Source organism: Crassostrea angulata, chromosome 10, assembly GCF_025612915.1.
Source record: "Crassostrea angulata isolate pt1a10 chromosome 10, ASM2561291v2, whole genome shotgun sequence".
Classification (NCBI taxonomy): Eukaryota; Metazoa; Mollusca; class Bivalvia; order Ostreida; family Ostreidae; genus Magallana; species Magallana angulata.
In genome coordinates, this window is record NC_069120.1 from 18,299,325 (window position 1) to 18,443,503 (window position 144,179).

General features: G+C 32.0%; 6 protein-coding genes and 3 pseudogenes across 8 annotated transcripts in view; 6 read left to right on the forward strand and 3 right to left on the reverse strand.

Moving 5' to 3' along the window:
• The first annotated feature begins 235 nt into the window (after window positions 1–235).
• LOC128164975 (uncharacterized) lies at window positions 236–15,631 on the forward strand. The gene is made up of 16 exons (XM_052829106.1): window positions 236–242; window positions 354–611; window positions 3,657–3,908; window positions 4,036–4,293; window positions 4,575–4,826; window positions 5,630–5,722; window positions 5,905–6,143; window positions 6,421–6,502; window positions 6,582–6,680; window positions 7,052–7,228; window positions 7,418–7,516; window positions 10,321–10,574; window positions 10,684–10,768; window positions 10,920–12,932; window positions 13,122–13,246; window positions 15,494–15,631. Exons 1-16 carry the CDS (start codon window positions 236–238, stop codon window positions 15,566–15,568), a joined length of 4,368 nt encoding a protein of 1,455 aa, XP_052685066.1. The 3' UTR covers window positions 15,569–15,631.
• A 3,536-nt stretch (window positions 15,632–19,167) lies between these two features.
• On the reverse strand, window positions 19,168–20,797 carry LOC128167497 (uncharacterized; annotated as a pseudogene).
• Window positions 20,798–22,553: 1,756 nt separating this feature from the next.
• Window positions 22,554–23,785, reverse strand: LOC128167498 (uncharacterized; annotated as a pseudogene).
• Window positions 23,786–36,190: 12,405 nt separating this feature from the next.
• On the forward strand, window positions 36,191–45,739 carry LOC128164976 (relaxin receptor 2-like; the record flags this gene model as incomplete). The annotated part of the gene is made up of 10 exons (XM_052829107.1): window positions 36,191–36,284; window positions 40,117–40,361; window positions 40,606–40,687; window positions 40,768–40,866; window positions 40,951–41,118; window positions 41,298–41,396; window positions 42,633–42,895; window positions 42,997–43,081; window positions 43,238–45,256; window positions 45,576–45,739. Coding segments are annotated over 10 exons (3,318 nt in total), but the record flags the coding sequence as incomplete, so codon positions are not given.
• Window positions 45,740–56,691: 10,952 nt separating this feature from the next.
• LOC128164611 (delta-like protein C) lies at window positions 56,692–58,417 on the forward strand (annotated as a pseudogene).
• Window positions 58,418–68,987: 10,570 nt separating this feature from the next.
• On the forward strand, window positions 68,988–88,035 carry LOC128164977 (uncharacterized). The gene is made up of 17 exons (XM_052829110.1): window positions 68,988–69,048; window positions 76,235–76,486; window positions 77,438–77,695; window positions 79,649–79,900; window positions 80,031–80,288; window positions 80,579–80,830; window positions 81,086–81,178; window positions 81,691–81,929; window positions 82,175–82,256; window positions 82,363–82,461; window positions 82,557–82,724; window positions 82,893–82,991; window positions 83,150–83,415; window positions 83,524–83,608; window positions 83,781–85,793; window positions 87,081–87,205; window positions 87,889–88,035. Exons 1-17 carry the CDS (start codon window positions 68,988–68,990, stop codon window positions 87,961–87,963), a joined length of 4,677 nt encoding a protein of 1,558 aa, XP_052685070.1. The 3' UTR covers window positions 87,964–88,035.
• A 5,515-nt stretch (window positions 88,036–93,550) lies between these two features.
• Window positions 93,551–117,932, forward strand: LOC128167381 (uncharacterized). 3 transcript variants are annotated; one of them, XM_052833077.1, is made up of 17 exons: window positions 93,551–93,837; window positions 100,488–100,739; window positions 101,782–102,039; window positions 103,578–103,829; window positions 103,963–104,220; window positions 104,585–104,836; window positions 105,057–105,149; window positions 105,338–105,576; window positions 105,847–105,928; window positions 106,456–106,554; window positions 106,633–106,803; window positions 107,074–107,172; window positions 112,885–113,141; window positions 113,495–113,579; window positions 114,191–116,197; window positions 116,367–116,491; window positions 117,426–117,932. In XM_052833077.1, exons 1-17 carry the CDS (start codon window positions 93,777–93,779, stop codon window positions 117,498–117,500), a joined length of 4,665 nt encoding a protein of 1,554 aa, XP_052689037.1. In that variant the 5' UTR covers window positions 93,551–93,776; the 3' UTR covers window positions 117,501–117,932. The 3 variants fall into 3 exon arrangements, with proteins under 3 accessions (XP_052689037.1, XP_052689038.1, XP_052689039.1); XM_052833078.1 differs by lacking the exon at window positions 106,456–106,554; XM_052833079.1 differs by lacking the exon at window positions 100,488–100,739 and having other exon boundaries at window positions 93,552–93,837.
• Window positions 117,933–120,751: 2,819 nt separating this feature from the next.
• Window positions 120,752–126,900, reverse strand: LOC128167386 (uncharacterized). Its single transcript, XM_052833084.1, has 3 exons — window positions 126,570–126,900; window positions 123,781–123,978; window positions 120,752–121,577 (listed from the first exon to the last, which is right to left on the reverse strand). Exons 1-3 carry the CDS (start codon window positions 126,898–126,900, stop codon window positions 120,931–120,933), a joined length of 1,176 nt encoding a protein of 391 aa, XP_052689044.1. The 3' UTR covers window positions 120,752–120,930.
• Window positions 126,901–138,247: 11,347 nt separating this feature from the next.
• Window positions 138,248–144,179, forward strand: part of LOC128167382 (relaxin receptor 1-like) — a 19,500-nt gene continuing 13,568 nt past the window's right edge. The window contains exons 1-2 of the mRNA XM_052833080.1: window positions 138,248–138,373; window positions 141,834–142,175. Coding sequence (XP_052689040.1) covers window positions 138,313–138,373; window positions 141,834–142,175 — 403 coding nt within the window. The 5' untranslated portion in view covers window positions 138,248–138,312. The remainder of the gene's footprint in view (window positions 138,374–141,833; window positions 142,176–144,179) is intronic.

The following is a 144,179-nucleotide window of genomic DNA, read 5'->3' on the forward strand; positions in this document are numbered from 1 at the left end:
AAAATGACAGTTATTTAATATTTATTTGAACTATTACTATGAATTATATAAATATAAATAATAAGGAAATTTATGTGAATATCAAGAGGTGATCAAATGCGATCGGACTTGATCAAATATATATAAAACCCTTCGTAATACTGTCTTATGACAGCATCTAATATTTACGTGAAAAGAATCAGCATTTTATTGAGAATTTCAAGAAAAAAAAGCCTCGTCAGGCTATTTTCCAACTATGCAAAGTGAGAAATAACAAGAAAAAATGATGAAAAACAATGAGAAAAAAATTATTATACTGGATCTCATCTAGTATATCTTATCATTAATCAAAGTCATATACATTTTATTTGTAGATATTGACCTTTCCAAATGTAAACTGACCAGTGAGGGCTTAGACTATAGAGGCAATATTTCAACAACAGTTTCGGGTAGAACGTGTCAGCGCTGGGACAGTCAATACCCTTGGACCCACACCTACACTGATTTGTATGGAGGCAACAGTGTGCACGAAAACTACTGTAGAAATCCGAAGGCTGGACAGGATCCGACCCCTTGGTGTTACACATCAGACAAAGATGTCCAATGGGAGCTCTGTGATATTCCAGTTTGTGGTATTTCTCTATTTATTCATTTTTAGTCGCAAAAAAAACTTTTGAATAACTAGATAGAAAAATACCTGTGGTTGTGAATAAGTATTTTGATTTGTATCTACTTAAAAAAAGAAATTTATACTCAATGAAAAATCATAAGACCATCCATACTCAGTATGATTTCTGTCTATTTCAATTTTAATCAGTGCTATAGACCCCCTCCACACAAGCACCCACGTCCACCCACACTCACGCCCGCCCGCAAGCACGTATGCATATTTGTTAGCCTAGACTAATATCTTTCTTGTACATTGAACAAATTACAATTGAACATGCGAAGGGATGAAAGACAGTCAATTTGCAATATTTGTCAATAATACTAGATTCACGGACAGTTCCTAATTATATACAACAGCCAACGTGACTAAAGATAAGTTTGTTGTATATATCCTTTTTTCATGTGCGATTATAAATAAGGTTAGTTGAAGTAATCATTAAATTCATTGACAACAATTACGATAATCGACCACCAAACAAACTCCAATGGTCACCTCAAAGCATAGTAGCACTGTAATTGGGGTTAAGCTATAAAAACACAACCCAATTGATGATCACAACTTTGTTTCAATTTTGTGCTGCATACTGTTAGCAATATCAAATAAATTGCGTTAAAGAGCTATAATGAAATTGACAACCGTGTATGTTTATGGCGTAATGTTTTATGCATACCATTAAGGAGCTCGCCTATGATAAAATAAGTTACAAGATAAACATTGTAAAAAACTGATTATAGGTGCAAAATATGACTGGGCTATGGAGTATTTGTAACCTAAAAGGGGCAAGTGATCTATGAATCTTGTAATGGGTGTTTCTGGTTAACATCCAAAGTTTTGGATGTGACAAAACGTCTCAAATGCCTTGTTGCCTGATGCATAGGCTTGCATTATGTTGGCAGCTATGTCTGGTGTCTGCGACCTGACTTGTGGATTGTGATGGGTGCTCCAAAGGAGTGGTTTGATTGGTTCGGTGTTAGATACATGTTGATACATAACAAATTAGATGGGAACCGTTGTATTTAAGGCACTGATGTGCATACACAAATTAGGACTTGTATCGAGAAGGGTTGTGTGCCATTCTCAACCGAAGTTGTTCGTAAATATGAGTTGAATACCCATTAGATGATTGAGCATCTACACAAATATCATGTATGTATTTGATGAGCTGTTGTGTCTTTAACTAGTGTCCACCTTTCGATTGATATAATCTTGTTGTACTGTTTGGGCTGTGCAATGATGTTATCCTGTAAATCACCAACGAAGATGTTGTTTGTGAAGTAACGAGGTCCCTCGTCAGAAATAAGTCTAGATTGAGAAATTCTCCCATAATGATTTTTGGGAGTTGATTTTAATCAACTCTCCTATGCAGTTACTCAGACAAACCGAAAGTGAAACAGTTTTTGGACCTCAGCACAAATCATTGCTGCTGACAAGACTTAGTTCTTGAAAATAATTGATAAATTCGATGTATTGTATGCTAAAGCATTGTTTTTCAAGGAAACTTATTTAAAAATACCTTGAAAATAGTCAGATTTTAAATGGTACGAACAATTTAAATATTTTTTGTAGTCGTATGTATTCCTACGCCAGAGTTCAATATAGTCTCGTTCAACTCGACGCTCGGCTGTCTCCTTAAATCCTTGTTGGAGATTTACGGTGTCAGCCGAGCGTTCGGCTGAACGAAACTAGAGTTCAATATTGCTTGGATCCATACGAGAAATATTTCTATTACTGATACATAGTTTGATTGAATTAATTTTATCTTTAAATATTATGTAACATGATTCATATTGGGGTTTCTCCACATTCTTGTCGAAAAAGTCCAAAAATTCATATTATAAAAATGTTCGTAATTCAAATTAGAAACTATATGTACTTGTCATGCAAAATAACATTTCATTGATTTTAAAATAAACATCGACGAAATCAACTCCCGTCAGTTCTTCATTACTTTGATTTGTTTAATTGCTTGCTTAACATAATAACCAATAAATATTGTAATGGAATTCACTGGTGCAGGTTTAGGGTAATAGTCCGCTGATATGGTGGAGGTTATGCTTGTTACTGTTGATCTGGTGGCTGTCAAACTAGTAGTATTAGTGGAAATAGACTTTTAGACGAACGGTACAGTCATTTAAGTGATGCGACAATTGCACAACAGGGGATTAATAATGGCATTACCCAAATCAGCTTGGACCAGGAGTTGTGGGAGAGTTCTCATCAATATTATCTTGTTCTGCCTATGGGGGATAAGACTTCTGTTGTAGGTTGGTTTTGCGTCGACTGGGCCTACTTGTTTGTACTGGTTGGCGCTTGTCCCGGGAAGTTGCCCTTCTTGTTTGTTGCTTAGGCTTTCGGCATCGAGTTATACAATACACAAACAAGAAAATAATATGTTAGTTTTTAAAATGTCGTGCTCTAATTACATTGAATCAACTTATTGCCATGGCTATGAGCCTAGTCTAGCAGTGGAATATTTTGCACAAAAATGTAAATCCGTTCAAAATAACTTCTCGGTCATTGAACAAAACCAGTAATGTAATTCTTCAATGCAAATCAATACAATCAAATTGTTGTTCATCAACAATAAACAATAAATCATAAGTTTATAAAAATTAAAAAATAGCCTAGTAAAAGTATTCTTGAACTAATTTAAATATTTGTAAGAGTATATTTCAGAGAAAATTTAAACGTATCTTCCCAGTGTTCAGAAAAATCCAGAGAGGATGCGTTAAACGCATACTAATTTTGAAGATCGACCGGGAAAAACATACATGTAGACACTGTAAATAGTGTCATTGGAAAAATAAGCATTTGTCGGACAACTTAGGATATGCAGAAATATTATACAAGATGGTACTCTTCTAAAGAAATATACTAAACATAATTTCAAGTCAGTGCTTAACTTGTTTTAAGTTTTAAAATTAACTAATACTAACGGGTATATTCAAAGAACTTGTTGTTTTACTGTACACTTATGTGATAAGAAATGACTTAATGCTGCTTTCAGAATGTAGAGATACCCCAAAGGGAGAGGCATACATTGGGAAAACATCTCAAACAGTCGATGGACGCCAGTGTGTGAGATGGGACAGCGTAGACGAATTTGATCCAGATTATTATATTGTCCACTTTCTGACAGGAAGCAAAAGTGCTCATGCAAATTATTGTAGGAATCCAGACAATAAAATAGCTCCGTGGTGCTTTACGGAATTGGTTGGTGGAGGCTGGGATTATTGTAACATTCCATTTTGTAAAAAGAGTGAGCTAATCTGAATTATCATATTAATTTATCGTGAATCTAAATTTATAAAAATTTAATATATTAAAAAAAGACCATCATGAAATTCAGCTTGCTGATTTAATGTTTTCACACATTTGTCTTATAGGTAATGCCGAATGTCTTAGTAGTCCAAAGGGCTTAGATTATTTTGGAACGGAGAAAAAAACTGTTGACAACATAGAATGCCAACGCTGGGATAAAGTGGAACAACTTCAACATGGTTTCTCAATAGGATTCATGGGACTCTCTGCTTCTGAACACGAAAACTATTGCAGGAATCCTGATGGCAAAGAAATGCCCTGGTGTTATCCTGTGAATAGCACCGTCGAATTTCAGTACTGCAACATTCCGAACTGCCCGGAAAGTAAGTGACTTTCCATTTTATTAAGCACCAACACTTTTTTTGTACGTCTATTTCTCGTGTTTTCTATGTATGCCTATTGTATCCAAGAAATCTGATCAAAATATCAAATATTTGACATTTGTTTTTTCTTATAATTTAGAAATGATTTTTTTTCCAATAATATATACTGAAAAATATGGAATTATTAAAAGATAGATACATTATCATAAATAAAGAATGAAAAAAATTATCTTTTATAATATGAAGAAAACCCCGAAATTAAATAAATTATATTGATATAGACGACTGTAAGATCACAGAGAGAGGATTGGGATATAGAGGAAAACGACAAACGACAAGAGACGGGATTCAATGCCAACGTTGGGACAGCGTTACTCCCCACAAGCCCAACCCGAAAATTAGTTTCCCCGCATCCTCTCTCTCCGTGCAGGAAAACTACTGTAGAAACCCGGATTACGAACCAGGGCCTTGGTGCTACACAATGGATCCTCATGTGCGGTGGCAACTTTGTGAAGTGCCGTTTTGTTATAATGGTATGTACCAGTATCTCTAATCAAATGCACCTGCTCCTTTCAACTGCTGCTTCAAAAATCAAAAGATATTATATATAAATAATGTAAATCCTTCTTTGTTGTCAAAATATTAAACATAACACACTAAGATTTAAATATATACAACAGTTAACCATTAAAATACATAAATAATCGATAGTATAGTCTGTCCCAAGTTATTGCTTCCATCGCTTTTTGATGATTTTTAATAAAATTACACATACCTGTGAAAGAAATACAGTTGAAATCGTTAAAAGGGAATATATCCAAGATATTTTCATTGAACAATTATCCCTTTCCTCTCAGAAAAATTCACAGGAGCGAAAACAGATTCCTTACGGAGATTTATAATGGGGAATGTTTACATCTTTTCTCCATTCGGAATACACTCGGAATACATCCCGCAATTTTTTAACGTTATCATCCGGGCTTATTAATGGCTGTTGCAATGCAAAATCTCCGTAGACTTTCAATTTCGGGATGTGTATTGAAACCTGAAGCGGTAGAGGGGGCGTTTCAAAACAGATAATCTGGACATTTTTTATATTAGTGGATGAACGTAGTTTGAGCACAACGGTATTTACTATTATTGAAATATCAAGCAAAAAGTGGTGGAAGCAAAAACTCGGGACAGAGTATAGTAAATTATATCAGTTTCTGGATTATGTATTCAATTACTTAAGACGTATACATTTTGTTTTAATTTTTCATTAAAAAAAATAAATATATGGATATAAATACACCTTTTAAAAAATATGAATATAAATACTACTATGTTTTTGTAGACTCTTATTCTTGTGAATTTTCCAAAGAAAACTGTACAATGGAACAATTAAATAGCAAAACAATGACATGGATAATTAAGGAAGCAGAGGGCAGTAAGTACGGAGACAAACTGATCTATCATGTGTGCCATTATTTTAATGTTGAAATTTGTCTAAATGTATGTATTCGTACTATAAAAGTTATCATTATTATCAAAATTATCATTATATGAATTATTATTATTATTCCTGTAATCATTACTATTATTGTGAGAGATAGTGTGTTTTTCTTGTAGAGACAACACTAGCGTTAACACTCGCCGAGAATTTGCCATCTTTACAGTCAGTACTACCCTCATTGAGATTACCCAAGTTACGATTCCAAAAACCTGGAAGTTGTTTACAAATGAATTACCGTAGCCAAGGAATACGTCTGAGTATAAGTACGGATAAACAAAACTTGACTAGTCTTTATGGCACCGATGGGTGGAAGCTCATAAAAATTAACATTGACTATTCAACGGATCTGTACCAGGTTTGATAATTACAAATAATTTCGTCTAAATGGAATATATATTCTTCAGCATGTTTCCCATCTCATGCTGTTCTTAAAACAATAATTAGAGATTATTTGAGTCTAAAATTTAAATAATTATTTAAATGAATAAATATTAAACAATAACACGCCAATAAGATTTAAAAAAAAACTCTTTCACCAAGGTTTTGGAAATGTACATCAAATCATTGACCGTTTTTTGAAACCAATTTAAATGTTTAATATTTCTGTTATTTATTTAATCTATTTATTTCAGATAACCATGACACCGATTCCCATTACATCTTCAGTTTATTTTTCATTAAAGGATATACATATACGAAATACACCTTGCGAAGGTACTTTCTTATAATTTAGAGACAAATTTACAAATTTTCAGATAACGTTCTAAAACGATACTTTTTTTCATATTTACAGATTGCTTTGCTTGCTTGGATGATGGGTCTTGCATTGAGAATGAAAAGTTTTGTGATATGAGTATGGATTGTCTCGATAACAGTGACGAGAAAAACTGTGGTAAGTTGATTCTATCGACTAAATTAAGAATAAGGAATCATTTTTTGAGTATTATGAGGTGATAATTTCGGTCGGGGCGTGATCAAACCCAATAAAGCCTGAAGAGTTTAATGATAGATTAGATCACGTCCCGACCGAAATTATCACCTCATAATATTCAAGGAATGATTCCTTATTACCCATATTTATATAAATTTCAGCAGTTGTGTGATAAACATTAGAATATTAAGTATAAAAACCACGCTTGCTCTTCAATAATACGTCATTTTAATTTATTGAACTGCATAGTGCAAACTCGATTTGTAGTGTTTTCACATCAAATTATAAAAGTATAATTGGTTAAGACCTTGATATCAATATATTTTTTTTAGCTCAGGAGTGTTATATTGAAAACAATTATGTCGGATTTAGAGAAAAAACTAAATCCCTTCACCAGTGCATTGAAGGTAGATGTAAATTTGACCGCCAGAGCAAAGGAAAACCGGGTTGTTTCCCCAATTCTAAAACGAAAAAAGAAGAATGGGAAGAATGTAGCGTTCCAAAATGTAGTAAGAATTCATTTTTAATTTTAAAAAAAGCAATAGTCTGTCCGAATTTGTAAAACATACCCACATATATTATACAAGCATTAGATATTTCCAAACCCTTTGTGTTGATATACACTTATTTTTATATGATAACTTTTATTATCATTGAAAAGTAAAACTGCACTTGAACTAACCCTTTTTTAATTACAGAAATAGAGAGTTTAAATTGCGATTTTGAAAATAGTATGTGCAATTGGAAGTTTCCTAAACATGGGGTGAGATGGAATCGACAACAATCAGAAAATGGTGGTAAATAAATACAATCTATACTTGACATTATGTTATACAGGCAAGCAACAATGATTTGTTTTACGTAAAGGAGTGGAAACAGACCAAACGGAATATCTTGAAAAAAGAAGAATAAAAACTAGATTTACTATTCTAAATGATATGTTTAAATTATTTTTATTTTTATCAATGTCAAATTACATATAATCGTAGGTAACCGGAACATTATTTGCATTTTCCGCTGATTTTTTATAAGCACAATATAATAAAGAAAATTATATAACAAAGGCATGTTCTTCGTATGAACAGTTTCTAAGGCGAGGCAAGCTACTGACAAACAAGTTAAAACAGGACTATCAACAGTCTCGTTTGAAGTCATCTCTTCGTACGTTCTATGGTCGCTACAACGACCTAGTCAGCAAATACAATCTTCCACTGGGTCGCATGCTGACTGACTATTTTCATACTAATTGTTAGACCATAATTAATCACCCAATTGTCTACGGACTTTTTTTCCCGATTACGACAAAGAGCACATGGCGGGTGTAATCCGTCAATAAAGGATGCTCACTCCTCCTAGGCACCTAATCATACCTCTATCTTTTTAGAGGTCCGTGTTGCTCTGTCTTGAATTTGTATTTCGTCTTATGGATTTTTGAGATTGTTGACAGTTTGTATTTTTCATACACAAAATATGCCTACCTAAGATTGTACACATAAATATCCATGTATATATATTCGCACAATGTAAACAAAAACATGTTTAAAATCATTATATTTACTTGCAATGAGTCTGAGGTTAATGAGGAGGATGGAAAGGGTGGAATGAGTAAACGTGAGGGGGGATTGGGTATGTGATTCTATGTTTAAGCTATGCGTACAATATATTTTATGTAATGTGTATATGAGGATCATCTTTTAACTATAGACATTTACAATTGATTACAGATATCTTGCAAGTATGTCTTTTATAATGATTAAATTTACAGTTTTTCAATTGCAAATATTTTTCTTTATCACATGTTTAGCTCAATATGCGGTGGTTATCATTCATGTAATATTTTTTGTTGTTATACTTTCATGTTAAATACTGAAATCTGATTGGTTAAGACGCAGTTAATAATATTTACTATTACCCTCAGCGGTAGCAACGCACTTGGCAACGGGTAACATTAAAAAATGTTACATGCGCGAAAATTATGCGCGTACGGTTCGCTGTAGAATTCACGTTATTCCTATATAAAAGCAGTAAAATTTTCTTAAAAATTTTAAAAAAGACATTCAGTATAACAAAATAAATAGTGCCTGTTTGGGAGGATAACAGTTGAAATTGACACCCCTCGAAAACCATTGTCAACCTCCGCTTCGCGTCGGTTGACAATGGTTTTCTCGGGGTGTCAATTTCAACTGTTACCCTCCCAAACAGGCACTATTTATATAATATATCACTGTGGGTTCTTAGGCCACTTGACGCTATAGTGAAACATTAAGTAGCTTAAGACGGATGGTTGACGTAGAATGAAAAAGAAAAAAATAACTCAGTTGAAAAGTGTTGACTTGCTGATTCATTTCTTTCATAAAATCTCAAAAAATATGTTAGAAATCAAATGGTTTGTTAATCTTCAAGGAACTTTTTTCCAGGCGTAAAGTTGTTGACCTCTTGTAGTGAAAGTATTGTGCAGCTCACAACTATAATGTTTACAGAAAAGATTGGGGTTTAACAAAATAAAAAAAAAAAACAAAAAAAAAAAAACAACGTGGTAAAACATGTGATAAAAAGAATCCCTCATGATTTGCAATGATATAGGATTTCTATACAATTCGTTGTGTGTTTTCTATTCCCTAGCCGGAAATAGAAACACACAACTTGTTGGATATAAATCATATACCATCGCAAATTATGAGGGGTTCTTTATTCATTATACCTCTGTGAATATTTTCTATAAAAATTGCAACAAATAAACATGCTATGCAGAGGCGTGTTCAACAGAGCGAGCGCTCGCGATCGCTCGCCAAAATTTGTGTTGCGGGTATAGGGAATTTTGGCGAGCGCTCGCGAGCGCTTGCTCTGTTGAACTCGCCTCAGGTGTTAAAACAGGACTGAGGCAAAATAATTATCGAATTTCCCATGGAATTTGGGGCGTTTCCGCAAGCGACAGTAGCTAATTTTTTATGAGATGGAAAACAATGTGTAAGATGTCCAACTAATCCAGTTTTGTACTAACGTGAAGTCATTTGAAATTTTGATGCGAGCAAGAATAACTGAATTCCGAAGTCTGTAAAAGTTTCTATCACATATTTTCAAAACAGAACAGATATTCTATCAGATCAAACACAAATATTAATTTCATTTAGCATCTATTCTTATATCTTTAACCAAAGCTCTTTTACATGCACAAAACCATACAAAGGTGTTCAAATGTTTCTGTAAAATTGTTGCAAAACGTGCATAGTGAAGAATTCAGAATATTCAACTTAGAGAGATAAGCATGAGTTGAAAATATCTCTTTGATTATTAACAATATACAAAAAAAAGCGGGAAGGGGTTTCCTTAACATTCATTTTGCATTAAAACAATAATCTCGGTTTTCAAACACAAATCTTGGTCTCCAAACAAGCCCCCCCCCCTCCCCTTTTACCAATGCAACTTGCCTTTAAATCATTTTTCTCATCTGCAATAATTTCTCAATAAATTTATATCATTTAATAAGTATCGATTTTAAATACGTAATGTAAGTACACAAATATATCATTTATTTCATCAAGATGTGTTCCTCAAATAATAGAATCTATCAAAATAATAGCTTCCTTGGTTTTAATTGCAGACGAAATAGTTATCTCGGCAAGATTGGATACGTTTCAAACCAAGAATGCTGTGTTATACGGTACACCACAGCCTGCATCATCAGACTTTGGTTGTTTAACAATATCTTACTTAGGGCATGGTGTCCACTTACAACTCTATATAACTAAAGGCACAGTATACACACGCGATGAAATGGTCTTTGAACGACGGGATATCGACTCCAAACTGTTTGCTAGAAAAAGCATTCAGACACCGACGAATACTCCGTACATGGTACCATTTCTATTTTGTTTTGCCTTAATTTTGAAAGAAGTGTGCTAGTACATTTTATAATTAATTTTGATTGTTATTTATTTACTATATCCAATAACATTTGTTGCAGATTATCTTAGTTGGAGCGCTCAAGGAAAACCGATCAGGCATAATTCAGATAAGAAAAATAAGTTATAAAGAGGGTATTTGTGCAGGTTATAACTCACTTTTTCGTTTTCTTCATGACATCTTTGAAAAAAAGTCAATGCTAGCCGAAATTTATATCATACAATCAATATTGGTTAGAGAAATTGTAAACTCAATGTGTCATATTTATCAATGAAAATATCTTTTTTTAACAAACAGATAAAAAACCATGTAGCTTTACACAGTTTCAATGTGAAGATGGCAGTTGCATTCCTGTTGATGACTTTTGTAATGGATTGACTAACTGTCCCAATCAAGAAGATGAATCACCATGTAAACACAACAACAACACATCGTGTGTAGATTACAACAGTGGTTGTCCAAAACGTTGTCCTGCTCACTGTCAGTGCAATGGATTCATTTTTAAATGCAGTTCCCCTGAAAATGTAACAAAGGAAGTCAGGGTTCTTGATTTAAGCTCTAATGTTTTTAATTTAGAAAGCCTTGAAAACTTTGAATTGCTCGTTCACCTAAATCTTTCAAGATGTTTCATATCCGATTCCACACTAACTGGTCTTGGAATACGATTAAATTCACTTAGTCTTCAAACTTTGGACCTCTCATACAATAATATTCAAAATGTAGAATTAAAAACATTTGATCGATTGTCAAAGTTGTTATACTTAAATATCTCAAATAATCAAATTTTGCGTCTTCATTTGGATTTTCTTACGTTAATTCCAAATTTAAGACATTTGATTGTAATGAATAATAGCATAGAGAAAATAAAAGGCATGGAAAGCTACAACCGTCAAAATTCAGATCTTGAGTTGTTAGATTTACAGAACAACAAATTGATTACTGTTCAACCTAATTCACTTCATTGGTTGAGTTCTGTCTCTAAAATATTTTTGCGCAACAACAATATTACAAATACTGATTTCTATTTTTCAGAGTTAATGGAATTGTTGATTGAATTAGATCTTAGTTATAATTTGATTCAGAATATTACTAACGTTATGTTCAAAGGCTTAAATAGGCTAAGATATCTTAATTTACAAAACAACCTTATAGCAATGTTAGATGAATTTTCGTTTTCAAGACTCGAGTCTTTGCGCACACTAAATCTTGCCTTTAATCAGATACATACCATAAATAAAATGGCATTTGAAAATCTACTTTCACTTGCAAAATTAAATCTAACCGGTAACAAATTAAAATCTCTAGCCCCAGCTAGGTTTATTGCTTTAAATAAACTTGAGATTCTTGACTTGTCGGGAAACGGTTTGCAAGTATTAGAGTATGATGCCTTCAAAAGTTCAGATTCAGTTAAGTATCTATACATACATAGCAACAAATTAACCGTTTCCAGGGCCATGTTCCAAGGCCTCTGTAATCTTGAATGGTTGCAAACAGATTCTTATATCATTTGTTGTGCCAAACCCTTAACCGTTCATTCATCGAAGTGCATATCGCCAAAGGATAGTATTTCGTCTTGTGAACAATTGATAAATGTTGGATTTCTTGCGCAGATGATTTGGTACATGGCTCTATTCTCTGTAATTGGAAATGCATATGTTATATACTATCGCATTCAGGGAGGAATTAAAGGTAACGCATCTCAAGGTGTCTTTGTCTTGCATCTAAGCGTTTCAGATTTTTTAATGGGTGTGTATCTGTTCATCATAGCCATTGCCGATCTGGAATATCGAAACATCTATGGATTTAACGATGGTGAGTGGAGATACAGCATGGCTTGTACCATAGCAGGATTGCTGGCTACAACATCAAGTGAAGCGTCAATGATTTTCATATTTCTTATTACCATTGAAAGATACATTGTTTTGAAACATCCATTTTCTGCCGGATTTGCGAAAAATAGACGACTGATTCTCTTTGTTACAATTGTGGCTTGGTTGATTGCTATTTTGTTTTCAGTAATACCCGTATTAGTGTACCCTGACTTCTACAGCAGATCTACAGTATGCATATCCTTGCCTTTAACGCCAGAAAGGAGAACTGGTTGGGAATATTCAACCTTTTTGTTCATTGGATTCAACATGTTTATTTTTATGGCCATTGTGGTTGGACAACTGCTGATTTATATACAGGTCAAACGAATGGGAAAGAAAATAAATAACGACAATTCAAAACGGGAAATGGCAGTTTTGAAATCTCTGTCGTATGTTGTTTTGTCGGACACATTTTGTTGGATTCCCATTATAATTATCGGTAAGAACATTACGTCTGTATAATTATTTTTAATGTGTTATTCTTTGTTATGACTTCTTTCCTTTGATTTCCGTTTCATTATTTTGCAGTTTAATACATTTTTGACAATTACCCCTTCAGAATTTTACTTAATACGATCGATGCTGATGAAAATGAAGAAATATCAAATTATTTACCTCATAATTTTAGGTCTTCTAGCCAGTGGAGGAGTGAATATTTCGTCGGACGTGTACGCCTGGGTTATTGTTCTCGTACTACCAATCAACTCAGCACTAAATCCCTTCATATATACGTTCAGCATGATCTACAGACAGGTATACAAGCTTGAGATTGCCCCTAACTTAATAATTTCGACAATATAGTGATTGATTATCATAAATAAAAGTTCAATTGAGATTTTCTGATCCGCCGTCTTCCAACGGTATAAAAATATTTTCCTTTTCTACACTTGAACAATTTTGGCTTTAGTTAATCGATAATCAAACAAAAATCAGGTTCTTTATGAGAATGAAATGAATATATATGTTAACGAGACCGAGTACAGATTGAGTACACACGCTTTCGTGCAGCGTTTTATTTGTATTGTGACGTCATCCTTTTGCTTGGTTGACCCATGGCGTGATAGTTTCAACTGCAGATATTCAGCTAAATTTGTTCAAAATAGCTCGTTTGATGCGTAAAATTGATATTGTTGAATAAACATAAATGTCTCGAAGTATAAGCTGTATTTGGGCTCGGGTCGAAAACGTGAAGAGGGTTAAGCAAGCCTAGCCCTTTGTCACACTCTCTCAACCCGCCTAAATATAGATGAATTCATATAATTCGAGACAATAACCATGTATTTTATATTATTGACCCTTAATATGTGATGTTATATATTTATTTATTACTTAATATGTCTGGATGTTTTAATAATACTAAAGATCACCATTTTCGCCCCTGTCAAATAAAAAATAGCAATTATCTGACAAATCTGGGAAATTGGGCATAAAAAACAACTTTGATTAGACCCCTGGAACAAACCAGGAGGTAAAAAGTTTTTTTTATTTGACCATTTAATACCTTTTAGCAATAAATTTAATATGTAGAACAGAAAAAGAAATCTCTAGGGCAGAAATTTTTAAAAAAATGTAAAAAAAACTGTGCAAAAATGATACCTTTCAAGCAAAATCCCATAGGGTCCTATGTTGAGAATTAACAAACTTTGAGATGACCCCTTTAACAAACGGTGGTAAATGTCTTAAGGGGGCTGTGGGGTGGCTGCCATTTTAGACAATATTGATCTCCTTTAAAAGAAGAGCTCCATATAAAGATAATGGGAGATGATAAAATTTTATATTAAAATATATGAAATTTTTCAAGTAGTAGTTGATAGCTTCAGAAATCGCCTATAAAATTTTCAAATAAATCTGATGGTTTTATATTTTGACCTTCCAGCCTCCTTAATTTTTTATCTTCAAATAATAATTATATCAGTAGAAGTTCATGTAAAAAATTTCATTCAAAAATCTGGGGCAGAACAAATTAGACCCGGCCTCGTTAAAAAAAAAAAAAAAAAAAAAAAAAATATATATATATATATATATATATATATATATATATATATATATATATATATATATATATATATATATATATATAAGCATCACTGTTGATAAAGCATAGGCTTATCACTGGTATGAAACACCACACGTACGAGATAGATTTTTTTTCGAATGACTTTTAGTGCGTAATATGGGAAATCAAATCGTTTATTGGCATTTCATTTAAAAATCACACACAAATGTACATTTGGTTACATTACAAAGGGAAAACCAACAACAGAATAAATACCGTCCATTTAAGAACATATAGATTTTCTTAAATATTTTGTAATTTGTCGGACATGGAAAACCACTTAAAATATATGGTTTATTTTTCACAAATCGTTAAAACGATAGTTCATTATGATTACCTCTGTAGTAAGATCAGATTTACCATTTCAAATCAAGCTACTATTTTAAAACATTATGAAAAGAACTCAGTTTTAAAATTTTCTTTCACCGAGTTGCTTTATTACTAGATTTTGATCTTATGAACCAAGAAAGACAATCGGAAAATGATATTAAGGTGGTATGGGACACTTCCATGTTGTGACGTGTTGTTTATCGAAATAAACAATAAAATGAAGTATAATTATATAAGTTGTTTCTTTCCCGATATTGTCACCTAACAGTGTAGAGCAGTGGGTTAGAAGGGTTACTACAAATCTGTAAGTCATGAGTTCGAATCCCGCTCGGGGTTTTACAATTTTTACCTCTCCAAATATTTTTAAAAGCTATTTTTTGGTTAAATATTGTAAAATTTGAAAATTCAACACCGGTAAAAGTATTTCAATTATAATGTACTTTAATCTTCATTAATATCGACAGATGTTCCATACCACCTTAATTTTCAATAAGATATTGAAAAAAAAAGATATTCAACGAGTTGATTCACATCTCAAAAACTGTTAGAGTTAAGTCTGAGTTAGCCACTGATGTGAAAGTGAGCGATATAGGCCGTGTCTGGTTTTATTTCAGAAAATGAGGCATCGGAGAAGCACAAGTATCACTTTAACCGGAGGAGCAAATGAAAATCAACATAGCAACGGATAACAGAAAATTACAAACATTTTAAAATCATTTGTTAACATTATTTTTGTAAGGATTGAGGCCAATCTGTGCACTTCTGTGTGTATGTGTTTTTTTTTTTCACGTAGATGTCAATGTCATAGTCGAGTATCACGGTGTTGATCGAAAGTCAAATATTGAGATTTATCGACAATAATTACATATTCGAACGTAATGTATTGTGAATGATTCTTGAAAGTTGTTTTACTATCAGATATAAAGCTGTTTTGATATAGAATAAAATATTACCAAATCAGGACAAACAAACATTGTAAAGTTTTAAAAGTGATAACTCAGCTCGGCTTCTTAGTGAATTAACGAACTTGAACTTGTTGATGGTGATAATACAATATGGCCTTGTGTAACATCATTAAAAAAATTGGTCGTTGATTTGTCAGGGATGTTTTTAGCTTTCATGTTGGTTTTTTTTTTAATTTTTGTTTTTTATTTCTTTTAAAACTGATATAAAATATTCGAAGCATAAAAGAATATTCATTAAGGAAGACGTACTTATTTCATTTCTACCAAAGTAATTTTCATGAAAGGAGGTGTTGCAGTTTCTAGAAATAATTCTAGAAATAATTAAAATTAAAGTTACATAATTCTATGTTAAACCTTTTTTTTACATGCAATGTTTTACATAAAGCAGTTTCAAACAAAAGAATTTGATGTTAAGAGTCAGAAAACTTCTTAAAAACTGTCGTTTCTGATTTTTGTTTCAACGAGGCATATTTTACTTAAATTCAAACTGTTGAAAAAATAAAAACCTTCGAAATCTAAGAACGTTGTCTTTGTTGTGTTCAACTTCCCCCACTGATATCATATCTTAAAACAAAACAGAGACATATAATATATTAGTTTTATATTTGAAAAACAATGTAAGATACAATATTGATGTACTTGTAAAGATATCAAAAATACAAATGTTTAGAATATTGTGAAATTTGCGGATATGCTGTAATTGTTATAATTGTAATGTGAAATAAATGAGAAAAAGATTTTTTTAATCGTTTGTCATTGTAATATTTTGCCTGTGTGGTTAATTTTGTCAACGTTCTTACTGTCTGAAGTCCACGTTAAAATCTTGAAATATTTTTTATGTTTTCTCATGCTGCACAACCTCACCGCAGCTCTGTTTTTGCTGTCTGATAAATGAACTCAACACTTGTGCATGATGAAATATGTCATTTTTTAAAAATGACGAAAGTAAAGAAAAATATAAACAACATAGTAGGGGATCAGACCCAAAACTGTTCACACAAAATGTTAAATAACTTATCAATATGCTGATCCCCTTAAAATACAGAAAAACAATATATACAAAACCAGCAAAAAGATGGCACCTCAAAAATAAAATATGCCATATGCAAAATAATAATATTTTGTACATGTATGCAACTTTCGAATATTGGAGTGGAGAAACGGGGATGGTGGTGGGTGTATCAAAACATTACTCGTGCTAACACTCTCATAGATGAAGACAGAATGACCCTACTCTCACTGGTCAGATACTGACCGCATCAAACCACGTGACCGTATCGCTTAATTTGATTGGCTATTAAATTAAATTTGGGGAGAATTACACCATGGAATATTTAGCAATTACATAATAGGTCACTGGGAGGTTTTTAGACTAGGAATTTGGGCTAAAAATAGACATGGACAGTGACCACTGCAGAGAAATTACATAATATGGCCAACGACCTCTACAAGGCCTGGGAAAGAAATGCAACTTATCTAATCAAACATAAACATGAAAAATACAATAAATCAGCAAATAAAATTATAGCATTCAACACATAAATACAATTATTAACATAATTGTTGTTTTATGTTTTCTCATGCTGCACAACCTCACCGCAGCTCTGTTATTGCTGTCTGATAAATGAACTCAACACTTGTGCATGATGAAATATGTCATTTTTTAAAAATGACGAAAGTACGGTAAAGAAAAATATAAACAACATAGTAGGGGATCAGACCCAAAACTGTTCACACAAAATGTTAAATAACTTATCAATATGTTGATCCCCTTAAAATACAGAAAAACAATATTTTGTTCAAAATTATATACAATATATACAAAACCAGCAAAAAGATGGCACCTCAAAAATAAAATATGCCACCAAATGTGAATTGCATAATGACAATTGGCAATTCCATTGTGCCATCCAAGGTGAGTTGTGCACTTGTTGATGCTGATGTGAACACATACACAAATCACAGTTTATAGTCAAATGTACCAACAGTTAAACACTGACTTGGCATACTGTTACCAGCAGTTACACACTGACCTGGCAATAAGTGCATATAATTCATTATACTATAACCCGTACAAATGTAACATGAATGGCAATTCCAAGGTGATAACCCGCAGGCACTCTAATAGACTAACTATAAAGTTGTACTAACAATTTCTAAAACACAATGTGCAACTAAAAAAAAGCAGTTAAACACTGACCTATCATTACACATTACTACACCTGTAAACATACTATAACTAACAAAATTAATTGAGACACCCTCCTTATTTTACGCACAAGATTCTCTTATGGAAAAAGTAACAAACATAAGGACATTTTTTGGTACAGATCAATAGCAGCAGTTAATCACTGGCCTGCTGTAAATAAACTGCAGGGGGAAGAAAGAATGTAGATACAAATAATTACAGTTGAAACGATTGTATTCTAATATATATGTGTAATGCATTGGAGTTCCAGCGGCCTAAATGCTGAATAAAACTCTCAGAATAGCCTCGCCTACTAAACTGATATACAAGAGTCCTACATTTTTCTAATTTGTCTGGTGGCAGCCGACTTATCATATCAATAGAATCAACCTAAAATACCATAAATGGTGATGCATGTTACTGGCCAGAAAGTTTTCTTATCATTAATTGGAATATTAATCCTTCCACATAAATCAAACAAATTCATCAAATGATTTTTACATTTTTCAGACGGAGGAGGTTTAATAAAAAAGAAATCATCCAACATATGAGACATATCCCCTGCTTCTAGCTTGTTTAACATAACCCATTGAAGAGCTGTACCTAACTTCTCAAATATTTGACAAGAGCTACTTGTCCCCAGTGGCAAACAGCGTTCGTAGTAGAACTGACCTTTCCAAGTAAAAACCCCAAAAATGATAATCCTTTGGGTTCACAGGGATTATTCTGAAGGCATCCTTTATATCTGTTTTAGCCATAAGTGAACCCATCCCATATTGATGCACCAAACTGAGTATCGTATCAATTGAAACATAATGAACCTGAGAGTATTCCCTAGATATATTAGAATTAACTGAGTCCTGAGCAGGAAAGGATAAATCATGAATGATTCGAAACTTGTTTTGCTCGGATTTTGGTACAACCCCCAGAGGAGAAGTTTTAAAAAGAGGTAAAGGGGGTCTTGTGAATGGGCCAGCTATCCTCTGCTTACTTAAACCCGTATGAATGTAATCTTCAATAACTTCTGGGTGCTCATATGTAGACTTATGATTATGAGGAGGATGAATGGAAGGGGACTTAACACAGCCTAATCTACACCCAAATGTAAAGCCATTGACTAACAATTTTAATTCATCTGCCTCATAACCTAATAGTTCATTGTGAAGTCTTAACGGGTTTACTGGAGTTGGAAGAACCAGCGCCATTCCTGTTTGATGTGATAGATTTGGATGACATGTTTCTACACTGAAATCGGGGGTGGGGTTTACTACAGGCTTGGCAAGTATGGACGAATCGACAGGGTAGGGAGTTACATTTTTGGCCATTGTTATAATTGTAGCACTGTTTTGCCCGAAAGGGCTGCTGTTTACCATTATAAGCTTGGAATTGGGTAGGAGACTTTAAACCCATAGAGGCTACCTTAAGTCGCAACTCTGTTACTACTCTCTCCCACGGCAGGAGGGATGTCTCTCTTATTTTCCTAAATGACTCATCATACATTCTCCAGGGTTGGTCCCCATGAAGCTTGTGAATCTCCCTAATTGTAAACATGTATTTTAACAGATTGCATGCCTCATTGGGAAATTTCTGTAAGTAAATTGTACTGAATACCAGAAAAGCATCTGTCCATTGATGGATTGTAATATGTGTTTTATGTGAAACCGCATGTTGTAGCTCAATTTTCCCCGCTTGTACCACAATTGAAAGGGGTTCATCCCCTGAGGTCGGCAATAAATTTTTTAAGTCAACAAATTCATTGTTCCAAATTTTAAGTTTCAGTTTGGAGGAAACTGATGCTCCTAGAGGCACACAATCTGATAAGTGAATTTGAGGGCTACTAAAGCATGCAAAACTACTACCCGTACTCTGAGATAAATTGCCTGCGGGCTCACCTGTGAACACATTATCCAGTAATGTTCCCAGTGCAGAGGCAGGAATTGTGGCAGCCGCAGAGGCAGGAATTGTGGCAGCGGCCGGTATAGCTTCCCCAAGTACTGGTGCAGTATCCTCAACAGAATTCACCATTGGAGGTTGCCCAACAGTTTCACCGTTTTTTGTTTCTCACTAGCAGCTTTTTGTTGGTTTACAATTTCTTTTGCCAGAAGTTCATAATCAAGATTTGATAGCACATTGACAGTGTCAGTCTCCGCCTGTTTTCGGGTTCTTTTTTGCCCTTTTTTCCCATTATGTACTTCAGTTGGTGGTGTTGGTGGTGGTACTCCTCCCGTTGCCACATCATCTCTCATGGCTCTCTTTTTGGGTGGCATAATGACTAAATATATAATAAGAATAATAAGTATGAATCCTATCCTTTCACATATATGATTAGCCTAACCCATAAGCATTTTTTCATAATAACTTTTGCATTAACAGATGATTTCAACCATGTTCTAGGTATTTTGACCTGATAGTTAAGCGAATACCAACACAGATTTTGATATACATGTACATGTTAACATAAAATTCATAATAATAGGAACATGTCACACTGACCATATGGGTAACACAGACCCAATGTTCCTTCATCATTATTAGTACATGTAGATTCAAACATTATGTAACTAAATAGTCCATCATGACTTTAATTACATAACATTATTAACATTAAATTCATAATTGTAAGGAACATGTCCCACTGACCATATGGGTAACACAGACCCAATGTTCCTTCATCATTATTAGTACATGTAGATTCAAACATTATGTAACTAAATAGTCCATCATGACTTTAATTACATTACATTATTAACATTAAATTCATAATTGTAAGGAACATGTCCCACTGACCATATGGGTAACACAGACCCAATGTTCCTTCATCATTATTAGTACATGTAGATTCAAACATTATGTAACTAAATACTCCATCATGACTTTAATTGCATAACATTATTAACATTAAATTCATAATTGTAAGGAACATGTCCCACTGACCATATGGGTAACACAGACCCAATGTTCCTTCATCATTATTAGTACATGAAGATTCAAACATTATGTAACTAAATAGTCCCAACATGACTTTAATTACATAACATTATTAACATTAAATTCATAATTGTAAGGAACATGTCCCACTGACCATATGGGTAACACAGACCCAATGTTCCTTCATTATTATTAGTACATGTAGATTCAAACATTATGTAACTAAATAGTCCCAACATGACTTTAATTACATTACATTATTAACATTAAATTCATAATTGTAAGGAACATGTCCCACTGACCATATGGGTAACACAGACCCAATGTTCCTTCATCATTATTAGTACATGTAGATTCAAACATTATGTAACTAAATAGTCCCAACATGACTTTAATTACAAAACATTATTAACATTAAATTCATAATTGTAAGGAACATGTCCCACTGACCATATGGGTAACACAGACCCAATGTTCCTTCATCATTATTAGTACATGTAGATTCAAACATTATGTAACTAAATAGTCCCATCATGACTTAAATTACATAACATTATTAACATTAAATTCATAATTGTAAGGAACATGTCCCACTGACCATATGGGTAACACAGACCCAATGTTCCTTCATCATTATTAGTACATGTAGATTCAAACATTATGTAACTAAATAGTCCATCATGACTTTAATTACATTACATTATTAACATTAAATTCATAATTGTAAGGAACATGTCCCACTGACCATATGGGTAACACAGACCCAATGTTCCTTCATCATTATTAGTACATGTAGATTCAAACATTATGTAACTAAATAGTCCCAACATGACTTTAATTACATAACATTATTAACATTAAATTCATAATTGTAAGGAACATGTCCCACTGACCATATGGGTAACACAGACCCAATGTTCCTTCATCATTATTAGTACATGTAGATTCAAACATTATGTAACTAAATAGTCCATCATGACTTTAATTACATTACATTATTAACATTAAATTCATAATTGTAAGGAACATGTCCCACTGACCATATGGGTAACACAGACCCAATGTTCCTTCATCATTATTAGTACATGTAGATTCAAACATTATGTAACTAAATAGTCCATCATGACTTTAATTACGTAGCATTATTAACATTAAATTCATAATTGTAAGGAACATGTCCCACTGACCATATGGGTAACACAGACCCAATGTTCCTTCATCATTATTAGTACATGTAGTTCCAAACATTCATGTAACTAAATAGTCTCAACATGATTTTTAATTACATGTTAACATTAAATTCATAATTGGAAGGAAACATGTCCCACTGGCCATATGGGTAACACAGACCCAATGTTCCTTCATCATTATTAGTACATGTAGATTCAAACATTATGTAACTAAATAGTCCATCATGACTTTAATTACATTACATTATTAACATTAAATTCATAATTGTAAGGAACATGTCCCACTGACCATATGGGTATTCCTTCATCATTCTTTAGTATGCAAACTCACCAAACATAAAATTTATCAGTTCCAGCCAAAACGCTTAGTTCAAAATGAAAGCTGATACTCATCAACATGAAAAAATCACGCATTTAAATTTCAGGGAGTTAAGACATAAACTGCCCCTACACTGTCTTAATTAAAACAAATAAAATGTAAATATATATAAATATGGATATGTATATTCACATATCATTGAATATCATTATTCTAGAGTGGTAGCACATAAGATCGAAAATCATACTGGCCTCAAAACTTTTGAGTGCAGGATCACCGCATTCCAAATGCTGCGGCGAAACTTCCTCATGGGCTGGTCCTCGGCAGGGGTACACAGCAGATGGACACCATCCGGGCCTAAATAATGAAAGTCCTTCCAAAACCCCCGATGTCCCCGGAAATAAATTCCACCAAGGGGCTCAGCAAAACGTTTCAAATGTTCATTAGTCTGAACCACAAAGACGTTAAAATTTTGGCATGATGCAAACTGCATTCGGCGAATTAACTGGCCTATTATCACTAATTTTACTCCAACACCATCTCTTAAATACTGTCCAACAGATATAATATCCCTAGCTAATTTCTCACTGTTTGTACTTTCACAGATCTATATCATTTTCACCAATCTGTAAAAACACCACATCAGAAATTGAGTCAAAAAGCAGAATCTCCGCCCTAAAGACATGCTTGCTTAATCTCAAACCGCATTTTCCTCTAAATGATACTTTAAACACTTCAGGGTCCAAATTCAGATTGTCTGTTTCTGTCTGCATACAATAATCTCTTAATCTTCTGATGTAAGAATGTCAAATCACGCACACATTTAAAATACTCATTGTTTACATATTGTACCCCAACCGTAACCAGCAGAAATAATCATGCGATATCGCATACAACAAAAAACTAGAAACTGCGTTTCAAAAACCTACTGTATCAAAACATTACTCGTGCTAACACTCTCATAGATGAAGACAGAATGACCCTACTCTCACTGGTCAGATACTGACCGCATCAAACCACGTGACCGTATCGCTTAATTTGATTGGCTATTAAATTAAATTTGGGGAGAATTACACCATGAAATATTTAGCAATTACATAATAGGTCACTGGGAGGTTTTTAGACTAGGAATTTGGGCTAAAAATAGACATGGACAGTGACCACTGCAGGGAAATTACATAATATGGCCAACGACCTCTACAAGGCCTGGGAAAGAAATGCAACTTATCTAATCAAACATAAACATGAAAAATACAATAAATCAGCAAATAAAATTATAGCATTCAACACATAAATACAATTATTAACATAATTGTTGTTTTAGAACAAGGATATCTAATCAACTAACGCATCAATGGAAAAAGTCCCCCTTTTCAAAGAAAATTATTGAGTATGTCGTTTTCATAGATATATGTACATGTCGTTAACAGCAAAAATTACCAAAAAAAAGCATGAATTGGCGATGAAGCAATAGGTAAATGAAAATGTATACGGATAAATTTATTCCACGTGTTTATCTAGACTAGGCATACATGTATATCTGGAAATTATTATAAATTGCAATGGTTTTAATCACAAAAGAATCAAATTTATTCATGTAACCCCAAAGAATAATATTTTAATATGCTGGGCAGTAGAAATCAAACAGTTTTGCGTGAACATAAAAATACAGAAAATTTGGTCATCATCTCACTTGTATTTATAAAGATGAAACGGTGATTGTCGTGTTCTATAAAAACACGTGCTAAAAGTTTGTATTTTGCCTATATTCAATAACCTTTTTCTTTCATATCTTTGCATCTGTGACAAGTTCCCTTGGATTTTTATTCTTTAAAATTTATTTGTAACCATCTACATATATTCTTTAGTAGAGTTTGAGCCAGAGAACAAATCATTTACATTCCCATCCGATTCAATACTTGTACTGAAAATAGAGTAAAACAGTCCTTGTGCCTAAGTTGTGATGTATTTTTCCTAGGAAAATGTGCGGTCTGACCCCACATTTTAATAAGCTGTTGTAACTGTGGTAACTTTCATTTAGTATATGAAGAAATAGATGTTCCATCTGTGTAAAGTTTTGTTCGTCAATGTTGATAATTTACGTACTTTAAACTACTTGTACTTTTTGTGAACATTATTTAATGGCTTAGAAATAAATGTACATATTTAAAATTAAAATGTTTTTGTGTTCCATATGAGCTACGATTAACTAGCAGTGGAGAAAAAATTTACATAATCCACTAACACAGCTTATGTATTTTTCTGCAATGCTAGCTGCCTTCATACCATCATGAAACATAAAAAAGCATTTTATAATTAAAAATTTTTAAATTTAATTTTTCATTTCAACTTTTTTGCCTTGAGATTATTCTACTGCTTTCTGCAAGAATTATTCTCACTAGTTAAGAAAACAAAAATTTCATCTAGGTAGTACGAAATACCTTTGAAATTAATATTATAAAATATTTCTCAGATGCAAAAATTATGGCTTGATATCATCCATTTCCATTATCTCAAGTATCAAGTATAAATCATACCCATTAATTATTCAAGGAAAAAAATTGAGATACAACACACAAGTATTCTGATGACTTCGGAACCTACCACTGAATGAATTATTTGGTTTATGTGCAATTTTGTCTTATATGATTTAAAAATGTGTAACATGTTTTTTTTTATAGTAAAGACTACGAATTTGGACACAACCATGACCAGTATAGGTCATGTCATTCAAATTTCAAGGTCATATCAAAAAGTTAAAGATGATGACGTTTTCGATCAATTTTTACCGTCAATAATGTACTTAATTAAACCGCAATTTTTTTCAAACCAAAGGTCAAATTTTTATTATTTTGATTTATTTTGATAACGGGGTCATGACAATAATACTGTTAAATTTAATCAAATTTGAATTATACAATTCCTTTTTAGAGACTGTTCATTGCTGCAAATTTTCGTCTTAAAGGATAATTTACAAGCGTCATTTTACATTATATTATAAAAGAAACTACCTTAAGTTACCAGTTTAAAGAGCTAGGCCCACGAAGGGTCAAAATCGGCCCTGTCATGAAAATTAATGAAATTAGTGGAATATGTTGTTGAACTATTATAATTTACACCTCAGAAGTTATTATGACAAAATTAATTAAAACTGAGTTTTAACAGTCGGTCAGATATCAGTAGGTCTGATTGAAATTTCTACAAAAAGTAGCACATCCATTTATTTGCAACATGTACATGTATATGGAACAAATACCTTTTATCATAAATTGGATTCTTATAAATTATATTTGAACATATAATCAGCCATAATTAAATAACTTCAACCTTAAAAAAAATTACATATACTTAAATAGCAAGCTATTTTTAGTATAAAACACGAAATTTCAAACAAAAAATGATTGTTAATGCATAAACATGAATAGATACATACACCAATATTGGTCGTTTAAAAAAGCATTTTTAAATAATGTTCAAATAATTTCAGATTTTAAGTAACATACATGCATTATGTTTGAAAAGCAGCACACACATTTATTATATCTGAAGAAGTATCTTATTCGTATTGCAAATTCAAACAATGACTATCTAATTTTACACTCCCTTGAAATCAATTTTATGAAATATTTTCTGAAATACACAGAATAATGGCTTGATAATATGTAAAAGTTATTTCAAATCCATTATCTTACATGTAAATATTAAATATAAATCATACGCATTAATTACTCAAGAGAGAAAACAATTGATATGCAACATATTAGACGTTTGATGATTTCGAAACCTGCTGCTTGAATGGGTTATTTGCTTTTTGTTATTCATAGTTTTCATTCCAAAGAAAAAAAATATTAAATTTTCAGAAAATTTTACAATGGGAAATTTTAGCATATCCGTTTTGTACTATCTTAATTTTGCCTCAATTGCATAAGGGGTGCGCAACACCCGTGCCACCTTGTCGTTATGAATTTCAAATGCTCTGGGGTATGGTATATTACATAGTCTAAGGTATTAAAGGTATGAATGCAGAGAAGCCTACTGTATTTTCCTCTGACAGCGGAGCCCCAAGTTCGTTACAAATTGCGTCAAGTGATTCAAGAGGATCTTGACATATACGAGTCTGGGCCTACGAACTAAAAATCACTTAATGTTCTAATGTTTGGATTGGTTTTTCACTATCCAGTGCAAAGCTGTGAACATTGTTCGAAAGTAACACATGCAATAGAGCAACCGAAAGGTAGACATTTATCAATACGATAATGATTGTTGAAATAAAAACCGATCAATAAAAATTCCTCCGGTCGAATATGTTTTTTCAGGCCTGATGAAGCCCTAGGACCTATTGTTTTTAATCATACTAACAGTAGAATCAAATGATGTTAACTACATGTATGATAAACAAAACAGAGACTGGAGTCTATAGAACCGTAAACACTTTGCCTTGTGGTGCTTATATTTAATATTAGACATAGGTCTATTGTAAAATAAACCCGCTATTCTTCCCAGTAAAATTTCTAGAAAGATTTTCAAATGAAGCTGATCAGCATGCATTTCTGCAGATTTCATGTGGGTTTTTTCTAAAGTGATATTCTCGTGAATTACCATGTATTAATTCGTGAAGGGTAATTTTGATCTGGACAATTAGTAAGATTGAATTTAAAACAATAAGTTTGACCGGGGTTAGAGCCATGCCCCATGGGCCTTGTGTAACCCGTTGACTGCCCACGGCGGCCTTGACCTCTATATGGGAATTGTCACACAAGGTCGAATGCGGGGAGGGGGGAGTCCCTTTCTCTTGGCAAAGGACATGTTTGTTAACTCAGCAGTAAATAGAACGGTGGTTGTTGCATTTTAGGCACCTATGATGTGATTACATTATTGTCGGTCATACAAACCTTAGTAATAAAACTTGAAGCATTTGGCAAATTTATTTGAGAGGTTTGACATTTCTTGGCTTGTTAGTAAAGAATCCTTGCCATACGTAAAAAGCCAAAGATCAGCATCGATAGAACCCCAGCCCAATCTATGATTTCGAGAGCGTATTAATCGGAAGTATGTCAAAATTCAGTCAGTTCAAATCAGGTGAATGTTTGGCAGCGGTGCCAATATTTTTCATGAATTTGACATTTGCATGGATGTGTTCAGGGAAATTTGTTAGGTACATCGTATGATTTTTGTCGGACACATTTACCCATTGTAACTATCGGTAGGAACATAATGCCCATGTGATTTTTATGAATGTGCATTTTTTTTTTTAAAAATTATCTATTTATCATTTTTTTAACCTTTGATTTCCGGTCCTAAAAAGCACGTTTGGTTCATTTGTGACAATTAAACTACACTACTGTAGTAAATACGATACTGATTAATTGAATGAGTATATAAATATTTACCTCATTGCTTAAGAACATCTTTCCAGTGAGTGGATACTTCGTCGGACCTCTGTGCTTGGGATAATGTGCCCGTACTACTACCAATCAAATTAGCACTAAATTAATCATTTCATATATTTACTGTATATCCAGTTTTTCTTTTGTCACAAAGTTTGCAAAAAAGGGACGATTTAAGAAAATTATTTTTATTAATTTTCTGATCACTCAAAAATTGATGGTGTTAAATATGATCACGAAAAAAGCGAACAATAGATTATCGTGAAAACTAATAGAAATATGGTATGTTCTCTGTAATTCACAGCAAGGTATTAAGGTTCAAGATAATTTTTGTAATGAGAAAACCTCAAAGAGAGAGAATCTTAAAGCAATGTGAAAAAGTTTGAGTTAGTTTCAGTTCATATTTATTTAAGATTATCAATTTCTGCCAAATATCGTCCATGCCCAATATAGTATGTTTACAGTATATGTCTTTGCACTGTAAGGGCCCAGGGATAATCATCATATCTGATGGGGCATACAAGCATTAGGTGAAGTTCCATTTAATACTCCTTTGAAAATCTTCATTTTGTACCTGTTTTGGAATTTAATCTGTGAATTTCAGGCAGCCTTTGCCAAAACTGAAGATTCAGTGAGTAAATTATGAAATATTTGTCCGAGGGATATTTTTGACCTTTTTTAATTTTCAATCAATATTTTCCCAAATTAAAACAAGATGGCAACGTATTCAAAACTGGGCTAAGGTGAGACTGTCGATCAGCAACTGATTTAAGGTGGTAGGGAACATATATCAATATTAATGTGGATTAAAGTACATTATAAATAAAATACTTTCACCGGTTTAGAATTTTCAAATTTTATGGAATTGCATAGAAAAATATGTATCAAAATATTTTTGGACGTCTTGTTCTAGAAAATATTATGATATGATGGAAGTTCTAAAGATCAAATGATTCGGAAATATCTAAAATAAACTTAAACTTCTGCTAAAATATAAATGCAAAACTGTAATTTGATATCCTGATCTCATCCCATTTGTTCCTAAATTTTCTAACAATCAAAGTTATCAAAAAACTAGAAAAAAATGCATGTCGTCAGATTTACCTATTTTATCGTAAGGAACATCTACTGTATGAATTATTTTTGTTTTAAAAACATATCAGCTTGGTCAAAATTGAAATATTTACATGTACATCTACCAAGAATGATTCCATCTTTTTTTTAATGTTAATTCATAGCTCTATAGAAGCTGACCAGACTGAAATCTACAAGCCCCGTTTATCCATTGGCTTGAACTTACAGCGACTTTAGAAAAATCACGGACTGCACGATATAACTATGATGATGTCAGACTCAAATTCCCATTGGATACGACTTGGTCGTTTCTTGAAGCTAACGGGCTGATGTACCTTAACAATAATCAAGGTAGATTTCCTTAGTTTTTACAATCAATTTATTATTTGTTAAAAGAGATATGTATATGAACAATGGAATGTTTCTTTGATGATTTATGCGGGATATGAAGGTAACGATCAGAAATTTTTCAGAAAAAATACCAAACCTGCTAACGTGGGTTATGTAACTTTTCTGCTATGACGCTAACTCCTATGACGCCAACGCAAGTTATATTATTCTTGTGCTATGTTGCTTACTTCATATTCCACTTGACTCACAAAAGAAAGCATTTTATTGTTTAAATACTGCGCAGAAATTCGCGGAGAGGAAGTCTTTTATGATATATGGTGGTTTACTAATTTTTTAATTATTTTAATCAGGATTAATATGTTACTTCATATGTGTCCTTTTTGCTTTGTGTGTGATTTTGTTAGCATGCTTAGAGTAAAGTAAGAGATGGCTGTTGTTGTTCACTTAACCGATGTTGTTAAATGTTGTCTTTTTTTAATTTCAGAAAATGAGATATTTGAATAGCCGTAATATAACTATGACTGGAAGAATGAATAAACAACACCAGAGCAGCAAATATCAAACATTTATTGGATAGCGTTTTTTTATGTAAAAGTTGTGGAAAATGATTATTTGTTTAATATAAATCATTGTATAAAATAAAGCTTTATCTAGGATAAAATTTGCATTTAGAATACCACTACATCACAACTCCGACTTCCGATGCACTATATAATGTTTGAAATAACTTCTATCAAGATGCACTCAAACCAATATATAAAAACTCCATGATTGATAATATCTCAAAACAGAATTGGATGATGAATAAATAATTCGTTGACAAATGATTGATCAACTCATTTAGGGTGACAACGAAGTGTAAATAAGTAGGACGATATTACAAATTGTGATGATTTAGTGGAGTAAACTAAAAGACAAACCGATGATATAATATTACTTAACCCACTCTACATTTTTCCATATCCTCCCTTACCTCGTCTGAATCCTCAAACAAATGATTCAAATTATATATCTTTTTATTAAACATTTCTGAGTTTTTTGTCATTAAAGAAAATAAACTTAGTAAAATGATAATAAATTGTGTCAATTGTATATGTATGCTTCTTTGTCTTTAAAGAAATACCGCCCTGCAGATGAAATAGGGTTATTTGAAAAGAATCTGAATTAATCAGATATACTTTGTTTTAAAGGCAAATGAGACATTAAAAGGGCATGGTAACGATTTTGGTCAGATTTTATTTTTCATCTTTATTGTTTAAACTACTTTAGAAATGCATTTCTAATGATCGATCACGTTTTGAGAGTTAGTGGTAGAGTTACGTGTAAAAAGCAGAATACAGAGCTTACATTTCTTTGTTATGTAAACAATGTTTGTGCCATGTTATTGTTTACATTGGTTCAATATACTAGTAAAACTCGTTTTTTAACTGAATTTTACTTTCAATATGCTACATCATATGCTAAATTTGTTTTAACGTAAATAAACAGTTCCTAGCGTTTGTCACGTGCATTTTAGGTCTAAACCTGGAGTTTTCTTATCAACATTCAAAATGTTAATTTAAAAAATTGTTTACAAAACAAGGAATTGTGAGCTTTCTATCTCGCTTATAACTCGACCACTGACATTAAAGTTTTGGTTGAATATTATAAATACCTTACCTAAATACTGTAAACACTTTAATTGAAAAAAGCAATTTTAGAAAAAATTATTGCCATGCTCCTTTAACAAAAATAGAACATTAATGTTTATAATTTGAACAATGTTTGGGAAGACACTCTATGCAGAAAAATTAATTGTTGTTCAGTTCATATTCCTATTTTTTTTTTTTCATTTTCTTGATTTATTTTTGTCAAAAATTTCTGTAATAAGACAGAAGTAACTTGTGATCTGTTAAACGCATTTCATATGTTTTATATGTTAGTTTTTGAACTTCCGGTTAAAAAACATAATTCAAACTTTGCTATATAATTCCCGTTGATTACTACATTATCGGTTTTAACTTTGTAAAAAGTAAACAACATAATGTGCTACATCTTGTTAAAGTGAATCATACTGTATTTTGGCAATGATTATTCAAAACGATACACGATCAATTAAACTGTTCTAGGTCATATTTATTTTATTATTTGTTAATGATGTACATGTAATTAGTAATAGTTAGGTTCACTAGACTTTAATATCGCCTTATGCCAGGATTGTGCTGATTGTAAGCGTCCTAGCGGCGGAGACAAATCGATGATTACGAAGCCATTAAAATACTGGGCTTGCACTTATATTACAGTGGTTGCATCATCTAGCACAGAATGTGGACCGCGCTACTTTCTATTCTACTGATATACCTGATTAACGAAGCAGGTCCTACAGGTTCGTCAAAATAATACTTTTTAAATAAGCTTTTAATTGTTAAACAAGAAATTTGTTTTATTTAAAACTTGTTTCACTTTTTTTTAATGTTAATGCTATTTATTATGTATTTTTTTATCACATGTATGCATTTGTATGATCGAAATTATATTTACTTTGGTGATCATGAGATAAAAAACGAAACCCCAGGTAAGAAAATGTATCCAGATAAAAAAAAATTAATTATTTGTCAATCAAAGGCGTACATATATTGTATGTTCATGGCAAAATGGCAGAGTTGTATATTTTTACCTCAAAATATGATCCTTAAGTGGGCAAGTCACGATTTTGGTCAAAATTTATTTTTCCGTTTTTAATATTTACAGTGCTTCAGTATGGCATTTATAATAGTCATCTAAAATTCGAGTTTCAGTCCTCGAGTTATACGCAAGCCATAAAGCTTACGATTTTTTGTTATGTAAACAAAGCTCAGGAAATGTATTTTTTTTTACATTTAAAAAAAAATCCAGGTTGTATATCTAAAATGAATGAGATAAACATTAGGTATTGCATATCTATGTTCAAAACAAATAAGAACAAACAAAAATCAGCTTGAAAAAGAAGACTTTTATCGGTATCTTGAACCAAAGTAAACAAAAACAAGACATGAGCCTTGTTTACATAACACAGTATTGTGAGCTCTGTATCTTGCAAATAACTGCTGACCCTCAAAGTTTGGTTGATCATAAGAAATGCATCACAAAAGCATTGAAAACATAGAAATAAAAAACGTGACCACGCCCCTTTAAGAAATTAGGAAATTATCGCTTTATCATTATGAGGAAAGTACTGATAAAAAATTTTCTTGAAAAAAAAAATCAAAATAATAAGCAAAGAAGAAACTCCGTGCTATTTAACTCAAAATAGCAATATACATTTTATTGACATGTCTTCACACTTTTAGATCAACAATTGCGAAAATATTTAGAATTCAAAAGCCCGTGAAAGATGATTTACATAATCTGGCCCATGGTCTAACATGGCCGTCAAAACCGTAAAGTAACCAATGGTTTGGTTTGTTTGTCTTGGTACTCTTTGTTAATACACTTTTAAGAGAAATGATTTTTAAAAATAGTATTGTAATGTATATTAACAGATGAATAGATTTAAATTATCAAGACAATGTATCTTGCTCTACATTTTTCCTTGCATATTTTCTTTTTTATTGAAGTTTGTAAATATATCAATTCAGACCAATTTATACTATATGAAAGAAATTATACCTGTGAAAAACACATATTTGTTTTAAAAAATGGCAATAATTAAGGTTCCGATCCTAAAACAAATTTTTATACGCCTAATATTGACTGATGTTATGTCACTTATTCTTTCATTCCCTGCATTTTGTTTGGAATATTACAAAATTACCATTGTAAATATCCAAAATTGCTATACAAAACAAGCATTTTCATAACTGAGGGTTCCTGTTTGTAAAGTTGTTTTATTCTCGATGAACGAACATACCTAAAGCACCGCCTGCATCCTAGTTTAATTCTCGCAACTTATTCCATTGATTTCCACAATGCATTTTTAAAGAGGCATGGTCACGATTTAGGTAACATTCTATTTTTCTGTTTTTATTATTTATAATGCTTAAGAAATGCATTTTTAATGATCAAATGGAACTTGAGAGTCAGTCATTTAGTTATAAGCACGCTACAAAGCATAAACAAGACCTGTGCCCTGTTTTACTAGTAAAAAATCGTTTTCAAGCTGATTTGTCTATCTTCTTATTTATTTTAAGCAAAAATAAATAGTTTAACACATTCATTTAAGGTATCTCACTCCTCAATGTTCTTGTATCAAAAATTTCTTGAGAAGTATTATATCTTTGAAATCAGTTGACAAAACATACTTAAAAATTCAAAGATAATGGGAGGTCAGTGTTCATCCCTCTGAGTTATGGTCAATTTAATTTGACATTTTTCACAAAAAATGCCATTTCAGCCTGATTAGAATTTGTTGTCAGTATTTTTGATTAAGCAATGAAGCAAAGTTTTTTTTCTTTCAAATATTGTTTTTAATTATGCATAACGGTCACACATGATAGAGGGATTTAAAATTATACAAAAAATTGTACAAAGCTGCATAAATATTTTTTGACATTTTCGCATTTAAAATAGACAATTTCTATAATAATTACATTTGATTTGAAATGAAAACATTTTCAATATCAAGAATTTATCAGATTAATCCAGTTTGCCTTGATAAATATTCAGTATTATTTTGACATTATAAGACATTGGGGTCAGTGATGTCAAATTTTCGATATAAGGCTTCAAAGGTAAAATTCTCGCAAAAATTGGCTTAAAAAAATTAAGACTTTTTCTATATGTGTGCATGATTTTATACTCATTTTATACAGGTCATACAGGACCTATAAAACATGATAAAAACCTACAAATGTTGATAATGTGAATAATGAATAAAGTATGATAGAAGAATAGTATACCGGTATTGAAAATTCAAGAAATTTTTTGTTTTATCATTTTCGTCTTTAAAAAACCTTACATACGGAAAAAAATAGTTCCTCCAAAAACTTGCTTGTTTCTTGTTTTTAACTTGATTTTCTTTATGAATGTTGTGCTATTATAAAATAATGATCTTTGTGTGATAATTAGATATATTAAATCATATTTATTTAGAATATAATGTTCATCTGCGCAAAACAAAAACCGTGAGTGGTGAGATACATGTGCCTTAAGGTCTAAAATTGGTAGTTTACTTCAACATCCAAAATCTAAACAAGTGCCTTGTATACATACCATCGCCGCCAAGGGAAAACCATAGATAAATCAAAGTACTGAAGTACTGACGGGAGTTGATTTTATCGATTATCATTTATTCAAAATCAACGATATGTGATTTTGCATGGAAAGTAGTATCAGTAATCGAAACATTTCTGTAAAATTGTATGGATCCAGGCAAGATTGAACTCTTGTCTTGTTCAACCAAACGCTCGACTGTCTCCGTTTATCTCCGACAAGCAATATACACTCTGTTTTGTCGGATATTAACTGAGTCTGGTTGAACAAGACTACATTGAACTCCAGCGTAGGAATACATACGACTTTTAAAAATATCTAAACTGTATGTACAATTTAATATCTTACTATTTTCATGGTATTAATAAATAAGTTTTCTTGAAAAACAATGCTTCAGAATACATAGCATCGAATTTATCGATTATTTTCAAGAACTAAGTGTTGTCAGCGGAATTGATTTGTGCTTAGGTCCAAACACTGTTTCACTTTCGCTTTGCTAGAGTAAGTGCATAGGAGCGTTGATTAAAATCAACTCCCAAAAAAATGTTATGTGAAAAACTATGGAAACCTGTAAATCCGCAGCACAGCGAGGTAAAGAAATTAAATGGCGAATTCATTCTCACAAACCTAGTCATAAATATTATAATTTAAATAAACTTTAACATAATCTAAATTTGACTTGCTCGGGTAGAGCGTGCGCTAGAAACTGAACTTCAAAACCTAAGGATTCTACTCAAACACGTCATTCCCAAAACTCTTATCTTATTGGCTATTACTAAGTATACAAACGCTACAAAATATACGCAACGGAACGTTTTGGCGCAACAAATTGTTTACACGTCGTTCGGATAACTTTTTCTCGCTATACTAACGTAACGCGAGAAATTAAAATTATTTCTTACAAGATATATATTTGGTAATTGTGTTTTGTTTTCATCTCTTTTGATAATTTCTTAGGCAAAACTCTAAAAATTTGTGGTTATTTGAAAGTGACTGTGAAATGCTAACAGTAGATGCGGCTTTAAAAGAATGACTCTGTAAACAATGTTTGCTGTAAATATTATCTAAAATTATTAATTTTAGCAATAAATTGAGAAATTTTATATTTCACAAAGCGTAATTTTTGAAAAATTCATACCTTTAACATTGAAAGAGAATTCATTAAATTACGGTGTGTGAGTTACTTTCATTTTATGGTACATTACTTTAACGAAACGGAGGAAAAGTCAATTCAATCACAATGGGCGGCCCATTTATTTTAACTCAAGAAATAATTTAAGAGGAATTCTTTAAATGTAAAGTTTACTCAATGTTTAAGATTAAAAAAATATTTTTACAATTTTAAGACCTGACAAAAAAAAAGCTTGCCCCTGCTAAAACAATATCAAAGTACCGTAAGTACTGGAAATGTATTAGTAATATTGTTGTTATTTTGCATTAATGTTTCATTTTTACATACAATACAGTACTAGTTGACATACTTTCTCAAAAATATAAATGAAGAACACGTTCAACTAGTAAATCTACTTTTTACTGTTAATTCTTTATAGCATGAATGTATATTTACTTTAAAAAATAAAACAATAAGCTATCATAAAATGATTTTAAATACATTTTATATATACTTCTCAAAAGATATAGATGACTACAAGTAACATTTATAACGTGGACATTTCTGTTTTTATATTTTATTGTAGAAAATATTGAATGCTATGTATTTGTTTTTTTTTTAAAGATTCTTATACTTGTGAATTTTCAAAAGAAAACTGTACAATGGAACAGCTAAACAGCAAAACAATTAAGTGGGTTTACCGCAAAGCAAAATACGGGTTTGGTAAGTATTAAAACAATGTGATTTATCATGTGCACTTTTTCCAAAAATGTATATGCATAAATGCATATATGCATATGTTAAACCGTATATCCCTTTATTTTGGCGGCACACAATTAATGCAGATTTCGGCCTGCATGGTATACCATTAATTTGGTATGATAATTTAGATGAATGAAAAAAGGACAATCACAAACTGTCAACCATCTCAATTATTCATGCAACGAAATACATATTCAAAGCAGAGTCACGGACCTCTAAAAAGATAGAGGTAGGATCAGGTGCCTAGGAGGAGTGAGCATCCTCTGCTGACCGGTGTCGTATAATTTAAGGTCCGCCCTGTAAAATGGTCCGGCCGGACCTTTAATGTTAACATTTAGGGTCCGGCTTTCCCCTATAAGAAAAGATCCTACCCGTAGTCACTTATTAAAAGTTCTCTTAAAGTAATTATTCTTTTTGCTCCTGTACATGTATCTTAAAGATGTCTTTGTATATGTAATCCAATCGGACATTTGCGTATCGTACATGTATGACCGTATTACTAATTAAATTACTTTTGGAATATTAGATATTGATAGCGGGTTAGATTTTGACCGATTGTATACGAATCTAAAAAAAAAGAAAACCAGTAGTATTTTGACAATAATTTGCACACACTATTAATTCCCTTTGTTTTTAAATCTCTTCCGGTGTATATGTATTAACAGAGAGTTTCACGACAGGTGAACACGGGTAAAAGAAGCCCTGCAGGTACTCACACCTGTGCTAATCAGAATACACCCCTGAACTGTGAAAGAAAAAATGTGTCCGCTGTAGTGTTCTACACAACTTAGATTGTCTTTTTAGCTTGTGCTTTGTTTAATTTTCAGTAGGTCAGGAATGCATGATTATACACTAATAATTTATACGTCTTTAGGTAGATTTAACATTTATTTAGTGTATGATAAATGATAAGAGGCTGCATACATGTATATGGATTACATGAACAAAAGCGATATACGTTGACAATATAGTGAACATACGTAACTGTGATAACTATAAAGGCGTGAAAAAACAAACGGAAGTTAATTAGAAGACACATGTACCTATTATCAAAAAGTATGTTTTGATTGACTTCAGGTACATGTAGTGTTTATTCATTCTTTCTTTATTCACTGTAGGCTTAAAAGCCCATCCGTAGTTAAACAATGAATTAAGTACAAGTAGTTATAACATATTGAACAAGTTTTGATGTTCATCTAAATTACATTTTTATTTAGGGGGTAGGATACAATATCATTGTACAGAAAAGGTCCACCCCATTGAAATGCTGTATGTAAATGTAATTCACAGTATTTTTACCCGATGACCTTTTATTTTAGAGGTAGGATCCAATATTATAGTTCAAGAAAAGGTCCGCCTCGTTGAAAGAACTGGTCATACATGGATGTAGTTTAATATTCATTTGATTCTTGTTGTGACATAATATTTCACTTGATCTTCTTAATGTTGGAGTGGACATGAAATTGACCTCAAGGAAGTTTTTTTTTTTATTCATTCAGAGTAGTTACACATTATTTATAAGTATTCAAATAAATGATTTTCATCGTAAGATATTTCAATTAAAGGAATGAGACCCGGTACATGTATATATAAATGCATTGTGTCCCTAAAAAGATCGTAGAATTAATGTAATATTTAGTAAGAGAAGTTACTGCAGTAAAACATATTTATAATTAAGTTTTATCCGACGACTTTTTAAAAATGTGACAAAGGCCTGAAATCCATTGCAAACGATTGTCCGTCTTATTGAAATAATCTTAAAATATTAAGCTATGTTTGGGCTATTTGTCTGACGGTATTGATTTTCATCTAATGGCCTTTTTATTCTTTAAATTGGGGGAGGGGCCAAGAAATGCATTTCATAATGTTTATATGATACTTGTGAAAAAAAAATTAATGCTATATGTGGGTGTAACATGCAGGAATCTAAAATAAATTTTACCGGAGTGTCAACATTTGCCTTTTTCACACAAATATTTTCTTTTTAAGAAATTTTTAAACTGAATCAACATAAATTCTTTTAAGATACAAATTGCTAAGGCAGCCGAAGGAATGTGGCTCTTCGCTATTATTACATGTGTTTAATTTCTTATGAACAAATCAATTCCTTTGGATACTCCCCTTCTTTGATATTAACAAAGGCAAAAGTCTGATCCAAAAATATAATTATAGAATAAAGGATCGAAAAATTGAACATTTTATTATAATTAGCATAACTTACACATGTGCCCTAGTGCAAATAAAAATTAGCAATAATACGTACCGCTTGCAGGTATCGGTATTTAACTTAATTGTAACAAATATTTGATTTTGTAACGTGTCACGTTTTTAAGCGTGTATCATATTGGAAAGATGTGCAAAAAGAGGAAAATGTCCATTGTTTACATGATAATTTCAAACAGTCAAACACCTGAAGGTGTGAACCCTTCACACCTGCAGGGTGGTGTGTGTGTATATACCTGACTGAAGCCATTGTTTAATTAGTGACACCAATCAGTTTCATTTCCTGTTTATATAAGATCGACTGGCAAAATTAATGTTGAAATAAAAAAAACACCCCAGGTTTAAACTGTGTTTTTAATGTGAGTTTTAACTACATGTAAAATTGATGGATGTTTACGAACTCACCTTGGGTAAGAACTCCTTTTAAAGAATTACAAAACAATACCACTTATTTTATAACAAAATACTCGAAATTGAAAAAAAATACAAATGAAAAAATTTATACAGTACCCCGGACCTTTTATGTTAGGCGGACCTTTTCTTATACGGGCCGGACCCTTTTAGAGCACAGGCGGACCTTAAATGTTAACATTTATGGTCCGCCCCGGACCATTTTACAGGGCGGACCTTAAATTATACGACACCGGCCACATCATTTTCCTTCGTTAAAATTGTACTTTATATTTATTAATAGTTGATAAATTAATGTACTGAAGCAAAAATACTCAGTCAACATTACGAAGAGGCAAAGATTGAGATATGATCCTGATCTCATATACTTTAATATTTAAACAGAAATGACTAACATTTACTTAATATAAGCTAAGTATACCTTATTAACAATGGATTTTAATTTCATATATTAATGACACCCTATCACTAGAGTTAAATACACAGCTGAAACAGGGAAAATGAATATGAGGTTCATCCAATTAACATAACCTATAACATTAATTGGTTTTGTATTAACTATGAGTAAAGACACATTTGAAACTGTAACACTGTAAAAGGACGTAACATCGAGAGGGGGGGGGGGGGGGAGGGGCGGGAGTGGAGGAGGGCAGAGGGGCCTATCACCCCCCCCCCCCCCCACCACACACACACACTTTCTCCCGCAACAACGTTTTTGTCAAATATACATATAAAAAAACTGAATCATCATGGAGAAGCTCCCCATCCACCTTTTAGGTAGAATGAAATGAGATTGGAAAGAAATAAGGAAATTAAGACAAAAGATGAAATTATAGTTAGTCTACGCTACCCCCCCCCCCCCCCCGGTTTAGGATTTTCAAAAACGATGCTACGTGCCTGCTGTGTGAATGTAACAATTGTTCTTTTAATCATGCTCACATACTTTAAAACAAGTTATGAGAAATAAATTTCAAAAACTTATTGTGAGAACAAATTGTAAAAAAAGTACCAAAAAGTACCTTTTGGTGTTTTAATCTTGGTATTTTTTTTTACAAATCGCCTAAATAGGCAAAATTATTTCTCCGTTAAAAAAAGCTATACGGTTGTTGTTTTTTATGATAATTAATGTTAGCTCGAGCGATTGTTTTTGTTTTTGTAGAAAACACATTTGCTTTAACACTTGCTGAATTTTTGCCATCATTACAATCAGTACTGCCATCATTGAGATTACCCGAATTGCGCTTCCAAAAACCTGGAAGTTGTTTAGAAATGCATTACCAAAGCCACGGAATGCGTCTGGATATTAATACTGATAAACAAAACTTGACTAGTCTTTCTGCACATGGTATCTTTGATTGGAACGTCATGAAAGTTAACATTGACTATTCAACTAGTCTGTACCAGGTTTGCTAATTTCTGAGTATCATGAAATAAAAACCATATGTGTTTCATGTCATATCGCAGCATTCAAGACGATGATTAGATGTTATTTGAGTTGAAAATTAATATAATTATTTTTTTGAATTTACATGAAATATGAAAAGGGTATTTTAATTGCAATTAAAAAAAATCAAAATGAAATATCAATAGAATTAGTGGCCATTTCTTGAAAATCAATTGTAAAGTTTAATATGTCTTTTGATTTCAGATAACCATGACGCCGATTCCCTTTACATCTTCAGTTTATTTTGCTTTAAAGGATCTACGCATACTCAATACACCCTGCGAAGGTACTCACCTATAATTTAGAAACAGTTAATTTCCTTAAATTTGTTTCCAATTCTCAGATAACGTGTTTTCTTATTCAAAGATTGCTTTGCTTGTTTCGATGATTTGGCGTGCATTGCGAATGAAAACGTCTGTGATATGAATGTGGACTGTCTCGATAACAGTGACGAAAAAAACTGTGGTAAGTAGATTGAAAATATTTTTAATGCAATTTTGAAAAAAAAGTCATTGTTTAAGACCTTAATATTATTATGATTTGTTTTAGCTCTTGAGTGTTATATCGAAAACTATTATGAGGGATTTAGAGAAAAAACAAAATTCCGTCATCAATGTGTTAAAGGTGCTTGTAAATTTGACTTCAAAAGCAAAGGAAAGCCGGGTTGTTCCATTGATTCTGAACAGAAGTGGGAAGAATGCAGCGTTCCAAAATGTAGTAAGAATTAATTTTTGGGACAAACACTGTTATATTTTGCCCATTTTTGTAAAACAAGCCCACAGACATAACAAAAGTGTTCATTTATTTTAAATCAAATGTTTTGATATGAAGGTATTATTAAAAGTCAACATTCTTTATCATTGGAAAGTAAAATACCGTACGTTCTCGTTTTACAGAAATAGAGAGTTTAAATTGCAATTTTGAAAATAATATGTGCAACTGGAAATTCCCACACCATGGAGCGAAATGGGAGAGGCGCAACTCGAAATATCATGGTGAATTCTCTTTCTCTCTCTCTCTATCTATCTCTCTCTCTTTATATATATATTGGAAGATTTAAATTGCATATATAGAGAAAAACACATAACTGTGTAGTTTATGAAACAGCAAATCACGTTAGCTATCTAACCTTGGGAGTTCATCCTGACGACGCGATGAAAACAAAACGCTTTGGTTGTATTTCTATACTAGAACTTACCGCAAAAATGTCTCCCAAGACTTTTATTTGACCACCAGTAAGCATCCTTATTCACTATTTTTAACTTCGAATCATAAGGCTAGTGTTTGCTTTATGAAACATCAACAACTGTTTTTCGGCCGAGTCAATTCAAACTATCGATCATTCGCAACTTTGTGTATGTTAACAAACTAGATCATTCAGGTCATCTGATCAGTATTTCAATTTAATCAGGTAATTAAGTTTGAAGAAAAATATTAAGCTATAAAAAATTATTTCAAAGTTTATTTCAGTGAAACATTACATTAAATCAGTTTACTAATTTTTTAATGTTATAACATATTTCCGATATATAACATATCTCCGATATGACGTACTAACTTGTATTGCGCAAGGTCACAAGGAATTGTTTCAAAAGCTTTATAATATAAACCAAATTGTATGAGATAAAAAGAACATCTATAATTGTGTGATTTTATATTTGTTTTATCCAAGTCGTTGAAATGGTTATATTCGCTCGGCAAGCCTTGCGAATATATATAACCATTTCAACTTGTTGGAATATATATATATATATATATATATATATATATATATATATATATATATATATATATATATATATATATATATATATATATATGTGTGTGTGTGTGTGTGTGTGTGTGTGTGTGTGTGTGTGTGTGTGTGTGTGTATGTGTGTGTGTGTATTCTTTAAATCCAAACTAAAATCGCATTTCCCTGAAGTAAATTGTCTAGTTTTATTTATTCGATATTTGTCAAATCTCCATTTCATTGTATACTTTAAATAAATTGCAGGTAAAAACATCATTTTTTAAAGAAATTTTAATTATTCAATATTATATTATTGCATATATAATAATGTAGACTCCACTTACTGTGATCCGCCAGAGCGTGTTCAAGTACCCTTTTTACTAATTTTTTAATGTTATATAATACCAAATTTGTATGCAGTTTATTTGGTCAATGTCGTTATTTATAAGTATAGATTTCATCACCATTTTATTGCTAAAATGGTTTTTTTTTGTTTCAGCAGACGGCATGGTTGTCTCGGCCACATTGAGTCCGTACTTGTATATGACTAACACATCCATTTTATACAGTACACCACAACCTGCATCATCTGAATTTGGTTGTTTGACAGTCTCCTACTTAGGGCAGGGTGTCCACTTACAAATTTATATTACTCAAGGCACCTTATATACACCAGACAAAATGGTTTTCGAACGACGGGATATTGACTCCAAACTTTTTGCTTCGACAAGCATCCAGACGCCGACTAATATTCCATATATGGTACTATTTGTGTATATATTGCTTCTGTATTGGGATAAAGAAAACCCCAAGCAGCATATAAGTAAATTGGACTTATATTATATTCAGTTTATCTTTTACAGGTTATCTTAGTTGGAACGCTCAGTGAAACCCAAGTAGGCATAATACAGATTGAAAAAATAAGCTATAAAATTGGAATTTGTGCCGGTACATTTCGTTGAACATTTTTTAATATAACATTTATATTTTTATATAACATTCAAATTACAAATGAATATTCGAAAATTTAAAATTAAAAAGTTAGTATCATTGTAATCCATGCTTTCTTATGCATCAATAACATGATAATCTTTCATTTTATAGACAGAGATCCATGTAGCAAAACACAGTTTCAATGTCAAGATGACAGTTGCATTGATGTTGGTGACTTTTGTAATGGATTAACTAACTGTCCGAATCAGGAAGATGAATCAGCATGTAAAAACACCAACAACAGCAACAACATAACGTGTTTAAAGGACATCTCTAATTGTCCAAAACATTGTCCTGCTCACTGTCATTGTAATGGATACATTTTTAAATGCAAATCCCCGGAGAACGTAACAAAAGAAGTCAGAGTTCTTGATTTAAGCTCTAATGCTTTTGATTTAGAAAACCTTGAAAACTTTGGCTTGTTGGTACATTTAAACCTGTCAAGGTGTCGTATAACAGATTTAAGGAGTCTTGTAGAACGATTAAATTCGCATAGTCTTCAAAATTTGGACCTGTCGTATAACAATATTGATAAAATACAATGGAAAACATTCGCTGGAATGCCAAACTTACTATACTTAAATATTTCAAATAATCAGATTGCACTTTTTGTAATGGATTTCCTTGCGTTTACTCCAAAATTGAGACATCTGATTGGAATGAATACTAAATTTATGATAATAATAGGTGTGTCTGTTTACAATCAAATAAATGCAAGTCTTGAGTTGTTAGATTTACAAAACAATAACATAAAAGATGTTATACCCCGCAAAGCATTTCATTCCCTGAAGTTTGTGTCGAAAATAGTTTTGCGTAACAACGATATCACAAATACTGATTTCTATTTTTCAACATCGATGAAAATGCTACATGATTTAGATCTAAGTTTTAATTCAATTCAGAATATAAGTGATTATATGTTCGATGGCCTAGATGGATTGAGAAATCTTAATTTACAAAATAACCAGATATCAATTTTAGCTGAATTTTCGTTTTCAATACTTAAGTCTTTACGTACACTAAATCTTGCATATAATAATATACATACCATTGATAGATTGGCATTTCAAAACCTTTTTTTACTTGCTAATTTAAATCTAACTGGTAACAAATTAAAATATTTAGCCCCCGAAAGATTTGTTGCTTTGGTGAAACTTCAAGTTTTGGACTTGTCAGGCAATGGTTTACAAATATTAGCGTATGATGCCTTTAAAAGTCTAGAATCAGTTACGTATTTATACATTCACAATAACGAACTAACCGTTTCGAGAACCATGTTCCAAGGTCTCTGTAATCTTGAATGGCTGCAGACAGATTCTTATTTAATTTGTTGTGCAAAACCTTTAACAGTTAATTCATCAAAATGCATATCACCACGGGATAGTATTTCGTCTTGTGAACAATTGATAGATGTTGGATTTCTTGCACAGATGATATGGTACATGGCTCTTTTCTCCGTGATTGGAAATGCATATGTCATATACTATCGCATACAGGGCGAAATAAGAAGAAACGCTTCACAAGGTGTCTTTGTCTTGCATCTAAGTATTTCCGATTTACTAATGGGTGTGTATCTATTCATCATAGCCATTGCCGATCTGCAATATCAAAACATTTATGGATTAAACGATGGTCAATGGAGATATAGCACGGCTTGTACTGTAGCAGGGATACTGGCTACAACATCCAGTGAAGCATCGGTGATTTTTATATTTCTTATTACCATTGAAAGATACATTGTTTTGAAACATCCATTTTCTGCGGGAATTGCAAAAAAAAGACGGTTGATTCTCTTTGTCACAATGGTTGCTTGGTTGATTGCTATTGTGTTTGCAATTGTACCCTATTTAGTATATTCTGACTTCTATAGCAGGTCTACAGTATGCATGTCTCTACCCTTAACACGAGAAAGGACATCCGGTTGGTTATATTCAACCTTTTTGTTCATCGGATTCAATATGTTTATTTTTATGGCTATTGTTATTGGACAACTGCTGATTTATATACAGGTCAAACAAATGGGAAAGAAAATAAATAACGACAATACGAAGCGGGAAATGGCAGCGTTTAAATCTCTCTCATATGTTGTTTTGTCGGACGCATTTTGTTGGATTCCCATTATAGTTATCGGTAAAAAAAATATTTTATAATATTGTGTAAATGTTCAAATCCTTAGCATTTCTCCTATTGATTCCCAGTCTTAAGTTGCTCATGATAACAAACTGTAAACAATACTTAATTCGATAGTGAAAAATATAGATAAGCATTTAAATACATACAATGTATTATGTTTTGCATGTTTAAAATCAATTAATATTTTAATACCTTTTATTATTTTTTAAATTTTAATTAGATCCAGTTTCTTTCACTGCACTAGATTAATAATACAGTATTATATACAATGTTGTTTAAAAACGAAACTTTCTGATTGCATAACCCATAATTTTAGGACTACTTGCCAGTGGAGGAGTGGATATTCCGTCGGACGTCTACGAGTTACTTATTTCGTTTTTACGAGTTAATTGTCTTGTTATAAGAGAAAAGATGTCGAAACTGCGAGAAAGGTCTCGTTATTTTGCGCTATTATGCAAAATGGATGAACTTAAAAATTAATTAAATTAGTCAAAAAAAATGTTAGAAGAAGGGTCAAAGCAAATTGAATAATAAACTAATTGACCAATTTATTAACATGAAGGAGAATTTGTTTTCAGACTCCAAAATGTTAATAAACATAAACAATTATTTTCAATATTGGTTGTGTTTGAATATAAAAACCACAATCCGGAGTAAATCCCGTATATCCATGATTGAAACTTAATAGTCATCTGTAACTAATACTAAATAGAATTGCTTTTTATGACTAGGGCTAACTATTATTTGCTTTAGAGTGGGATTGTAATATACATTGAAAATCTTTCCAATTAATCATATAAGGGTAAAAATCAAATTCTATCATTTTATCTAGAAATTTATAAATAATGATTTTTTCATTAACCAATATTGAATAAACGGAAAGAACTAATAGTCTTGGAGGTATGGGTTTGATGAACGAGGAAAACTTAAATTTGTAATTTATATATATATATCAGTGTGTGTTTACGTACAGCAACCATTATATATTCATTTTATTATAACGATAATTTTTCGTAGTTATGAGAAAATTAACTCATAATAACGAGGCCTTTTCTCATCACTACGAGCTATTTAACTATTATTTTCTCTATTTCTCTAGAAAATTTTGGTATTTACGAGATCTTTTCTTATGATTGCGAGATCTGCTCTGTAGCAACCTCTAATGATACAACGTCCACTAATGATATAATGTTGCATTAGTGGTCAGGATGTTGACCACTAATGATATAATTTTATCATTAACGAACAACCTAACCGTCCGCTAATGATATAATTTTAGATTTATATCATTAGCGGTCAAAAACCGTAACCTCTAATGATATGGAAAAAAAAATGAGAAATAAGGACTACCTTGACCATTAATGATACACATGCGCACACATTTTTAATTACATTAGTGGATGGATTTGCAACCTTTAATGATATAATATGATATAATTTAATATAAAATTATATATATATATATATATATATATATATATATATATATATATATATATATATATATATATATATATATATATTCGAAATTTTAAATCGTACTTGAGTATACCTGAGCTATATACTTACAAAAGCAAAGTATCAAGGAAAAATGACGATATTTACATTTGGAAAAAAAAAACTTAAGTGACGTCATAAATGGAGAGGTCATGGACAATGGTGACTAATGTTGAGTCTAATATGTTAGACAACCTCTGTATAACGTTTGATAAAGATTTGATTTTCATACGATACTGCATAAGAATTGGTTAATTTTTTTTTTGTGGGGGGGGGGGGAGGGCATTATTTGATCATATACATGTATATTGTCCTTTATTGTAAAATACACCATTCTGACATTACCCTGATATTTTGCCTTTTTACTTGAACTGAAATAGTCGCATACAGACAAAATACATACCATTTATGACTTCGTCTGTTTACTTGAAGATCCAATTTGATTATCATTAATCAAAAAGGAGTTGTGCTAAATATGTTTAGTTGAAGAAAGTTTGAAGAAAAGCAATTTTGCGATATTAAAACATTATTGATAAACTTTTAGCGGGATTTTATTAACATGAAAAAGGTCCAATTCATAAGACTTATTCTGCCTGGTGCAGGCAGAAAGCTAACCTTGCACAACGCAAACAAAAGTCACACGGGTTTCATATTTTATTTTGTGTGGAAACGTTGCCGTCATGAATAATATTGGTAAAAAACTACAACAAATAGAAATAACAAATTACTAAATAGGAAAATATAGAATTTAACTTTATACCTTTAACTGTAAATTACTTTAAAGACCATAGTGGTGTGCCATACTTTTAAGAATGTTTTATCTGTAAAATAAATTTCCATCTGTAACTACTGTGGAATCATTAGATTTCGTGGTGGCTCAATTCTCGTGGAATTCGTGGGCACCTCTCATCCACGAATTAACATCCTCCACAAATTAATAAATAAGTGTTATAAAGTCATATTTCCTTTGTGTGTTTAACAGAATACACAAAATTACGTCCCCACGAACTTGTAAAATTTAAGCGATCCACGAAAATTGGCCCCCACGAAATTTAATGATTCCACAGTATACTTCAAAAATACAATTTAATACTAACAAATTTAAGCAATTACTTCAATAAAAAGACTTACTTAGTGGTTCGAGGCACGCATCTAACAAGATTGAAGACGATTGACAAAGTGAGACCGGACTGGTCAGTAAGGCTGACAGGAAGTGAGTGATTGACCAGATATAGTTAACTTGTACCAAAAATGATTACAGGGTATATTAAACTCAAAGTGGTTAGCTTGTAAAAAAACTATTTCTGAAGAATTTTAAAATTAAACCATAGACAACACAAGACTATTTGCTATTATGGTCTGTAGCACAATTGAATCACTAATTTATTGTTAAGTTGAATATGTGGGTTTGTTAATTATACCTTAGAACAACAAAGAATATGAAATAATGTTGGTTGAATTAAAACTACTTCAACAATGGTGATTATGTCGGTGTAACAAAAAATGTTAACCCGGGTTGAAAATTGACCCGGGTTTGATAAAATTATATCATTAGTGGTCAACATTCTGTCCACTAATGCAACATTATAACGTTAGTGGACGGTGTATCATTATATAAATAGTGCCCGTTTGGGAGGGTAACAGTTGAAATTGACACCCCGAGAGAACCATTGTCAACCGACGCGAAGCGGAGGTTGACAATGGTTTTCGAGGGGTGTCAATTTCAACTGTTATCCTCCCAAATAGGCACTATTTATTTTATTATACTGAATGTCTTAATTTTAGAGAAATTTTTCTGCTTTTGTATAGAAATGACGTGAATTCTACGGCGAACTGTACGCGCATAATTTACGCGCATGTAACAATTCGTTGTGTAACCCGTTGCCAAGTGTGTTGCTAACGCTGAGGGTAATAGAACAAATTATCAACTGCGTCTAAACCAATCAGATTTCAGTATTTAACATGAAAGTATAATAAAAGAGGTTGCTACATACCACGTTTTCAGTCAAATGAAATATTAAATGATTGAAGTCAGAAAAATCAACCTTTGAAATGTCAAATTACCCAAGACGGCAAATATAGCGGATAGTATGAAAGAGTTAAAGTTTTGAAACCGAAACTTTTAAGTACACACATGTACAATTAAACTGTGAAGAGCAAGTTACACTTCTGTTCAAAGACAGTTCAAAACTCTGAAGTCGGAGTCAATTTTCAACAGGGTCAGTTTTCAACGTGTCGATGTCCTTAGAAGTTTGAAAAATATTTTTCAAGCTGTTGAAAACTGACCCCAGGTATAATTTCACGACTTTTGGTATCAATTGTTCAACGTTGAAAAATGATATCCGGGTCAAATTTCAACCCGGGTCAAGATTCCTCGTTACGCCGGCGAATGCGTCATAAATGTCCAATACTCCCTAACACACCCACAAACAAGTTTCTGTGTAGTGTTTGTATCTGTATTGAACACAATATTTTTTCTGTCAAATCAAGATATGTAGCTTATTAATCATAATTTTGTTAATCTTGCAAGTTTAAGAAAAGTTATTGTTAAGTTGAATTAATTAAATAATCACTGATCGCGACTTGTCTGATAAAAATATGAAAACTGCTCATTATTGTGCTGTCAGTTAATTATCATGACTTCTCAAAATAAATTAAAGTTGAAGCGATTTACCGGAAATATAACATAAACGGCCGGTATTGGTTTGACAATCTTAGCAAACCACGGTCAACATGAACGATCATGGTGGAGAGAGATATATATAAACGGACACCGGACCATGGCTTGAGACGATGTTGTTTGACATATATTCCTTTTAGCTCTATCTACACAGTTTAACAACAAAAGACAGAGTTCTTAGTCTTAATAACAAACTGTTACTATCGGGAAAAAAAACCCAAACAAAAACAAAAATCCATATCGGCATGAATATCGGACAATATTAGGAATTAAAACATGGAGCTGAAATTTTTTTATCAGATACAAAATAATTAGGTAGAGCAAGTTCCATTTCAGAGACAGTTCAAAAACCTGTAGTTGGTCAATTTTCAATGTGTGAGGTCATCAGAGATTAGAAAAAAACCCTTTTTTGAGCTGTTGAAAAATGACGTTTGGTCGCAGTTTTAACGTTAGAAAAGCCCCCGCCCCTCCTCCCCCCCCCCCCCCCGCCCTCAATATCCCAAATCAATAATCAATGTTGAAAAATGAAATCCGGGTATACATTTCTCGACTTTTGGTCTCAGTTTTCAACGTTAAAAAAGCCCCCCACCCCCACCCCCTCCCCGAATCAATAATCAATGTTGAAAAATGAAACGCGGGCCAATTTTTAACTTGGGTTAATATTCTTTGTTACAACGACATGATCCCTATTGTTTAAGTAGTTTTAATTCAACCAACTTTAATTGATATTCCTTGTTGTTCTAATCTATAATTAACAAACCCATATATATATATATATATATATATATATATATATATATATATATATATATATATATATATATATATATATATATATATATATATATAATCTTTTATCATATTATATCATTAAAGGTTTCAAATCCATCAACTAATGCAACTTAAAATGTGTGCAAATGTATATCATTAGTGGTCAAGGTAGTACTTATTTCTCAGTTTTTTTCCATATCATTAGAGGTTACGGTTTTTGACCGCTAATGATACAAATCTGAAATTATATCATTAGCGGACGGTTAGGTTGTTCGTTAATGATAAAATTATATCATTAGTGGTCAACATCCTGACCACTAATGAAACATTATATCATTAGTGGACGTTGTATCATTAGAGGTTGCTACACTGCTCTCATTATAACGGTATCTTTTCTCGTTATTACGAGATAAAAGTACTTTTCATGTGTTCTTATTTGTCTTCCGTAGAAAACATTCGTATGATTATGGTGTAAATATGGGGAATTCGAATTAAATAAACAAGAGTCATAAAATGTCAAACAGTAATGAAATTTAACAGACTGTCAGTTTATCATAGATTACATACCTATGTCTATTATAGTATCGTTTTTATTAAGAGTATAATTGTTCGATTTCTGTCACATGATTGTGCTTTAAATTCTGTTACAAACCTTATTATACTATAAACAGAACATTCATAGACCTTGTCAAACTAGGAAAAGATTTTCATGACAAAATACTTTGGCACGTGCGACATTGTGACATCATAATAGCAAAATCAACACCTATACATTATGAACAAAATATTTCACTATTACATGTATACGCTTGAAGAGAATTTTTATTTATCATAATAAAACAGTTGTAGCCTTTTGATATCAGTCAATACATGGTTTATCGACTTGATGAGAGTTAATATATCAATCTCCGACTTAGTCCGCGGTAATTATACTCTCGTCAGGTCTAAAAAACCATACATGTATATTGACCTCATCAAAACGCTATTATTGTATAAATTATAATTCAAACAAAAACACTTTACTTACATAATGGTTACCTGATCATCTTTAGACTGCAAATATCTGCATAAAAAGGTATTTTAATGCATTTAAGCATGTCCAGCGGTTTTCAATTTTATAAGGTCCTTTATTGAGCCGGGACTGAGTTGGCTATTAAAGTTAAGGTAAGCGATGTAGACTAATGGTTTATGTTTTATTTCAGAAAATAAAATCCCAGAACAGCATACCTTTGACTTGAAGTATACATGGATATCAGCAGAGCCGAAAATAAAAAATTATTCATATGACACATGTAGTATCATCTATGAATAAAAAGTAGACTGTGTTTTTTTCATTCTGATATCATTTTCACTTATCTTTATTGACTCAATTTTAGTTTAACTGAATTCATTGAATAAATTATAAAGAAAGACATATCTAATAAAATTTGTTTTATTGTTTATTTTTAAATCATATGATTTTGTTTTATCATGCCATTAATTCTACATGACGTGGAAACTGAAAAAAGCTTATAAAAATATATGTTACATTTTGTTTACTGTTTAAGTTTGGGTCATCTCACAATGTTGAAAAAATTGACTTATGAATCAAATAGCAAAAACAAAAAGGCTGCCTGAAATCTGTCTTGTTTAAGTTTGAATGCATTACCTTTTAAAACACTTATCAAAAAAGATTTTTGGTGTAATAAGGGTTGAAAGATTCTGCATAAAATGGAAGCTAAAGAGTGATACAGCTCCTGGTGTGAATCATCCCGGGAATGATATACCCCAAAAGCATATGCACAAAACAAAATGATTCTATAGCTAGAAATGTACTGTTCAACATAAATATTATATACAGCTGGCTATCTTTATCTTTTGTGACTCAACAGACAGCGCATGAAGTATGCTGCAAAGTATAACTTCTGAATGCTTACATTAATTACGTGCTGATGCATATGCAAGATCTAAATTATATTTGGCAGCCGCAGGATAAAATTACTGCGGTCATAAAGCCGTAATAATTAATCATAATCAGCTAAAATCGATTACATATTGCTAACTTCTCATTTGTAATCAGTAATTACCCAATTTTCTGATGACAAGTAATCGTAATTTAATCGAAACTCACAAAAACCTCTGTGATAATGAATACTTTTTATTTAGTTTGATGATTACAATTATGAATTCAAATTGACTAGAATCCTTATCTGCTCTTCTGCAATTAAAAAAAAGTTTCTATTTACAAGTGGTCATGATTTTTCTAATCTAGCTAAATTTTGTACTAATATAAAAATTCTATATTTGTTCGATTTTCCCAAGGTATAACTTAATAACTTGTGTTTATACTTTGTCCAACTGTTGCTTTAAAACTTCTTCAGACACCTCTTTTTGCAATCATAACATCAACACAAACAATTATATAAGCCCCTTTAGGGCTATAAAGATATATAAAATGTTGGACAACACGTCTTGTCACATATGCAGCTGCATCTATCTTATCAATTGCAAGATTTGCTTTGAGTAATACAGGGAAATATGTGAGATCGTATCTATCTATCTATCTATCTATCTATCTATCTATCTATCTATCTATCTATCTATCTATCTATCTATCTATCTAATTATCCATCTAATTATCTATCTATCTTTAAACATTTTTGTACAAGTATGAACCCTTCCAATTAGGAATGTTTAAATATTGTTTTGTCAATTGAAATTCAGTTGATGATTACCACTATAAAGTGTATATACAATTTTTGATAACGTTACGGTGCTAAATGCAACGTCATTAAAACGTGACTGAAATGACCCACTATATAAACAATGACACTCTTGAATAAAATGAAGAAATTATCAAAACTTCTATCTTATTAAGTAACACTAGATTTTGACCCGTGCGTGCACGGGTTGACATTGCATATTGGACATTTACGAAATAGGTACATCGACACACCTTATTATTGACATTTACATAACAAAGCTATAAGCCTACAATAATGCTATTAATTTCACTTCACTAAATACTAATTTGAATAATCTAACTGGTTTTCGGGAAAAGCCCTCACCACAGTTAGAATGCCCTCCTTATACCCGTAATGTAGCAGAAAATTGCTGAATCGCTCCGGAACGATTTTGGAGAAAGTTAATGAAGTTGCCTTGAAAATAACAGTCAAATTCATCACAACAAACCTTTTTGAGACTGCAAATACCTTTCAACTAAAACTTTCAATCCATAGAATGGAAGAATTCAACACCTTTTCACCAACGTACACATATTTTCTTTGTAAAACTGGGTCCGTAGGACATTTTTCATTTTTACGATAAAACATATTCTATCTTCACTCTCCTAACAAATATAATGTAACTTTTTTTGGCATGTAATCAAATGATTTTATCATCACGAAGACAAAAGTACTTCAAATGTATATTTGTTATCTTATACTCTCTCATAAGAAATCATTAATATATACATGAACAGAATATATAGCAAAAGTCTAATGAAAATTTACCCGTATTTGTATTATCATTTCTGAGTTTATTCATGCAGATGTGATATTGTGGAAACATAAACTAAAGATCCCGTTAGCGTGAATGTATTGCGCAAGCGCAAGATTGTAAAATCCAAAAAATCCAGGTGATTTCCGGGATTTTTTTTAGGAATTTTCGTTGATACTTAATTAGTGAAGCTTTACTGAAAAAAAATAAAAACAAATTGGTAATCTTCAAGTACCAATGATGTCTAAAATATATAAAACAAAAGACAGTATTCTTCCGAATTCTCGATATTAAAGACCAAAAATTCGAGTCTATTATTTTAATATAGTTGTATAGATACATGTATTCCTTACAAATTTTTAGTAAAATATGGTCAAATTAGGAGATATGGTCACCTTTAACGTTAACCCTCCCTAGTTCTTTAAAATTAGATTTAGCTGTTGATGATACAGATATTAAGTTTCTAATTTGGAAAATCCTATTTGATTTCGACAAAATTGGTTGAAAACATGTACATATATAAACAATCATAAGCTTAACAAATTCGAGATATGTATGCCACAAATTCATAAAGCATAAACGTCATATTTGTAAAAAAGAATAATATTCAAATGCATAATTATCATTATTGCGTGATTTGGATTTTCTTTAAAATCTTGAGTCTTGATACCCGTATTTCTTCTTAAACGTGGTTTTAACTTGTTCACAAACATGACAAAAATATGACACGATTTCGTTGCGAGCAACGAGGAGGACTTCCGTCCGATTTTCGGTGAGGATACACATGTATGACTTTGACTTTGATTTAAGACAACGAAACATGTCGTGGACAAAGGGACGGAGTCTTAATGCTGTATTTTCTGTATTGCTTTTCGATAACGTTTTCCTTTAAGAGAAAAAAAAAGGATCAAACGTATGAACTTCCAGCCCCTTAATATCCCTAATTATATAATACATGAGAAAAGTAAAGAGCTATATATTGTATAATAGTTATAAATTGTATAATAAATACCCCTCTTATTTTGAAATTTGAAAGACCAGTCCCTTGTTCTTTTGGCCTAATGATTCTTAACATATCGTTCAAAAAGTGTTCATAAAATTTTTACCGTTATTGAATTTTTTTGTTTTAGATTTTAAAAGAAATAAAAGATTTTTATTACTGGTCCTAATAATCCTTTTATAACCCAACACTTGAGAAAAAAAATTATATTGTACATGTACACCCCTGCAAATGTTATTGTCATTTAAATTTAGACCACGCGGTTTTTTTTACCCTTTCAGTTTCTCAGTAAAAATCCTGTCTCGTGTTTATAGTATATTTCATAGAATCTAAGTACTTGTATTCAAATATAAAATCTAGAATTTATTAATTGATTTTAAACTTTATCTATCTTCATTTATAGATGGATAAAATGAGTTTTAGAAATAAATGGGACAATAGAAAATATAGTTTTTTTCTGCTGTTGCAACAGTTAACATCCTTAGTAGCGATCCCCAAAGGATTAATTTTTGATCCGCGCCTGACCTAGTAATAGCATCTGTAGTGAGACAGACTATTCTATTTTATGCAGAATGTTCCTTGAAAATGGCTCGATAAACGAAGTTTTAATACAAAACAGACACGCATTTACTTTTTAAAAAGCGTGGTATTGCACACCAAAAGAAACAAACATGGCTAAGATTTTATTAAAAAACCCAATGTTTATATTTTCAACCACGTGAAGAGTGGTTAAACACGAACGATAACTCTGTTCTGAATATCATCGTTTAGTTTAAATAACCACTAGATGATGAAATAAGACATATATGCTATATCTTAATAGATCTTCATGTTTTAATATAAATCAAAGTAGGATGTGCTATGAAAAAAACGACCAATTCTTACGTATTATGTGAATATTATCCGAACACTTATACTTCCGCTCGAAATTTCACAAGAACAGAGCAAATGTCGGGGAATTCTCGTGAACTTTCATTCGAGCACTTCTGGATTTATTACATACTTAGCAACGATAAAGAAACATTCCGAACACATTCGCAGGGGTGTTGTGTAAAGAATATTTACCTGGCCAGCATCTGTTTTGTTCAGAGTAAGTGGTAAAAAATTCAAAAAAGTAATTCAAAATACATTTACAATAAACAACAAGGAATTTTTAAAACAATGACTGGGAATGAAAAAAAATTCTCGCTAAAAATCATTGATGGCTTCGTAGTTAACTCAATGTACAACATATTACAGGTTTGATAATTTTGTAACAGTAACTATTTAATTAGTTCAAACCACAGCAAAAATGTTTGATAAAATATGGTGTAAAAAATCAACAAAGTGCAAATGTTTACTTTGTATAGCTCACGTTATTGTTGTCTTACCTGAGTAGTCACGTGACATAATACAGAACTAAATGTCATACCTGGCTAACTAAACTGTATACCTTATTGAGCAATCTAGCAAGTTATTATGTATTCTGTACCTCACCGTAAAAAAAATAACAAAGTGGAAAGACCTCCAATTGTTCGAGAACAATTAGTCTACTAGTTAAGTTTTTTGAAAGACATTTTGTATTTCTAAAGTTTTTTTTTACTTTTGTACTCCTTTATGTTTCCTCGAACAGCTTTTTTGTTATTAGATATATTGAAACAATGTTTTCTTTACCCACTTAGCCATCAACATTTATGGTACCAAATGACCCTTTCTCTGAAAACTCCAAGAACCTATGCAGCTCTAGCTGATTTAAGAGTTTTACCATCATATTAAGTTCACTTAGAGACTTCTTCAATCTATTCATACCAAAAGGACCCAAGGCTCTACCGTATATGAATAATAACTTAAGGTATATATAATATGTAAACTTGATGACAGAAAAAGGGTTTGGTATTTATCGTTTGTATTTACATCAAATGCTATTTCCAGAGAATCCGAATAATAATTTCCTCCAATCATCGCTGTGGCGACATGTATATATAAATGCACGTTGAGCACGCTGTTACAAAGGTTCACAGTGGGGTCTCTTTGATAATGCAAATAAGCCTGACAAAATGCGAGGATTCCAATGTCTCTTACTCCGTGCGTTGCTTTACTTGGCTTCCGTTGACGCATTCGGTATATGTGTAGGTGAGGCTGATGATGGAAGCTGTCCAGACAATGCCACCTGTGAGGATGAAAATAATGACCACAGTTTTGAATGCGAGTGTAAAGAAAGCTTTGATGAGATCGATGTACCGGGCCTAACTATAGATAGTAAAGCAGTGACAGTGTGTGTTGGTATGAAAATAGTAATTAGATATTTAAAAAAAATTGATGGTGAATTGTATATGTTTTTGAGTGAAACCATCCTCTTTTCATGCGAAGACTGCATTCGCAGTGTAATGTTTTCGAATGAATAAAAGAATTGTAAGCAGAAAAAATTCAGATATACTGACTTCTACTACGACAAAGATTTTCAATATCTATTTCATGATGTACTATTAACATTAGTCCATGCTAATTTTATTTCGTGAAAGATGTTATTAAAGAATGTGATAGGTAGAAATTTTCTTTTTCTCTCCATGTTTTCTTAGATCTCGGCAGTTGCAGTTCGTTAGACAACAAAGTGGATGACTGTGTGAATGGACAATGTGTAATCTACCAGAACCTATATGGAATATATAAAACCGCCTGTAAATGCGACATGGGATTCTATGGAGAAAAATGTGACACTACATTGTAAGTAAATATAATAATGACAAAACCCCACGCACCAAGCAATTCAGAATTTTTATTATTAAGAAGACTGGATGTTGGCGATCATTTTTAGATTACATATTACCTCCATTAGCTTTGTACTGTATAAAGATACGAGAAAATGTTCAAATTTGAAACCCAAAATGTTTGGATACCTTACTATATGAAACTTTTCTGGCACGAATGTCATTTTCAAAAGTTTACGGCAGATATGTTGGTTAATTTCTGGCCATCCAGCCTCCTCAAGTTTTTATCACCAGTTTTTAGGAAGTGTTACCCTTTCCAAAAATAAACATACCGGTGTATGGTCTATAAAAAGGTTGCACAGTTGGAATATAAAAAAACAACCAAAAACCCACATAATGTTAGGTATCAGTTTTACACCAGAAATCGTAACAGAAAATAGTGATATGAAAATATTCTATAGAAAAATTCTTATCCATAAGATAAAAATATTTATTCCTATTATGATAGACTCTTCCTCTGTAAACATCTTTGCAGATTGGTATTGAAATTTGTGTTTAATTTCGCAAGAAAATAATTCATCATGAACGTAGTAAAAATTAAAATAATGATGATCAATGTTCTATTCTGAACGCTGAATGAAATTTTTAAAAAATACATTAATAAACAAATAAAATTTATTTAATTTATTAAATTTATACATTAGAAAAAATTGATAAATAATTAAAATTACAAATAATAATAAAAAAAAAACAAATTAAAGAAAATGGAGGAAAAAACAATAACTGCTTTTAGAAACAACTGAAAATATGTATCATAGAGTAGTAGGCAAGAAATCTCATTAGATGGTAAAAAATCAAACGTTTTAAAATGAATTTTCACTTCAGAACCGATGCCACCGCTAACAATGCCTACAGCTGCTCCTACTACTGACATGAACAAGAGGTCAGGGTCTGGAGTTCTCATTCCACTCATTGCAGGTGGGGCTGTTCTTTTTGTCCTCCTGGCTGGAGGAGCTGCAGCTCTGGCGTCTTCATCTGGATAGGTGTTCTCAAGATCCTCAAACTACAACAAATGATTCTGAATATCTCACTGAATGAAATTTTAAATAAATGAAAAAGCAGTTGTAAAGATGGGTTGTTGTATTGCTTTGAATATAGAATGAAAAGAGCCTCGTGTAATAACGCCATTTTTGGGAGTTTATTTTTAACAACTCTCCTATGCAGTTACTCTGACAAACCGAAAGTGAAACAGTGTTTGGACCAAAGCACAAATCATCGCCGCTGACAAGAACTAGTTCTTGAGAATAATTGATAAATCCGAAATAATGTATGCTAAAGCATTGTTTTTCAAGGAAACATATTTATAAATACCTTGAAAATAGTCAGATTTTAAATGGTACGAACAATTAAGATATTTTTGTAGTTGTATGCATTCTTACGCCAGAGTTCAATATAGTCTCGTTCAACTCGACGCTCGGCTGTCTCCGTAAATCTCCGACAAGCAGAGAGTATCTCTTGCTTGTCGGAGATTAACAGCGACAGCCGAGCGTTTGGTTGAACACGACGAGATTCAATATTGCTTGGATCCATAAATTTTCCAGAAATATCTTTATCACTAATACATAATTTGATTGTCATGAATTTATTCTATCTTTAAATATTACTTAACATGATTCATAGGAGGGTTTTATCAACATTCTTGTCTCGAAAAAGTCCGAAAATTCATATTATAAAAATGTGTGTATTCAAATACAGATTAGAAACTACCTGTACTTGTCATGCAAAATAACATATCGTTGATTTTAAAATAAATAACCATCGATGAAATCAACTCCCGTTGGTTCTTCGGTACTTTGATTAATTAATGAGATGGCAAAAAGCATTTAATATCATGATTAAGTGTCTGTTTAAATCGCCAATGATTGCCTTGGGAAACAAACTTTTAACTTTTCAAAGGTTTACCCATATACAATAAACAAATATTCATCAAACTCTCAAGAACTACATGCGCAGAAGCAAAGGTAGCAAAACACTTCACATGAAACAGGTTCTAATTCATAAACTTACTCTAAAAAAAAAAACCAGAATAATATCTGTGAAGCAAACAACATTGAATACATGAAAAAATGAGGCTTTGATAAAAAAAAGATCACTTTTGCCTCTGGGCCAGATGAGCTAAAAATGAGCTTAATGAATATTTATTTACTTTTTAGTTAACGAGTTGAAATTACTAAATATTCCATGACTTGGTTTTCATTTTATTGTGTTGAATGGTGCCACAACGTCCTCATCTAGATAAAAGTTTCCACTGAATCTTGCAATTGTATAACCAATGCATATGATGCATAACCACTAGAGACGTTATTAGGAAGTTATTATTAAGATTTTTTCTTAGATTGGCTCTACTCGTAGGTTTGAAGAAAACCACATAAAATGTTTTTTTGTCAAGAAAATTAAAAGCAATCGTTGCAAATACGAAAAGCAATTGTTATATTGTAGATTATTTCAGCATTCTCTCTCTCTCTCTCTCTCTCTCTCTCTCTCTCTCTCTCTCTCTCTCTCTCTCTGTGGTCAACAAATAACAAATTGCCCGTAATATCTTGCCTTAAATATTTCCTTTAAAAATAAGATACTTATTGTCATAACGGAAAAATCTAAACATTTTAGTTTTCAATTTTGAATATATACCTATAACTCCACGCAGAGCTCTTCATCTTAAGGAGGTAAATATAACGACCACGACCATAGAGCCCTTTAGCCTGGCTCCCGATGCCTTCTAGCCTTTACAGATGTAAAAGCAACCAACTACTATTATATAAACTTATAAAGATGACATGCATATATTCACAAAATGAGATATAAGTTACTTTAAATGATACTACAGAAAGATTAACTTCTCATTTTCTTAAATGTTTGTTCATCTTATTTTCATTTTTGTCATTAAAAAATTAGTTATAAATTATGAGAAAACTTTATGTTTTGTTTTCACCCCATCTTTTTATCATATTAAGTAAACCAAAAGAAATTGTCCTTTTGAAGAAAAGTTTTCCAAATTTTGTGTAACTTTGATGATATATTTGAATCAATCATGGATTGTATCAATAGTTTGTAAAAAAAAATGTGAATTATAAGAGAGAGAGAGAGAGAGAGAGAGAGAGAGAGAGAGAGAGAGAGAGGACAGTCCTATATATAAAACGTTAGTGAAGTTTGACTACCCTTTATGATGTACCAAGTATTAAGATGACCTTACTCCGATCAATCATTCATACATGATTATATAAAAAAACTTACACGATTTCACATCAATCATCTTTGGGATGGCCTGCTTGGCTTAGTGTTATTCATGTGCGAACATCTTTTTTTCTGCGCAGCAGACTGCCATTGCTTATTCTCGAGAAATGTTTTTCAGGGCGAGTCAAATATATGACAACAAACGCACCACCTAACCTCAGCTTGATTTTATGATAGGATATATAGGGACTTATGTAAAAGAAAAATTGTAACGTTAACAATAAACATCAAACAACCACACTTGATATTGAGATATAAGGACCCAGCACTCTAAACCACACCTGATAGTTGCATACATGTAGTTGTAAATGGTAGTGTATAGTGTTTCGGCGGTAAAGTAGGCCTCATCAAGGGTCCAAATCAAGTGTACCTTATGTAAGCGAAAAATATCAAAAGATCTCCTAAATGTTTGTGTGTGTTGTAAGCAATGATAAGCTCCGTGTCGATTAGCTTTTTGCAAGTTTTATCCGTCTTTAAGATGTTCTATTACTTCAGTACACGTTTTTTAATCCTTTGACGCAGGTGTTGAGTAATGCAACCATTACATGTGAACGATTGAGTTTTGTTTTTTCTTCTGTTCTACTCTAAAGGTTTTCCTAAGATTTGTCAATGGTCGGATTTATTTTCTTTTTTCAGAGTCACCTCTCTTTGATAAATGTCCTTTGAAGTCCTGTAAAGCTATATTGAGGGTGGATGGATCGTTTGTGTTTCTCGAAAGTACATAATGTTGCATTTTCAAAACCATGAAGTGGATAAAAATCTATAATTTAATCTAACAAAAATTAAAACTTTTGAATTAATCAATACCATGATTCAATAATAATGATAATCATAAGTTAATTGTCAGGGTTAACTGTTCAGTCTGACACAATGAAGATCCGAGCCATCTATTTACTGAAAATAGGTATCTGAGCACCTGGTGGGTCCATCCTTTTGTAAACAAAATGTAAGTAATCCCCAGTACTAATTATTATCCTCTCGGGGAAATTTTTTTTCTTAATCTTCGTATACAACTACTGCATTAGATCTATGTATCATTTCCGACGTGTATTAATTTATGTACATATTTAAACAACAAAATGCTTTTTTTGGTGCTTTTTGCAGGCATGAAGGTGCCTATAACAACTTTATAATTATTGTAAATTGAAATTGAACAGAGAAGGAAAATCAATCAAAATAGATTGCTTTGCTTGTTTCGATAATGTCTTGCATTGCAAATTAAAACGTTGGTGAAGTGAGCATGACCTGTTGTATAAAATGTTGATAAAGTTCTTTGTTAGAGCTGGGACTGAGTTGGCCATCGTCGTCAAGGTGAGCGATGTAGACCAATGGTGTTTGTTTTATTTGTTTTAGATCACAGAGAAGCCTTCCCTTGACTTACAAAATACGTAGAAATCAACAGAGCAGCAAAGACAAACATTGCTTTTGATTTGATATTATCGTTTTTAAAAATTAGATTAAATGTATTACCTTTTAAAACACTAACTAATCAAATAAGATTTTTTGTTTAATAAGGGTTGACAGATTCTGCAAAATATGAAATAACTTATGAATAAGTTTTTACTCAACAATTATCGTCCAGTCTCTGTTTACCTATCATAAGCAAAAGTATTGAAAGGCACGTTCACAATTGTTTTTATGAATGTCTTTGACGATGCAATCTCATCAATGAAAAACAGTCAGGTTTTAGACCTAAGCATTCATGCGAAACTGCCCTCCATAGAATTATTGAAAAGTGGTTACGTAACATTGACAAGGGTTTGCTAACAGGTGTTTCATTTGTAGATCTAAGGAAAGCTTTTGCCAGGCTACGGTTAATCACCATGTACATGTACTACTACACAAACTACTTTCGTTTGGCATATGCCACAATATACTTTACCGGTTTAAATCTTATTTGACATATAGATCACAGTGTGTTAGGTGGAATGGAACTCAGTCAGATAATTTAGGTATCTCTATAGATGTACCTCAAGGATCAATACTTGGACCTTTGTCTTTCATTCTATATGTCAATGATTACCCAGACTGTCTGCAATGCTCATCAGTTCACATGTACATGTATGCAGATGATAGGGTAACCACTAAGGCGTGTCAGAAAAATGTATTGCTGTTATTGAATATAAATTAAACAGAGATCTTATCAATACTTAAGAATTGATAAATAAAAATAAGCTTACTATCAATCTCAAGAAAAAACAATGTATGGTTATTGGTACCGTGTTGTATAGCATTTTTCCCCCATAGTAGCTTTTCCCCACGAAAAACCTACTACAAAGTAGCCTTTTTCCCCGGGGGATAAGCTACTATATAGTAGCTTTTCCCCCATACTCTTTATGAAAAATTGTTCAGGGTTTTCTAAAATAGTAGCCGTGTACAAGACCTTGAAGATTAAAAGAGAATTTATAAGCTGGCATTTTCCAAAAATAGTTAATTTTCTACTTCGCAAAGAGTCAAGTATTTTTCCAAATTCCTTAAGTTTACATAACCAGTTTCTTTCATTATTTTCGGTTTTACTAAGCCCCATATATATACCAAGACATTTTTAAATTTTTTTCAAAATTAATTTTTATACCTTTAAGAGTTGTTTCGCCTTCCATAGTATGTTTAAGCATCCCTAAAGGAATACATTCCGTCTTTGATAAATTCAACTTTGTTCCTGATACAGATCCAAAATTTTCAATAATTTTGACAACACGTTCAAGTGATTTTATGTCCTTAACAAGGAAAGTACTATCATCTGCATGTTGTATGCATTTAATTTCATTTTGTGTATTGCTCATTTTAAATCCTTTAACACTATCAAAATTTTTGATTCTTGTTGATAAAATTTCCATTACAAATAGAAATAAAATAGCTGAGACAGGACATCCTTGTCTAATACCTCTATACATATGACATTTTCTAGAGATCCAACCATTATTTTTTTTGAAGATAGAAATATGGATTTGTATTCAAAATTTTGATCCATTTAACAAAATTGTCGCCGAAATTAAATTTCCTCATTGACTGCAGCAGAAACTCCTATTCAACAGAATCGAATGCCTTCTGAAATTCAGCAAATAAGAGGTAATTCCTGATTCATTGCTTTTTTCCCAATAATCAAAAATATCTAAAATAAGTCTAGCGTTGGTTCCTATATAACGTCCTTTAATATATCTAGACTGATCGAGGTTTATTAATTTGTCTATAGTTTTTTTTAAACGTCAAAAAAACCCACAAGCAATAATTTTGTAATCACAATTTGTTAAACGTATGGGACCCTCTATACTATAAATCAACAAGGCCTGCAACCGTCCGCCAATTTGAATCTCGCCTGCAACCTATTTTTAACTTACTTGAGGGGTTCCCCGGGTAGGGTGGGCTGGTCATGAACATCAAGCACTCTGAATTATTGAAATAAAATATTTGAAAGCCAGAACCCAACACAATCCCGCCCCATACTCGCGTTTTTTAACATTTTCTAGCACTTTGCTGATCTCTTCCAGTGTCGTATAATTTAAGGTCCGCCCCGTAAAAAGGTTCTTGGTATATTTTTTTTTTCAATTTCGAGTTTTTGGAACAAAATAACTGGTATTATTTTGTAGTCCTTTTAAAGGAGTACCTACCCGAAGGGTGTTAGAAAATATCCAAAATAGAGTATAAATGAAAATATACATGTACATGTAGCTTGATGAACACAAATAAATCACAATAATTATTACAGTTTAAAACTGGTTTTCATTTCACTTTAGTTTTGCTGGTCGATCTTATATAAACAGGAAATGAAACTGATTGGTGTCATCAATTAAACAATGGCGTGAACCTGTAGGTGTGAGTGGTTCACACCTTCAGGTGTTTTACTGTTTGAAGTTATCGTGTAAACAAAGAATTAAACAGTTCAGACGTCCCCTTTCTGCACATCCTTCCAATATAATACATGCTTAAAAACGTTACCCATTTTAAAATCAAATACTCTTTACAATCCAATGACAACGATACCTGCAAGCGGCATCATTGCTATTTAAAGCGCTAAGCATAGCTCAGCGCTTTATTGTCGTAAGACTTCTTTTTCCGGTGCAAGGAATTACTGCCCTCTATGAGCAGAAATATACATCATTTAAACTGGTAAGAGGTATAGGGAACCAGTTATCTGGGTGACGGAAATGGCCGAGTAGATACGATTGGTTTGCGGGGCTTACGTACATCAGCACGGGATGCTACGCAGTGATGAAAAAATATAGTGCGTATTCAGAAGCTAAAATATAGAAAAAAAATCGATTCTTTGCCAGAAAATGTCAAAAACTGTGATAAATTACTGTTCAAAAGGTATAATTTGTGATTTTAACATATCTTTTTTCAGGCAAGTATCCATATACAAGTCGTGTTCAGCTTTAATTCACATCATCTTAAGAAAGTAACATATATTTATAAAAATCTGGCCTTCGATACTTTAAATTGATATTCATTAAACATAAACCAAAATTTCAATAAGGCTCATTTCCGCCTACGCTTGCACACAGTAAATTTTCTTAGAACCAAGCTAGGTTAGCGCTTTTCAGTACTTTCAGTACTTTGATTTTTATTTGCACTAAGGCATATGTGTAAGTTATGCTTTTTATTATAAACTATATTTTTGGATCGAACCTTTGCCTTTGTTATAATCAAAGAGGAGAGTATCCAAAGGAATTGATTTGTTATAGGAAATTAAACACATGTAAAATTAGTAAAGAGCCCTATTCCTGCGACTGTATATATGCATTTTGCATCTGTCAAAGAATTCAAGGGGATTTTCTTGCTCGAGGGCAGGACCCTCCCCCACCCCTCGATCTAGACCCTCGGGGTATTTGACGCTTTTTGATAGAAATTCCTTTAAATACATGTACACGACATGTACCATATCAAATATCTGAAAATTAAGGATGACGTTTACTCAGAATGAAAAAAAATTCAACTGATGGTAATGAAAAACCAACTATTGTGTCTTATATACCTTACATGGTAATGTTATTCATTCATCTAGATGAACAATTTATATCTGCAAAAAGATTTTGCACAAAAGTATCAATTATTCTTTGCTTAATAGGTAATCAAAGTACTAAAGTACTGACAGGAGTTGATTTTATCGATTATCATTTATTTTAAAATCAACTTATCTTGCATGGCAATTAGCTTCTAGTCTGTATTTGAATTATGCACTTTTTTATTATATGAATTTTTAGACTTTTCCGAAAAGAATTTCGAGAAACCCCATATGAATCATGTTGTGTAATATTTAAAGATAGATTTCAAACTATGTATTAGTAATCGAAACAATTATAAAAATCGTATGAATCCAAGCACTATTAAAATCGAACTCTAGTCTCGTTCAACCAGACGCTCGGCTGTCTCCGTTAATCTCCGACAAGCAAGAAAGCCTCTCTGCTTGTCGGAGATTAACGGAGACAGCCGAGCGTCTGGTTGAACGAAACTTTATTAAACTCTGGCGTAGGAACACATGAGACTTCAAAAATATTTAAATTGTTCGTATTATATGAAATCTGACTAAAATAAATTTCAAAGTGTTTATAGATAAGTTTCCTTGAAAAACAATGCTTCAGGATACATTACATCGAATTTTTCTACTATTTGACTTGTCAGCGGTACGAAAGACGAATAGTGCCACATAAAAAAATTTTTTTATCTCGTAATTACGAGTTTATTTTCTCGTTATTACGAGAAAAGATCTCGTTATTACGAGAAAAGATCTCGTTATTACGAGATAATTATCTCGTTTTAACGAGAAAAGATCTCGTTATTACGAGTTAATTATCTCGTAATTACGAGAAAAGATCTCGTAATTACGAGTTAATTTTATCGTTATTACGAGAAAAGATCTCGTTATTACGAGTTAATTATCTCGTAATTACGAGAAACGATCTCGTTATTACGAGAAAAGATCGTTCCAAATTGCGCGTTTTATTATTCTATTCTCTTTATGTCAAGTGTATGAACTACTGCAATGTCTTTTATTATACACATACTTAGCATAATCATCGCTTAGTAGCATAAACAGAATTTGATATAAAATCGGACCAATCAGTTTTAACGAAATTTCAGAAGAAGGAGCAAAGCAGGTTGATTGATGAATTGATTAAACTATTTATTGATTAGAAGGATACATGTAATTTGTTTTCAGACTCCAAAATGTTGATATACAAAATCAATTATTTTCAATATACATATAGGTTGTGTATGAACACAATTCAGGTAAATCCTGTATATCAATGATTGAAACTACATAGTCATTAAAGTCAACTGTAACAATAGAATTTTGTTTTTACGACAAGGGCTACCTGGTATTTACTTTGGAGTGGGATTTAAAAAATGTAATTGAGTCGACATCCGATTTATGAGATTTTTTTTTGGAAATATTTATAAAATAATTTGGGATTTTGTCTACTAATTTGATTAAGCATGTTTCCCTCGGCACGCATGTACATGTACTGTCGCTTCAGTTTAGCAGCAAGCTTTGACTGCAACAGACTGCTGTGATTACCGCCCCCTTTATCCCGGTTAAACAAGTTAAGATAATATCTGTATTAAAATTTTGTTGTATTTTCCTTTTAACTCCTGTGTGACCCAAGGCTTATCAATTGGCGTTCTGCTTGAGTAAGTTCTTTTTTACGGTAAGGTGGTTTCAAAGAGTGTTCGACTTCAAAAAAGGCATCATGGCTTTTGTAATCTGTGTTGTAAATAGGTCGATAGACGAGTCAAAACGTCCTGAGTCTCGTGTGTAGGTGTCTTTGTGGCTGACATTAAAGTTTCGTAACATGTAGCTAGGATTAAAGCTGTTATCTGCAGCGATGTTTTCGCCTTTTGGTTCGGTAACAGCAGGACAGGTCAAGATTTGTAAGTGTAGCGGAGCGTGATCAGAATACATTGTAAAGTTTGCAAACTGAAATTTTTCAATCAAGACGAAAATATCTGGCGATAAGATATAGTAGTCCACTACACTGAGTCCCCTGGAAGTTGGCTGGAACCCATAAATGTAAACTAAGTCCCTGTCCATTTTGTCTTTATGCCGATTCAGTATCCTGATCCCGAATGATTAAATAATTTATGTTAATAATTTTGTACCATTATCGTTTATATTATTGTCTGGGTTAACCCGTGACGGTTTATCAGAGTCCATTTCGTAACCGATGGTTTCCATATAATTTAAATTGCTTTCATGCATCACATCATTCACCATACAATCTTCTCTATTTGAAGTCCGTACATTCAGATCCCTTAATATCATAACCTTTCATTCATTTTGGAATGTGGATATTTGGGTTTCCAGATCATTTAACAAGTCACAATCCATGCATTTGGCACATTTTTAAAAAGCAGCCATTTTCACCATTTCAATAATTGGATTTTTCCTGTTGAAAATCCGGTTTAAGACACCTTATTAATGATTTGGGGGCCTCTGTATGAATTTCAAAACTATATAATTTTTACAAGATACCTTTGCAGTATATTTTATATGTCCTAAATTGTCAAAATTGTCCTAAATTTGTACTTTGTATTTTCATATCTACTACGAACAATGTATATATTTTGATAAAGGGGTTTATGCCCCGATGTTAACATTCCGATGCACCGGCAATTTTTTTATGAAAAATCTCAAATTGTTTTATTCCATCATATACATTGTCGGCAAATTTGCAATTGCTTCGTAAAATGCATGGATGCCATTCAAAAAATTCACTTTTTTTTTTTTAAAGTTTGAAGGACTATTCAAACGCGAATCGTTTATAAACATTCATAAGAAAGTATCCCTTTCTCCTTAAATCAAATAACATATTTAGTACCCACATATTATAGACGAATAATTGATCACATTTGCCTTATTGTTTTCTTTTATACAGCAGCTTATCTTACTGATTGACCTTCGGTCTAGTTTTTAACACTGCAAAAATATCGTTAAATACGGCATTTACATAAATTATATTGCTTTAATATGCGAAGTAACATCTTCCTGATTCTATATCCGTGACATTGTCTATATAATAGTCTATGGGGAAAAAAGGAGAAAAAACCAGGATACATGTAGTACACTGTACATATATTTCACATATACCCAAAACAATCTCTAAATTAAAAACAAACAAATAAAAAGATGAACGTTGCGGACCATTAAGTTTGGTCATCATTTGATGATATCGGAATTGGTTTGGTTGGGTGTTCTCGAATGGACGGTTTATCACGCCTTAATAATTAATGTGGATTACAGAGCTGGGTGGATAATAAACATATCAACGAACAGATCGTTCATATACATACTGACATATCTAGCATCACAGTGACAAGTAGCACAGCATGTGTACCACGCTTCGCTTTACTCTACTGATGTACCTGGTTTATGAAACAGGTTCCACAGGTAAGTCAAGGTTATGTTCTTTATATATTCAAATGCATGATTTTTTTTTCTAAGAGGAATTTCTTTAGAATAGTTTTTCACAAAATGATGATGTATTTCAACTTTACTTATTTAAAAATCTGTAGTGTTTTGTGGAAAAAAACTTGCTTAATATTTAAATTATTATGCTTAGTTAAGCATATATACTTCTTTCTTCTTGCATGAGCAGATTTGTCCAAGCAAAATGAGAATTTTCCTTTGTTTGGTAGTTATGAAACCCCGAATGCAGATAAAACAATTACATGAAAAATATGAATTTCGTACTGAAAGCGGAAGGCCGTCTTAACTACCAATGCCAAAATAATTTTCTGCTCAAAAAGTATATGAAAAATATGAACGATGACAAAAAATGCGAAGAATTTCTTTTAATGGCTTAGAGTGCTTTGTGATGATGAAATGATTTGGTCAAACTTTGATCTGCCGTTACGGTCAGAGAACCCATTCTCCCAAATACACTTACATTGATTTTATCGTCTTTCCATTATAAGTCTCGCTTTTTCTACCTCTTGCACAAGGAATAGTTTGTTTAACTTTAAGTCACGTTCTCAAAATAAAGATAAATGAAAGATACGCTAAAACACCCGGGTAAGGAAAGAAGCAAGAAATATCGTCAATGTATATTGTTCTTCCGCCATCTTTTTTTTTTTGCAATTCCCAGATGTTGGATTGTATTTTTGCTTTTTTCCAAACAAAATCTTAGTACATGGTCTCAGAATATCTAATACCATTTGAAATTCATATGAATTAAATAAATTTTGTCAAAACTAGTTAATTATGACTAAAATAACAACTAAAATAGTTTTTTCCCCACAAAAAGATTTGAGAAAAAACGTGCTATTCATTAAATCATGATATTACAAAATTGCATCACTTTTCTTTGGTTGAATTTTATTCAATATCAATCGGACAAGATGGCAGACTTTTTCGTTTTAAAACTGTATTTTCAAACATTGACTCCAAATACAGTTGTACAATTTCAAATCATTTCTTTTATTTGAGGTTCAGAATAAGTTTATACAAATCTACACAAAAACATTCAAGGATCACATGCACAGAAGATGTAATGAAGATAAAAAAAAGTTGCGTTTACAATACAGTAGGTTTTTAAAGTTTGTTTTTGGAAGAACAGACTTTAAAAATTTTCTTCATAAGACAATTTCTTTAGTTTTTCTACATTATAAGTATTCATTAGCTCGTTAATTTTATAATATTTCGGTTTTCATAGTATCTCTTGGACAAAAACATATTTTTTTCGTTTATAAAATGTGTACATTCTAAAATGTAATGAAATTCACCCGAATGCTATTAGAATGACACATTTGTACATTAATTTTTCTTAAATTTTTATCAATATTGTGCCATCTGCCTGTTTCTATTGGGAATCGATGGTTATGTTCGTAATTTTGTAGACGTGTAGGTAAAATCAACAAAGACTTTTCTAAATTGAAATTTGTTTTAAAAATTGTACGAAATAACGGAAAAAAATACCATGAAGAACAGCTCAACAAGCAGCAGGTTCTTTAAATGGTGAGAAGATTTGAGAAAATGGGATACGTACAGTGGTTATTATGAGGAATTTTACAAATCTAATTGACGTTGTCACTGATAAAGAAAGACGCCATTTGTAACATAATTTGACTGATGTTCCATAATTATAATGTAATTATGATGAATACAATGCATATGCATACAAATCTGATGATTTTTCACCTACATTTTTTGTAGGTTCAAAATGAATTTTAAATGCTAACTAAATAAATAAATGACGTTTTTGACTGTGAACTTCAACGTTCTAGTTTGTTTGCATTTAATCTAAAGCAAGTCAATTTCATATACTTAATGGAGAATTCTGTTTATCCCACTTGTCCGATCAAATCAAAATCTCTCGTGGCATATTTTTAGTGTTTAATAGCTTTGGCATTGGGACATTTCATAGTTGAGCGTTAACTGTAGTTCTGGAATTCTAATCAATAAGTTTTATTTCTGATGAAGTCAAAGATATCCAATCATCGTCTATGTTCAACGCATGATTTTCATCATTGAAAATCGGTATTTGAAACATATGCTAATCAAAATCTTTAAAAATGTGCACTCCTTATATACGCCCTTCTCAGCGAGACATGCCATTGCTAATGGTGGCTTGAAATAGTCATTCCGGCATATCATTAATTGATCGCACCTATGTCTCATTGTACTTGTTATAAATGAAGATCCTGAGGCTTATTTTAAACAACTGTAAAAATAAACAGATTTTCATTCAATGAAAGTGGCCTGTTGCCGACAATCGATGTTATGGCTCGTCCGAGATTTGAGATCTAGTGCGAGAGTTACAGACAAATTCAACAGAGACGTCAAAGATCATACATAATTAATGCCAGCCATTTTAATTACAATCATATTGATCTTTCTTGAATATTAATTGAGACAATACAACGAAACCAAACAAATGACCTTCTTTTCATTTAGTACACCACTGAACACAAATCTTAAAAAGAATAACTAAACCATTTAATAATCGCATGGTTGACACTTTTGCATAGCGGAATGAACTTTTTTTTTAATGTAACAGGTAATAGACATTATAGCTAAAATACTTAAAACCTTCCGGTACTTTTTGTTTATTACTAGTACTAATCATTAATTCTCCGTGCAAGTTAGCATATTGGCCCAACGATGTCTGGTCCAGTGGAAATTTTGGCCCTACACCACCTTGCGAAGAATTATATTTAAAATACATTGGCTTCTTTAATCCAATTAACATTTTTTGAGTTTATTAACTTAAAGATAATTTTTAAAGACATTTATGAAATATTGATAAAAAAAAGTAACTTACTAGAAATAAATTGACATAATCGTCTATGAAAAGGCACAAATTGTTTCAGTAAACTACGTGGGTTCGAAATCGACAAAATTAAAAGGCAAAATGCAACCTTGAACATTAGTTTTATTTATAAGACCTTTTATATATTGATTGCCATTAATCAAGAAAAAAAGAAAGAAAATGTAGAAGGAGGTGGCGTCGCATCTTTTAACTTTAAAGAGACAGTATGGCGCATCTTATCAAAAAACCGACTTGAAAAATTTTCCCATCGGGTTCGGTATTTTTGTATTACTCATGAATGTATAAAATTTCAGAAAATTACAAAGTTCTCCATGAAATAGATCTAATTATTTCATTAAAAGTTATAATTACGTATAACCTATATATAATTACATCGCAACGTGTTACGGGGTTCAGCCTTCTATACTAATACGCTTGCGTATTTACTGTAAACAAAACATATGCAGGGCTCGCGAAGACTCTCCTGGACATGATTGTTGATAAAAAATATGTCATTTCTACTTCTCCCAGGTAATAATTGTTAAAAGTTTTTAAAATAAGCACAATTATTATTTTGTACGGATGTATTTTGCGTATTTATCATAGGAGCTGCTAAAACCTAAATTCATTTTTGTAAATGAGGCCCCTTGAGGGGTTATTTGACATACTTAAGTCTGTTCATTTTGAAATAATCCAAAATTGGTAAACCATCAATAAATTATCGAGAATTCCGTTTAGAGAGTCCCTTTGACCTCGTGTACCATGATAACCGTAGTTCGACGAAGATCTTGTAGTTTTCAGCACGTGTCAATTACTGTCAATCAAAGTCCACGTGGTACAAATAAACGATATAAGGTTATTCCGGTTTGTAGGACTTTTAAATTTCCGGAAGCTCATAATTACGTTAATTAGGTATGTGAAAGGGATTTTTATGTATTTCAAGTATTACAATCAACGTTATTTCTTATTTCCTAACGATACAATGGGTAAATCTGAAGTTATTCACACATGTGTTTTCAGCTGAACTGTCTCTTTAAGTCATTAAATTGCTAATAATCAGGAGGAAATAACGAATATGCGCATTTAAAAAAAAATTAAGATATTTATTAAGCAGAAAATTATTCGCCATATTGGAGCTCCGCTTTCTCCACGGCCGGGATTTGAACTCCCGATCTTCGAACTCCTAGCCGTTCACTGTGGGCAGGTATATGTCAGTTTGAGAGTTACTTCAATGTCTGTGCCTATCTTGTACATACTAATGCAATGTGTATCGCTCCGACCCTCTAAAATTGTCGTTTAACTGTATTCCACCTTTATCTCAAACGACCGTGTAGTGCGCAGCCAGCGCGCTAGGTTCTGATCGTCATCGAAAACAAGACTTTTGTCTTGCCTAGTGTTTAGGAAACGAAAAAGAAGAAAAAAAACCACTTACTTTGAAAATTAAATTTTGAAAGAAACGATTTGCATTTTCTAGATGAGATTATGGGACACTTTAAAAATGAATAATCCTAATGAATGAGATATTCATTTTTTTTGCCTCCCATCCCCTCCCCATTATGCTAATCTAAACTATACTCTGTATTAAGAGATCCTCATATAAGATTTTTCTAAATTATTCGATTTTTTTTTTTTACAAAACGATGTTTTTTCCATATGAATTCTTTTTTCCTCTGTGAAACGATCCTTATAGCTTGTAATGTTACTCAGTCAAAAACAAAAATATACTGAACTTTTTTTTATATAACAAACAACACGAAAGTACCCGGATGATAACGTTGAAAAAATGTGCGAGGGGTCCCGAGAAAGAAAAGATGTCAACTTCTAATTATTCAAATATCCGTGAAGCTCCCTTGCGTTCCAAAGTTAACCTTCTTGGCTTTGTAAAGTTGGAATAAATGCAGGTTTATTTTGAAGCTCAATCAACATTACAAATGAAAGACGGTTGAAATAAGTCCGTTGAAATAATTATAATTTTTTAATTTGTCTGTATAGTTTTAATATAAATAATGTTTATACAGTCATATTTAATTAAACTATTATTGCCTAATGTTATGACGTCAGGCATATCTTATTCTTTTCATAAAAAAGATAAACCGAAGCATGTTACTTAATGAATTGTCTACGAATTTTTTCTTTTCTCCCATTACGACAGAGAGCACACGGCAGAGAACGCTTACTCCTCCATGGCACCTCATTCCACCTCTAATTTTTGTAATTTATAATTATTTAATCAGAAATTTAACCTTGGGCAATACAGCCCATTAGTTTACAATAATTCACATATTACAATATGATATGAACATTAGACTCTTTGGAGTCTAAAATGGGTGGGGGTGAAACCCCTGATCAAGTGTTCCACAGTTATACAGTTCCCACAGTTCCACACATTACATGTAGTAAATTAAATGTATTAATTGTATACGAATTGAAAATACAGTTTTAAGTCAACAAGTGTCACACATAACGAAGGCATAGTATAAATTTCAAACATATGTTAACATACGAGAGAATATGTTTCTTAAATACATTTGATGAGTTTCATGTAATTTGGCAATTAATTATCACGAATTAATAAAGCACATTTAATGTATTTCGCAAGACCAACCAAGGTAGATACGTGATCTGAGCCCAACAAGTGAAGTAATTTGAATGTACTCGGAGACTTATGATAGTACTCGCTTAAATATTTTTCGTAAATTATAATATTTTGGACATTGAAGAATAAAATGAAATGTAGAGGCGCATGTTTTATCTGCTTCTGTTTTGCATTTTCTCCTTTGGACTTTTGATTTTGAATACTGATCGTTATCACCATATTTCACTTACTTTATTCTTGTTTAATGTGTCGACATTTACAATTGCCATTGATGAAAATGTTAAATGGTATGTAATAAGCAACAGATTAGCGCTAATTAGTGGATGATTCAAAATTGTGATTATGAGAATGTTCCAGATCACACCGTACTGCTTTACACTGCTTTGTACACATACTGCTTTATTTAAAAAAAAGAAACCTCTCCTATTACATTCCTTTGGTTGGAAATGACAAAAAACCAAATACAATTTAAGATTTGACTGTTTTATCTTTCGCTTACAAGCTTACATGCAATTATTTGACACATGTATATTCTTAAAATAATTTGAAATAGTGAAATGATAAAATATCAAGTAATATATATGTACATGAACTATACCGAAGAAAAAGACTGAAATAATTATTGATTCTTCAATCTGCATACATGTATTTCCATTATAAAGAAAGTGGGCGCTTAAGATGTAGATTCGGCAGGAATCTGGACGCACAAGAAGAGTGAAAATTTCATTGATTAATTTTGGACATTTTTCGAATTACAACCGTTATTTGGTTTCTGTTGGACGTAGAATGGACAGAAAAATGTTTGAAATGCAAAAGGTTTTGTCATATTATGGGCCTAAATATAGCAACACGGCGGAATCGTACTTATTTACAGCTGTTTTTAAATGATTCTGATGTCTCTGGGTCTTCTCTCTACAAATTTGAAACTTGTAAAGATGACTTAATTCAACATTTAAAACGTCGCTTTTTAAAAAAAGATGGAGAGATGACCCAGAGATGACTAATTATATATTTTTTCAAAATATTTTTGGAGGATAATAAAACAAAGTCCAGAGATATGACAATATTGTCCCCAACACTACGTTGTACCTAAATTTCAAAGTCTCGCATGGCTCACTGGTTTCGGTCTGGAATTTGAAGTCATTAACACGGTGTTTTTTTTTGTTCCAATCCTGCTCGAGACTCAAAATAACTTTTTTTTTTACCTTTTTTTAAATGTATGTTGATATAACATAATGTTGAATTACATGTATACTAGAAAACCGGTATATTTTAATTAGTCGTTATTGATTTCTGCCGTATGAACACTGTTTTCTCTTCTTATTACTAGTTTATTATGATATACAGTATAATTGAATTAAAATATATATGCATGTGTATTAAAATTTCCAATATAAAGTTTTATCGGTTTACCCCTCATTTCCCTTTTCAGAAAGCTTGTGAGTTCTATTCAATAGCCAGAATAGACTTGTACTTAAACTCTCAACACAATCAATTTTTGTTCAAACTTGTACATAGCATTTCGAGGATATAGACATTTAAACCCCAATTGGTTCGTGTCGATGGTTCCTGCAAACTCACTATCTTGTGCGCCCAGTTTCTTTATGAATAGCAACGGAAATTGAAAAACTCAGTTCTCATAAGATCATGGATACATGCTTTCATTGAAATTTTTTTTAGACAGGCAAACTATTACTTGTATTCTAATTGTTTTGATTTACTGACGTCAGTCATCAACTGTAAACAAACTGAAAAAGGTCTAGAGTACAGAGGAACCATATCCGTAACTATTTCCGGAAAAACTTGCCAGAGATGGGACAGCCAGACACCACATGCTCATAACTATGACAAAGATTTGCCAGGAAACGCAAGTGTGCACGAAAATTATTGTAGAAACCCTAGAGCTTCAGAAGATACAGTCCCTTGGTGCTACACAACCGACGAAAACATACGATGGGATTTTTGTGCTATCCCATTCTGTGGTAATCAAATAATGATATATCGTACTAAACATTAAACCTTACAGAATATTAACATACAACACATGATGTACTGTTGTTACGTCATTTATGTGGCCAGATCCCCTGTTTGTCATATAGTTACACGTATGTAATCAGAACTTAATTTAAGCAGAAAAATTAAGCTACATATTAAATATCCATAAAAAAAAATCACTATAAAACCGTTTTTGAACATGAAAAATATAATTTTATGTTAAAAATTATTTATAAGAAAATAAATTGCAATTGCAATGAGTTAATTTCCTGGTAAAACGTTTCCTGGTAAAACTGAATCTGTTATCGGGTATATCGTACATGTATTTTCTTTTTTCCATTAATTCAACTGGTTTTATTTAGTTAATTAGACATGCTTTTTAGATCTGGGATTTGCAATTTTACTGTACTGTATAAAAAGTAATGGCATCTCTTTAAATTAATCAGATTTTAAAAGAGTAAAAATGTACCAAAGTTTTATGTTGTTCATATGAAAATACTAGGTGATCAGATGATAAAAGGTACTTTACAATGCTACATGAGAAAAGAGACAAGCTTATACATAACTAACGACTACTGAACACATGAATAAGTATCGGGTAAAATGCGTTGTGTTCAAATGCATGTCGCATGCTTTAAATTGATGCTTTTGTGTATTATTATAATAATCTTTATGATATGACTGTTGTATTGTATTACGTATAAATAAATATGAAATGTATTGGTCTGCAGAATGTAGTAATCAGAAGCATGATGCATGTTATTTGTATCTTTAATACTTTCACGGCGTAAAAATATTAACGCTATTTCTATGATATTTTTATTAAGCATTCAAGGATAAAAAATTACTGTCTTACAATTTCAAACTAAGCAAAGTAAGGATAATTTTTTTAGTGTGTAGTTTCGTATAAATTTAACAAAGTCATTAATATTTTACAGAGGTTGACTTCTCCAAATGTAAACTAACTAGAGAGGGCTTAGATTATAGAGGCAACGTTTCAAGAACAGCCTCGGGTAGAACGTGTCAGCGCTGGGACAGGCAATACCCTTGGACTCACAGGTACACTGATTTGATTGGAGGCAACAGTGTGCATGTAAACTACTGTAGAAATCTAATCGCTGGAGAAGAGCCGACCCCTTGGTGTTACACTACAGACGAAAATGTCCGATGGGAGCACTGCGATATTCCCATTTGTGGTATATATCCATTCAAATTGAAACCTTTTGAATTACTGAAGAGAAGAAGTTTTAACGTGGTTTTAGTAGGTATTTTACATTGGTATCAACTTTAGTGAAACAGTTAATCATCAGAAGACAGTATATCACAAGTATGTTTTTTTTTACCAATAAAATTTGATCCACAAAAACTTATCAAAAACCTCCATACAAACAGAATGAAATGTAATGTGACAATTCTACTTGTGTCACATCTCGAGTTTAAAGTGAAACCTAATATTGACTTTTATCAGTTGCAGATGGCTAGAATAATTTTCTAATATTTAACAAATTACCACTAAACTAAACACGTGAAGCGACGAAAAATACTATAAGCAGGCTTGTTAGCTAACAGATTACCCATAAGATCTACTATTTATGGTGGTATAGTGTCTGCCACCACTTATCACACAATCATGTCGACTCATCAGATCTTGATGTCGACTTGTCAGATAATTATGTTGACTTGTCAGATCTTTATGTCGACTTGTCCCTTATTCACGTTATGAAAAAATTCAACACTAAAACGTTTCAACGCCAAGTTTATGCCATCCAGATAATATTACTTATTAGGTTAGTTACTGACTCACTACGGAAATATATTGGGTTGATCAATCTCATAGATGGCGAGGCGAAGCCGAGCCTTCTATGAGATTGATCAACCCAATATATTTTCGTAGTGAGTCAGTAACTAACCTAATAAGTGTTTTGTTTTCCCGAGGACTATCAAGCGACATATTTATTCACAAATAGCGAGGATCTATGCAAAGCCATGTAAAAGATCCAATTTAACTCATTTAAATTCTTCAAAATTTTCAATCTCAACTTTCAAATACTCTTTAAAAATCTTTTCTTCAGCCATGTTTACTTACAATGTTTTGTTGCTATTCAATTTTAAATGTTTTATTCCTTTCCTCTCCAGAGATTTGAGCAAATTTCGACGCTGCCATTTATTTCTGCTCCAGACAAAACAATGTGACGTCAATATTCTAAGGGCAACTACTCTAATTTTAAAGAATTTCAAAGGGCAACTACTCCAAATACTTTAAGAACTTACGGCATGCGGTGTATGTATTAAATACTACGAAATGTCAAAATGAGTAAGCGAAGCGTCGGCCAATGACGGCCATATTGCCTAATATTATTTCTCACCGAACAAATATAGAGATATATGAGGCAATCACGTGCTATGTTTTAACCAATGAAACTGTGACATTTCAGTCCAAGGGAAAACAACATAATATGTTCTGACAAGTCGCATATGGATCTGACAAGTCGACATAATCATCTAACATGTCGACATCATTATTTTACAAGTCGATTTGTTAATCTTATCTATAATTTATCATTTCGTTGAGAAAACGCGTATAAATAAACATTACTTGCTATTATTTTCATTATGTTTACAATTTTGTATTAATCGTGCACGGGATTTTTTAGCTCACCTGAACCAAAGGTTCTAGTGAGCATTTTTGATCTCCTGTTGTCCATTGTCCGTCCGTCTGTAACTTTTCACACTTTTGACTTCTTATCTAAAACCACTAGGCCAAATTTAGGGTTTATATTTGAGTATTTTCCTTTTATATTTATTTCATCTTTTCTTCTAAAGGAGATCAATACACACTTGATAAGTGAAAGTATAGTTATCAAAATATTGTCACAGTTTTGTAATTTTTAAAAAGCAATATTAGTTTACCATTTTAATTTTAAAAATGCCAGCTGGTTTTAAACTCCAGACTTGCGGTGAAATACCCCACGTTTGAAACCTATTGATAACCGGGAATTAGGATTATTATACAACTAGTACGCTGTTGAGTGATATATTGTAATATTTTGTATCACCACTGGTTTTAAATTTCAATAATTTAACTATAAAAGGTTTAAATTATTTGATTAGCAAATTATTACATTCAACTCATGCGATAATGTTTTCAGAATGTAGAGATACCCCAATGGGAGAGGCATACATTGGGAAAAAATCTTACACAGTAGACGGACGTCAGTGTGTGAGATGGGACAGGGTTAACGAATCAAATCCAGATTATTTCAATGTCCAGTTTCTGACAGGAAGCAAAAGAGCCCATGAAAATTATTGTAGGAATCCGGACAATAATATAGCACCCTGGTGCTTTACGGAATTGGTTGGTGGATCCTGGGATTATTGTAACATCCCCTTTTGTAAAAAGAGTGAGTAAATTTGAATTATCCTCAATTCCTTTTGTTTTATCATCAATCTAATTTTAAATTAAGTTATAATTAACAAACATCAATTATGGAATGTATAGTGCTCGTGTATCTGTACACATCTGTCTTTCAGGTAGTGCAGAATGTCTAAATAGTCCAAAAGGCCTAGATTATTTTGGAACCAAGCATAGAACTGTCGACAACATAGAATGTCAACGCTGGGATTCAATGGAACCACATCGACATGGTTTTTCAATAGGATTCATGGGACTCTCTGCTTCTGAACACGAAAACTATTGCAGGAATCCTGATGGAGAAAATATGCCTTGGTGCTATACTATTGATAGCTATGTCAGATTTCAGTTTTGTAGCATTCCAAATTGCCATGAATGTAAGTGAATATATAGGGTGTCTTTCTAGAATTCATGATTTTTTATTAAATGTTTAACTGAGAGTTGATACATAGTATTACTCTAGCTGTTGAACTAATGCGCCCAAAGTTTATTAACTGTTTCCGTGTTATAATATGAGCAACTTGCAAGTTCACATTTTTTTCGGATGATTTATAATTAATATAAAATATATTTATTTTTATTCATGTTATACGGAAAAGTTCGTTTGATTAAAGCATAAACTGTCATATTTTGATTTCATATGAATTATACTTCTAATATGAAATAGACGACTGTAAGATCTCAGAAAAGGGACTGGAATATAGAGGAAAGCGGCAAACGACAAGAGATGGAATTCAATGTCAACGTTGGGACAGTGTTTATCCACACTACCCCAGCCCATCAATCAGTTTCCCTTCATCCTCTCTCTCCGCGCAGGAAAACTTTTGTAGAAACCCGGATGGTGAACCGGCCCCGTGGTGCTACACAATGGATCCTGATGTAAGGTGGCAGGCTTGTGATGTTCCGTTTTGTTTTGAAGGCAAGTACAATTTTATCGACTTGATATCCTTTAAAAGGCAACTGTATCTTTCATTTTTAGTAAAAAAATAAACAAAACAAATGTAAACGTTTAACTATTGAAACAAAGAACATTTAATAAATCGTATCAATTTCTTGACTTTGAATTTCATTGTCATATCTCTGATAGTTAAGTTTAGTTCTAATATGAGCAATATTTATTTAATTTTTAAATGTTTAATATATAATAGCTTTAAATCATTGTTTGTTTTTAAAGATTCTTATAGTTGTGAATTCCGAAAAGATGTCTGTACACTGGAACAATTAAGTAATAAAACAATAAAGTGGGTCCTTTCAAAAGGAGATGACAGTAAGTATTGAAACACAACTTAAATTTAATTTCTCCTATGCGCCGTATATATATATATATATATATAATTTTTTATATATTTCTTTCGTTTGAGTGACGATTAAGACGGAAATTAATTTCTACTTGTGTGATAATGAATTACTTATTATTAATTAATATCATTATTGAAACATAAAGTTTTCATTCGAATACATGTTTACCTGGATCTTAAGAACCGGTTTAATATATCAGAAAGACTATATTTAGAATTGCTTATGTGTTAAATACCAATTTAGGACGACAGTAAGTAAATATGTCATGTGATCCAATTTCATGTCTTAATTATGTATTTTTACATTTAAATTGTCAAACATTATATAGCTGCAGTGTGCCGTTGCTAATTCTACACAATTTGTTGTCATTTACTAGTATTATAGTATTCAGCTTTTATTTGGGAAGTAATGAATGGATTTAAAAGAGAATAAAACTTGTGTAATGTATATGCATGTACAAAGACATAGTGATTTTTGTAGATATCACGCAAGCTTTAACACTCGCCGAGAATTTGCCATCTTTACAGTCAGTATTACCTTCCTTGAGATTGCCCAAAATGCGATTCACAAAAACCGGGAGTTGTTTACAAATGAATTACCGCAGCCGTGGAATACGTCTGAACATAAGTACCGATAAACAAAACTTGACTAGTCTTTCTAGCAGCGATGAGTGGAAGTTCATAAAAGTTAATATAGATTACTCAACGGAATCGTACCAGGTTTGAACGTGTCAAAGTATCGTCCAAATTGAAAATACACTATTTAATATAATGTTACGGCATGTCGTTTTAAGAGCGATGTTAGGGAATCAAAAAGTTATTTAAATTCATTATGTTCTAAGTTTAAAAAATGATAACACTGCCATTGCAACTTATTTTTTTCACTAAGGTTTTGTAATGTAAATCAAATAATTGACCGCCTTGTGAAACTAATTTGAATAATTAAAATTTTATTTGATTTTTAGATAACAATGACACCGATTTCCACTACATCTTCAGTTGAGATTTCCATAAAGGATATCCACATACTTAATACACCATGCGAAGGTACTCACCCTTATTTTTCAGAAACAAGTTTACAAACCTTTGTTCCAAAAGCTAGAAAAATATGATGAAAAATCTGTTGCTTGTTTTTTTTTACTCTGATTTGAAGATTGCTTTGCCTGTTTCGATGATGGGTCTTGCATTGAGAGTGGAAAATTGTGTGATATGAGTATAGACTGTCCTGATAAAAGTGATGAGTTGAACTGTGGTAAGTAGATTAAAAATATTAACTTTTAAATTTATAACAATATTATGTCTTATTATTTAACACCATGAAACATTTTTTTTTTAATTTTTTGTTAGCTCTGGAGTGTTATAATGAAAAATATTATAGAGGATTTAGAGCAAAAACTAAATTCCTTCACCAATGCATTGATGGTACATGTAAGCTTGACTCCCAAAGCAAAGGAAAGCCAGGTTGCTCCATTTTTTCCGGACAGAAGTGGGAAGAATGCAGCGTTCCACAATGCAGTAAGAGTTATGATTGTTTAAAAATCGAATTTTTCATTAATGACAAACGTATGGCTAAAACAAAAATATAAAACATTCCTGAAACATATGCATTAAACAGAGGAGTTCCTTGATAATGGCGGAAAGTAAGTGAACGCACTAAAATCGTACCATTTGTTGTAATTTTAGAAATAGAGAGTTTAGAATGCGATTTTGAAAGGAATATGTGCAACTGGAAGTTTTCAAAACAGGGAGTGAAATGGAATCGGCACAAGTCGGAGGACGTTGGTAAATAAACCCTAATAAAGTCTTATTACTTTTACTTACACCAACAGCAATTAATTCTCAATATAATTTTGATAATGATTGATTGGACTTATATTTTAATTATTTCACTATTTTTTTCCTTGAATGGAAGATTAAGGGTGTTTTTTCCCCAATTGTAGACGATATAGTTGTCACTGCCAAACTGGATAAGACTTTGACTAGCAATGAGGAAGACATGGCTATTTTATACAGTACGCCACAGCCGGTATCATCTGACTTTGGTTGTTTAACATTGTCTTACAAAGGAAAAGGTGTTCACTTACAACTCTTTATAACCCAAGGAACCATATATACACGAAACAAAATGGTCTTTGAACGACGCGATGTTGACTCCAAACTTTTTGCATCGACAAGCATTCAGACGCCAACGAATATTCCGTACATGGTACTTTTTGCACGTTGTTTATCTTTTGACTGAAAGTACATATAAAATGACATGGTTCATATCAAAATGTGTTTTTATTTGTGATATATGTGCAAGTCCATTTTGCAGGTAATATTGGTTGGAACATTCAAGGCAAACAGATCAGGCATAATTCAGATAGGAAAAATTAGCTATGAAAATGGTATTTGCGCAGGTAAATAACGTGTTTTTTTTGTTGATACATGTAACACACCAGTAAGAACAAAAAACTAATCAATGCAATCCTAACCGTATGAATACTAGTAAATAACAATCATTGATAAAATTTGTGACAACGTAAGCTGTCATATGTACATGCATTTAAAGTATCTATTTTTTATATACAGATAAAGAACCATGTAGCTTTACACAGTTTCAATGTGAAGATGGCAGTTGCATTCCTGTTGGTGAATTTTGTAATGGATTGACTAACTGTCCCAATCAAGAAGATGAATCACCATGTAAACACAACAACAACACATCGTGTTTAGAGTACAACAGTGGTTGTTCAAAACGTTGTCCTGCTCACTGTCAATGCAATGGATTCATTTTTAAATGCAGTTCCCCGGAAAATGTAACAAAGGAAGTCAGGGTTCTTGATTTAAGTTCAAATTCTTTTAACATTGAAAGTATTGAAGATTTTGGTTTACTCGTACACTTAAATCTTTCAAGTTGTCATCTATCCGATTCTTCGCTAACAGATCTTGGAATTCGGTTAAATTCATTTAGTCTTCAAAATTTAGATCTGTCATACAACAATATTAAAAATCTAGAATCGAAAGCATTTGACGGATTGTCAAACTTGTTGTACTTAAATATCTCCTACAACCAGATCATACGTTTTCAAATGGATTTTCTTAAATTTACTCCAAGGTTAAGACATCTAATTATTATCAATAATAAGATAGCAAAGATAACAGCTTTAGAAAGTTACAACCGACTAAATTCAAGTCTTGAGTTGTTAGACTTACAGAACAACAACTTGATGACTATTCAGCCCCGTTCACTTTATTGGCTGAGGTCTGTCTCTAAAATAATTTTGCGAAACAACAATATCACAAATACTGATTTTTATTTTTCAACATCGATGAAAATGCTATTTGAATTAGATCTTAGTTATAATTTGATACAAAATATCACTGACTATATGTTTAATGGGTTAGATAGATTAAGATATCTTAATTTACAAAATAACCTGATAGTTATATTAGATGGATTTTCGTTCTCAAATCTGAACTCCTTGCGTACACTGAATCTGGCTTTCAATCAAATACATACCATAAATAGAATGGCATTTGAAAATCTAGTGTCGCTTACAAAATTAAATTTAACCGGTAACAAATTAAAATCTCTAGCTCCAACAAGATTTGTTGCTTTAGCAAAACTTACTATTTTCGATTTGTCTGGGAATGGTTTGGAGAACTTGGAGTACGATGCATTTAAAGGACTGGAGTCAGTTAAGTATGTACACATAAACAATAACAAGTTAACCGTTTCGAGGACCATGTTCCAAGGCCTCTGTAATCTCGAATGGTTGCAGACAGATTCTTATATCATTTGTTGCGCAAAACCATTAACCGTTGATTCATCAAAATGCATATCGCCAAAGGATAGTATTTCGTCTTGTGAACAATTGATAAATGTTGGATTTCTTGCACAGATGATATGGTACATGGCTCTATTCTCTGTAATTGGAAATGCATATGTTATATACTATCGCATTCAGGGAGGAATAAAAGGAAACGCTTCACAAGGTGTTTTTGTCTTGCATCTAAGTGTTTCCGATTTTCTAATGGGCATGTATTTGTTCATCATAGCCATTGCCGATCTGGAGTATCGAAACATCTATGGATTTAACGATGGTGAGTGGAGATACAGCACAACTTGTACCATTGCAGGATTGCTGGCTACAACATCTAGTGAAGCATCAGTGATTTTTATATTTCTCATTACCATTGAAAGATATATTGTTTTGAAACATCCATTTTCTGCGGGACTAGTGAAAAAAAGACGATTGATTCTCTTTGTCACATTGGTTGCTTGGTTGATTGCTATCTTGTTTTCAGTTGTACCCTATTTAGTATACTCAGACTTCTACAGCAGATCTACAGTATGCATATCCTTACCTTTAACACCAGGAAAGGTATCCGGTTGGGAATATTCAACCTTTTTGTTCATTGGATTCAACATGTTTATTTTTATGGCCATTGTGATTGGACAATTGCTGATCTATATTCAGGTCAAACGAATGGGGAAGAAAATTGAAAATGACAATTCAAAGCGGGAAATGGCAGTTTTTAAATCTCTGTCCTATGTTGTTTTGTCAGACACATTTTGCTGGATTCCCATTATAGTTATAGGTGAGAACTTTCTGTCCATTTCATTTTTTGTAAGAGTGCAAATCATTATAATTACTTCTTCAATTGATTCCCGATCTTTAATTGGACGTTTTGTTCATCTGACAATTAAACATTAAGACAGTACTGTATGCGATAATGATTGCCTGACGTCAGGCCTAACTAAGGTTGCATTCTCTGAAACAGTGCAGACAATGGGACAAGCAATATCAATATTTCTCACACAAAAGATAAAATGATGCATGTTTAATGTGTCCAAATTAAATTCGCGATTGATGAAAATGTTAAATGGGGTATATTAATCAACAGTGAGTAAGAATTTTCAAGTAAAAAGTAGGCTCATCATGCACATGTGTAATCCTGATTTAAGAATAGATTAGCAAATTATTTGAATGGTGGAAAAGGGGGGTCATCGCAATAAATGGTTACCTATTGTTTATTACTAAAGATTGTTAGTAATAATTGGTGTTTGTTATCATTATTAACAAAATATAATCACTTTGGATTAAAAAAGATATTTATTCTTATAGCTAGAGTATTTACTATACTAGGAACTAAATCGTCCAAGCAGGGTTGGCACGGATTCTCAATCATTATTTGTAGTCAAAAGTTAATGTAAATTCGATAGATTTATTCTAAAACATTCAATATAAAGTATTCTATACAAAACAAAAAGTGATTTGACCCCCTCCCCATGTATTCATGGATTGGTTCATTCAAAGCATCGAAGATCTCATTCTTTGGGTGAAAGGTAAAGTAGGACTCTGCGTCATAAAGTTCCCATTCATAACATTTACGCACCAAAGAGTAAAACTGGAATTACAAGATCCAGAGCACACTGTGTGTATACAAGCAGCTTTATTTGAAAATAAAAAGCTTTTCTGTTATATTCCTATGGTTAAAAATGAAAAGCTTAAGGCCCTTGATTTTGTATACTAATAAAATACAATTTAAAACTTGACTGTTTTATCTTTCGCGTTCAAACTTACAATTATTTGATGCATGTACATTCCTAAGTTAATTAAAAATAATTAAGATTATTTAAGTACAAGCGACATAGATGTACATGGACCAGATCGAAGGAAAGGGCTTAAATAAATTTCTTCTTAAATCTGCACATTCCGGTTTTTTTAATTTATAAAGAGCAGCCAAAATTCAAAATCATTTCTTAAAAGATAACCGTACTTATACATTTGTCTTTAGAATAACTTTGTTTAGTTAGGTAAGCCCTTTGGAAACCTATTAAAATGAATAAGTACATGTATTTAAATATTTACCTCATAATTTTAGGACTTCTAGCCAGTGGAGGAGTGAATATTTCGTCGGACGTGTACGCCTGGGTTATTGTTCTCATACTACCAATTAACTCAGCACTAAATCCCTTCATATATACGTTCAGCATGATCTACAGAAAGGTATAAATGCTTAGGATTAATAGGGAATTAACAAAATTATCAGAGTAATATAAGAGCAAAATTAATACTTGTGAAATTATCATATAAAAAGATTGTTTAGGTAAGGTTATCTTATTCATAACTTTACTTTGTTTAAAAAAAACAAACAAATATCACAATCTACAAATTAATTGTTATTAAAATACCTAAAACTAACTGATTAAAAAATACCTATATAAAAATTGCAATTAATAAATTTGCTTTAAATCTAGTGCAGTAAACCACTCCGATATTATTATTTTGTGAAAAGTAATACCTATTTCCAAACATTAAGTTCTTACATTTTATATCAAAGTTATATATAAACAAATTTGATTATGAAGAACATTCACAAAATTTCCCTCTTCTTAAAATCAAGTTTTTCTGTAATAAAAATATTCTTGTTTTTGTATATAATTACTTTAAGTCCGAACGGAGTGTGATAAGTTTATAATATAATTAATAATTATAATTTTAATAATCTAATGGGTCGGTTCTTTATAAATTTGAGTAAGTTTGATAGTTTAAAAAAAGATATATAATAATGTATCAATATGTTTCCTTTTTATATTGTGTTTAAATAAGAAATACTGCTTAGCTTAGGTTACAGATGACCGTTGTTAAGCTGAACGAGGTTGCTAATGGTTTTTTTTTTATGATTTTAGAGAATGAGATCTCTGAAGAGTCCTAGTATCAGTTTGACTGGGAAAATAAATGGACACAACCAGAGCAGCAAATAACAAACATTTGACCCTTCCATTGGATATTATCTTTATTTGAAAATTGTATACAATGTCGTTCATCATTAAAAAGGCTCTATCTGTTGTAAAGTTTTATTTAGATTACTACTTAATTAACCTATAGAAACCTATGATTACATGTTTCCACATAAAATCTAAATGCAAAATCGTACACAGTTTTGACCATATTTCTTTGACATTGTCACATTCAAAAATAAGATTTTCAACGTTCTCTGTTGTGTCTTGACAATAATCACAATATTTGCTTTTTGCTTTAGTTTTATTAATGTACATACTTTTCTAGTTTTCTTTTTGAACGTTAAACATGTTCTTTAAATAGGACTTATGAATGGGTTTTTGGAACTTAGTAGTCAACAAATACTCATAAAAGAATTGACATTTTTGTGTTTTATTGTATGTCATTCTAAATGAAATGTATAACTTTTCTCTTGTTGTGTATTGACTACATGTCATATCAAAATTCAGACATTGTTGTCTTATTACGTTTCGTAAAATATTATATTCACATAGCCAATTACATTTTTTTCAACAAAATATCAAATAATTCATTTAGTGTTTTCATTTTGCCATCTTTCTTGAAAAGATCTTTTACATATAGTATACCACTTTTTATCCATCTTAAAAAACACAACGTTTTGCCTTTATACTTAAACAGTTCGTTGTTCCACAGGGGTTGCTGTACAAATGTTACTTTTGACATACCGGTATTAAGAATGTTATTTTGTTTTTTAAGAACCATTAAACCAACAAAATATTTCTTGATAAAATTTAGGAATATGATTAATAACTGTAAAATCTTCTATATTTCTCTCAATCGTTGATAATATGTAGTTCAAATTAAGGTTGACCCTTTTTAAATAAGCATTAATGACCTCATTAATTAAACATGACTCTGATAATCTATTAACCCAAGATGCTTTCAGTGCTTTTAACTTGAGTTCTATGTCTATTTCACCGATCCCGCCTTCTTCTATTTTTTCTATTAAAGTATTTCGTTAATTCTGTCATGTTTGTTCCAAATATTACTGAAAATGGCTCTATTGACTTTCTTAATAAAATCATTTTCAGGAAGTGGGAGAATAGATGCAATGTAAATTAATTTTGACACAGCTACATTATTAACAACACACGATTTGCCAAATATAGTTAGTTTTCTTTTTTCCATGACTCAAAAAAATTGTCCATGCCATTGTAAGTTTTCATCCAATTTAACTCATTACATTTATTTTTATCATGACCGAGGTGAATTCCTAAGCCTCGCACTGCATTGTTTGTTACTTTTACTCCTTCTATAATTTCATGTTTATCTTTTAAATTGCCCATGAGTATACATTAGGATTTATTCAAATTAATTTTTGATCCTGCATGGCAGCAAAATAATTCAACAGTCTGTAATGCCTTTTTTTTTTTTTTTAGAGATGAGGTGTTTTTTAAAGTAAGAGTTATATCGTCTGCGTATTGCAAGTATCTAATCTCTATATGCGTATCTTTAAATTGAAAACCATTTATTGTATTATTGTTTTTTTAAATTTTAAAGCTAAAATTTCTGCTATAAAAATGTAAAGCATTGCTGAAATTGAACATCCCTGTCTTATTCCTCTTGAAATTTTACATGACTTGGATATCCATCCATTATTTTTCACTTTAAAGACTGGATTTGTATACAAAATCTTAACCCAGTTTATAAAATTATTCCGGAAGTTAATTTTTTAAGACATTAAAGAGAAAATTCCACTCAACAGAGTCGAAAGATTTTTCAAAGTCTAGAAATAATAGAATTCATTTTCTGCACAATATTCATATATGTCCAATATTAATCTCGCATTAACGCCAATATAACGACCCTTAATGTAAGCCGATTGCTCGGTTCCGATTAATTTATTAATAACCTTTTATAATCGTCTAGCAAATATGAATGATATAATTTTGTAATCAGTATTTGTTAAACTTAAAGGTCAATAGTTTTTTAATACTTTTTTTCTGTCGCCACTTTTAAATAGAACTGTGATTAGTGCTAATCGTTGAGTATAACTTAGCTTATTATTTTCATATACGCTTATGAGTAAATCAAAAAATATTGGTGAAATATACTCCCAAAACATTTTTAAAATTCACAGGGGAGTCCGTCTAAACCAGGGAATTACACAGAGGAGTCCGTCTAAACCAGCGGATCAACTACGCATGTTATTTGTTGCAACGATAACAGGAAAATAACTAGTCTTTGTATTGTCACATTTATTTCTAAAATACATTTTATCAACCAATTAATTAAGACAAAGTTTAAAATCAATAAACCTTTATGCTTGACCACAAGTACCTAGATTCTATGAAAAAGACTATAAACACGAGCACGATTTTTACTGCGAAACTGAAAGGGTCAATCAAAGCCACGTGGTCTAAAATTTAAATGACAATAACATCCGCAGGGGTGAGTTAGATAAATATAAATCTACATACTAACAATCCAACTTAGCTCAGGCAGTTTTTATTCATATGCATTCTTCTATTAATATCACATGGCTCGGTGCTCATGAACCAGTAGCCCGAAGGTCGATTGCTCGAATTATGATGTGGTCACTTGGTAGTGTGTGTGTTTATCAGTCCATTACTTTCTATACATCTCTCTCTCTCTCTCTCTCTCTCTCTCTGTTTGCAATTCTATGATAATCTCTCAAGAATGGCATTTTTTTTTATCGCCACGTACTGTTTTTTCGGTTTGTTTTATTTTAAGACTTCAGATAAAATCTGAAAATGTTTGAAAAGAAATTGAATGATAAAAAGGGCTGTTGTGTGTGGTAGTTTGTCACATTACAATGTAAATTTGCTTAAAATGATACACAATTGATTGTCCTTTAATTAATTGGCTCATGTAGAAGCACAGCGATTTTTATGTCATTACAAAGGGTTTTACGATTTCATTTATTTCTTGAAGCTTCATCAAAATCGAGTTGTACTTTGCGGTGATTGGTACAGATGTATGTGACCATTGTTGACATCTTTACTAATGTCACAGTTTTATTACCGAATTTTAACCCTTGTTTGGCATTACACAATTTGATGCTTAAATCTATTAAAAGCAATATGATCACGACTTTGGTTTACTATATATTTCCGTTGTTTATTCCATACAATGTTTCAGCAAGGTATTTGTGATGATCAACCAAAATTTAAGTGTCAGTTGTCGAATTATAGGCGAGATACACAGCAACTCATATGTCTTTGTTACAAAGCTCGTGTCATGATTTTTAGTTACATTTTCAGGTTTAGACCGAAATATAGATAAGACAAACGCCATGAACTTTTTTTATTTTCGAAACGAATTTAATATATAGCAGACAAAAAACTGTAACTGGTTTATTGAACCAATGTAAACAAAAACATGGCGCGAGCCCTGTTCACATAACAGTGAACTGTATGGCATGTGACTATCTTATTACTCTACGTTTAACAATCAAAATTTGGTTGATCATTAAAATGCATTAATTAAGAACTGTACACAGTAAAATTGACAAATAAAGAATTATATATGATATAAGTCAAATTTGGCACTCATAATTCGCTGTTTTTAAAGTGATTCAGATACATTAATTTGTTGTGTTATTTTATAAAAGGATTGACATAAAATATGTTTTCACCTATGAAACCCTTTACTGCGTTTATTGGGGTAAAAATGTAATGCGTGAAAAATAATTATTTATTGGCTTTATTATAGTACAAATCAAATTGGGTAGGTATGCTTAAACGTTTCATTAAATATAACAATAATTAATCTATTCAAAATGTGTTATGACGTTCAAATGTGCTCATGCTCATGCAAGGTTTAATTGTAGTGTGTTTAGACCACGGAATGTCGTTTATCTCCAATACAAACATCAGGGGAATTATGCATTAATTGTAAATAAACCGATTGTATATATCCTGTGATATCTTCAGCTGTTGATGTGCTCACCAATCTAATTGATTAAAAGCGTTAAATGTGACATAATGACAAAATTAGTCACTAATTTAACGTTTCTGTTCCATTGGATAATATCAAAATGTAAAAATCTATTTTGAGTCGCCGTGCCACTTTAACGCTATAAGCAAGTTAAATGGAATTATGATAATACAAAGTAATATTAACTTAGAAACTGAACTAAAAATTTTAAATTTACACAGGTGACTTTGTGTGACAGGTTGATTTGGCTAGATGGTAATAGTGTACAGGTGAGGCGAGGGAGAGAAATGTTTATTTATTCTTATCCACATGTATTTATTGCTTATTCTTTTGAAACATTTTTAAAAGTGATTAAATTGAATTGTTAAATCATTTTTTGAATTATAATTTTTATGAATAATTTAAGTCGGTCTATATACAGTGAAAGGAGGTCGAAACGCGGAATATTTGCACACTGATGTTTTAACAGAAAACTCATTACATGGACAAAAATGGTTAATACTGGCTGTTACAAGGATCCTAACAACAGGATTTATCTTTCCTGGGCTTACTCTTACTTTTGATATCCAATTGCGTCTTTATTAACTCTTACTCAGTGAACTCTTTGTCAATCCGGTATGTTATATATGAGTATAGTAGTATATGTACTTGCTGTTGTTACTGTTTCCTTATTCTTATAGACCACAGTATTACGTTAATGTCATCAGTTGATAAAAATTAGATTTCTGATTGCTTTAAAGGGGCATGGTCATGATTTTTGCTCAAATTATAATTTTTGTTTTTATTTTTTCAATGCTTAAGAAATACATTTCTAATGATCAAGTGGAATTTGAGAGTCAGTCATAGAGTTATAAGCAAGACACAGGGCTCTCAATTCTTTGTCATGTAAACAAGGCTCGAGCCCTGTTTTTGTTTACATAGGTTTAATATACCAGTAAAAAAATCTTTTTTCAAGTTGTTGTGTCTATCTTCATGTTCATTTTAGGCATACATAAACAGTTCCAAACGTTTAACGCATTCCTTTTTAGTCTAAAACTGGAATTTTTACTTCAACTTCAAATGTAAACAAAAGCTTTGTTCACATAACAAATAACTGTAAGTTCTAGATCATTAACTCGTTATAATTCCGCAAATGACACTTAAATATGGTTGCCTATTATAAATGCCTTACTGAAGCATTGTAAACTTTTAAATCTGAAAAATGATTTTTGACCAAAATCATGACCATGCCCCATTAGTGAAAATTTTTGATCACTAAAATTATACCTGTACCAACACATAGTTTAATAAAGTACTTCTATCAACATCTAAAGCATACTAATTCTGTAACTGCCGGATACAAACTAACAACTGATTTTCCTCAGTAATAATATGAACTTTGTTATAAAATATATGACTTAATGTGACATCTAACAGGAAAATCATGTTATGAACCGTGCACACGTTCGGCATATGGCTTCTTTTACCAACTTCCATGTCCCATCCTATATATATATATATATATATATATATATATATATATATATATATATATATATATATATATATATATATAATCATTTAACAGACCAAAAAAAAAAATACGGAAAATTCTGGTAAGCAAACAAACTTGAAAATTGATAAAAATGAAAATAAACGATGAATGAAAATGCACTAGACCGTAGAATTTGTTCATCACTTGTTACCGCTGTAAAGGATTTGTGGTTGACCTTGATTGAACATGCGTATCATGCCATAATTATGTATATTGCATAACTGGGTGGATGGAAAACGTCCACGCGGCGACAGATGAGTGTTCATTGTAAATAAGGCTTACACGCGCTTGCATTTTAGTTGCTGTGTCAATTAACACAGCATGTGGACTATGTTTTTGTCTATACTACTGATGTACCTGGTACATAAATCAGCCACTTCGGGTAAGTTAAGATTATATTCATTCAAGATCCACCCTTATTTAAAAAATATTTATTATATTAAATATAATTTATACAATTCAAATGTTTACTTTTTCCTTATATATTTCAAATCAGATTTAATGTGCTGACGGCTACAACTAAAAGTAGGTTTAATGGATGAACCTTTACAAACTCGGTTTACTTTGTGAATAAGAATGCTTAGTGAACCATACTTTATTTCTATTTGCATCAGTAAATTTGCCTCAAAAGATGAGAAGGCGTGCTTTTTAATGAATAAATCTAGTCTGTTCTTTTATCCGTTGTTACTGTTAACAAATCCTTTTCTGCAAATATGTTTTCAGAAATACGAGTATGTGTGTATATTTATTCCATTGATTTTTTTTCGGCAAATCTAGCTTTCCTTTATTTTTGTATAACGAACAATTCATTCAGCTCTGATTCGCTGCCTATCGACATCGAAAAATGTAAAGACAAAGCTGATTTTTTCATTGTCCATTATAATATAATTTTTCCATATTGCATGTACATTTTCAAAAATACATGTCGGATATTTTAAATTCATACAACTTAGAATATGAAAATCGGAATATGTAATGGAATTGCATAACTTCTTAGGCGTAAAGAATAAAACCGATCCTCAAAATAGCTGAAGCATCTCTAATGAGTTTCAGCACATTTGCATAGCATACTGCTGATCAAATTTGAAATTTACTACAGACACTATAGTGAAATATTTTGTGGAGCTAAATTTTAATATTCTAGAATTCATGCAGTAACAGTTTATGTTTTCCATGATGGACAATTTTGTTTAATGCTCTTGTCAAACTATTCTAAATCCAAATCGCCAAATGGGTTGTTTTAAAAAGATCTCTACTTACTTATGAAGTAAAACGCAACTAAAAGACTGGGATATGATTATTATCTACTTGTAACTTGTTGCTTTTAAAATAATCGGATTCTAGTATCGGTATTTCAAAAATGTTAATCATTTTTATTCAGAACATGCACTTCTTCTGTAATTGATTCTGCCTAAAACGATTATATGCATACATAATTATCTAAGAAAATATATTACCTTTCTCATATTCTTTTATCGAAATATTTCGATATTTACCAGTATCTTTGTCTACAATAACACTACCAATGTATCATGTGATTTATTGTCAAAAACATTTAATCAATGACTGTTTAATATCTAACTTTACAATTGCTGATAATTATATAAGAATAGGCGATGAGGAATCTTCTTGAGCATTCTGATATGATCAAAGTCAGTTGGGTGTGATTAAATCTATCATAAAGCCCAAAGGGCTTTATTGACCTGATCAAACCGACATTAGAATGAAGAATCATTTATTAAATAAACTTAGAATAAACAGGTATATAAACAATAAAAATATTACTGTAAAATTATATAATATTTAAAACAACAATTCGTAAACAAAATTAACATAATTACTAAAAAGATGACGAGCAAAAGTGGTCTTGGCAAAAAAGAGGAAGAGTTGTGTTCTCCCAGCAAGCTGTTTTCTGTGTGTGTTTCATTTCAAATTTAAAAACATTGCATAAAAAAATACATGTATTGATTTGTTAATTTTGTAAAATTGATTTTACATGAGTTAAACTAACAAACATCATACTTTTTTTTATTTATAAGTGCTTATATTTTACTCATAAAGAACAATGAGTAAAGGATAGTTAAGTCTTTTAAATACCCCCCCCCCCCAAAAAAAAAAACACCAAAAACAAAAAACAAAAAAAACAACCAGATAACTGTAGATATGAAATTTAAAAAGCATGACGAGGTCCAATTATATTTCTTATGATCTTATGATCATTACATTTATAAGATATTTTACAAACGAACTGATGAATAACTCCCGAAAAACAAACTGAAGATATTATCTGAACAAAAAAATATTTTGGCAGAATTGTTTTAATCTTATACCGATTCCTCTGGTCCCTGAGAAATAAAATGTGGAAACGTATGCATGTTATTGTATTATGATTTCAGTTACTTTTAGAGTTAAATCATTAAACGATTTTGGCAACGGGAACTTGATTGTCTTTATTTTGTTCATTTACAAATTAAAAACTGCAAATTCCTCATTTACTGATCACAAAGGAAGTATTTTTATGTTTATCAACCAACAAAACTCAACACTCTTTATATTCTGAAGACCGATTATAAGCGAGAACTTTTCTATAATGTAGAAATCATATCGCTTCCGTTATTTACACTCCAGGCCCTCCTAACATCCGTCACTTCTTCCTCTGTGACTAAATATCCGGTTGAATTACGGCTCACCCGTTACTGTTCATTCATAAGATTTGTCAATACACTCGTATCTTATATGCACAGTAGGAAATCACTTAATATGGCTTATCATACTTTGTAAACAGTTGTGCACAATTAATTTGATGAGACATATGACAACGAATGTTTTTAATATCAGTAAAACTGGATTTTGCAAATTTTTATAAATTTGTAAACATTTTTAAAATACCATTTTCTAATATTTCTTATATGCAAGATCAATAGACACAGCCTATTAATAGTAATACTGCCGATAGTGTTTGAAGATAGTTAATATCTTTCATACCGCTAATGGATGTTATATAATTGTCTCCGAACACTGGTCATGAAGATCCTGTTGCAAATTCTATTAAATTATACAGTGTAAAATTAATTTTCAATTAAGGAATACGTTTACTAATAATGAAGAAAATTCCATTGATGATAATGAAAAACCATCTATTGTGCGTTTTAGACCTTTTAATGTTGTGCTATTTTTCACTTTCAAAAAAGTAGGACAATGACCTACTTTTTGAGTTAATTGCCATTGAATAATTTTGAAAAAATCCCTTAAAGTTTTAACTATGATCGAGATTTTCTTAATTGTGAAACTAATACAAATTACTTCAGTTTTTAAAAATTTAGATACAGTTTTTAGATGGCAGTGACACTAAAAAGATACAAAGCATTAAGTTTTTATTGACAATTATTATAAATGTTCCAGTCCAAATTACCAAAGCTTTCAATACCTATCCATTTTTGATTCAACTTAACAATAAATTGAATGATGATACATGTAATACTTAAACACTTATAGTATTAAACTAATCATATTGATTTTATTCTGCTGCCATAAAATTTATACGAGGTAAATGATCAAATGAAGATGGGGAAATACGATAGCGAAAATTCCCATTTAGATTAGCCGTAAGTTGCAGTTTCAAATTTCTTTTTTTTCAATTAAATATATTAAATTTTGTAGTGTTAAAACACAAGTATACATAAAGACAAATTCTAACAATCATACATGTATTCAGTTATAAAGTTTTAACAAATGGTAAGAAAAAAACCCCTAAGGTTTTGGTGGTATCGAACCCACAATCTAAAAATCCTAGTTTAGGTTACCTTATGTCTGGTGCTCTAACCACTGATCCATTTCAGACATAACAAAAGACTCTGTTTAAATGCTGAATGCATTTTTTAGTATTATTAATGTTGATATACAAAATGACACTCTTAAAGTATAATGGGTCATCTCTCCACGTTTTTGTTGATTAAAATACCTTTTATTTTTATTAAACTTTATTTAGACTGACAAAAAAATGGAGCTCACACACACTATATATTAATGAAAACGTATTGAGGTTCTAAAATATAACACTATTTGAAGGTTTTGACACGCATACGCTAGTTTAAATTGACACATTCGAAGCATTTAACATAATTAAGGGTTACAAATCGACGTTACATTTAATATGCATTGTTTTAATAAGTTTAAAAAGAAAATATCAGATGTGTTGATACAGTATAACTCGGATATAGCGAAGTCTTATTGACGAAAGGATTTACTTCGTTATATCCGGAATTCGTTATATCCGTATAACGAATTCGTAATAAAAACTATAGCAAATTCACTACATACATGTTTTCTTTTACTAGACTACATTTTTTGCTGATTTGGGCTAAAAATGAAATTTCATTCTGGTAATACCAATAACAATCGGTTCATGAATTGAAGATTTTATGTGAAAATAAATTAATCCAAACTATCATATCAAATATTAGAGCAGACTTTTTAGATCGTTAAGAAATTTGTTATAAAAGTGTTGAATTCCTCTACGGGACTCAAAATCAGTTCGCTATATCCTATCCGTAAACTCATTATATCTGAATTCGTTATAATCGTGATATTTTTCAAGATTTGTTAAGAATTTGTTCGTAGGGACTAAACGAGTTTTACTGTATTTGCATTGTACAGTATCTGATCTGTCCTTATATAGGCATTTTACACACCTTATTCACGTACCCAACTTCTTTGGAATGTGGTGTCTTTTTTTTCGTTTTACAGTATTTTTCAATAATTTTTAGTGTGTGCAATACGTTTAATATCTTAAAGGGAAAAAAAAACAACAGAAAAAAATGCAAAATTATGTTGATTAACGAAAAAATCTTAACTTTTAATATTACAGTTAAAATAAAATAAAAATATTTCGGTGAAAAACAAATTGGAAAAATTTAGTCCGAATTTCGTGTTTCGTTAAAAGCCTAATTTTGTTGGAGTCAATTTCCATAATAAAGTAAAAATATAGAATGTTATTTTAATGATAATTTAATTCATTATTACTTGTTTTTAGAACAAATTTTGTCCACAACATTGAACTTAATAAAAATCTGATATTGAGAGCTCAAACCCTCAATAAACAACGTCCTAAATGCTACTGGACCGGTCTGCATCTATTACAAGATGTCACGGATTGTCGGAGATTTGAGATCTAGTGCAAGTTATAGATAAATTTAAACGAGATGACATAGAGCTAAAGTTGAAACGAAATGGATTACTTTCATTTGCTTATACCTTTTTTCAATTGATAACACAAATGATTTGAATAAGAAGACTCGTTGACAAAATCTTTGCACTTTTGCTGGGTTGATTGAACATCGTCTTTATTTTTTATAATTATAAATTGTATTTTGAATGTGAAGGTTAAATTTTAGAATGCAAAACATTTTATCCATTTTGCAGTCATTTTTAGCTTACCCAATTCGAAAGTTCAAGTGAGCTTTTCTTATCACTTGTTGTTCGTCGTCCGTCTGTCCGTCCGTCTGTCTGTCTGACTATCAGGCCTCCTGCCTGTCTGTAAATTTTTCACGTTTGTTACATCCCCCCACTAAAATTTGTTGGATTACAATCATTCAAGATAATGTGTACTTTCTAAATTGTAAAAATCGTTACCCCCGGACCAATAACGGGTCCCCAAGAGACGTCCAAATCTTAAAAAAATGTCTTTTAAACATTCTTCCCAAAGCCTACAATTCCACAGTTTGTGAGATTTCTATGCAAGAAACCTAAGATATACTACATATTCTAAATTGTTAAAGTAGTGACCCCCAGGAAAATACTGGGGCGTCAAGACAGGTTTAAAATTCAAAAATATAATAAGAAACTGTTTATTTTATAATAGTACTACGATTTGTTTGATTACTATGCAAACATTTCAAGTAAGTACAGATTCTCAGTTTTTTAAAACTTGACCATCGGACCATTACTAGGGCTAAAAATGGGTTCAACGTCCAACATAGAAGTACATAGGAAAAATGTTTAATAATATTCTCAAGAAATATAATGCACTGTAAAGTTACTTTAAAACGTAGGTACCTCATTACTTTATATACTCATAGAGTTCCATCTAGTTTCTTAGGAGAGTGAGTTGGCCTATGGGCCTCCTGTTCCATTTAAGATTTATCATAATAGTTTTATTTTATGTGTTTGTAAGGTGTAAGCAACGAAGGCTCAAAAGGTTCTCTCGTCATTGGTATTTTACATAATAGTTTGATATTCATGAACACTGTTAAAATTTTAATCATTCCTTAGGTTGAATAATGTCCAATAAACTTGTTTGGGAATGCCTCCTCTATCAATCAGGTCTTGATACACAGTAAAAAAAATACTAGTAGTCTAGCTACAGGAATATACACATACAAACCGAATGATAATCTTGAAACTTGTGTGAGTTATACGAATAATTCCGAATGGGAAAATAATGTCAGATTTTCTCTTCATATATTTTTTGACCGTGTCAATTCTTTGAGTGTAAACAGGGAAGGTTTAAAATAGAAAATCTTAAAAATTCTGCTGTATTTTGGTGTTGCTTATTTTTTTAATTAAAACGTATGTGTTTTAACAAGAAAATCAACAACTAAAATGAAGGAAACGGTAACACAGGACTGATTTAGTCATAAGAATTATAATTCATCGAACCCGAGTACATTCATTTTATAAAAATATGAGACTCCATTGTATAACGAATTGTCAAGTGCGTCAACAGCGTAGAAGGTGGTTTCCAATAAGTTCTCAAGTTCACTAAATGGTCTAAACGGTTTTATTGCATTTTGCAAAGGACAAAGAACAATCATTAAACGTCTGCAAATTTACAGTTTTGGAAGTTGGTTTGCATATGTACACATGAACAAACGTTTTTCACGTACCTCATACGATATTCTATATTCGAAAAAATAATTAGAACCTAACTTTAAAATCAAGAAAATTCTATTTGAGTAGTCTTTTAAGTATAATTCCTGAATTGTCTTTATTATCTTATTTACCCCCAGCTCGATACTCTTTTTCTGTTGTTAGTCATCAACTGTAAACAAACTGAAAAAGGTCTAGAGTACAGAGGAACCATATCCTTAACTATTTCCGGAAAAACTTGCCAGAGATGGGACAGCCAGACACCACATGCTCATAACTATGACAAAGATTTTCCAGGAAACGCAAGTGTGCACGAAAATTATTGTAGAAACCCTAGAGCTTCAGATGATACAGTCCCTTGGTGTTATACAACCGATAAAAACATACGGTGGCAGATTTGTGGTGTCCCTTACTGTGGTAATAAAATCATATTTGGTACCTAATTTTAGCAATTTTATGATAACTTTAAAAAACCAAAGAAAAATAATGAATTAAAAAACTTATTATAGTATATTTACATGTACATCTACCGAGTATGTTTTCCTCTATTTTTTATGGAAACTTACAGTTTATTCATAACTCTATAGAAACAGCCAGACTGAAATCTACACATCCCGTGAATCAATTGGTCGAAACCTACAGCGACCTCAGAAAAATCTTGTCAGACTCAAATTCCCATTGGCGACGATTTTGCTGTTTCTTTTAGCTAACACACTTATATACATAAACATTAATTTTGTGTATTTTACTTATTTTTAACAATCAATTTATTAATGTGTTAAAAGTAGATGTAAGAAAGATGTAACGCGGGTTATGTATTTTTTTCTGCAATGTTGCCAACTTCATATCCTGTATGAATCACTGAAGAAAGCATTTTATTGTTTAAATAGTTACATTTGATTTCATCCAGTCATATGAAAAGGTCCGTCGTGTATTAGAAAGTTACACGCATATGTAGGCAGAGAAAAGATCTTACAAGTATTGGTCGAAAATATGAATATCAAGTTAAATATGCATTTGTAGATAGAGTCCTCGAAATTTACTACATTCAATTACATGTATCAAGAATATCCATACAAAATCATCAATTTTTTTAATCAGCACATTGTAAAACTGATGGTGGACAAAATTTATAATTACGCATGCGTTTTGGAATGTCCGTAACTACTAGAAATAAAAATTTAGCCTATTAAGTATTTTATATATGAAAAATGTAATATATTAGCATACTTTTTTCTAGCTGATCAAGACTTCATAGTATAACAGTATATATTTTTAAACGATTTGGAGTTGTAATGTGTGCAAGTTCAACTATCATTATAATAATATTAATAATTTTGTCTTGAGAGACCAGTATCTCTGCAATTATTAGTATTTATAAAACATTTCCAGAAAAGCAATTTTGACATATATTTTCATAATATGCAAAGTAAAAAAAGAGTTGAATAACATTTTATAGAAGTGGACTTTTCTAAATGTAAACTGACCAGTGAGGGCTTAGACTACAGAGGCAACGTTTCAAGAACAGCCTCAGGTAGAACGTGTCAGCGCTGGGACAGTCAATACCCTTGGACCCACACCTACACTGATTTGTATGGAGGCAACAGTGTGCACGAAAACTACTGTAGAAATCCGAAGGCTGGACAGGATCCGACCCCTTGGTGTTACACAACAGACAAAGATGTCCGATGGGAGCTCTGTGATATTCCAGTTTGTGGTATTTTATTTTTCATTTAATGCTTGTTAATTAAGATAGTGTTGCAATTCCTGTGCTAATTTTCACGAATCAAACTTACAGAGTTCGATTCAATTCTTTTTTTTAATTTATTGCTTGCAACGTTTATATAAAGCAGTGTAGAATTTTACCTGGAAAATTTGTATTAACCTTTACAAGAACATATATATGAATTTGAAATTGGTTACCCATACAAATGTGGCAGATTTCACTCTTTATAAAATGGGATTTCTTGTTTTTTGTGAAAAACTGCTTCCTTGAAACAAAATTGATTTAATCTTAGCGTTTTGGATAGATTAGTTGAGTGGTAATGCAGTTAATGTCCGACTTTTTTAAATTGAATTCGAATCCCGAAACAGTTGGGGTTTTGTTATACTTATTTTAATTGCATGAAAAGGTCATGTATATAGATAATTAGTATTTTGCATGCATGCTTATTTTTTTCAACGTGATATACTGTGTGAAGTCATCTTTGTAAACTTGAATTATATACATTTCTTTTTAACAAGGGATTTTGAAACAATGTACGCATCAACGTAAAAAATTGATTCATTTCCCTTCTTTATGAAATAAACGGATATGCCGATTTCAAAGATACATGTACATGCACATGTATAGGTTGTTAAAAGCAACAAAAAAAGCATTAAAAAAGTTAGAATCGATGATGAAGCAATATGTTTATGAAAATATATAAGGATACGTTTGTTCCACCTATTTATATAGATTTTGGGTTTATCTAGATACTATAGAAACATAGGATGTTTATTATTCGTACCCACACTGACTCGTACCTACACAGACTCGTAATTCTTTGATTTTGATACTTGAAACTTGCAGTTTTGAAGAGCCAGAATCAGGTTTATTATAAATATAAGGAGTATTGCTTACAATGTTTTTCTTTTAGTTTCTTTCTTTTAGTTTAACCGCTGACTTCGTTAAGATTTTTTTAATTAATTGCAACATTTATCTTTCATGCAGATAATAAAATTCATTCTGACGATACAGAAGATGGTCTCTTAAAAGTCATTTGTCAGATCTCTGTGTGCTTTTCGCTATTTTAGATATCTGTATTGTATTTTATTGCAATGTGATGGAAAATACCTAATAATGAAAATGTTTGGACTCTTGCATGTTTTTTTTAAATTTTACATTGTACAATGCATTCCAAATTCTCACGCTTTAATCTACTGCTGTTAAACATAAACCTAATGAATTAAAAAAATATTTTGTAATATATATCTTAGGTTTAGCTGAATTTTTTTTATCGAAAGATAGCTCGTCAAAATGTGGAAGTTTCAAAAACGGTCATAGTATCGTTTCTCTAATATGTAGGCTTTTAAAAGAAATAACAAATATCGTGGAAGCTAGTTCTCTACCACAATAATACATGGATAATTCACATAATTTAAGTCCCCATACTTACCTGATTCTTACATATGATTTTCTAAGGCGTACATTACATGAACTAGTTATTATTCCTTTAAATCTATGTATTATAAATAGCTTATTTCTGCTTTCAGAATGTAGAGATACCCAAAAAGGAGAGGCATACATTGGGAAAACATCTCAAACAGTCGATGGACGCCAGTGTGTGAGATGGGACAGCGTAGACGATTCACATCCGGATTATTCTAATGCTAAGTTTTTGACAGGAAGCAAAAGTACTCATGAAAATTATTGTAGGAATCCGGACAATGACAGAGCACCCTGGTGCTATACTTCAACGGTTGGTGGATCCTGGAATTATTGTAACATTCCCTTTTGTAAAATGAGTAAGTTAATTAATCTTAAAACATAATTATATTTCCTTTATTACTTTGTAAATCTGATATTCAAATTAGATTTTTTTTAAAATCTAACATACTAGCTAGTATTATATTACTGTTTGCACAATTTGTCTTACAGGTAGTGCAGAATGTCGAAGAAGTCCAAAGGGATTTGATTATTTTGGAACCGAGAATAGAACTGTCGATAATATAGATTGCCAACGCTGGGATACAGTAAAACCACATCAACATAGTTTCTCGAAAGGATTTATGGGACTCTCTGCCTCAGAACATGAAAACTACTGTAGGAATCCTGATGACGATAAAATGCCCTGGTGCTACACCGTTAATAGCACAATAAGGTTTCAGTACTGCAACATTTCAAATTGTCCGGAACGTAAGTGGATTTATTAGATAATCTGAACATCTTAACATCTAATTGCCCGTCCATTCCCTGTGTGTTTTTCTCTCAACACTTACCTAGAATTTTTATTAAGTTCAAGTAATTCAACTACATGTACAATTATTAAGTGTTGCTGAACAGTCTAAAGTTCATGATCACGCTCAAAGTATAATTATGTTATTTACCATTTATCATAAAAGTAACTTGCATGAATATGGTAACATTTAATTATTCCTCATACTTATAAGTAATAAAATGAAAACATTAACATCAATTAAAAAGTAAGTACGATATATGCATGGAAATAATCAGTATTTTAAAATCGAAAAAGAATTTTTAAAATTATGAAATGATATAGGTGACTGTAAGATCACGGAAAATGGTATAAACTATAGAGGAAAACAGCGAACGACTCGAGGTGGGATTCAGTGTCAACGTTGGGACAGGACTTATCCCCACGTACCTAACCCATCAATCAGTTTTGCAGCATCATCACTCTCCGCGCAGGAAAACTATTGTAGAAACCCGGATAGTGAACCAGCCCCGTGGTGCTACACAATGAACCCCACTGTACGGTGGCAGATTTGTGATGTTCCGTTTTGTTTTAATGGCAAGTAAATTTACTCGATCTATTTTCAATGACACGTGCTCTCGAGTTGATGTATCAGCAAAAGCAATCAATTATTATTAGTATCCTAGTGTCAAAATGTAAAAGAAAACATCAATAAACACACAAAGAGCTAAAAAATAACAAAAAATTGCCAAAATTTTATTTTTATCTAATTTTTATAATCTTTAAAATCTACAAACAAACTTTTGTATATTTTTAGATTCCTACTCCTGTGTATTTTCCAAAGAAAACTGTTCATTTGAACAGCTAAATAATAACGCAATTAAGTGGGTTCTTAAGGCAGAAGAAGGGAGTAAGTATTTTTTGAAATATGTGTCCTTTTAACATTTTTTTCCATCATGTTCATGATTTGTGCATACCTATTTAAATAATTACATAAAAATAACCATATTTATTATTATCATTATTATTATCATCAGAATCACCCACTTAAAGGAGAGAGTCGAACATAACATTATAAAAATTATCGGGTACTTGTAGAAAAAACACGAGTTTTAACACTCGCAGAGGATTTGCCATCTGTACAGTCAGTAATACCTTCATTGAGATTACCCAAAATGCGATTCACAAAAACCGGGAGTTGTTTACAAATGAATTACCGCAGCCGTGGAATACGTCTGAATATAAGTACGGATAAACAAAACTTGACTAGTCTTTCTAGCAGCGATGAGTGGAAGCTCATTAAAGTTAACATTGACTACTCAAATGATACTTATCAGGTCAGAGAATTCAAATTTCACTTAAAATGAATAAATTATGCATGTTCAGCAACACCTTTCTTGTAATGCCTTATTGACAACAATGCTTTGAATTTAAGTTAGTTATAAGTCTCATTATCTTTACAAATATTAAGCAAATCGATATAGAATAGTTGAAATGATGACACTCTTATTGCAACTGAAGCGTATAAAACAACGCATTAATGTAAATGAGTGTTGAGCAATTTATATAACTCTAATTAGATATTTACGTTTTCTTCTGTTCTTTAGATAATTATGACACCAACTCCAATCACTTCATCAGTGAACTTTGCCATAAAGGATGTATATATTAGTAATACACCATGTGAAGGTAAAACTAATTTTTCAGTTAAATGTTTTTATTATACCTCTGTGATTATTTCCTATGTAAATTAACAATGAATAAATTATGCTATTCTATCTAACCGTGAAATAGTTTCCGTGCTGTCTACCCATGGTGAATAGTCATCGAAACTATTCACCGGCGGCATTCGATTTCCCTCCTTTTAAAACTCGGAACACCTCTTTACTTACATAACCCGATCGCTACATTCAATTCAAAGTCTGATAACTCTAATTTGTTTATAATCAAGAAATTCTGCATCGCCGACGAAAAACGTTTTATTCGGTAATATAAAATACCTATTTACTTGCTATGAGGACGATAGCAAATTTATTGCCCCCCCCCCCCCCCCGCCCCCAATGCTGCAACTATTTAACGAGGCGGCCCAATAAACTTGTCATCGCCCTCATAGCCATTAAATGGGTTTATTATAATATCTACTAATACATGTAAGTAGTCAAACAGTTATGTCCAAAAACTTAGTATATTGGCTTTATTCTTTTTCTGGTTTAAAGATTGCTTTGCTTGCTTGAATGATGGATCTTGCATTGAGAATGGAAAATTTTGTGATATGAGTATGGACTGTCTCGATAACAGTGACGAAAAGAACTGTGGTAAGTACATTTAAATAGTAATCATGCAAATTGAAAAAAAATTAATTAAGATCTTGATATTATTATATTTAATTTAAGTACTGGAGTGCTATACTGAAAACAAATATGAAGGGTTTAGAAAGAAAACTAAGTTTCTTCACCAATGCGCTGATGCCGGCAAGTGTAAATTTGACTCCCAAAGCAAAGGAAAACCAGGTTGCTCCATTAATTCTGAAAAGCAATGGGAAGAATGCAGCATTCCAAAATGTAGTAAGACTTTTTTTTAGAACTTATTGTTCAGATAGTCATATGAATTTTTCTATAATGAAAGAATAACACATTTATAACAATAAATTAAAGAGTCTCCCGAAAATTATTTGCACGGAGAAAAAGACACACTAAACATTTTTATTTAACAGCGATTGAAGAACAAGTTATACAATATTAATACCTGTATTGATAAACTTATATAAGAAGAATCCTGTGCAACAATTGAAAGTAAAAACCTTTTATTCAATCCTATTATTTTACTTTTCACAGAATCAGAAACTTTAAATTGCAATTTTAAAAGCGATATGTGCAATTGGAAAGTTGCAGAACGTGGAGTAAAATGGAATCGGCACACATCTGAAATAAATGGTATTTATATTAAAGATCTGTCATTATATTTACATTTGTTAAATAAATTCACTTGAATGTACACCAACGCTCATTGTTAGGCCGGTGTAATGAAGAATAATGACACCCGTAAAATAATGACTTTGCTGAAGAATAATTGCATTTTTCTGAAGAAAAAATACCCAGGGGTTATTTTTCTTTATGTTAAACATGAAGAAAAATGACCCACGCAGAAAAATGACCCCCGCTGTAAACAAGAATAGAAATTGGTTACCCCGTATCCAAGATACGATTTTTAATTTACTTGAATTTTCACTCTGTTCAGCTGATTTTGAAGTTATTAACACCGAACTTGTATATAAATCGCTGTATATAGTTTTTCTTATCCGTAGCAAGCACACACAAAACACTCTTACATTGCCACTAATTGATTGTTAGCAGTTACGTCACTTCTCTCGTCGACATATGGCGGGAAATGACGCAAATACTAGTAAAGACAAACATACACAATGAGGATTTTATGTGATAATTGACGAACAGCAATCATGATCGAAAGAATAATTGTTGTAATAATATAAGCTATATTCATTTGTGAATGAATTGTCAATCGTGTATATATATTTTTATGGAAAAAGACTAAGGGGGCAGGTAACGTAGGAATATGAATACTTCTTGTTTACATTTCTTGGGGAAAGTGATTTTTAAAAATCATTTTACGTTTGTTTTGTTTTCCTCTACGTAATACATGAACATCGATATTCTAAACATTTGTTGTAATGTTGTACTTGTTATCACGAATAGAGTTATTCTTTTAGAGCAAAGATGTGAAGAGTACCTGGCTATAGTAAATCTTACTAGATAATAAACACTTATCGATTATTGCCTGACGTCATGACGGCATATCTAAGGTTTGAAAGTTGCATTTTCGAAACATTGCAGGCAATGGGAGCAAGCAATATCAAGATTTTTCATAAAAAGATAAACCAATGCATTTTAAAATGTGTCAACATTTACATTTACAATTGATGAAAATGTTATATAGGATGTATATGCAACAGTGAGCAAGAGTTTTCAAGTAAACGGGCTGTTGACCATGCACGCGTGTACATGGTGTAATCCTGATTTAAAAATAGATCGCCATATTTGAACGGTGCGAGGCTGGGATGTCAACGGAACAAGTTGTTAAACATTGCTTATTACGGTGCATGTACAATGCAAGTAATAATTGATGTTGGATTATCATTACTGACAACGAATCATAATTTTGAATTCAAACAAATATGTATTCATGTAGCTTGAATATCTACTGGAGGAACAAATTGCGGGGTTTGACCCGATTTTTTATCAATTGGGGGAGTTCATTCATCTTGAAAAGGGTGGAACTCACGTGTCGCACTAAATGTACTTTAAACAATTGCAACTAAAGTATGTATTTATGTTAATTTGATACATTTCTTCTGAAAAACTCGATCCAAAGTTTGATATATGTAGTTCTTACAAAACAAATGTCAAAAAATCAGTTAATCCCCTCCAAATGGATCTATGCCAGTGGATGAGTTCATTCAAACCATCGGAGATCTCAGCTGCTGCGTGAATGGTAAAGCAGGGCTTCGCGCCATAATATGTCTCATCCATAATTTTTGCTCGCCGAATAGTTAACTAGTTCAAATAGGGATCATAAGAATACTCCAGAGCACACCATGTATGTGTACATATCACAGGCACGCAGCATCGGGGGCTACCTCTCCCACTTTTTTCGCAGCAGACATGCACTTTTCTTAACTTGACTTATTAAGAAAATGGAAATGTCATGGGTGCCCCCTACCCTCCACTTTTGTCGGAGCATGTAATATATGATACTGAAAATAAGGGATTAAAATTGAATTGAATTGAAGTTACAATGAAACTACCCACCCCCTCCAACCCCGCCCCCTCACCACGGAGAAGGATTTTTCTTCTTGATTTTGAGAATCCCCCTGTTTTTTAATTGCTTGTCAAGTTTTTTTAAATGAAGATGATACGTGTTTGAATATCCTTTCCTATTTCCTTAATAGTTCACAATATAACAATAACAATTTTAAATTTGATTGTTTTATCTTCCGCTTTCAAGCTTGCATGCAAGTATTTGAATGATACACAAAAGTACATTTCAAAATAAAATGAAATTATTTAATTTCAAGTTATGTACATGCACTAGATCAAAGAAAAAGGCTGAAATTTCTTCTTAAATAATAAATGTTCCTTTTATGAATTTATGACCAGCAGGCTATCTTTTTAAAAATGAATTTTAATTTTAGCTCATCGATGCATTCATGCTTCCATTAAATAATTTTGTTTAGTCAGGCAAGCTTTTTGGAAAGCTATTACTTGTAATAAGAAGAGATTGTTTCTAAAAGCGTTGATAAGGGGTTTGGGATCATATAAGGGGTTTATATCCCCTTGATTTTGATCACACGATCTTTACTGTATCCAAAGGTGTCAATGCTCATACCAGCTAGTGATGCATTTATTATATTGATAATAATTAAAGCATGCCGATGATAAAGTAAAATATATTTTCTGTTCGAGTACTCTCAGTACTTCAACGATTTTCCATATTGGCCGTTAATTTCTACTGGCTAGTGGCTGCTGTCAGTGCCTGCTAAATTCAGCTTGGTTATAACGCATAACAGTGGAGTAGACTTTTCATAATTTTGGTTTCATCATTAATTCTGGGTGGTGCAATTGCATACCCAGCAGTTTGTAGTAGGGGAAAATCGTCAATGCAAGTATAATTCATAAACAATATCGAGTCTACTCTTTCATCGCTAATAAACAGAATTTTGTTTTATAGTGTCTTGTATCTCGAAATAATTTTAATTTGTTGTCACTCATAATAATGAGATACATATGCGAAAGTGCGAAGATACGCCTTCGCAACTTTGTACTCTGGCCTTCGCATCTTCGCGCTGTTGCCTTCGCATTTTTATGATTGCGGAGTTCTCTATCGTTTAAAAGGTTCCGATGCATATTTTGAAAACTTTATTTTATAATATTAATAAAATTAAATTATCCAGGGGGAATGGGGTCCTGACCTCTCCCCTTGTACTGCGTGAAATTATTGATATTGAATTTTCCGGGGGCGGGCCCCTTCTCCCCCTCTAGGTTCATGCATGAGCAAGGATCGAGTGTCGTATAATGAAATTAGAATGTTACTGTGTTTGATTCACGGTAAACAGACGGCTGGTAAGTGACAGGAGTCTTGAAGTGCATATTCCATATTATGGCAGACATTACATTTTGTGTGGAGTATATAATGATTAGGCATAGCCAGCAATGGTAAACATATATGTCACATGTACACATTGCGCATGCGTACCAATAATATGACGGATTAATCGGAAAACCTTGGCAAGTACGGTGCCTCCATCAAGTTCTATGTAATCGACCGAGACTTGCTGAATGCAATCAAAAAAGGCGAAGATGCGAAGTTTGCGAAGGCGAAGAATCGATAGTAATATCCTAGTGGGTTATCTTGGTTGGAACTCTCAAGGCAAACCGATCAGGTACTATCCAGATTGGAAAAATAAATTATGAAAATGGTATTTGCGCAGGTAAATTACGTTTGATAGATAAAATATGTATTCGTTATGACATTTGTATTATTACCAATTATTATCGATGCTAATAGGGATAGATGGTCAGGGCTATTTTTAGACTTAACAATCCCCTAATTAATTAAGAGTTCTGTACATCCAAATATTAAAACCCAAACATTAGGATATTTCCTTTTCAAGGGGGTATGGGACATCTTTTGATATTAATTTGGTTTAAAGTACATTATAATTGAAATACTTTCATCGGTTTAGAATTTTCAAACTTTATAAAAATTTTAACCCAAAAATAGCGTTTGAAAATATTTGGAGAGGTAAAAAATGTAAAATCCCCAAGGGGTTTCAAACTCATGACTTACAGGTTCGTAGTTAACCCTTTAACTCACTGCGCCAAGCAGTTAAGTGCCAAAATTGGGAAAGAAACTACTCATATAATTACACTTCATTTTTTTGTTGTTTATTTAGATAAACAATACGTCACAACATGGAGGTTTCCCATAGCACTTTAAGTAATAGTTTATGGCAAAAAACAATATTATTATATTATTATCATCTACGGATAATCTAATGAATAGTTGGATGACCATCTAGCGTTCTTAGCATGAGAAATGAAAATTCGAAAATCATGTTTTTATATTAACAATTAAAATGGTTTAAATGTTTAATATGCAGACAAAGACCCATGTAGCTTAACACAGTTTCAATGTGAAGATGGCAGTTGCATTCCTGTTGGTGACTTTTGTAATGGATTAACTAACTGTGCAAACCAAGAAGATGAATCGGCATGTAAATACAACAACAACACATCATGTTTAGAGTACAACAGTGGTTGTCCAAAACGTTGTCCTGCTCACTGTCAGTGCAATGGATTCATTTTTAAATGCAGTTCCCCAGAAAATGTAACAAAAGAAGTCAAGGTTCTTGACTTGAGCTCGAACTCTTTTAATGTGGAAAGCCTTGAAAATTTTGGCTTGCTCGTACACTTAAATCTTTCAAGTTGTCTTCTATCTAATTTATCAGGTTTTGCAATACGATTAAATTCGTCGCGCCTTCAAAATTTGGATCTGTCTTACAACAATATTCGTAATCTAGAATTGAAAGCATTTGATGGATTGCCAAACTTACTATACTTAAATATCTCAAACAATCAAATCACAAGTCTTCAAATGGGTTTCTTTCGAATGTTACTGTGTTTGATTCACGGTAAACAGACGGCTGGTAAGTGACAGGAGTCTTGAAGTGCATATTCCATATTATGGCAGACATTACATTTTGTGTGGAGTATATAATGATTAGGCATAGCCAGCAATGGTAAACATATATGTCACATGTACACATTGCGCATGCGTACCAATAATATGACGGATTAATCGGAAAACCTTGGCAAGTACGGTGCCTCCATCAAGTTCTATGTAATCGACCGAGACTTGCTGAATGCAATCAAAAAAGGCGAAGATGCGAAGTTTGCGAAGGCGAAGAATCGATAGTAATATCCTAGTGGCCCTATCGGACAACCATAGATACATGTAAATGTTATCGTTAAGATGACAACCATACCCTGATGCAATACGTCAGTATCTTGTTATAACGGAAGGACTTTATTTTCTTGATATATCCCTTCTTTCACTTTAAGTTTATTTGAATATGAATTATAATTTCTGTAAATTGCAGTAAAAATTGCAATATTGTAAAGACTGTTTCACAAATAATAAAAAAAAATATACTGAAAAACTTATTCTATAAGTGGGGACATTATTCTTCAGGGGTCACTTTTCTTCATGTGGAGTGTGCTTATTTTTATGAAAATGATACTTATTCTTCAGGCGAAAGGGTCATTTTTCTACGGAGAATAATGACTGGAGGTCATTTTTCTGCGTAGAATAATGACCTGGGGGTCATCATTTTACGTCGAAAAATGACCCCCGGTCATTATTCTCTGGGGGTCATTATTCTACGTTACACCGGCCTGACAACGCATGCCTAAACTCTGTTGTAAACAATTTTTACAAGAACCGACTTCAATTGAATAATCGATCTGATGAAATAGGCCCAAATAATAATCATTTTCTAACCAACATTTTCTTATTCCAATAAAACTTATTATCGAATCATCAGTTTATTTTCTTTACCTTTATTGCAGGCGAAGAAGTTATTACCGCGAAAATGTTAAATAGCAATGAGGAAAGAAGAGCTATTTTATATAGTGCACCACAGCTTGTATCAACTGACATTGGTTGTTTAACAATGTCTTACCTAGGAAAGGATGTCCACTTACAACTCTATATAACTCAAGGCACCGTATATACACCAAAAACAATGGTCTTTGAACGACGGGATATTGATTCCAAACTTTTTGCTACAACAAGCATTCAGACACCAACAAATACTCCGTATATGGTACTATTTATTTGCTGTGGAATAATTTTTGTTCGGGGGGGAGGGGGGGGGGGGGTGGGGTGTCAACGTTAGTGGGTACATGTAGCCAAACTTTTCTGAATTCGTAGGGAGGTAATTTCGTTGATAGTGAAATCATTATAATTTTCATATATGATAAACAAATAATTGTGTATAGCCTCGTGGGTATATAAATTCGTGGGCAAGGGTTACCCACAAAAGCAACGAAAAGCCATTGGTCCCCAACGAACAATGATGGTTCCACAATATTGCATTACCTTAAACCGAGGGTAGAGAGAAACTCTTACAGTATAAAGCTGATTTCCATTTCTACCATTAACACCACCATTTTGTAGGTTATCTTGGTTGGAACTCTCAAGGCAAACCGATCAGGTACTATCCAGATTGGAAAAATAAATTATGAAAATGGTATTTGCGCAGGTAAATTACGTTTGATAGATAAAATATGTATTCGTTATGACATTTGTATTATTACCAATTATTATCGATGCTAATAGGGATAGATGGTCAGGGCTATTTTTAGACTTAACAATCCCCTAATTAATTAAGAGTTCTGTACATCCAAATATTAAAACCCAAACATTAGGATATTTCCTTTTCAAGGGGGTATGGGACATCTTTTGATATTAATTTGGTTTAAAGTACATTATAATTGAAATACTTTCATCGGTTTAGAATTTTCAAACTTTATAAAATTTTTAACCCAAAAATAGCGTTTGAAAATATTTGGAGAGGTAAAACTCACTGCGCCAAGCAGTTAAGTGCCAAAATTGGGAAAGAAACTACTCATATAATTACACTTCATTTTTTTGTTGTTTATTTAGATAAACAATACGTCACAACATGGAGGTTTCCCATAGCACTTTAAGTAATAGTTTATGGCAAAAAACAATATTATTATATTATTATCATCTACGGATAATCTAATGAATAGTTGGATGACCATCTAGCGTTCTTAGCATGAGAAATGAAAATTCGAAAATCATGTTTTTATATTAACAATTAAAATGGTTTCAATGTTTAATATGCAGACAAAGACCCATGTAGCTTAACACAGTTTCAATGTGAAGATGGCAGTTGCATTCCTGTTGGTGACTTTTGTAATGGATTAACTAACTGTGCAAACCAAGAAGATGAATCGGCATGTAAATACAACAACAACACATCATGTTTCGAGTACAACAGTGGTTGTCCAAAACGTTGTCCTGCTCACTGTCAGTGCAATGGATTCATTTTTAAATGCAGTTCCCCAGAAAATGTAACAAAAGAAGTCAAGGTTCTTGACTTGAGCTCGAACTCTTTTAATGTGGAAAGCCTTGAAAATTTTGGCTTGCTCGTACACTTAAATCTTTCAAGTTGTCTTCTATCTAATTTATCAGGTTTTGCAATACGATTAAATTCGTCGAGCCTTCAAAATTTGGATCTGTCTTACAACAATATTCGTAATCTAGAATTGAAAGCATTTGATGGATTGCCAAACTTACTATACTTAAATATCTCAAACAATCAAATCACAAGTCTTCAAATGGGTTTCTTTCGGTTCACCCCAAAGTTGAGACATTTGATTATACAAAATAATAACATAACAGAAATTCCAGTTACGGAAAGTTACAATCGACTAAATTCAAGTCTTGAGTTGTTAGATTTACAGAACAACAAATTGATGACTATTCAACCCAGTTCGCTTTATTGGCTAAAGTCTGTATCAAAAATAGTTTTGCGCAACAACAATATCACAAATACCGACCTCTATTTTTCAATATCAATGAAAATGTTATATGAATTAGATCTAAGTTATAATTTTATTCAAAACATTACTGACTATATGTTCAATGGTTTAAGCAGTTTAAGATATCTTAACTTACAAAATAACCTAATTGCAATATTAGATGGATTTTCATTTTCAACACTAAACTCTTTGCGTACATTGAATCTTGCTTTTAATCAGATACATACCATAAATAGAATGGCATTTGAAAATCTAGTTTCGCTTACAAAATTAAATCTAACTGGTAACAAATTAAGAACAATAACTCCAATAAGATTTGTTCCCTTAGTAAAACTTGAGATTTTAGATTTGTCGGATAACGGTTTGCGAAACTTGGAGTACGGTGCCTTTAAAGGACTGGAGTCAGTAAAACATCTAAACATACACAGCAACAAACTAACCGTTTCCAGGACCATGTTCCAAGGCCTCTGTAATCTCGAATGGTTGCAAACAGATTCTTATATCATTTGTTGCGCCAAACCATTAACCGTTGATTCATCGAAGTGCATATCGCCAAAGGATAGTATTTCGTCTTGTGAACAATTGATAAATGTTGGATTTCTTGCGCAGATGATATGGTATATTGCTCTATTCTCTGTGGTTGGAAATGCATATGTTATATACTATCGTATTCAGGAAGGAATGAAAAGCAACGCTTCACATGGGATCTTTGTCCTGCATCTAAGTGTTTCAGATTTTTTAATGGGTGTGTATCTGTTCATCATAGCCATTGCCGATCTGGAGTATCGAAACGTCTATGGATTTAACGATGGTGAATGGAGATACAGCACAGCCTGTACCATAGCAGGATTGCTGGCTACAACATCTAGTGAAGCATCAGTGATTTTTATATGTCTCATAACCATTGAAAGATACATCGTTTTAAAGCATCCATTTTCTGCGGGATTTGTGAAAAAAAGACGAGTGATTCTTTCTATTTCATTCGTTGCTTGGTTGATTGCTATTTTGTTTTCCGTAATACCCGTATTAGTGTACCCCGACTTCTACAGCAGATCCACAGTGTGCATATCATTACCTTTAACACCAGAAAAAGTGTCTGGTTGGGAATATTCAACCTTTTTGTTCATCGGATTCAACATGTTTATTTTTATGGCTATTGTGATTGGGCAATTGCTGATCTTTATACAGGTCAAACGAATGGGAAAGAAAATAAATAACGACAATTCAAAACGGGAAATGGCAGTTTTGAAATCTCTGTCGTATGTTGTTCTGTCAGACACATTTTGCTGGATTCCCATTATAGTTATAGGTGAGAAGATGTCCTTCTTATTTTTAATAATTTGTTATTATTTCTTCCTTTCATTTTAGTTGCAATATTCTGCAGTTTGAGTCATTGTGACAGTGATTTTATAAGTTGGCATTGAATGAGACGCTGCTGAAATTGAACAAGTACCAAATTATTTAACTCATAATTTTAGGACTTCTAGCAAGCGGAGGAGTGAATATTTCGTCGGACGTGTATGCCTGGGTTATTGTTCTCGTTCTACCAATCAACTCAGCACTAAATCCATTCATATATACGTTCAGCATGATCTTCAGACAGGTATAAAAGTGTAAATAATTAAAAAGTGAGCAAACTTAGCATTGATATCATATTTTTTCTCTGGCTATATAAATGTTGCACACTCCGGTTGAACTTTTATCACCGTTCAAAGTTGTCAGTCTTCAGTCCGTCTATTTACTTTATATTTTGATATCTGAGTATAATTGGGTAAATGGTATTCAAGTGTGACCAAATCAAGGGTCAGGTGTTGGCGAGGAAAACAGTGAGATAAGAAACATGTAGGATGTTTTTATGTTAACATGTAATATCTTTTTATGGCCAAGATAGAAAATTTAGGTATGAAATATCAATAGAAGAAGAAAGTTCAGCGACTTGTTCCCCGGTCTGATAGTGTTATGCCAATCTAGCTGTTATTACTGCAGTAGTTATAAGAAGATCCTTTTAGAGAGTATAAGTTTTTGTATATCTATTCATAAAGTAAATAGATTTTTTTAATTAACAAAGTTTTTTAACCGAGATACAGTTTATTAAGTTAGCTGAGAAAACACCACAGAATACGGCAGAGTATTTATTGGCATTATTTAGCTCTAATCTTTTTTGTGTAAAATTGGCATTTTCTTGTGCATATTTAATAACGTTATTAGCAACCCATGCATATCTAGATTTGCGCAAATGCGCGAAAAAAGTAATCGAGAAAAAACAGCTTTGGGAATAATTCAACACAGCAAGTTTATGTACATAATTTTAAATAAGTAAGAAAGTAGTTTTATGACGGCAACATCTATAAATGATCCCTTCTGTGTTAATTTAGTCAGGATAAATATGTCAATAAAAAATGTAATCTAAAAGAATTACTGCGGGTCCTTTTTTAGTATTGTATTAATAATAATTTTGATTTTTCAATGTAAGGCCATTGTTGGCTATTGTTCCCTCACACGAGCACTGCTGTTCAATGTATATTTTATGATTTCAGAAAAAGAAGTCTCCGAGAAGTCCTAGTGTCACCTTGTCAGGAAGAGTAAATGGACAGCGACAGAGCAGCAAATAACAGACATTTGACTCAACAATTGGCAATATGTTTACCTTTATATGTTGAAAGTGTGCTACATATTTATAAAATTAAAACGCTTTGTGAAGATGAATTAAATCAATTATGAATTAATTTTTATAAAATCACAAATTATGTCAATGTTAATTTCCATTTCAATGAATAGCATCGTAAAAGGTATTTAGGAATACTATTGTATTGTATTGTTTATTGGTCAACAGCTGTACAGCTCATAGACATATGCAATTAATATACACATGTTTCAATACATATACTTGTCACTTGAAAAAAGGCAAGTTTATACATGAAGTTTTCTGATTACAAAAGCATTCTTAATGTATTTACCTTAATTGCACAAATCCTTTACATTTTGTGTTGACAATAATAGAATTTAGAGACAGAGGGTTTAATATGATAAAACTTCTTAAGGAATTTTTCTGTTAAGTTACAGTAATAGGGACATTTCAAAATAAAATTATAATTCATCTTCTATATCTAAAGTACAAAGAGGACATAAAACGTCTTTGTACTAGTTTAAATTCGATATAGAATCCAAATCATCAACATACATGTACAAACATGCACTTTAGACTTATTGCAAATTGTTCTGATTTTTTAAACTGCAAAACCAAATATGTATTTTTATCACAAGTTTGCTTATATTCGGTGGATATCACACATATCGCACTGACGTGTCGTTACAAAGGATTTTTAGGTGTTTTAATTGAGATAACGTCAGGAATTTTGCATTAAAATTCCTATAAAATAAAGATTTTCACATTAAAACCAGATTAAAACACGTGATAAAAAATCTCATAATTTGTTCTGGTAAATGATTTCTTTCAACTCGTTCAGTGTTTTCTCGCAAGGCCTGTGGCTAGAAGACTCGCAAATCGTTGGATATTATATACAGATATACATGTACGTATTTACTGGTTAGGTGGATGACAGCAAGTTTACTGTCCCCCAAGTCAGCAACTATGTACAAGATGAAGGCGATGGATTGGTTCCTCTCGATGGAGACAATAAACTAATTACTAATAATACTTAATTACTAATTACTAAGTCTCGCTACTGTCCATATAATCGGTAAATATGCATTTTATTAAACCGAAGACAACTTTTTTTGGCGACACACGGTTATAACAACTTAAAAGGCTATTTACACGATTGTTGTAGGAAAAACGTACAAAAACATTGTAGATACATGTACATGTTTTGCCGAGTACAATCGCAAATGTAAGCTGTCAGACCCCACTCTTTTACCCATTACTATAAAAAAATCAAAGACTTAAAAAACCAACAAAAAATAACAACAAATGAAAAGCTTTTAAAAAGATACCAAGATTTAGGGGTCCATATGGACAAATATTATTTTTCTTGATATCTCAAAAACGAGTGATGTTTTGTTAAGCCTTCAAGTTATTGAAGCAAAATTGTTCATCGTGACGTCTACACATGTAATATCTGTTTTATCCTTTCAAGAATCTTGAAAATTTGGTGTTGCATAACCATTAAACGAAAAATATTTTGTATATTATAATTATAGAGTAAAAGTTTTAATTCTAAACAACATGATATCTTCAAAACTATCATAGCGACTCCAATTAGGGTGATGCTCGGCTGGCCCCTAAAACTGATTGTCTTATTTATCTCTAGACCAAGACAATTTTGGTATAACTTGAAGAACCAAATTGATACATATTCAATATATATCGAGACTGTTTCAAAGATATTAAGATAAAAGGGTGAGTCTTTTAAAGTAGGGATGCAAAGGGTTCAAAGTTCTTTATTTAAAATGATAATTTAAAAACATTTTTGAATCAAATTTGTCTAAACGTTTTAGAACTGACTGGTGCTTCAAAATGACGATAATATATTTTGTTTTCTATAGCTATATATTAAAAATTTCATTAAGGGATCCACTTGTACATGGAGGTCCTTTGTTGTGATATCACTGATATGTATCGACAATTTGTTATTGAAAACTGGACGGATTCCCTGCTCGTTTTGCGCAAAAAGATCGCATCTAGTTATAGTATATAGTTTTGAAATTTAAAAAAAAAAGTATATGCATCTACTATCTACAGTCTGTAAGAACACTTGAAAAATCTATTTCAAAAATGGTTGGTATGATGGTTAAAGGGACATGGTAAACAAAAATAAGACGAAAGCTTTTTCTGACAGAGAATTGTAAACTCTGCATCTCGCCTATAACATGACGACTGACGCTCAATATTTGATTGACTATTAGAAATATCTTACTGAAGCATTTAAAGCATTAACAAGAGGCCCATGGGCCACATCGCTCACCTGAGCAACAGTAAACATAATAAAATCAGCATCATGGAGTCATATACAAAATACCTGGACAATGTAGCATTATATATTCTGATTGAAAAAAATATTCAATCTTCCCCCTGGATATTATTATGTTTATTACTGAGCCACTTTTGTTAAAGGATGATTTTATTTTATATGATATTGCATATTGAGCATTGCAGTTCTCAAGATCTTAAACAACTGTTTATATATGGGATATAAACCTACATCAAACTTTGAAGCCCTTGTGAGGCCCAAGAATTGTCCAGGGGCAAACGTCTAACCAATTTTAAAGAATCAGCAATATGTTAAAATGCTTGCATATAAGCAAAACGACATACTATAACCTGTTTTTGTGAATAATTTAAATGTTTTCCTTTGTTAAATTGGACCCTCCAATTCTGGCCTTACCCTACTTTTGAAAACAATGATTTTGACAAACTTGAATCTACACTATCAAAGACTGATTACATGTTTTCTAGGCAAATCATTTTTGAGAGGGAGATTCTTGAAACTTTTCTCTATATATTCCTATGTACAAATTTGACACCCCCATTGTGGCCCTATTCTACCCCTGGGACTTGACTTAACTTGACTTGAACACACTACAATCTTCCCTACTTGAAAGCATTGTAAATATCAAAAAATCTGATTCAGAAAAATAAATTTTTAAAAAAAATGTTATCAAGCCCCATAAAATAGAACAAGAAAAAATGTTGCCTAATGTTCATGAGCATTATTATGCAAAATTGGTCATGAATTTTTGAAGATGCTTCAAGAGGTACCAACTGCAATAAAGACTGTAAATGAGGCAGACAAATTGTATCACTAAGCTCACTTCTAACCTCGCAAGATATGTTCACAAATAAAAAGAGACAAATCACAATGAGACTTTTCAAATAATAGACATTAAAATTAACTGCATTCAATGGTATTTTGATTTACTTTATTCTTTATTCTGGAGATTTCTGTTTAAATAATTAGTGCCTTAAGTACATCTCCTGTACAACAATGGGAATAAATTTCATTGCATGAATTGTTAAACAGTTTTAATAACAGAAAGATGTACTGTACATGAATAGGGTCAAAACTTAATTATAACTTGTCCTCATTTTGTTAGGTCCTTCTCCTCTGAAAGTTTTAATTTTTTCTTTTCTCTGTGAATTATTCCAATCAAATCATTTTCAGTCTCTTCTATAAATGAACTCCATTGTAAAGATCTTTTCTGAAAAATAGGCACTGGAACAAAACTGGCAATATTTCCAAGTTGTAAATTGTCCTCATACACTTTCAACTTTTCTTTCACCTCTTTAAAAAATCCACATTTGAATTTTTTCATCTCCTCTGTCAAACCTGAACACAGAAATTTGTGATTGACTGAAAGCCATGCAACTAAAATGGCAACATCATCAAATTCATATTTATTCACTCCACGTTTTTGAAATAATGGTATGGGAGAACTTTCAAAGATGACATCATGTTCTGAATCATAGAACATGACAATCAATGAGGAATTTCCAACTCCTAAACATGGAGTTAAAAAATGTTTTCTCACCGGATGAGTCTGTTTCTGCAGAAATGAAAATACGATGGCTTTTGATATAATTTGTGCAGTTCCTGACAGGGCTTCTGATTTCACTTTCACTTCAGCAGGAGACATTTCTTCAGATCTACTGACTGGGGTTTCCAAGTGTTCCATGCTCAAATCATTGTTGATAATGATATCTAAATTCCCATGCCAAACTTCAATATTTCCTATGAAATAATAATAAAAATCAATTTTGATCAAATTCAAGTTAGGTATCCTTTATTCTTAGTTTATATATAAGTAATTTGTGCTTGTGAACAAAAAAAAACTACAAATTATTTAAGATAAGATTTTTTTAGGTCACCTGAGTAAACTCAGGTGACCTATTGCTTTCCGTTTTCGTCCGTCGTCGTGCTTCGTCCGTCGTGCGTTAACAATTTTACATTTTTAACTTCTTCTAATAAACAACAAGGCCGATAGTTACCATTTTTGGTGTGAGGCATCTCTATGGTACATGTAAGAGGAATCTAAATTGTGAAATTCATGGCTCTACTATCCCCAGGGCGACACATGTGGGGCCAAATATGCAAAAAAAAGCGCCAAATTTTCAAAAATCTTCCTCTCTACTCTCACACAAGTGAGGAAAAAACTGGTTGCATAGTTATGATGTTCATGAAGCCTTCTACCAAAAATTGTGAAATTCATGGCCCCTGGGTCAGGGGTTCAGGCTCTAGGGTGGGGCCAGTATTGGCATAAACATGTAGTAAAAATGTGTTAAATCTTACAAAATCTTCTTCTCTTCTCCAATATATTTGTTAAAAACTAAATGCCTGGTTATGATGTCTATGAGACCTCTACCAAAATTGTGAAATTCATGGCCCCTGGGTCAGGGGTTCAGGCTCTAGGGTGGGGCCAGTATGGGCATATAGTAAAAATGTATGAAATCTTAAAAAATCTTCTTCTCTACTCCCATATATATTTGTTAAAACTAAATGGATGATTATGATATCCATAAGGCCCCCTATCAAAATTGTTAAATTCATGACCCGTGGTTCAGGTTTTCAGGCTCTAGGGTGGGGCCAATATGGCCATATACCGGGTAGTAAAAATGTATTAAATCTTAAAAAATCTTCTTTACTCCCATATATAATTGTTGAAAATTAAATGCATGTTTATGATATCAATGAGGCCCTCTACCAAAATTGTGAAATTCATGACCCCTGGGTAAGAGGTTCAGGCTCTAGGGTGTTAAATCATAAATAATAAATAAATAGATTTCATAGTTCTATTTGAGAGATTTCAGGCATGGAGTATTGTGGTGTGATTTATTGAGAATTGAACCTAAGAATACTGGGGGAGATGTTATTTTTATCAATAATTCGCTAAAAGGTATGTAAATTTGCTTTTATTTCTCAGCTAGGCTTTCCTCTGTCATTGTTTACGATGTAAAAATCCGACCAGAACAACAATACCCCGTATATATTGAACTTGAAATTTTATACGTATCGTTAGTTTGATCAATGCTTATATTATAAAGTGCTGCTAGAATCCAATGTTGTGTGTTGAATTGATGCAATTTGCCGTTTTCCGTGCAAACTATATAAAAGTTGGGAAGGTTTTACTAGAACCGGATAAATAACTTTTTAATAAGGACAAACATAGGATTCTAGCAGCAATTTTGGTTAAACTAAGATCTTTTGCTTTTACTTTGTATGCTTATTTTATTTTGGAAACCTCGGGGTAGTGTTGTTCTATCTAATTTTATGTTAAGGAATATACGTAAGCTATTTATAGTTGTCACGTGATAATGTACCAATGTGGCAGTAATGTACTACCTGAATTTATTGCACTGACATCTATTTTAAAGGATAATACTAAGTTTTTGATCTTATTCGAAATAATTATTTAATTTCACGATTTTGAATAGAACAGTCAAAATAAGACGCTAAATTGCCCATATGCTTCCTTAACACCCCTGCGTAGAGATACTTCAATCTATTTAATTTATAAACTGGATTTAATTAAAGCCTATTTGTTCATCCCCTTCCTGCAACTTGTTTTACGTAATTAATATACCAGTATATTTAGTATCATTCCGTAAGTGAATGTGCATCCAGTCTTTAAAAAAAAAATACATACATACACCTTAAGACCAACTTTCAATTTCAATTATTTCATAAGACCCCACCTATATAATTTCTTGTTTGTCGGACATTCGGTGAAAAAGGGTAAGAGCGGGCGAGCGATTAAAAAATAAATGGGGGAATGATGAGCTATAAGTAATAAGGTCAACCAGATATAAAATGTTCTAGACGAGGATGTTGACATAAACCGAAGGACAGCTTACTATTGGCCACCTGCAGAACTCATGGCCCTATCAGTAACAGAACACTTCTGAGAATCGAAGAAAAGCTATCAAATTGGTCTTACCTACACTTGTATCCCCATAATGACCTGTCATCTTGCAAGACTTATCATCACAAACACACTGCTCATCTCCTTTGCGGCCAAAAGATTTGTCAATAACGTAGTTGTTGTAAGTTGCAAGTTTTCCAAAAAGATGATTTGGCAAAAGCACAGCAAGTTCTGTTTCTGTTAACTTCTGTGGATCAAGATTTATACTCTTACCTGTAAAAAAATGTAAACAGGTCAATAAAACACAAACAAGTTAATGTTACCATGCATCAAGCACAACAGAACAAATGAGACATTGTTTAATCCAGTCTGTACAAAAATTTAGAAATTCACAGTTTTATTACCATGATACTGTAAACCACCTTTTATTTGTGTGCTCTGTAGTAGAAAATTTCAAAATATTGGCTTAATTAATTTGCAAAAACCTCAAAACCTCAAAGTCACAATTCTTTCTCACCATGAACGTGGGTTCAGGGGAAGAAACTCCCTACATTTACAACTCATAAATAACTTTGAGTACCAAAATAAAATGAACTCGCTAGGCTAATCACAATTTTAAAATAAGGCCACACCAATATAATTTCTTGTTCATTGGACCCTGCTCTCATTTTTAAATAAAACTATACAAATAATGTTATCATTAATTTCCCACATCCAGGAAATTCTGTGCTACTTCTGCTCTATTTTTTGCATTTTAAATAGTTTTAATTTATAAATCAGAAACAAACAGAAAAACTTAAAACTGTCCACACAAATTTATTAATGTACCCCCTAAAAATGTTGGCTACAAGAAATAATAATTTTATTATTTAATCGCTCACCCGCTCGTATCTTTTTTCACTGGATGACGGACGAACAATAAACTTTATTGGTATGGTCTACAAGCTTTTTTTTTTTTAAAAAAATAAAAATATGTCACAACTACCGGTATTATTACACAACTGCAGACTCACAATATTTTATCAAAATGTTGAATTGGAAGCATTGTGTTCATTGTTTTAAGTTGGTTATTTTTGACAATCTGCATTCTGGTTCATTTTAGAATGATGGATATACACAGTAACTAAAGAGAGAATACTAAAACTGAATATGGAATGAACACTTTTTATCTCGGTAAACTTACAATGAAAAAATCAACTCGCAAGATTTTGTGAGTTACAAAAACTTTAACTTGCATTTTGTGAGTTATACAGGATTTCAAACCTTAGGGTTGCATTCAGAATTGTACATGTAGCAGCTATAAGTTCTACATAGCATCTATGATCTTGCAGGACGTGCTAGCTTGGCACAAGTTTACAAGCATAAATTCATTTAGTGTGTTTTCAATCAACAGCTTAGAGAAAAATACTTGATTTCTGCAGAACTTTGAATCAGCCAATGAAAAGGTGTGCTGTGTTTTATAAGTCAAATTCTAGAAAGGATTGGGAAGCTGCTCTGCTCCCTACACCCCCTTCTACATTGCTTAAGGTAACTAAATATGTCTGATGATCTATATATATCTATAAACTATTAGGAATTTCTTAATTCTCCTTGGACATTTTTTAGTTACTTACATGAACCCTAAAATGGAGTTGCAAAATGTGAATAAAAAACAAACGAGTATACCATTTTATTAGCCTAATGAACAAGGACTATTTGAGACAAATATCAGTCAGTCACTAGACAGCCAGCCAAGATTTTATTATTCAATCAGTGAATGACTAGCAGGTGTGGATAGTCTTTAATATTGCAAATTTCGCTTGAAAGTATACACTAAAACTGTCGATAAAGCAATGTGTTGATGTAACAGTTTATTGAATCACTGTAACATATAAAAGTGTTATTTGTTTAAGGTAGCTCCATACTCGTAAAATTCTCTGAGGAAAGTTGAAAAACCGAACTGATTTCGACTTAATAGACTTAAATGTCATCAATTGTTAGAAAAAATTTACATGTCATCACACTTTTTGAGATGCCAGATAAACACAAACTAAAGTATATTTTAGCATTAGAAAAATGTATTTTTTTTCTGTTAAAAGTAAAATCTTGTAGGCAGAAATTTGTTTTTCTTGTTTAATTTTAATGTCAACTTTATCAGACAACTAGAATTACAAAATTATTTCAAAATTAATCGTTGGAATAAGAAAAACTGTAGCATTTAGACATACAACTGAGAGAAAAGTCAGAAAAAGAGTTATTTCCCCTTTGCATAGATAAAATATATAAAAATTTGGAAATTTAGTATAAAATTAAGTGCGAAAATATCTTTAACCTACCAATAATTCTAATTACATCCATGTGATTATATTCACATAAAATAAATAAAACTATCTTGCACAATTTTTAAAGAATTCAAAGTTTTACAAAAAAGTGTGACGTCACAGAACACTGGATCTACTTTAAATATAATAGGGCGACTTGATCTGCATTTAACAATCCTAGGTCGATAAATAGGGCGTTTGAAAGAAAGTTTGCTAAAATTAAAGCATCAACATTCTGTAAATTGATATTGTCGGATGAATTTTGAGGTAATTTAATACCGCATAAGAGAAAGCAGGTATCAAACCAGTCAATTAAAATACTTCTATAAACATCAACTTGTTCAACTTTTCAACATGCTGAGTAACATTAGCTGTATTTAACCACAGTCACCTGAATTTTTCTCAATCAATTGCTCAATTAGCCAAATATAAAAAAAAATCTACCTCCTCTGTATGTGCACTTATATGTAGAGGAGGTAGAATTTTTTCATAGACCTATTTAGCATATTGAGCGACTGATTCATCATTGAGAAAAATTCAGGTGCCTGTGATTTAACTACTCACCTTCCTTTTTGATATCTAAAAGTTTTCGGAGTAAGAGTCTATCTGTCTTGTCATCTGGTAACGTTTCTTGGGTCAAATACTTTGTGACCAAGGAAATACCATGCTGAAATATATCCCCGAACAAGTACTCGACATTGTGCAGTTCCGTATCACAAAATGCTCTTGAGAACATTGCTCCATCGCCTCCAACTGTAGCATTGCTTCTTTTTATCCGAAATGGTAAAAGTTTTACAGAATTTGAAAACCATTCATTTGTGAAACACAAAGAATGTGTAGCATTTGCAAATGCAAACTTTAAATTATGTTTCATATCGTCAGTCTCAGCCGCCATGTTGGAATCAAGTTAAGTCGTACCCAACCCGACTCGCACCCAAACCAACTCGTACCCAAATATTTGAGTACGACTTCACTAGTCAACTCGTACCCACGGGAAAAATATATTTATACTAGGAAAATAAAATACAATAGTTTTCATTCATATGTTATGTTTTTTATTTATGTTTTATTTAACTTTAAATTAACTTTGCCTGTTGCCTAATCCATTTGATTACTCAAAAAATAAGTTTTAATTATAAAACAATATCTAATTTAGTGATTTACTAACCGTTTTCTTGCAGGAAACACACCTCTTTCGAACCATGTTGATCTACCAAAAGTGGTGAAAATGTGTGTTTCTTCTTAATTATGACAGGGACGTATATACTAATAGTATATACGTCCCTGTTTATGAGCAGCGTGTTTATTTTGTGCTGACAAACCCATTGGTTGATCGGTTGAACGGAATCACATAAAGCAATTAATTTTAATTTTAATTGATGATAGTTAACCTGCTCATAACCATTCATGATCCGTCCGCATTCAAGTACAGAACTATAGTATACCAGATTTTTACAACAAATTCTTTTAAATTTGTTTTACAATTCGCATATTAATGTTATCGATAATATACAAAACATAACAACATACGAATAAAAGCCATTCATTTTATTTTCCTAGTATAAAATATATTTTTCCCCGTGGGTACGAGTTGACTAGTGAAGTCGTACTCAAATATTTGGGTACGAGTTGGTTTGGGTGCGAGTCGGGTTGGGTACGACTTGACTGTAATTCGCCATGTTTTGGGTACCAGGTTGTTTCGCCCCTCCCCCAAAACCATAACCGGTTAAACACAGGTTACAAATGGTGAAACAATTGGTAGGATTGAAAATGTTTCACCCAAATTACATATAATCATGATAAAATATCTGATAAAAGCCATACTGGTAATGTAAAAAAAAAATCTGCTCAGACAAGCCACGAAATGACCGCTATCACCATGATATGATCACCAGATTTCTAGTCGTTTTGGCCTTTCCCTCTTTCGGTCCTTGATATATTCGGACCCTAGTAGGTTTTATTTTTTGTATTTAGAGCTAGTGTATCAATTAGTGTTTGAATACTTATTCTTGGCCTATTTTCGGAACTTTATTTAGTGTTTGAATATTAATTATTCTTAGACATTCTTAGCCTATTTTCGGAACTTTTATAGTGGTGGAGATTATTATTAAATAAATAAATAATTATGGATTGTTGATATAGACAACTCTCTTAACCCAGATAAATAATCATATGACAATTAAGTCAATCAAAAACTTTATTTAAATACATGTCATTAACGGATTAATGAGCACTAAACAAGCACTAATTAAACAACTACAACAGTAAAGACTAAACAACTAACAATAATAACAGTTTCATAAATAATATAATATTTACAGTCCTTCTCATCAGACGAGTCCAGCACTATAACACTATTATTATATATGGAAAAGAAATAAAATAACACATTCCTTTTTTTAAAGGATAAAGTGTAAAAGTTTTCAATAAAATAAAAGAAACTGTCCTTGGTACTAGGTCTGGAGAACCTCTCCTCGTCTGTCAGTGACCTCTTGACCCCTTCGTCCTCCTCCTCTTGGCTGGTTCTCTTCCGTGCTTGTCTTCTGGCTTCCAAATCTCTGCTGAAGCTGTCAGTGGGCATTTTATTTATAACACTTATTATCACTATCACTTTCTCCGGAATTAACACGTAATTCACTATATCACTGGTCCGGTCTGGGAACACCTGGTGCGACCACCTGTCCTACTCTACGCAGAAAAAGGGATGCAGTGATGGTCCTCTCCTAGTACTCCGCCCAGAGCTCATGGAGTGTCCCGTGGATTCGACAGTAGGTCAATCTCTAGTATCGTGTAAGTTGTTGTTCATCCATAAGCCGCATGATGATGCTCAACTGGCTGGCTTCCTTCATCAGCAGGGGAACAAGAACGTAGAACTGGAGTTTGGCCTTCCCTGTTATTATTATTTAAAACTGGTTTAACATTCCTTCCATATATTACATAAAAACTGTTCACACTTAATTTATACATGTACCTTCAACATCGTTGTTCGTTCTAACCGCCAGTCGGAACACGGACCACGGATGAACTTGAATGTCCCATCCAGGTACCAATTCTTCGCTGTCTTCGGTAGTTCCTTCTGAAGGGGGGGGGGGGCTGCAAGGAGGATGTGGTGGCGCTCGTTCTCTACCCGTACGTCACCCTGTATGAAGTCTTCACATCCAAGGAACCGTTGGTCAATCTGGAAATACAATAGTAAATAAGTTGTTTGTAAACTTGTAAAATATACATGTATTAATGATATCCAATATGTTGTCAAATTCTCTATTTTATAATACTTGATGCATTATATATAAATATGCTATCAAATTCTATAATATGCTATAATATTGATAAAATACTGATGCATTTAAGTCAACTCTCTAATTGTTTTCTAATCATTTTTACTCATTATACCTCCTTGGGCTCTGCAGGCCTCAGCTTCTGTCTGATACGATTCGCAGCTCTCTGAAGATACCGTTGATTGGGCATGTTAAAGTCGTTCTCGTTGGTAATCGAGAAGGCGTCCTCTACTATGTCCCCGGATGCTCTGTATTGATGTTGAATGGCTTCCACTCGGACCTGCAATTTAAAATAATATAAACAAAAAGTAAATTAAAAAAAAAATAATAATAATAAATAAATAAATAAATTTGAAATAAATAAATTAAAAAAAACCATTATAGATAAATAAAAAAATTGAGTTAGTAATTAATCAATACAATTATATTCAAGGTAGTAGCAAACTAACCTAAGCAGCAATAACTGCCCGCTTGAGTAGACCTGCCTCTGGTGGACCCGCACACGAACTCGTTCCCCCGCTGAGAAACAACAGCTCGACACCAGAAGTCTTTCCGTCGCACGTTGCACCTCCATATCGTTGTATGAGGACCAGCTGTCTATATAATATATATATATATATATATATATATATATATATATATATATATATATATATATATATATATATATATATATATATATATATATATATATATATATATATATATATATTTTCTATATATATATTTTCTATATATATATATATATATATATATATATATATATATATATATATATATATATATATATATATATATATATATATATATATATATATATATATATATATATATATATATATTCGGCATCTGGTTCCAAAACACTACAATAAAAAGAATAAGAATAACAAAAAAAAATTTAAAAATCGGTTTTTACCCATACGAGATAAAAATTATCAATTTATCTTTAATTACCTGTCTGTGTTTGATGCACCACCGCCTGTTGATTTTGATTTGAAATAAAATACTCGAAACTACAGCTCATGTTGCTATAATTAATTTATAACATATTAACTATATAAAGGTGACATGCAACTTATAAAAACTTACCTGACATCCTGATGACTTGGAGATCAGGAAATATAATTTGGGAAAGGGAACTCGCCTTTCATGATACTGACGCCAATTATCGTCTCATCATTTAGTTCTCTTAATTTTCAATGTTGACTCTGGTTTGCCTTATTATAATCTTTTTATTAAATTTGTTACATTTGGTAAATGGTCGATTAATTATCTTAATTGGTGGAAACTTTGATGTCGAAGATGGGGGACGAAGATCGGAACGATACACATTGCATTGATATATACATATATAATAAGCACAAATATTGCAATAACTCTCAAATTAACATATACATGTACCTACTCGTAAAGAGTGATATAGATGATACATACAAGATCATATCATATATGATACAATATCATAAAAATTATCATATTATATGGTATTATGCAACATAATTACAATTCAATTTTATCCGAGCATATAATATTTTACAATATAATATCATATGATACAATATCATATCATATGTTATAATTTTTATCAATACAGTATGAATAGGAATCATGGTAATATATATCAACAATCACATCTATCTGTCAAGCAAGTTTGAGTGACTTAGGACAAGGTTTTCTTAGCATCCTTGATGATAAAGATCAGGCCCTGTACATATATCTCAGGCTAGCCTTCTGTTTCAAAACCACAGTGAAATGTACTATGAAAGCTAGTCAGAACAATTTTTATTACAACAATCAGCATCAAGGGAATTGAGATGAAGCCCTGTATCTGAAGCTATTTCTATTTACACACCCATACATGTACATGTAGTTATATGATCAATTAATTCTGACTAGTTATGAACAAAATTTACTTCATTTGTAACCAGCTCCAAGACACTCAAACAATTTGTGTTGTTCTTAAACTTTAAATCACCTCAGCATCTATATAAGCAAGACCACTCCAAGTAACTGAAGCTACCTCTATGATTCATTTACATAGTTTAAAATCAACCATGCAAGATTGAATAAGTACTGTTATTTACATAAACATACAATGTATGACCAGCTCAAAAGCCTTACCTCCTCCAAGCATTTGAAACTTTTGGCTCGAATTCAGCATCCAAGCCTGCGGAGTGCATCAGTATCACAAGCTGTACCAGCCATGCAAGTTTGGTAAAGTAAGGACCAGTAATAACTTTAATATAGTTATCAAAGAGCACCTGCCCCAAAAACTTTAACCTGCTCAAAACACTTTAACCTTCTCAAGCATTTGAATTCTATAGCTCAGATTCAGCATTTAAGCCTGTCAAGTGCATAAGTATCATAAGACACACCATCTGTTCAAGTAAAGTGAAGATAGGACCGGTAGTATTACTGAGATATGGTCATCAAAGGGCATCTGGTCAAAAAAATTTAATCAGCGCCAAAAACCTTAACCTCATTCAGCAAGCGTCCAAAATCTATGGCTCTGATTCAGCATTCAAAAGCTTTAACCAGATCTAAAAACCTTTACTTCCTCCAGCATCCAAAACCTATGGCTCTGATTCATAATTAAAGCCTGTCGAGTGCATAAGGATCATAAGACGCACCACCCATGCAAGTTTGGTGAAGATAGGACCGATGGTAAATTAGATATTACCATCAAAGGACACCTGCCTCTAAAAATTTAACATGTTCCAAACACCTTAAGGTATCTCACTCCTCACGTTTTGATTTCATTGCGCAGATGATCATTATATTTAAAATGAATATGATATTATTTATTTCATGATTACACAGCATTCATAAAGAAAATTCATTTGAATTCAAGAAACAAACAAGTTTTTGGGGGAGGTTTTTTAGACGAAAATGACAGAAACAAGCAATTTTAATAATTTTCAATGTACTTTTCTTTTTATCATACTTTATTCATTATAATTCACATTTTTAACATGGGAAAGGTTTGTAACGTATTCTATAGGTTCTGTGTGACATGTACAAAAGTAAATCTTGAGAAAGTGATAGATGTTTAGAATAAAATCGTGCAAATATATAGAAAATATCTGAATTTTTTAAAGCCAAATTTGTGGGAATTTTACCTTTGAAGCCATATATCTTAAATTTGACATCACTGACCCCCATGTTTTATTATGTCAAAATGATACTGAATACATATCAAGGCAAACTGGATTAACCTTATAAAATTCTTGATATTCAAATTTTTTTTTATTTCAAAAAAAAAAAATCGAATTCTTACTTTTATAAATTGTCCATTTAAAGTGCAAAAAGGTCACACAAAAATTAATGCAGCTTCGTACAATTTTTTTTCCATAATCCCTTCATTTAGTGTGACCAGTGTGCATAATAAAAAACAATATTTGAAGGAATAAGTTTGCTTATAATCAAAAATAATGACAACAAATCTTAGTCAGGCTGAAATTGCATTTTAGGTGCAAAAAGGTCAAATTAAATTGGCCATAACTCAGAGGGCTGAACATCAACCACCCATTATCTTTGTATTTTTAAAGTATGTTTTGTCTACAGATTTCAATGATATACTTTTCAAGAAATTCTTGATACAAGAACATTGAGGAATGGGATACCTTAACCTCCTACAGTATCTGAAATTCATGGCCTAGATTCATCATCCAAGTCTGTAGGCCAAGATGCATCATCCATGCAAGTTTGGTTGAGATAGGAAAAGTAATAACTGATATCCAGGACCTGCAAAAAACTTAATCAGGTCCGGATGCTGTTGAAGCCAACGCCGATGGTATAGCATAAGCTCCCCTCGACTTTGTCTCGGTGAGCTATAAATCTATATATATGTGGCAGAACCATTATATATAATATATATATATATATGATAGGTGTATTGTTATTATAATGTATTCTAGTAATATAATTATGTTGTGTATTATATATTGCATAGTCAAGGTTGTTATTTAAATAGATTTTACTTACATCAGGTAGTCTTTGATATTACTTAAGCAATTAGTACGCAGTCAAGCATAGTGCTTGGCTGGTCAGTGAAACTGCCTGAGGTATATAATTAAGTATTGGTCAAATATTAGATATGTCTTTTAATCCTATTGGTGTTTTAGTTTTCTATTCTGTGTTTGGATTGTTTAGCAAGGTTTTCCCTCCAAAAGTTCTTAGATTTTGGTTACTCTTTGTCATGATCTTGATTTGGGCAGTCACAGTACATTTATGACAGACCTGACAAAAACCTTATACTGATATAAGACTGACATTTCCTCTGTATTGGTAAGTTAATATGTTTATTATTAATACTAACAATATATCTAATTTATTTATTAAAATGTTTATCCAGTAATTCTGCAATAGATAATTTCCTTATCACATATTTCTCCTGACTAAATGTAAAGTGAGAGTGAGACATCAAAGATAAAGTTACATGTAATTAGCAAACAATACCTTGTCTCACTATGATGTTTTATATGTAAATATTGTTTTATTACAAAAAACAAGGCATTTATCATATATAAATTTACAGATTCACATGACATTACATCATATGGCAGTAATCAGATTTTTGATAAAGGCCCTTTCCCACAGAATGGTATGATTAATTAATTATATTTTATGTAATTGTCTTATAGTGGGAGGCATATATTTGTATATAATATATGCACGTAATATAAAGTTATCTCCCTTGTAATTGATTTAATTATTATTGATGAAAACTAATATTGTATATCAGAATTCAATTATAGTAATTTGTCTTTTTTATGTTATTTTATGCCTGAGATATGTTATACAATTGTTACAGGGTAAAAAAATTCTTATTACATAAAGCCAAGTCGAACCCTCAACAGTCTTGACTTATTTATTTTATGCGAGGACTGTTACATATACATGTATATTGCATATTCTAAAACCATTAAATGGGAAAATGAAAAATACATGTAACACACCTACAAAGTGTGACCAGGGACACGCATACAACGAATGTATTTGGCATACAAAAATATACATTAAAAAAAAAACAACAAAATTTATGAACCAGGAAAAAAATAAAAGTCATATAACAACAAGGAACAAAAAAATTATTTTTTATTGTTTATCTATTTGATCAAATTAAACACGAATTACATTTTACAGACTGATCAATTCTCTCCAAAAGTAAAGAACTGTTTTAGGAAGAAGCAAATCTTGTATTTTGTAAGATTTTTTTTTAAAACTTGAAATTATAATCTCTCTCTCTCTCTCTCAAAAAAATAAAAATAAAATAAAAATTCTTTGTTCAATGGTAGATGATAATTGTCCAAATATCACATGTTGGTAAATGGATGCAAGATATATGTAATTCTTGCCGCGCTCGCCCCAATGGTAGCACTATAAAAATATTGATATTAATAAAATAACAAATAATGGATGAAATAAACTTATATATAGTCTACAGAATGTACAGTCCCCCCCAGCCTGAAATGTCCCACTTACATTGGTTTAAACATAGCACGAGCCTGTCTCATATAAATGTATCTCTATGTTTGTTCGGTGAAAAATAATATTCGGTAATATGGCCGTCATTAGCCTACGCTTCGCCTACTCATTTCGATATATCAACGTTTAACTTATTTGAAATAGTAACCACCTGCCGTAAGTTCTTATAATATTTGGAGTAGTTGCCCTTTGAAATGCTTTAAAATTAGAGTACGCGTAGTTGCCCGTATATATTGACGTCACATTGTTGTGTCTGGAGCAGAACACAATAGCAGCGTCGAGATGTGCTCAAATATCTGCATAGAAAAGGGAGACAATGTTTAAAATTGAATAGCAACAAAACTTTGTAAGTAAACATTAGTGAAATGAAGATTTTCAAAAAAGTATTTGGAAGGTGAGATCGGCAATTTTGAAGAGTTTAAATTAGTTAAATTGGACGGGATTATAGGCAACTTGTATACATTGGTAATGGTTTTGCGTATATTACTGCTTATTGTGAATACAATTGTCACTTGATACTCCCCAAGAAAACAAAACACTTATTAGGATTGTTACTGACTGACTACATAAATATATCTGGTTGATCAATCTCATAGACAGCTCGGCTTTGCATCACCATCTATGATGGCCGTAAGTAGACATATATATACATATATTTGTTTATTATACTTTCATGTTAAATACTGAAATCTAATTGGTTTAGACGCAGTTAATAATTCGTTCTATTACCCTCAGCGTTAGCAACACACTTGGCAACGAGTAACACAACGAATTGCTACCTGCGCGTAAACTATGCGCGCACAGTTCGCCGTGGAATTCACGTCATTTCTATATAAAATCAGTAAAACAAATCTCTAAAATTAAGACATTCAGTATAATAAAATAAATAGTGCCTGTTTGGGAGGAAAACAGTTGAAATTGACACCTCTTGAAAACCACTGTCAACCTCCGCTTCGCGTCGGTTGACAATGGTTTCCTCGGGGTGTCAATTTCAACTGTTACCCTCCCAAACAGGCACTATTTATATACTATCATATGTACTATGTATCTAAAATGTCTACAGTCTGTCTAAAAACAACCGGCATTAAACAAGCTATTATCTCCTTTTTAAAATGATGTCAAATTAAATATAGGTATTCTTTTTTCGTGATTTGATAAAGAATGTGAAGAAACAATATGATTTCTCTACATAATTACTTTAAAGCCGTAAGATTATGACATTATAATGATTCTTGCACCAAAAACACACTCTGGAATCAACATTTACTACATTTGTAGATCATTACCTTAACAATGCGACTCGGGAACAAATTTGTACAAATTAAAAGAAGTCAGCAAGAAAGCACATTATCAATTTTGAACAGGAGAGAACCGTTATAAAGAATTGAATCGGCCATTGAGCAACGTTTTCTTAGATTGGACATACCCTTAATGACAAAGCTACCAGTCTTATACATACATAGAAAACCATTGAAACAATAAACAAAAGGGAACAGGCACCTTGCTTTTTGACATCCCTAGACATAAAAGACCGTAAACAATTCATCAACAAATTTTTATAAACTTTACAAAATTCTAAACTGAACAAGCATTGTAATAAAGCATCCTAAAATAGAAAAAAGTTTCCGTAGAATCAATAACTGAGTAGAAATACTTAACAGATCTGAAGGTGTCTGGAAATATTCGGAAGAATAGCTATAATTGTATTTACAATTAACAAACAAAATAGAACCAACAACAGGTTGCTTAATTCACATCACCCCTAGACAAAACTTAGTAAACCTATCATAGCATCGGTAAAAACAAAATAGCATTATTGGATTTGACAACGCCCCGTCCGAAATTATCACCTCATAATACTCAAAGAATGATTCCTTATTCCTTAAATATACTTATTTAAGTTAACCATTTATGAATGCGGTTGAGCTTTATTCTGTTGATTTCATGACAATCATGCTTGTATCAGTCAAACTATTTCCAAAAGTTTGACTTTACTTGGTCAGCTTTTGCTTTTTGTATTCCACTTAAATTTAGGTTTTTTAATTGGTCCAGATAAAAAGGTTCAGTACCTTTTCAGTGAAATTTATGTTTTGATCCATTTTGGCAAACATTTACTCAAGACTGATAATACAGGTATAAACATTTTTGGTTATTTGTGAGGTTACATGTTTAGTTTCTCTCTGTCATGCAAACGCTGAACATTACCATGATAGTTTTACAGGGTAGAAAAAAGATAAGAAAAATCGTTTTATAAAAGTATTCGGATGACAGTGAAAATAATCTTCTGACTAAATAATGTGCATTATATTTGTATGGGTGTGAACCCTTGTAAGCAATTGAACATTCCAATTTACAGTATAAATGGCTTTTAATCCTCTTCGAAGATCGAGTGAATTGAGTCCAAAAATTCTTTATAGATAGATATATAAAGGGTTATATATCAAAATTGCCCAAAGATAAACTCTGCGCGATAACATAATTCCAAAATGTAAAAAATATCAGGCGATTTCATTCATCTTGGGTGAAACACACGTATCTTACTTCGTGTACATACCGTAATACTTTTTAACTTAATATGTATAACATTTTAAATTGAATAACAGTATTTTCTAAAAAGATGATATAAGCCAACCAAAACAAGTTAGCAATGATTAGCCAAGATGCAAGAATTTCCCAATAAAGAGAAGGTTGGGGACCAAGGCTAATATCAGGAGCTTTTTCCAGGAAGGGGGGTTGGGGTGGGAGGTCGGATAATAAAATGATAACTAACTTTAATTTTGTTGGACAATTTAAATTCAGTTAATTTCAGCAACGAATGTGTCTCAATCTACCTTCTAATCTGCTTTTTGCTAACCGGTAATAGTGATCAAGAAAATAATCGTGATTTTGATTCTGAACGATGGAGTAGTGAAATACAATATTTGAATACTCGCTAGTTTTTCAGTCTTTCCCGGCTGTGCCGCTATCTGTGTCATTTATGATGTTTAACGTTAATTTTTTACCTGCCATTATCCTTTTATTTGATTACTCTTCGTTCTTTTTAAGAATAAAAAGCTTAATTAAATTATTTAAAACAAGCATATATCCCAGGAGCAGAAGAGGAATAATTAAAATAATACTTTTTTTGAATTCATGTCAGCTTTAAACATTGAAATGTTTATTCTGGCGCAGAATATTTTAATGTAATTCGGTCCTAAGATGAAGACGGGGAACAAAATCAGTTTTCATACGTCATTTTCCAAGCAACACACATCATTCATGCCAGTTCATAAGTGCTTTATATGTAGAAGAACAGGCCATCAAAACAGTCCCTATTTAGAGAAAGCGAACCCGGATATCAAAAACAAATACATGTACTATAAACTTTAGTATCTTGCACATGCAGTAGGAAATCCTGTTATAACATTACAACAATGCAGGCTTTTATGGGTTTGATTCTTTCTTTTTCATTACTACATTATTTGGATCTTAGTATGGAAATAAGGTCTTTGTAAATAATGTGTACATGAAAGTGTCGAGATCTTTATAAATTGTTACAAAACATGTGGAAGACGTGGTTCTTTTTTTCACTGATTTACCTGATATGCAAGACAAGTGCATTACGTAAGTCGATGTTTCAATATATATTTTAAAAAAAGTATCCTACTCGTCAGTGTTAACGCTCTTTGCGCACATGGTCAGTATTTGTAAAAATTTGTAGCAATTCATTTTTACAAGCAAATAACTGTTCTATATTTGGAAAATACTTCTGTAAAATTGTACAGTCCTTGTAAACCTTTAGGAAGAAAATTCAATATTAAAACAATTTTGTAATAGATATTAACGAAAATAATTTTTTAAAATATGCATGTAATATTATAACATACACGCGGTCTGATATACGTTGCCGATCCAATAAATCATAGTCTATTGACCGGCGGTCCAATAGATCGCAGTCTAATAGATCGCAGTCTAAATAAAACCAAATATATGTGCTGTATAGATATATCTCTTTATTACACTTTTATCAATTATATTAATTCTTTTCTATGACGTTCCTAAATATCACCGTAAGCAGAATCCTCAACATGTACATGTATAAATATACTTAAAAATATCGTTTTGGATTTGTTCTTTTTTTCGAGTACAGCTATCAACTAACTTTATTGAAAATAATAAATTTGGATGATTCCTGCTTATCAGTGAATAATAACGGAATATAAAAACAATACATATACATATGTGTATATTCAGTCAACACTAAAATCCATGTAGGGTTTCTTTGTAGTTAAAAATATGCACTCTACGATTAATCATATCCTTCAAGAGCATCCGGCTAAAATTAGTAACAGTTTCCCACCGTGAACCATCATGTTTATGGTACACTAATAAGATTACAAAAAATTGGTCACCTGCAATTTATACTTAGTTATTGTAAAACCTATCAGTCATCATCAGGGGAAATGCATGCTATGCAGAGGATCATACAGCATAACTTAACCGGTAACATGTATTAAAACATTAGCATTAGTTATTCTTAATCATTTTATTACACTCATTGCTCGAAACGATTAAAAACAATCAAAAAGCTTCAAAAATAGCGTTTTGACCACATTTTTGACCTTTCTGGGCCTCAGTTATAAACCTGTAGGCATATTCAAAAAATTATCCTAGGACTAAGGTGCGTCCTAAGTATATTTCTAAGGATATTTCTTAGTCTTAGGTCTGTTTCTTAAAGTTCTCTTAAATTCATAAGAATGCTGCTTTTGCATCTCCTATAAAACTTCAACACTGGGTAGGAACACCAGAGAAGCACTTATGTATTAATTATAGTACTACTGCCAACATACAAAATAAATTCTCGAATGATTCTATTAATAAAGAATTTGATATAAACTGTTAAAATTATCTAATATATTAAAACATATATACATGCAACTAAAGAATATTTAAAGACTTTGAGAAATATTTTTCACATTGTGAAAATGTACTACATGTATATGATACTTCACATATGCTTTAATGAAAAACTCTGATTCATAGTGACATTTTCATGTAGAATGCCTTTATTGAAACAACCTAAATCTAATAACTGTACAAAAGAAAGACTTATTTTTATTTGAACACAATATATTTTATTCTTTTGTGCAATTTGACAGCCTAAATTTTTGGGTTATTTTATACGTACATACAAATTGTATAGATTTTCAGTCAGTCATAACATGCCAAAAGCTTACCACATGTTCATAGTTTTAAACCATTTTTGTAGAATTGTATCATATTCATTAGTCAAAATCAAGCAAAATTTCTTCAACTAAACAGGTTTGCATCTGCAGTCATTATACTATTATACTTTTAGTATCAAGTTGACGAAATTTAAATCTATCACTAAACAAATATTTATATGAACACTACATGTTCAACATTTATAAATAGTGGCACGCAATGAATAACATGCATGGACGTACATAATCACAAATAAAATTTTCTCGGGTTTTTTCTTCTTCTTTTTGATACCATAAATAACAAGGGCGCCGCTAAGCGGGGCATCCTCTCATGACATGAATTATTGTGGGGGATGCATTATCTAGCAATATACAGTTTTGTAAATGTAAATGAGGAGACCAAATTCTTATAACCCTCCATTGCTACAAAAAGAATTTTTTTTCCTGTACTAGATCTAAATCCAAAAATACAATTTTGTTGATTTGAACTGCTTACTTTCATAAGTGAAGCGAAAGTAGTTATTGTCAAGTCGAACATAGAATTTCTGTTTAAAATTGTGTTATTTCAACGATATGATAAAAAGTATTAAACTAAACAACTTGAAAATTTACAGGGTCTGTCCTTTTACCATGCCAAAAACGTGTACGAAGTTTGATAAATATCCGTGCAAGGGTTTTCTTTTAAACTAGCTTCCAAGCTAAGACACGCATACATACACACACACGCACAATGACGATGCTATATCCCCTTTGCAACAAGTTGCGCGAAATCTTAACAAACGTATCGACGAAAATAGTCGCTTTTAGCCCACCTGAGCTGAAAGCTCAAGTGAGCTATTCTGATCACATTTTGTCTGTCGTCCGTCTGTCCATTAGTCTGTCCGTGAACATTTGACATTAATTTTCCAAATTGCTGGATCCGTCTCTGCTAAAAGTATAATAGTAAAATGACTGCAGATACAAACCTGTTGAGTTGAAGAAATTTTGCTTGATTTTGACTGATGAACATGATACAATTCTTTAAAAATGGTTTAAAACTATGAACATTTGGTAAGTGTTTGGCATGTTATGACTGACTAAAAATCTAGTTATACAATTTGTATGTACTTATAAAACAACTCAAAGATTTTGGGCTGTCAAATTGCACTAAAGAATAAAATATGTTGGGTTCAAATAAAAATAAGTCTTTCGTTTGTACAGTTATTAGTTTTAGGTTGTTTCAATAAAGGCATTTTACATGGAAATGTCACATGAATCAGGTTTTTTCATTAAAGCAAATGTGAAGTATCATATATATGTAGTACATTTTCACAATGTGAAAAAAATATTTCTCAAACTCTTTAAATCTTCTTTAGTTGCATGTATATGTGTCTTAATATATTAGATAATTTTAACAGTTTATATCAAATTCTTTATTAATAGAATATTTCGAGAATATATTTTGTTTGTTGGCAGTAGTACTATAATTAATACATAAGTGCTCCTCTAGTGTTCCTACCCAGTGTTGAAGTTTTATAGGAGATGCTAAAGCAGCATTCTTATGAAATTTAAGCATCAACTTGTGTGCAATATTACGTTTGGAGGATTTAGATATTGACAATTAAAGTTATTTATTTCATTTATCAAATATTTATTTTTTAAAATATTTTCATCGTGGTATTTAAAGCAGATTAGACTCCAATTGTTCAAAAACACAAGAGTCACAGAAAAAAACTAGAAAGAGAGAAAAAAAGCTGCGATTTAATGCTGTATCTTTGACGAGTATCAAAAGATGAGGCCCTTATATCGTGACTACAGTCAGCATCTGTTTTATTCGGGTTGAATTGCCACTTCATAAAAACACGTTTTTTTTTACTTAGCAAAGGAATGCAAGGAGGACGAAAACGGACTTAAATACGAAGGTACAAAAAGTATGTCTTCTTCAGGAGGTCCTTGTCTGTCATGGAAACATCAACTTGTGCAAAGACAGTTCAATACTTATAATAACAGTATGTTAAAGGAAAACTACTGTAGAAATCCGGATGGCCACACTAGTCCTTGGTGTTTTGTTGAATACTTAAAAATATACCGATCCGTCCCTTTTCTTCCTCGCGGTAGGATTCGTGAAAGTGGTTTCTTCGGTGATAGGGGATCAGGCTTTACATTGAGGCAAGTCAAGCATATTAAAAAGGACCCCTGCGATATTCCATTCTGCTTCGAAGGCAAGTATCCCAGCAATTTTAGCTCACCTGAGCTGAAAGCTCAAGTGAGCTATTCTGATCACTTTTTGTCCGGCGTTCGTTTGTCTGTCTGTAAACTTTTTACATTTTCGACTTCTTCTCCTGAACCACTGCGCCGATTTTAACCGAACTTCACAAAGCATTCTCAGGTGTAGGAAATTCAGGTGTGTTAAGATAAAGGGCCAAACCCTTTTTCAAAAAGTGAAAATTAAGAATACTAAAAAATTGTTGGTATCTTTCAAAACATCTTCTCAAAAACCCATTGGCCAGAATAATTAAAGCTTGTGTGGACGAATCCTCAGGTTCAAGTTCAAGTGTTAAATAATAAAATATAAAAAAAAAATCGTTAAAAATCGTCATCTCAAAATCCAGTTGACAAGGCCCTGGGGCTATAAAAACTAGACGAGATCACTTTTGATCTCAGTCTCAGTTTTTCATTATATGTTCCTTTTGTTAAAGTGAGACTGGGATCAAAAGTGAGCTCATCTAAGTTTTATGCCCCAGGGGCCTGAAAAGCTGTTACTTGCAATTGTGTCAAAGAACCCTCAGGTAAAATAAATTCAAGTTTGTTCAAATAATGATCCCTGGGGTAGTGCGGGGCCATAAAGAGGGGTTGAATTTTTTCATAGGAATAAATAAAGAAAAAAACTTTAAAAATCTTTTCAAAAACCAGTTGGCCAGAAAAGCTGTAACTTGTGTGGAAGCTACCTCAGGTGAAGTAAAGTCAAGTTTGTTCAAATCATAATCCCCAGGAATAGGATGGGGCCACAAAGTGGGGGAAGGGGCAATTTTTCGTTAAAACTAGATGCTATCTCGTGCAAGCGCGGGAAATAACATTCTTCACATCTAAATGATACAATGCTTACTTTGTAGAACCATATTTTCCCTTAAAAACAGCATTGCTGGGTATATAAAGGAGCTGGCATGGATAAATTTGCTAAAATGAATGATATATACATTTACGTGGCCTTAATTCCTTTTGTTGAAGCTGACTGGAAAAAAGAAGCAAACATTTTTTTAATGTAATTTCAAACCCGTAGATCGTTATTTACTTATCTGGTGCATCGTATATCAAACTTGTGTTCTTTAGGTCAAAGAAGATCGGTGAATAAATGTCCACATGCGTGTAAGATGCCCATATGAGGAATGATTAGATAATGCAAAATTAAAATTTCATTAAATCTGATACTTTTTTAAAATAATTAAAAAACAAGTGTTTTAAATACTTGCAATAGGTTGATTTAAACTGTCGTATGCGTGTCAAAACTTCCAAATTATGTCATTTTTATAGCTTCAGTGCTTTTTCTTTTATAGAGTGGATCTGAGCTCCATATTTTTTCATAGTCTAAATGTGGTTTAATGGAATTTAAACCGATTTTAATCAACATAAATGTGGAGAGATGGTCCACTATACTAAAACAAACCAGCAATTGAACGTTTTAGAAAAATAAAAGAAGACTGTAAATTCGTGTCTAACATCTCCTATATATATAGCATTTGAACAACGCATTTTATTATGAATGAACTGGCTCAGTGGTTAGAGCACAAGACATTTGGTAACTTTATAGAATTTGGGTTTTTAGGTTGTGGGTTCGATACCACCTAAACTTAAGGATTAATTGTTTTTTTCTTATCGTTTTTTGAAATATTTCAAACTTAATATAATCAGAAATTACCCTTTTGTAAATTTGTATTGTAACAATCAAATATATCTAGGTGAACATTTTTTAAATTAGAAATTGTTTTTTACACCTGAACCAAATAAGCAGTTGCTCCATCTTATTCCCCATTTTTTTTCACTATACATTTTGATACTGTACCAAAAAAGAATTTGAGATAAAAGACTGTTTTGAAAAAAAATTGTCGCCCCTCCCCATTCAACTTATCAAACGTTTTAGTTGAATTTCAAACCAGTGAGTCCGTCAATCGGAATTTAGTGTAACATCGCGGATACAGGACTGTTTTGAAGGAAAAAAACGCCCTTCA

Bases quoted from the DNA above. Each gene is read 5' to 3' on its own strand.
- LOC128164975 (XM_052829106.1), top strand. The intron at 612-3,656 runs GTATTTCTCTAT...TGCTGCTTTCAG, and splicing joins CTGTGATATTCCAGTTTGTG to AATGTAGAGATACCCCAAAG. The intron at 6,503-6,581 runs GTACTTTCTTAT...TCATATTTACAG, and splicing joins ACGAAATACACCTTGCGAAG to ATTGCTTTGCTTGCTTGGAT.
- LOC128164977 (XM_052829110.1), top strand. From the start codon at position 68,988: ATGTGTACCACGCTTCGCTTTACTCTACTGATGTACCTGGTTTATGAA. The intron at 82,992-83,149 runs GTAAATAAACCC...CCCCAATTGTAG, and splicing joins GCACAAGTCGGAGGACGTTG to ACGATATAGTTGTCACTGCC. The intron at 85,794-87,080 runs GTGAGAACTTTC...TCATAATTTTAG, and splicing joins GATTCCCATTATAGTTATAG to GACTTCTAGCCAGTGGAGGA.
- LOC128167381 (XM_052833077.1), top strand. From the start codon at position 93,777: ATGTGGACTATGTTTTTGTCTATACTACTGATGTACCTGGTACATAAA. The intron at 105,577-105,846 runs GTCAGAGAATTC...TCTGTTCTTTAG, and splicing joins ACTCAAATGATACTTATCAG to ATAATTATGACACCAACTCC. The intron at 116,492-117,425 runs GTATAAAAGTGT...TTATGATTTCAG, and splicing joins TCAGCATGATCTTCAGACAG to AAAAAGAAGTCTCCGAGAAG.
- LOC128167386 (XM_052833084.1), bottom strand. From the start codon at position 126,900: ATGGCGGCTGAGACTGACGATATGAAACATAATTTAAAGTTTGCATTT. The intron at 123,979-126,569 runs GTGAGTAGTTAA...ATTTTTTTACAG, and splicing joins TTTAGATATCAAAAAGGAAG to GTAAGAGTATAAATCTTGAT. The intron at 121,578-123,780 runs GTAAGACCAATT...ATTATTTCATAG, and splicing joins TTATGGGGATACAAGTGTAG to GAAATATTGAAGTTTGGCAT.